Consider the following 133,859-nt stretch of genomic DNA (forward strand, 5'->3'; position numbering starts at 1 on the left):
TGGTTAGAAACAAAAGTGAAACTGGAGGGTCATGATGTCAACTAAAGAACCCATAAACAACTGTGAGTAGGGAATGATGAGCACATGATGAATGCCTTGTGCAGAAAAGCTCTATAATTTTGTCTTCCATGTCATTCATTTTCCTGCTATTAAACAAGGGATCATAGACTCATAGAACAGTAGAGTTGGAAGGGACGTACAAGGCCATCGAGTCCAACCCCCTGCTCAATGCAGGAATCCACCCTAAAGCATACCTGACAGATGGTTGTCCAGCTGGCTCTTGAATGCCTCTAGTGTAGGAGAGCCCACAACCTCCCTAGGTAACTGGTTCCATGTCATACTTGATCCTTGGAATAAGGATCCTTGGAATAAGTTACTGGATCTCTCTTTAGGAAATAATAATGTAATTATTTATGTAATTTATGTGCTCTTTATGTAAATAATTAACTGTTTTATTCACTTTTTGTGCTACAAGGCCCATCCAGTATGAATTTGCCCAATGCCTGTGTTCATAATCTAGGGCGGCCACTGATGCATTGGCAAAAAAGAGGCATTTCATCACCAAAAAGATGGACTGAAGAGGGTGCCAATTTGCATAATATTTGCCTATGCATGTTTATCTGTATGTGTGCAAATTTAGAAATAATAACTATAATTTAAACCGTACATCTCACCATAATGAAGAAGACTGACCAGGCACCCTGTGTGCCCCCTCACTCCGCTGTCCCTCATTGTTGATGGGCTCCTGCTGTTCTCCTTCCTTATGGTACTTTGACTTTAAACCAGTCTTGGACTGGACAGCCCATGAAATGGAGGACACCTTCAAATAGAGGACTGTCCACTGCCAGTTCTCCAAACTAGAGCACTTTCCTTTGGGAAGTAGAACATCTGGTCACCCTATAATCTGAGGCCTATAATATGTCCCACCTCCTAGATAGATGAGTTTGGTGGGGACTCGAGACAGGGCCTTCCATGTAGCAGCACCCCAACTGAGGAACACACTCCCCAGGCTTATTATTTGTCTTTAAACAGTTAATAAAAATTATCCTGTTCCAACAGGTTTTCAGTAATCCATGCTATTCCTTGATTCTAGAAGGTTCTCTGCTTTTATTGTAATATAGCTTCGTATAAATCTGTTTTATTTTTGGTATTTTGAAGTTGTTTTATTCCATTTTCTTTTGTGGTTTTATAATAAATCATTTCAAATGCTCATTGCACAGAGGGGCAATTGAGAGAGGCATTAAATGAATAACTACAGGAAATAAACCTACAAGTGTCTTGGGCCAGCTCTGCTAGTGTTCGATGCAGTTTCTTTGAAGGAAAGGGCATTGCAATTTTATGCACACGTTGGCATTTTTAGTAGTTGTTTCCAAGTTTTACGAAGGAGCGGTGGTGGAAATGCAGCAGCAAATTAACATTCCTCTACCAGGAGGAGCTTCTCCTCCCAGAAACCAAAGATTTGTCTCAATAGAAATGGAGGGAGGGGAGTAGCACACTCCAGAAAACATGAGTTCATAGGGAGCTGATGATGAGAAGTAGCCATCTTTCGAGATATGGAAACCCCAGGATGCTTCACACCTCTGCGGGGGGTTTAGTTCACAGAAACTGTGTATTCCTGGCAAGCGTTCCATGCTGGCTAGCTTTCTCTCTGTAAGCCTTTTTTTAAGACGCTCCAGTAAAAACAAATGATGCTGAACGAGGGGTGGGGTACGTGAGCATTCTAAATTTGTTTTTCTTCCATTGTTAAGTGGGGAAATGGAGTAAATATATATATATCAAAGGTTTTGTGTAGGAAGGCCAGATGTCCTTTATTTTACAGAAGACAGTCCTCTGTTTGGGAGAGCTGGCAGTCTTCTTTATGAAAGTGTCCCCTATTTGATGAGCTGTGCAGTCCAAGTCTGGGCACATCTGCCAGTTGGGTGGTCTAGAAATACAACAAATAAATAAAGTCAAAGCACCGTAAGGAGGGAGAGCAGGGACCCATCAACAGTGAGAAACTGGACAGTAGGCTGAGCAGGCACACAGGTCAACCTGGGGGGTGTCTCGGTGATGGCGTTTTGCCACTCGTTTCCTCAAACCTCCACGGCATTGAAGCTGTAGGGTGGGAACAGTAAATCTCTAGGGCAGGAGGGAGCGTAGGCTCTCCAGCTGAAAAAGCCACAGCGCTGGAGGCCATTCACCTCATTGAGACCATCCCTGCCCTCTGCCTGACCTACTCGCAACCTACTGGGGGGCCTTGCTCCGCCCTCGGAGTGCCCCCAGCCAATCCGAAGAGAGATCACCACCAACAGATGGAGGAAAGAAGATGGTGACGCCGGAGCAAAGGGAAAAATCACAGTAAGCTAGCGACTTTTAAAAAGTGCCTTTCCAGAGGAAAGCTCGTAGTGGCTGTGAGTTGTCATATAAACAATGCAGTGCCAACTCACAGCCACCACAGGCTAACAGGATGTATAGAAAAGCCCCTGGTTGGTGTTCTCTGCTATAGTGAAATGCATAGTATTTCTATTTAAATTATAGTGATTGTTTCTAAATTTGCCCCTATGGACATATATTTGCATATGCAAATGTTATGCAAATAAGTGTTCTTTTTGAGATGTGTGTGTGGTGCAATTCTTCTTTTCTGGGCAATGCATAAGTGGCCACTCTAGTTCTTCACTTGAAGTCACTTATCTAGGAATAACAGCTTCTCTGCTATGGAGAGATGGATAAAACTAGAACAGGTGATCAAAGCAAAAGTGCAATTTTACAGAACCTTTACCTCAGGAAATGTAGTGAGGAGTAGCTGAAGACTGGGTTCACAAGCCTAATATTTATTGTTTTACATTCCCAGCCAGAGAAGGCTCTGGACAAGAAGAACTGTGGTAAAGCATCTATGAACAATCCTTTACCATTTTAACTATGATCAAATGGAAGTAGTATAAGATATTGTATTCTTGGGATCTCATGGGAGGTTGGTTTATAGAAATATCAGTGCATTTGGGTAAGTAGGAATTTTGATAAAAGGCAAATGGATCAACCTTTGGTATTTGGTCAGGAATGCAAGTGGGAGGACAGAAACTAAAAGGTTCTATAATTTGTTATTTCATCTGAAGAAGACAAGTAATGTGAATGTTACCTGCCAATTAGTGATTGTATGTTCCATAACCACAAAATAGAGCCACATTGTCAAGTCAGGAATGAATGCATTCACCTCCCTTGAATTGTTGTGGTGAGTCCTCTTTCCTTACCTTGGGTCTCTAGATGTTACAGGACTTCAACTGTCTGGGCCGGATGAAAATTTTAGTCCAGGGGTGGGGAACTTTTTCAGCCCCTGGGCTGAACTCCATTTTGAAAAAGCTCTTGGAGGGCAGAATTCCATTGGTAGGCGGGGCTAAGGACACAGTGGGTGGCCCCAAAAATTCAACTGTTACCAATTTATAGTAGAAAGCAGTTTCTGCTGGCTGTGGTCTCCCACTCCACTCCCAGCCACTCCTACCCTCCAGGTGTCCCATGCCCTCTACTGTGACAGTTGTGGTCTCTATTCTTTGGTCAGTTTCATAATATTTGGTTGTATTGTGAGGATACCACCACTCACAATTATCCTTACAAGCCTTTATCTGTTAATCTTGCATGAAGGTTGACTCTCTTGGCAAAGTATTAACTTTGAGAAGAACTGTTCACAGTAGTAGTTGTTAACAGAGATGCTATTCTCCAGAGTTCTGAAAATCCTCCATTGTGTACAAGTAGCTTGCAGAATGTAGCAATGTTGCTGTATATTGCTTTCAGTTCATCGTTGTTTTGCAGCTCTAGGAAACCATCTGGGGAACCCAGACTGGGAAAGGCTGTCTTCAGAGATAGACTTTCTCCACTCCCCTTTGCATTCCTATAGGGTTCATACTGCAAGCTTTCCTAAAACCCAGAAGCCCAGGAGTGAAGCACAGTTAAGATGGCACTGTACTGGGACCATAGCTACCTGTAGGCGAGTCTTTCACACTGCCCAATAGTCAGCCTTCTTTCCAGTACTCAGGAGTGAAAATAGGCAGAAATTTTCAGTTTCTAAATTTGCAGGTTTCTGCAAACATCCAGGATGACAGAAGACCAAGGCCTATTTCTATAAAAGCTTTCCCATTAGCATCTCGGGGGAGTTGATTTTTTTTATTATTATTATTCAAAGAGAAGTTAAAAATATTCACCCACATGGGGTGGAGCGGAGAGGGGAGGGAAGCAGTTTTACTTAGCCGATTGCCAGGATCTGAAATACATATTAAGAAAGAGGGAATCCCCTCCCTTCTACATAATGCATGAGTTTTGTGAAGGCTTCTTTCTCTTCACGCACGCTTGCCACCCCAGGCTTTGAATATTTAATTTCACTGCAATAACAAGTTCGGAAAGAGGTTTTTTTTTAAAAGCACGAAACCTCACAAGTGTTAAAACATCCGCTGGCTTTCAGCAGGACTTAGCTGTTCTGTTTATGCAATTATAACTTTCCTATAAAGGGAGCAATCCTATATCCTGTCAAGGAAAGCTCAAAATAAATGTTATGCATAGATTCTCCTGTGTTGGCAAAGATTTAAGGTTTCTAAATTGTCCCTGTGCAAGAAACTTGAGTTGTGCTGATGTGCTCAAGCAAAAACCTTGCATGGTTTTACAAGGAGATTCAATCTTAGACACATTTACTTGGGAATCAGCCCCACTGAATACAACAGAACTTCCTTGCGAGTAAACATGCATAGGATTTCAATGCATGAAGTTGAAGGGCAGAGGTAGGATGGTGGGAAAATGGTTGTCATCCTATTTTTCTTCCAAGGACCAGAATTCCATAACATAAACACCCTGCGCACTCCACACACACTCACTGACCTTGTGGCAATACAACACTGTACAACTGAAACATGAGTCTTAACTCAGAATCAAGCAGTGCAGACAACTCCACAAGAAACAATGGCCACACACACACTGCCATCATGGGCTTTACTACATGAGGCTTTTAAACCGTTACATTACTGAGGCTTCTTTTGGATTCTTTGAGGGATTAAGATTGGCTCCTTGACACATGTTTTTTTCCCTCAGGAGGAGGGCTTTTTTCTTTCTCTGCCTTTCTATATGTTCCATTACACAACCACTAGCTGGTGATATAGTATAGCGAGGATTGTGCAAATACACAGGGTTTCATGCCACCGTTCACAAAAATGCCAGACTTCCCTTGTTAGAAACAAGAATAAATTGAGTTTTTAATAAATAAATACATGAATAAATGAGTGAATGAATGAATAAATAACTCTCCCACATCCTGTCTAGTTGCCCCAAAAGAGTATAATGTTAATTATGCTATTTGTAGTCCAAAACATCTGGAGGGAACCAGGTTGCTTAACCTTGTGGTAGAGTGTCAGACTAGGGCTGTGGGGGACTGGAGTTCAAATCTCAACTCAGCCATGAAGCTCACTGGGTGACTTTGGGTCAGTCATAATCTCTCAGCCTGATCTACTGCACAGGATTGTTGTGAGCAGCCATATAATGCCACCTTAAACTCCTTGGAGGAACAGTGGAGATATTAATAAATATTTAACCATGTGCCTTGGACTAGCTTTGCTGGTAGTTTACTCAGCTAGTGAGCAGGCAGCTGTATGGTGTGGCCCACAGGACTTCGTGATCCACTGAAGTGCCGAAGGTTGGCCAGTGTTGACCACCCATGTGCTGTTGGATGTGAAAAGTTCCTTCTGGGAACTCTGATGTAAACCTAACAGATGGCCAAGTCTGCAATCCTATATTCAATTTCCTGGGAATAAGCCCCACACTGGACTCAGTGATACTTAGAGCTATTCAACGTGAGACATTTATTGTGTGCTTGTGATTCCTTACTCATGGATGCTTATGGGCTCTTTAGAAGATGACATGGCCTTCTGGTTTCAGTTCTTTTTTTAAAGAGCACTTTCCTGAGCACACTCAGGGCTCATCTACATCAAGATATTCCACTATGAAAATGGTATATAAAAACAGGAGCCACACTTATAGCAGTATTGAAGTACATTGACAACTGTTGGAGCTTATTACGCATGACATATACAGCTTTCATAATGCTATATCCTGCTAGGTGTAGATGTGTCATGGGCCCCAACAGTTGTCAGTGCACTTCGGTACCACTATAAAGCAGTAGTGTGGCTCCTGTCTTTTATATACCACTTTCATACCGGTTTCATAGTGGGATATACTGCTTGGTGTAGATAAGCCCTCAGTCCTCACTGGACTGTTGTTTGGGGAAGAGGCAGGGTTGCCCGCTTAGATTTTTTTTGAATAATTCTTGTTTTAATATATACTTCTGCAAACCTGATGCCTCCCTCATTTGTGGGTGGTGCCAGTTTGGCTACACGAGAATAGGCACTTGGGGAATTTTGCTATTAGTAGATACAGGGCCTGGTTGCAGTTCTGAGCTCTAATTTTTGGCACGGGCAGTATATGCTTCAGCAGCATTGCCACTTCTCAGAGGAAAGAAGAGATCATTGCTCATTTGCATGTCTTAAAATATTATTTTATGGAGTGGAGGCTTGGACATGTATGAAAAACAATTTGAACAAAATCAATTCGTTTGAAATGTGGATATGCTGACGTACGTTGAAGATACCATGGACTGACTGAATAACAAATGAGGACATACTCCGTAGGGTAAATAAACCAATAGAATTAATAAATATAACATCAAAAGAAGATAATTGCAATATCTTGGTCATATTATTCGAGTAGAAAAATACACAATTCTCCAACTTATTGTACGTCTATACAATTATTTAGAGAACAGGCGTCAAAAACAAAAATAGCTGTAACGATAGCTCACCTCCGAAAGGAGAAGGCATTCTAAGGCCCTTTCTACACCTAAGGGTTATCCCAGGAAAATGGAGGGATTGTCCCTGCCTGCTCCTGTGATCCCATGTGGCATTTGGATGCACAGGGATGATCCCGGGATATAGGCATGGTGTAGACATGCCCTAAAAAGAAGTCTTAAAATCTGCATGTCTTAAAATTGCATGCAAGTGAAGGAAGTTGACGTTAACCTGTGGGTGGAACATGAAACAGTAAATGTTGTCCGCGTGAAGATGGAAGAGGGGTTGTTTAAGTTTGTTACAACCTTCCAAGCCAGTGTGGTGTAGTGGTGATAGTGTTAGACCAGGACTGGGGAGACACAGGTTCAAATCCCCACTCAGCCATGAAGCCCACTGGGTTACGTTGGGCCAGTCACTGTCTCTTGGCCTGGCCTACCTCATAGGGTTATTGTTAGAATAAAACAGGGATGAACAACCTTGTATGCCTGAGCTCCTTTGAAGAAAGGTGGGATGTAATTAGTAGTAATATTAGTAATTAGTAATAAAAATAAAAAATAATTTTGCAGGAAGTATAAATGAGAAGAAGGACCAATGGATATTGGAGGCTCCCATGTGCAAGAAAGAGGCATGGGAATGGACTGGATGTTTATGATGAGGGTTAGTCTTTTCATATAATACTTTCCATTTTTGGTTTTGTGCGTGGATATTTGATTTAGATTCTTTATACATTGTTGTAGCAGTTACCTCTTGTTTTCACATTATTCTCCTTGAGCATTTGGGGATATTACCATTTTGGGAGCACCGTCAGTACCCATCCCTGTATGGTTTTACCAGATCCATAGCTCAGTTTTCTGTTTCTGCCTTCATCTTTTCTCAAGTGCCCTGGAGTTATTTATTACTGCATTGCACCCCCAAATAATTCTCTCCATGTTCAGCTTTTCCACCATGAGACTCTGTAAGTTAGTGTTGTAAGCCCTGCTCCAGTAGAGCTGGTTTCATGTGGTTTTCCCCTAGGCCTCCTTCCACTATCCTACCAGTGTAAGCATGATTAATGATCTCCCTTTTGACTAGTTTTTACATGCATTGCCATTGCAGCTCCTGCTCTGTAATGATCACATTTTTACATCTGGAATCCACATGGAGATTTCTTCATCTTGTGCACAGAGCATTCAGTGTTTGAAGAAAAAGGTGCTGGTGAAATAAGAACAGGAAAACACCTTTGAGTCTCTTCTTAAGATCATCTCCTGAGAACTGCAATTCTGGGGAATGGGTGTGACAGCTGTAGATAGTCTTCTGAGCACATTCATGATGATCAGTCTAAATGCATTTGTATTCATGTAAAGTCAAAATTAATAGCTTTTCTACATGAGGCTGTTAATCACTGTATCTACTGTTGGTTTTGTCACAGAACTGAGATCTGAGCTCTACATAAAGAGCTTTTCCTTCCCTGCTTTTCTGCTACATAAGCTCTAGGTGACACTGTACTATAGCAGAATAGCACAAATACACAGGTAGGAAAATGCCTCTCTTTTTTTAAAAAAAGCTTTCAGGAATAATACCCCTATTTTCCCTGCTCTTAAAAAAGAGGAGATTGGGGAGACTGAAAATGAGAGGGAGAGGGAAAGGAATGGGGTATCCTGGAAGAAGGTGTGGCTGATTGGCTGAACAGCAGCACTCCACATTGCAATACTTTGTTAAACCTGTGCCTTCTATTCCAATTTTCAGGTGTGAGTGCTATTCCTTATGTAGCCAAGACAAACAATAAGCTTGGGGGAACACTGAGGTTAGGAGGGAAGAGAGAGGTTTCTTCTCCAAGAGAGAAACCTCCAAAATAGATTAATAAAGACTGTGTGCTCATTGGCCATAAAATGTTAACTGAGAATTAGATGGGGTATGGAAAGTCAAGTGAAAGGAAAAACGGAATGGAGTATTCTAAGTGGGCATAGCTGACCAGCTCTAACAATGAAAAGGAGACTCCATACCCCAGCCTTTTGTTGCAGGATACCCTTCTATCATTTATTTCCACTCCTCCTTTAATATAGTGGAGAATCAATCCTTCTGTGTTTGTTCATAAATTCTCTTTTTGTCATTCTCACATCATGTACATTTGGAATAATTCTATAAAACATTTAAGGGGGGGAAAGTGGGGAACTAATGTTCAAATGCTTTCCTCCCTCCTATACTTGCTCTTTCCAGAAAGCATTATTCCTGGCTTTTGAGTCTTGGATGTACTGATACCAAAAGTATAAATGGATTAAACTATGCAAAGACAGCTCAGATTAGAAGCTCCACTATTGTTTTGGAAGATAATCCCTTGTGAAGATCGTAATAAAGGACTCTTTACTGCTGTCTGTATAGGTTTAACGGTGCTATAAAATTCACTGTATAATGGTGCAATGCTATGGATGTTTAGGAGAAAAAAAAGTCCTACAACTCCCAGCATACCCCAGCCTAAGTGAAATTAATGAATTGGCATTACTGCTTAGTAGCAACTTTGCACAACTACATACAATGATTAAACTCAACCTTTACATCATATGCAAAATCATTAATAATACAGTCATAGAAACGTGAAGTAATATTCTCTGACTATGTGCTGAGTATCTCTTGTCACTGAATCAATCCAAGCAGCCTCTTTGTGCTGGGATTAGAGACAACTTCTTTCAGAATGTGTTTTTCATCCAGGCCCCCATCTATACAATAACGGGATTGCTCCTCATTAAATATAAACCCAAATTTTCGATGATTCGAATGTAGGTAAAGAGCGTCACACTGCACCAGCAACACCAATTTATTTTCTGAATTTATTTATTTTTATAGTGAGTTATAAATGCGCACATGCGCCTTATTGCATGTACAATGATATGACGCTATGGAGGAGAGAGGAGCGAAGCTATAAATTTTATATGCGGAGCTCCACAGATTCATATAACACACAAACTGGGAGTGTGGGGGGGAGGAACGAGGAAGCAGAGGGAAAGGAATGAGGCTACAGAGGGAAAGGAACAAGGCAGCAGAACACATATCTTTCGTCTGGCTGCTTGTTTCCCCCTCCCCTTTTTTTTGTGAACCGCCCAGACAGCTTCGCATATTGGGCGGTACAGAAATGCAATAAGTATATAAATACAGAAACAAATTTATTTTAAGAAGCTTTCTCTGTGGAGCTCCGCAGAGAGACTACAAACTAAAATCGGCGTGAACAAACGAGGCAGCCGATTGGTGCGAAATTGGGAAATCAGCCAATCACGTTGTCCTACCCTCAAAGCTCCACCCACATGTCAAAATCTGATTTAACTCCCCCAAAGACACATAGCCATAATGCAGTGAAAACTCGGACATGATCTAAAAGTTGCGGTAAATTGCGAATGCGAAGATGCGCATTATTGGGTTAAAAACTCAGCACTGCAGCAAATGGACGGCTGCGTCATGTAACCTAAAATGCAAATATGTGCTAAACAGGCTATATAGACAAGCCCTAGGTGTGAGTGATGAGCCGGCTGTTCAGATTAGGGGAGCCAGACCCAAATGTTCAGCCAGAATGTGCCAAGGCCTCAGTGAAGGCTGCTGGCTCTGATATCAGTGAGGCGGTGAATCCGCTCTGAGTTTCAATCAGAACTCTAAGGCCCTGTTCAGATGCGCATGGAGAGTGGGAGGGTAGAGGGAAGGGGTAACATAGCCATGACAAGCAGGCCAATCACATGATCGCAGAACCACGCAGCTCCACATGGTTCCGCTACCTCCTTCCATAGTTACCCGTAACTCCTCAGCACAATTTAACTATGCATCCCACCATTTTCCATGCCCAAATGAGTGCCTGGCAATACCTCCGTTATGAGAAAAATGGCTGCCAACCAGAGGGAAAGTCCACAGTGACAAGAGCATCACTGGACATTGCCTTCGCTCTTGCTGGCAGATTCTATGGTCGCTGCCATTTTTTGTTTCCTCTGAAACAAGCCCCCAAACCATGGAGTTCCCACCAGACAACATGGGAACTACGTAGGCAGCTTGCTAACCCTCCTGCAGAAGGCGGGTAGAGGGTGTGGGTACTCTGCCCATCGTGGGGAGAGACATCTCCCAGCACATGAAAACTTTAAGCCACAGTGGATAGCGTTTTTGAGTTATCCACGGTGGGTTAGCCTGTCATCTGAACACGCCGTAAATGAGCTCTCCAAGATGCACTTTGGATAGCTCCTTTTGAGTTGTGACTGAAACCCGGACTGGATTCACAACCCCACTGACATCGAAGCCACCAGCCTCCACTGCAAGACCTAATATACAGCTTAAGCAGAGGTTTGAGCCTTGAGTGAGCTACATCTATCTATATATCTAAAATTATTTCCAGCTACATGATTACTTCTAGCTAGATGGTTATTTGTGGACCCTCCTCTTTCTTTGAATAGCAGCCAGCCAAGGAGTCTCTCCCACACTGTCAGCCCTAATGAATAGGCATTGGTTGGCTGCAATTTTTATGTCCCATAATGCCCTGGGCAGCTCACCTAAACTCAGCTGTGTGATCATCACAGCAAAGCACTTGTTGCTGCTACTACCTCTGCCCTTCGAGAGGGCCTGCCAGCAGACGGCACTTTGCCCAGGCCTTCCTCAAAACTGGAACCAGCCCAGATGTAGCTCCACTTTCTAAGATTTCCCCACAGATGTTGTGATTTTTAAGCCACTTTCATTCAGTACTGTTAAAGTGTATCACAGCTTTCCCCAACCTAGTGCCCTGCAGATTTGCTAAATTACAACTCCCAGCATTCCCCAACCAGCATAAAAGGGAGTTGTACTCTAACACATCTGGAGGGTGCCAGGTTGGGCAAGGCTAGTCTGTTGTAGAACTTTACTTGTACTTTTAATGCTGATATCAATGTCAGCAACTATATGTGACATGTTTTCAAACTCATATTTACCAAAGAAATAGTTATTACATATATAAGCAAGAATCAGGAAGTGAAAGGTAGTATATGTAATTCCCACAGCTATTGATATTCCCCTGTAATGTCCCCTGCCTCAGAGCTCCATCAGACAGGGGAAATCACGCTTGCCTACTGACGCTTCTCTGCCCTCGCTTTTGTTGCTCGATACATTTAGGGGCCATCTTTATTGTGCCGCTTCTCCTGCACACAGCAGGAGATGGCGGCAACTTCAATCTTTAAAAATAATACGGACTCACCGGGGCTCTTTTTGTTGCACAAAGAAGGCTAGAAGGGGGCAGAAGGCGCACGGGAGGCAGACAATGTTGTGAGAGGGACCCGCGAAAATCCTTGAGTGCCCAGTAATGAGCATGCAATAAAACCCTAGTCTGATAATGACCTCAGCTGTTCCCCGTTAGATTTACTTCTAGTCTAACTTTAGAGCAGGGGCAGGGAACTTCCTGCCCGTGAGTCCAATAGAGGCTGCATTGTTCTGTAATCCAGCCTACAAAGCTGCTGGACATGCCGCTTTTTAAAACACCATCCCCTCTTACCTTTTATTCTCCCCTCTCCCACCAACATTCTCCCTGGGATGGCAGGGATTCTTTTGACTGGTCACTGAAAAAGGCTCCCTTGCTCAGCAGGGAACTGCTATGATCTCTGATCAGCTCGTGCTCAGAGATAAGAGCTTTTTCCTACAGAGAAAAGGGATGACTGGTGGGGGGGGGGGGCTTGGAGAAGAAATCACTGAATGATTTATTTCTGTTTGCCTGTGTGGCAACATCTGAAAAAGAAGTGGGATCTTCTGCCACTAGATGATGCTGTCCCAATGGAACCAAATGGAACTGAATGGAGGGGAAGTATTTAATTCAAACCATGTCGTAGCTCCTCTCCATCTGTGTAATGAAGCCCATAACAATCACGCCAAAAAGCAGGAAGCACAAACGCCCCAGGTAAGCAACGTGATTTCCCCTTAATGTGATTTCCACAGTTTGAGGCAGCTCCCTTGTTCCTAAAAAGTGACAAACTAAGCTTGAGGGGGAAGGGAGGATCCAGAGGATTTGAAACAGGGAAAGGCTTCAGGGTCTACCTACTTTGTTTGTTTGTTTGTTTGTTTAAAACATTTCTTAGCCGCCTTTCAGGGCAGAAGCCCTCACAAGGTGGCTTACAACAATAAAACACATAAAATATTAAAAGCAACAAAACAGCAATTAAAACAATACAACCAACATTAAAACCACCCTCACAACCTCTTCCCTTCCTGCTGGGCATTTCTGCAAAAAAAAAGGCCACCAGGCTATTGCATACCTTTCTGTGTAAGATGTAGTCTGACTTGGCCACTAAAGCAAGCTAGCATTGATACTCAGGGTGTCAGTTGTGGGGGTGGGGAAGTATTTCACTGAAATATGCTGCTTATGTGTCAGGTATAAGTACAAGGCTGGCCTTGTACCTAGTGGTTAGATTTATTAGGAATTAGTTTGAGAATGTCAGATGTTCTCTGCAAGCTATGTAAGAAGTTTCCCATGGGAGTAGCTTGTTCACTCCCTGTCTCTCGGCCTTGAAGCTGTTGGTTCTCTGGGAACTTAAGAGTGGTTTGGAAAAGGTGGGGGGGGGGCGCTCTTCGAAGTAGGTTGTAACATCCCGCCCTCTTGGCACGTGGGCATGGTTTACAGGTCAGGGGACCTGTCTGTCAAGTGGCTTTGAATAGGCCTTAAATGCTGGTGAAAGCTACTCCCATGGGAACTTCTTACATAGATAAGCTTGCAGAGAACAACTGACATTCTCAAACTAATTCCTAACAATAAATCTAACCTTGTACCTACACCTGACATTGTGTTTAAAAACAGATTGTCAGTGTAGGTCACTTTTGTGTGGTGGTGCATAGGGGTAGACAACCTAGTGCCCTCCACAGGAGGTAAGCTGGTTATCCCCTCCCCCAATGTTTTGGGCTACAACTCCCATAATCCCATACCATTGGCTATGGGGGCTGAGGTTTATGGGAGTTGCAGTCCAAATCATCTGAAGAGTGCTAGGTTGCCTACCCCTGTGCTGGTACAATACCCAGCACCACACAGAAGCGACCAGCACTGAAAATTTGTTATTAAACATAAGCAGCATAGTTCACTGAAACATTCTTCCATCCCAAGGCTGACACCTTAAGTAACAATACTAGCTTGCTTTAGTGGCTGAAAAAGAACAACACATCTGTCCCACAATACCCCCTTTTGATCCACAGCCCATCCTTCTGTGGCCAGTAATCCCATCATGCTTTGCACTTTCTTATTTGCTTCTAGCCAGAGCCCAGAGCTGCTGTTCTGCATAATCCAACTCCTTATTTGCTGAGCTATTCTGTGGGTTGCTTTGCTACTTGTTTACTTGGCCATACACCACTGAGGCCTGCTCATTTCTACTAATCTAAAACAGCAGCTTCCATTGCCATTCAGATCAGGAACTTCTGGGTTTTAAGTGCATCCCCTTAAGGCAGATAATAGAAGGCTGCTATTTTTGCTTGTTATGTGAGGGCACTTATATAAGTTTTTCTTAAAGCATGGGCAGAAACAAAGGAGAATCCTTGCTGTTTTTGTAAGGATTGGACAACATCTATGACACATCTCTAAATCTACAGAAAAACTAACATATTTCCCCTGCAGTTTTTCCAAATGAATTTTAACCAGCATTAACTGAATTTAGGAAATGTGGGATCTCTTATCATTGTTTGACCTCCAGCCTTTTGCTGAAGCATGCAGCTTTCATTTCAGCTTCAGACTAAGCCACAGTGTCTCCTCAGAGTCAAGCCTTTGAAATAGCTGTGGCTGGGTATGAAGCATCTCTCGGCAGAAGAGAAAACCTGCTTTTTAAAAGAAGAAGAAAAAGATGTTTTTCCTCTGGAGAAGGCCATGTTCTTGCTTAATAAGGGGTCTTCTTGCTTGGGAAATGTTGAAGCAAGTTTAAAATAAGACCATTCCATGCCCCCCAAAAACCAACATAATAATTTTGTCTGTTTGCTAGTTTTAATAAGCTGAGCAACAGAAAAGTATCTTGCCTTCAGAATGTGTGCCAGTCTTCCCAAAATGTCCACCCTTTCTCAGCCTCCTTTCTCTCCCACATCCCTGCCCCATCCCCAGCAGGGCTGGCGTCCAAGGTAGGCATGATTGGGCACCCTTACTCACCTGTCTCTCATTCTGATCCCAAAAAAACCCAGTGGTGGTGAGGAGAAGGAGCAGATGCCACTGCCTACTTGCTTGCCATCTCTCCACCTGCCAAACAAGCAAGTGGTAGCAATCATGAGAATGAAGATGAGCTACAACGGCAACTGGTGACAATGACGTGAGAAGGTCATCTCACTGCCCATCGAAGGGGTCTTGGCCAAGGTCCCACATAACCTGGAGCTGGCACTGATCCTTGAGGGTTGTCTATACAAGGGGAAAGCCCCAGGGTGGCTCCACAGTGGTGCTTGGTCATTGATACAACGCAGCAACCGTTGAAGAGCCATCCCAGGGCTTTCCCCTGAAGCTCCAAATTTAGAAAGTTGGGGACTTTTTCCAGTTGAACAAAGCAATGATGGTGCATCACCACCTGTTGCCATGCTCCAGACATGTCCCAGCCAATGGCGATCCCTGATTGGTCGCCATTAGCCAGACAGGGAGGAGGGGGTGGGCCAGCGAGCCAAATGGCTGCTGGAACGCCTCTGCGCGCTTCCTCCGGCAGCAAAGGGAGGTATGTGGGCTGAGGAAACTGCTTTTGAAATGTCTCTCCTCTTTTTTTAAAAAAAGGGGGGGGAGGAAGGAAGGAAGGAAGGAAGGAAGGAAGGAAGGAAGGAAGAAAGAAAGAAAGAAAGAAAGAAAGAAAGAAAGAAAGAAAGAAAAGGAAAAGAGAAGAAAGAATTTTCCACATGTCTGGAAGGGATACTGAAATCTAAAACTACCACTGGCACGTGGAACTAGGCATACAATTCTTTGGAATTGTGTGCTCTAATGTTTAGCAGCTGCAGGTGCTTATGAGCACAGTGGAGAGGGCAGGAACACTTGGCGGGGAAAGCCCCAGGTTGGAAAAAGATGGGAGGGGGGAATGTGTGGATGTGCAGTGGCACTCACGTGGCAGCGCACGGAGCTGCAATGGCTCCTCCTCCTCCTCCTCCTCCTCTGATTGAAGCAAACCTCACACTAGCTTCTTGCCATGGGGACAAGCCCACAGGAGCGCAAGTGGAAGGGTTTGGGGGCTCGTGGTGCCAATGTGTCATCATATAGACACCCCATCCCCAGCCTTGCCCTCTCTTGGATGTACACAAAGGCAGCTAACAGCTTCTCCAAATTTTCCTCAAACCATGTTTATCAAGAGAGCTGCTAAGAGTTTGAACAGCTTATTTGAAACACAAATCAACTAGGCTTTGTGAACACCTCAACAGGCATTTGTGTTCACTCATATCTATGGTGTGCAGCAATGGCAATGTTTATATAGTACCAACCAGTGGTGTCCCAGTGATATAGATGGGTAAACATAACCTTACTTACCATGGACCAACACTGAGTGGCTGGCTTCCATCACATGGAATGGCTTCCATGGTAACCATGGCCCCAGTCCCTTTTTGTATGTAGGGCAGGGTGGGGAACCTCTTTCAGCTGTGGGCCAAATTCAGTTTCAGAGAGGCTGTCAGGGGAGGGTGTGTGTGCATACCAGGGGTAGGCAGGCCTGAAAACAAAATGAATGCCAGTGCATTGTAGCTTAAAGGTTTTACTGCCAGTAATTAAGTCTTAGGACAGGTACTTTGACCTTTTAGCATGGGGGAGGTGGGGGAGAGAACTGTGCAAAAGCTGGGAAACCACCAAATGATAAGTGGTTGGGAGAAAGGGGGTGGGGTCCTCTGGGGACCCCAAATGGGACAGATCTGGCTCCCAGACCCAAGGTTTCCCACCCCTGAGGTAAGGCCACACATTATGTGACAGCTTGTGCTGTAAGATGCCCAATGCTAGTACCTTAACCCACTAAACTGGTTTTCCACACCCACCTGGCACTCCTTATTTCACCCACCCCCCATCATCCCCCCATCCTGCTTTAACCATGTTTCCCTTATATCATGGCTGTCCAATATCAGCATCAGTCATGCAGACAGCAGTATCATTGGGTGGAAAAAGGTTAGGTGTCTCTAACAGTTGAGGCGCTGTCAACCTTCTGAAGGTAGGGGCAGATCCTTGCAGGCAGTCAGATACTTTTTGGGAATGTGTCTCACTGTAACTATTGCTGATGTGTCAGACATATGTCCTATGGATGGAGCAGGGGGACTCTCTGCCATGGCCACCTCCAGAGATTTTGCTGTCTGAGAAAAGCAAATGGCAAAGTCATGTTGCATAATACTCAAAGTTGATCAGGTTGCATAAGAGTGTAAGAAGAGCCATGCTGAATCAGATCAAAGGTCCAGCTAGTCCTGCATTCTGTCCATGCAGTGGTTAACCAGACACCCACTGGAAAACCACAAACAGGACATGTGTGCAACTGCCTCTGATACTGGAGGTAGCATATAACATCAGGACTAGTAGCCAGCGATGACCTTCTCCAGGAATTTGTCCAACCCCTTTTAAAGCCATCCAGATTGGTGGCCATCACTACATCTTGTGGAAATGAAATCCATTGTTTAACTACGCGCTCTGTGAAGAAGGACTTCCTTTTCTCAGCCCTGAATCCCCCACCAATCAGCTTCATGGGATGACCCCAAATTCTAGTATTATGAGAAAGGGAAAAAAATGGCTCCCTATCCACTTTCTCCACACCATGCATAATTTTGGACACCTCTGTCATGTCTCCCTTTACTTGCCTTTGTTCTAAGCAAAACAATCCCCAATGCTGTAAACTTTTTTCATGTTATTTTGGCACCTAAGGCTGAAAATTTCACAAGGAACTCTTCGTGGGAGTAAAAACACAATAATAACAATATATTACATAATTAAGAATTTGCTGCCTTTTCATGACACCCCAAATCAGCTGCCTCAAGCAACCACGCCCTCGTCTATACGACTTCCATACTGCTGCGCCTGGTAGCATGAGCCCGGGTGCAGATGCACTGACGCTCCTTCCCAACATCTATATGGGGAGAAGCACAGTTGATGGTTTCCAGAGGCGCCAGGGAGCAACCGCCCACCTCTTCTCTGGTAAGTGTGGGGTTTTTAATGGGAAAAGTGTGGGGTTTTGTTTGTTTAGCTGTAAATGCGAAGGATCGCATTTACAGCTAACTGTGGGGAGGGGAGAGAGGAACGAGGCAGCCGGCTCTCCTCCCTTTGAGCTCGCTCTGGCTGCCCCGTCCCCCTCCCCTCAACTGTTTTTGTTTTTATTTTTAATCTTTAGATGCGCACCTTCACATCTAAAGATTAAAAAAAGAACTGGGGGAGGGGGAGAGTAATGGGGCAGCCAGAGCGAGCTCAGAGGGAGGAGAGCCAGCTGCCCTGTTCCTCCCTGCTCCCCTGTTCTCCCGGCAGTGGCGGCTGACTCCATACTGCCCCTTCCCTCTCTCCCCTCCCTCCCATTCTTTTTTTTAAAAAAACTTTTATTATTATTATTTCGTGAACATACATTGCCTAAAAGCATTAGATACAGACATCATATCTAATAAGAAGAAAAAGAAAAGGAAAAAGAAAAAGAGGGGGAAACAACAAAAGAACAAAAGAATACACACAACAAGCTTCATCCCATGTACCTGCTTCCCTCGGATTATCCCCGTGGCACTAAGCTTTCGCTGTTGCTGTTGTTTTTTGCTACTGGGCGACAGCGATCCTTTGCATACCAGGAAGTGAGTTTAAAGGGGGGGAAATGTAAAAAATAAAAAATAAAAAACAGATGACCCAATTCAATTCAAATTTGGTATGCTTAAAGCTCTCCCTAATATCTATTACTGTGCCAATTTTGGTGTCTTTATCTTTAAAGCTTACACAGATGTAGGCATTTTTTTAACATCCTGCTCCTGCGCCCCAGCGGTGGCTCGGAAGATACGCTCAAAAAGTAGGGGCTAAATACGGCGAATCTTTTTTGCTTTATTGCACAATTAAGGCAGGATGCATGGGAGTACTTCACAATCAAAGCAGATTATAAGGTTAAAAACTTATGAGTCATAGAATCATAGAGTCATAGAATAGCTCAATGCAGGAATCCACCCTAAAGCATCCCTGACAGATGGTTGTCCAGCTGCCTCTTGAATGTCTCTAGTGTGGGAGAGCCCACAACCTCCCTAGGTAACTGATTCCATTGTCGTACTGCTCTAACAGTCAGGATGTTTTTCCTGATGTCCAGCTGGAGTCTGGCTTCCTGTAATTTGAGCCCATTATTTCGTGTCCTGCACTCTGGGATGATCAAGAAGAGATCCTGGCCCTCCTCTGTGTGACAACCTTTTAAGTATTTGAAGAGTGCTATCATGTCTCCCCTCAATCTTCTCTTCTCCAGGCTAAACATGCCCAATTCTTTCAGTCTCTCTTCATAGGGCTTTGTTTCCAAACCCCTGATCATCCTGGTTGCCCTCCTTTGCATGCAGTTCGCAGTCCTTTGCATGCAATTAGCAGTGATTGCACAGTATAATGCTGGTGTGATAAAGCTCAACAAGGTTAAGGTGTATTTTCGGCTCTCTACACATCAAAACTGTGAATTAGATTCTCTCTTTGTTTAATTACATTTAAGACGATACTAAAATTCTTTTCTTTCTTCTAAGTTAACTATATCTCATACATTGAATTCACAGACAAACACATTGTTTTTCTCTGTCTCTTGCAAAAATTCTATCAATGGTTTCCATTCCGATATAAATGTGTCTGTTGATTTATTTGTAATTATTGCTGTAAGTTTTGCCATTTCTGCCAACTCTAATATCTTCAATATGTATTCTTGCATTGTTGGCATTGTTTCATTTTTCCACTTCTGTGCATATAATAATCTCGCTGCCGTTGTCATTTACAAAAACAAAGTTCCCCCTTCTCTTTCAACTGATTGTCCATTAGCCCCAATAGAAAGGCTTCCAGTTTCATTTGAGTGTAGGATTAGAGAAGGTTAGGCTAACATCAAGCTTGTGGAATCTACTAATCCTTAAAAAACAAACAAACAACTATAATCCTGAGATCCACCAACTGGAGCTACTGCAAAATAACAACTCAGGCAGGCAGGCAGACTAAAGAACATGGTGCATATTCTGGGCGTGTGCTCAGCACAGGAAGTTAAGATCACTGACAGAATCAAGTTCAAAAGTTATTTGTTGTTAGACCACTGGGAGTCAAGAGACTCCTGGTGATCTACTGCAAATCACCCAGAGATCTCAATCTACCTTAACATCTGCGTACCTCTGCTGTAGTGCACCAAGATCAGCCAGTATCATACTGCCCTTATACAAATCTATGGTGCGACCACACTTAGAATACTGTGTACAGTTCTGGTTACCACACCTAAAAAAGGATATTATAGAGCTGGAAAAAGTGCAGAAAAGGGCAACTAAAATGATTAAGAGGCTGGAGCATCTCCCCTAGGAGGGAAGGTTACATCATCTGGGATTGTTTAGCTTGGAAAAAAGGAGGCTAAGGGGAGACATGACAGAGGTGTACAAAAAGTATGCGTGGTATGGAGAATGCAGATAGGGAGACATTTTTCTCCCTCTATAAAAATACTAGAACCTGGGGTCATCCCATGAAACTGATTGGTAGGAGATCCAGGACAAATAAAAGGAAGTACTTCTTCACACAGTACAGACAGTTAAATTATGGCACTCACTACCACAAGATGTAGTGATAGCCACCAATCTGGATAGCTTTAAAAGGGGGTTGGATATATTCCTGGATGCAAAGGCTATCAATGGCTACTAGCACTGATGGTTGTGTGCTATCTCCAGATTCGAGGCAATAAGCCTGTGTGCACCAGTTGCTGGGGAATATGGGCGGGAGGGTGCTGTTGCACCACGTCCCGCTTATTCATCCCTGGCCGATGGCTGGTTGGCCACTGTGCGAACAGAGTGCTGGACTAGATGGGCCCTTGGGCTGATCCAGCAGGGCACTTCTTAAGTTCTTATGTTCAAGATGCCAATTTTAGCCTCGCTTCCCAATTCAGACGCGCTCTCACCCGAAGATTCTAAATGCGTGTTAGAATCCCAAACGGTACAGAAAGCGAACGAACCCTCACAACGCAGCTCTGATGTTCATGGTAATCAATGAATCATTTAAGAAACTCCGATGTGTTTTCTTTTCCCTCCCCTCTTTTAACATATAAATACGGGCGTGGAGGGAAGACACGTAACATAGGACTCCGATGTAGAAAAATGGCTGAGCGTGTCGGTAGGGCGACGAAACGAAATCCTTCTGATTGGGCAGAGCGCTGGGCAATGATCCCCTCTGCGTCTTTGTCAAAAAAATGACAGGGCCTTCGCCGCTTTTTAATGGCAAGGGCTTGCGGCCGCGCTGGAGGTTTCGCCCCCCTAGACCATCAGGGGGCGCTGCGAGCACAGCTCATGCCCGCGTGCACCTGGACTCCGGAAACCGGTTATGTTCTCTCTATGGCAGCATTTCTTTCTCTCTCTCCCTCTTCCTGCCCCTTGGAGCCGGAAGTGGGGGGAACGGGAGAAAGAGACCTTTGAACAACACGCCCCGCTATTGGTGAGAATCTCCGATTCACCCAACGGCATGACTCGTTGTTCAGGTCCGGCCCGTCTCGCCATCTTGCTTGCTTGTTCTGGGGAGCGCTGAGCTGTACATTCCCGGTCTGGGTGGAAGTGAGTCCGCCATGCCGCATTATCAGACTTGGGAGGAGTTTACCCGCGCTGCTGAGAAGCTCTACTTGTCCGACCCTATGAAGGTACTTGGCAGAGCCTGCTCGGGATATGGGAAACAGGGTCTCGCTGGGAAAGGCCGAACAGGCTTTGCTCCAAGAGCTGTAGGGGCAAATGGGATGGAACGGATGGATGCGTCGTGCCTGGCTCCTATTACATAATTTTTGGTTGGCGTGAATAAAACGCCCAAGTCCTAGTGACCTCGAAATTGTGACTCAATATAGCTGTTTTAAAAGTAACGATGCCTGGCTTTTTTGCATTTGAATTGGCTTGTGAAATTGTTTTTCCAGCTTCTGACCGAGGGAATACTTAAAATACTTGCAGAAAGAAACCTACCCAAAGTTGTGGGGTTTTGTAACTCATTGCACCTCTGGACACATGACTATATTGCATCAAAGTAACAGACGATGTTGTAAGTAAAATGGCCATGGTGTGAGTCTTGATATTTAATCCTCTTAAGGTCCAAACTGAGCTGTTTGCATTTTGTTTTAGCTGAAGAGCAATACTGGAGGCTGTCCCACTTCCTTACAAATAGACACGCAGGAACATATTTGAGATTAAATCTTTATGGTCAGAACAAGCTCTTTTGGGGATGAATGATTATATGTTCTCTTACTGGTTTATCATTATAGGTGATCAAAGGCTCATCCCTAAGAAGCAATAGTTGTAGGTGTATCTTGAGTTCTATTAAATGTAGCCACATGGAACACATTGGCTCTCCATGTGTTTTGGTCTACAGCTCCCATCATTTCTCACCATTGACTGTGCTAGGTAGGGTTGATGGGAGTTGCAGGTCAGCACCATCTGGAGATCACAAGTCCCATACCACTTCCATAAGATGTGCTGTCTTATTTAATTAAGAGTTCAAACTCTAATCTGCACATGCCACATTTTCTAGGGCTTATCTACGTAATTGGTTCTAGTGGTTTGTTTTTTCCAATTGGTAGTGGTTAGATGAGAGTTCCTTTACTGAACTAAATAAAGGGAACTGTTGAAATATTTTGTGTAATTCTGTTAGATTATAAATAGCCACTTGTCCAGATCCTGTATTAAGTAGAAATTTTGAGCAGGCAGGGAACTTGTTTAACCTTGTGTGTATTCCTTTCCAGCGCCAAATGACTAAGATGGACTAGTAAAAAAGAATGAAACAGCTACTAATTCTTGCAGACATATTTTTCTAGACTGGATTAAAGAATTATACTTTTATCAGTTTTTGAAACTGTTGTATGAACACAATAGCCATATAGATACTATCTATTTATCTGTAAAATGTGTCATTTCAGGTGCGTGTTGTACTCAAATATCGGCACTGTGATGGAAATCTGTGCATCAAAGTAACAGACGATGTTGTTGTAAGTAAAATGGCCATGGCGTGAGTCTTGATATTTAATCCTCTTAAGGACCAAACTGAGCTGTTTGCATTTTGTTTTAGCTGAAGAGCAATACTGGAGGCTGTTCCACTTTCTGAAGAAGAGATAAGGTTCTCCATAGTGGCAATGCTCCGCCAAAGCAGGAAGCTGCTTTCTACTGCTTTTCAGTTTATATAAAAACGAACAAAATTATAGGGAGACTATTGGGGCATCTTCCATGTATGGTTGTGGTACAGTAGTGTGAGAGAATTTTTTTTTTTTTTTGTAGAAAAACTTTTGCACTTTGATACAGTATTAAGAGTGTGAAGCACTTTGTCTCAGAGTTAACATGTTCACTTTTGGAATACTAATGCTTCTGCTGCCTATTCTGTTCATCATGTGAAATAAAACTATTAGGCAGATGGAATTCCTATATATTGCACATATAAAGGTGTTTGTGTAAAACTGTTTAAATGTTTAGGCATTCTGGATGATAGGATTGCTAGTTCTGGTTACACAGGTAACAATCTGTTTATTTGCAAACATGCGACTCTTTCGTATGTCCCATCTAGTGCAGCTTTACTTTCCAACAATGGCCCGCCAGACATTTTTCTCTCTCTCTCAAAATACTAGAACCTGGGGTCAACCCATAAAGCTGATTGGTGGGAGATTCAGGACAAAAACTTCTTCACACAGCGCATAGTCAAATTATGAAATTCACTACCACAAGATGTAGTGATGGCCACCAAATGGGATGGCTTTAAAGGGGAGTTGGATAAATTCCTGGAGGAGGCTGTCAGTGGCTACTAGCCCTGATCGTTATGTGCTACCTCCAGTATCTGAGGTAGTAAGCCCGTGTGTACCAGTTGCTGGGGTACATGGGTGGGAGGGTGCTGTTGTACCATGTACTGCTTTGTTGGTCCCTGGTCAACAGCTGGTTGACCACTGTGTGAACAGTGCTGGACTAGATGGACCCTCAGTCTGATCCAGCATGGCACTTCTTACATTATTTTTTCTGGATGCTCAGAAATGACCCATGAAGGTGATGGCTGTTACTGTTGTTCAAGTCCAATGATGCTTGGAAGTAATGGCCTCTGAACATGGTAGTTCTAGTGAACTGTTTTATTGAACTGCTTTGGATAATAGCTGCTGTTAGACCCATCTGTAAAAAAAGCCTTATCAATTTCCAAGTGACAGTTACATAGCACCAGAGAAGCTATTCTGAGAGAGAAAAATGAACAGAGATAGGAAGAAAATACTTCATCTTAGCAAAATGGAATAATGAAGCTGACTGGTCCTGAATTGGTCCTTTCTTCTTGGACCTGTGCAAAATCAAGATCTATAATACATTTGTAGAAAGAACAAGAATCTCTTCTCTCCCAAAAACCTTGCTATATTGACAAGGTCAAAATGAAATTCCTTGTTCTACATGTCTTTCATTTTTTAAACGATCCTTGTTCTATTCCAGATTTTATGCTGTTGGGCTTTTAAAGTGTATTAGCTTTTGACATCCTAAATGCACTTACTAGGGACTGAACCCTATTGAATACAGTAGGACTGTAATAAAAATACATGGGATTGCACAGTTAGCTTAGTTCTAAAGCACACCAACTTTCATACCCACCTTCCCCCAAATGAAAATCTCTCCACAGTTTAAAGTTCTCTTTGGAGGCCCTTCTGTGCTTCCCACCACCAGGAAAGGTTAGGGTGGTGGGAGCATGGGGTAGTGCCTTTTCTGTGGCAGCATCCTGCTGTAGAACTCTCTTCCATAGGCAATTAGGCTGGCCCCTTCTCTGTTCAATTTTACTTGGGCTCTAGAAAGTATTCTGTATGGCTTTTTACTATTTTAAATGTATTAGCTCCACACTCTGTTTTTAAAAAATCCTCTCCTGCTCTTTATTCTGTTGGTGATGTTTTAAAGTTTTAAAATTTGCTTTTAATTGTAAGCTGCCTTGAGGGCCATATACCGGGCCCTAAAATAATTGAAACAAATCTTTAGAGCTTGGCCTTTTGCTGGAATGAGTATCCTGTTAGAGAGAGAAACTGTGAGATTTTCTTCTGCCAACAGTCTGAATCTTGCCTCTCTTAAATACTGCATGCTCATAAGTGCATGGCTTTAGTCTGAACACCATCAATTATGTCTTAAGACTATTGGTGAATATAAAAATACACTTTGGTGGCAATCCTTTACATCCTTATCTGGGAGTAAGGTCTGTTGAACTTGGTGGGGCGTACTTCCAATTAGACATGTATAGGACTGCACTGTTGAAGAGGGTTTTCTTTAAATGGGGGAAGAATCTACAGAATTTATATCTCCTTTTTACTTCCACTAAGTAAAAAAGAGAACTTTGCTTCAAACGTTATAGTAATGGCTAATCTAAGGTAGCTTTCTTAACTTCCCTGAAAGCACTGAGATGAGGGGTGGGGGAGTGGAAATAGGCTACTAATGGCCTCTTGAAGGTGAGCAACCTGAGTTCATGACAAAAGTGATATGTTTAAATTTTCATCCTTAATGCCTGGTTTAGCTACAATAGTATTTTACATTATTTTCATACTTAGGCTACAATTTCTATGCACACTAGTGAGGAAGTCCTATTTATTATTATTATTACATTTATATACAGCCTCATAGCCAAAGCTCTCTGGGCGGTTATTCAACTTGGTAGGATTACAGTAAATGTGCACTTGATGGGGTGACATATGTGCTGGTTGAAAGTTGTTTGTAACACTGAACTCAAGTTACTGCATTTGGCTCTGTTGCTTATATAAATAGTTTTGTCCTCGCAATCATCAGTGCCCTGATCTAAGCCTGTTGTTATACAAAAGATTTAAATTCCATTGCAAATCCAAAAATATTATGCAGATACAGTTCTGTATTCAAAAATATGGGGATAAAATCCAGTTTGACTCTGTGTAGCACAATCTCTTATTACTTGTGCAATGCAATATTCTCTAATGTATTTTCTTGGTGTCTGTATTGTAAGCTAATATTAAAATGAGGTTCAGATAAATTGAAAGAAACCCTGTTAAGTCCCCCTTCACCCATCTTTCTTTCAGTGTCTGCTCTATAGGACAGACCAGGCTCAAGATGTAAAGAAGATTGAGAAATTCCACAGTCAACTAATGCGACTCATGGTAGCCAAAGAATCCCGCAGTGTTGCCATGGAAACAGACTGAATATCTGGAAATAAAATGAATGCTCTAGTTATATTTCACAGGAGGAAAGTATCGCTTGGATTTGGGAAAACGTTGGAACAGAAGTGTGGTGGCATCAAGTGGATTATTAAAATCTAAAGTGGGTTTTGTAAAGATTTTCAGTCTCCACTTCGAAGTGGCTAGGAGACTTATATGCTTTCATTTGAAAGCCTCTATTTATTTATTTTTAATTTGAGCAAGAGAATGTATGTCCTTTTCTGGAAATACTAAAGGTTAAAAGTGGGTTTCGCCAGATTTGTACACTTTCTTTTGTAATTCTTCAGCATGCTCCGTAAAAAAGAGAAAACAAGTTTGTTCCTTTGAGGGATTTCTTTTTATTCTTTTTGAATTGTATGTCTCTGTGTTTTCTAAAGTGAAAGACAATTAATGTAGAAACTGGATGTAATACACATTAATATGTGGATATATTATTGGCAAAACACAGAATTGGCAATACGACTAAGCCTATGGATAATCATTCCATGTAACTGGCTTGCTCTGTTTAAACCTGATAGTGGCCTGACATTCATCAACATCTATTGGCTGTTCAGTATTCATATAAAATCTGCAGAGGAATAAATCCCCTTTTGGGGCCAGACAATTGTTCATGGCAACAGATCCAGTACTCTGCTTGAGATTGGTGACTGAGAAGCTGCTGAATCAACCAGACTTTGGACAAAAGGAAAGAGCTAAGAGTGCAAATAGGGTCTAATCCAGAATGTCTTATTCTCTCCCCCCACCCCACCCCAGGTATTATCTGAAGCAGCTAAAACACCTGAACAACTTGGAAATAGCTGTCATCAAGGTTACTGTCTGACTATCCTATACCATAGACTATATAGCCACCACCTTTTGAGCTTTCAATATTTCTTGTTATGAAGATATTGTCACCAAACTCTAAATTTCTGTGGAAAGTGCTATATACTGTTAAATACAGCCGTCGAGAGAGAGAATGAAAGCTGTGCAGCTACATTACATATCACTTATGAACGGATGTGTGTTTACTGCATCAAATGAAAACAAGAGTTCTGTTTAATACTGGTTTTTTAAATTTAGTTAGCCATACTGTTCACCAACACAGCAGTCTTTGGATATTGTCCCAGTATGTTAGAAAGCAATTTCTTACAAGGTGTGTTGATGCACTCTAGTATATTTACTACAGCATGATATATAGCCTCCTATCAGTTCTGGTGCTATTATGACATCAGCAAATAAAAGACTTGCCAGTACTGTCCCCTTGCCCATTGTTTTCTGTTCCAGTATTTTTATTAATATAAACATTTATTTGTGCCTCATTGTGAACTGAACTCCAATATAGTTGAAGTCAAGCCATTTTCACTCTTTATGGTTAGTATACTGTAGAAAAGCTCAGTCTTGATGGTTTAATTTTTCACTATTATGCTGTTGTGGCCATTTTAAAGGCCAGGCTGTCCTCACCTACCAAAGTATTTGTGACTGGGTTCAGATGACACAATAGTCAACGGTAGACTAAATAGTCTGCCATTGACTATTGTGTTGTCTGTGGGGCAAAAATGAAATAACCGACTCTGATAATCAACACTGTGCAGAGTTGATTATCTGCACAACCGTTGATTATTGTGTTGTCTGTCGTGCTCCATGGATTATTTCCCTGTCTACAGTGTCGTGAGGCAAGAGCAGCAGAAACCATTGCTGCTTTTGCCCATCGGAGCTCCATAGACAGGGGAAATAATCCTGGCCTGGGAAGCGCTTGGGGAGCTGTCAATCGTGCTATCCCTTGGTGGGATGCTGCGATCCGTGGCTCCCCATGCACTTCCTGGGAGAGGCCCATTAGTTTTGAAGCCAAGGCTGGAGAGAGCTGTCACTTCTCTCCAGCTTCAGCATCAAAGCAAATGGATCTGCGTGCGTTGCGCAGAGATACCATCCCAGACCATGCATGTCATCTCTTCCCTTCCCTGCCCCCCCCCCCCCGCCCATGGCATGTGCATCACAGTGTCACCTCTCTCCGCCCTTAGCCCCGAAACTAATGAGCAAGGATGCACTGCACATGGATACCATGCCTGGTGATGATATTCCTCTGCAGCACATGTATCCCCATTTGTTTTGGGGCTGAGTGTGGGGAGAGCTGACAGTGTCACCTCTCGACACTAAAACTAATGGGGATGCACGTGCTGCAGAGGAATATCCCGGGGGGATGGTTTCTATGCCCAATGTGTCCTTGCCCATTTGTTTTGATGCCAGTGGTGGAGAGAGCTGCTGCTGACAGCTCCCTTCGGTGTCAAAATAAATGGGGGGTGCACATGTTGCGGAGGCATGCCAGCCCTGGTTCAGGCTGGTATCCCTCTGCAGCACATACATCCCCAGCAGAGGAGACCCAAGGACGTGCTGCGTCCTTCCCCAGTGGAGGAGACCTAATGATGCATATACTAAAACTATTTTCAGAATTTGGGAAAAGTGGCAGTCTGAGCTGTCTCCAGTGTGGTCCCCCACTTACCCCAATGCAATCATACTTGGGTAAATTAGACACGAGTACTGTTAGTAAAGTTACTGAATGGGAAAAGAAGGGATATTTTTGCTTGAGAGATTTCTATGTCCAGGATAAACCAAAAACAATAGAACAACTTAGAGTTGATATAGGAGAACTAGGCCTGGGATGGCTACAAGAAGCTCTATTATCTCACTTCCTTAGGGATACTAATACAAAAATACATGCACTCAGAACTTTAACAGCATTAGGACGAGCAATGTTAATGGTAGGAGAAGGACGGAAGGGAATCATATCTCTAATTTATGCTACCTTAATAGATGCCCATATGGGCACAACGGTGGGCTTGAGGAAAGTATGGGAAAGAGATTTTGAAAGTGAATTAGATGAAGATAAATGGAATAAACTATGGAACAATAGACCATTTAGATCAGTATCAGCCTCTATTCGAGAAACTACTCTGAAAATACTGAGTAGGTGGTACCGAACACCAGTGCAACTAGCGCATATTACTAAAACTTGCAGTTCCCTCTGTTGGAGAGGCTGCAAGATAAAGGCACATATTTTCATTTCTGGTGGTCTTGCTCATTTATACAGGGATTCTGGAAGTCAGTACATAGAGAATGAATTATTATTACCAGTGAAACAATTGTATATGATCCAGAACTATTTTTATTATCAATATACTGTTGGGAATCTCAATGTAGCAGAGTTTAGAAAGTCTTTGTTCAAAGAAATACACCAGAGCTTTCACTTCAGTACAGAGCTTTACTGAGATATAAAATGGCGTTCTCCAGTACATTCAGTTTTCTCCATACACAACACAGCATATCATGAAACGTACATCTCTGAGTTCAGACATGATTAAAATTACAACTCTATATACACTTTCATTACATCACTCATGCAATTGTCCAATTATTCAATTAGCTGAATCTTCATTTCTTATCTGACCTTTCCAGATTCTTCATGAGTCAGTAGCACCTGTCATAGTTTTATGCCCAAGTCCAAGTCCACCAGGGCTGTAACTAATCTGTGGATAAATTTTGTGTCTCAACATATACAAAGGACTCAATACTGGATTGAAATGTAAAGATCTATTAATATTCCTGATGATGGCAGGTTGCCAGACAATTACACAGCAGTGGAAAAACTGGATAATTTGAATTTATCGGCATGGTATTGAAATATATGGTCTGTGGCAATATCAGAAAAAATATCTCATGACTTGCTTCAAATCCAAGGAATATCAGAACCAACGTTGTTTGTTGCTATATGGGGGAGATGCGTTCAATATGCGTACAACAAAGTATGCCTGCCTCAGCTTTGAGTATATGGACATTCTAACAAATGAAGGGAATATAGCACATTTATAATTTAGTTTAATTGTAGTTACTATTACAGATAATTTTTTCTTTGTCTTTTTTCTTTTTGTTTTGATTAGCTACCTTCCCCTAGAAGTTGTATTAATCAACTTTTCTTATTTTTTTATACTATACATATTTACATAACTAATGGTTTGATAGTAATTGTTAGGGGATTGTTTGTATTCATTTTTTGTTTATTTTCTTTTTTGTAACACTTTAAATAAAATTAAAAATATATTCTAATGAACCTATTAGACGTCTGCATATAAAGTTCTTTTAGTTTTGCAAGTAGCTAATGCAAGACTGAGCTGCTTGTCATTGGCCCAAATCCAACCTCCCTTGTCTCAACAAAGAGCATTACCAAAGTTATATCAACAGTAAAATCTGTCAAGGTGTGTACAAAAAGAGTAGCACCATGAATACATGCAAGAAACATCTGAAGGATACAAATAGTGTCCTCCCAGGCCCTTGATTCGTCAGTTTCAATGTCTCTTTATGGGAGTTGCCCAGCCTACATAGGAAAACCTTTGCTGCTGAAATTTCCCTTCATCTTTGAGTAATTGACAAGACTGGAACACCAGGTACCCTCCACCTGCCACTTGTTTGGTGAGTTATTCCTAGGATCTTGATAAGTATTTTAACAGCATTTAACAATGTTAAGTTTGTTTTTAATGGACCCCTGAATTGTTTTTAAACAGATACTGTTGTTTTTATGTTTCTGGTGGTTTTTTAAATTTTGTATATTTTTTAATGTTTACCATTTTTAACTGTTGTAAACCGTCCAGAGAGCTTCGGCTATGGGGCGGTATATAAATGTAATAAATAAATAAATAAAACAAGTAAGTATCTTAGTTAAAAAGCAACTAACTGTGATTCTATCATGTCTCCCCTCAATCTTCTCTTCTCCAGGCTAAACATGCCAGTTTAAGCTCTGGAAGTATATTTGAGTAGCAATAAATAGTTGTGCTTTTTATACTGTATTTTGTATTTGTGCTTTTAACCTGTTGGTTGTTTTATTATGGTTTTAATTTTTGTGAACCGCCCAGAGAGCTTCGGCTACTTGGCGGTACAGAAATGTAATAAATAAATAAATAAATAGTTGACTTCATTTTAAATTGTGTTTCTGCACTGCTGCTGATTTTATCCTGGTTGTGTTTTTATATTGTATTTTATATCATGTTTTTATACTGTTGTTTCATACTTTGAATGGTTTTAATTTTTGTGAACCACCCAGAGAGCTTCGGCTATTTGGTGGTATAGAAATGCAATAAATAAATAATTAATAAATTCATTTATTTATTTCTTAGAAAATACCCACTACCAACTAGCTCTGTTTTTCATTGTTGTGGTTTTCTCCAAATGTTCATTGGAGCATGAACCCAAACCACTGCCCTGTGGGACTGAACTGTACCCTATGAAATACATTTTAAAATATTTGTAAGAAATTCCTTTAATTTACTAAAGTTGAAAATAGGACTTCTTACTGGAAATGGTTTGAGGAGATTTCATAGAATATATATATATATATACATCCAGGTTGGTGCAAGAAGTTACTTGGAATAGATAAATAAGTAACACGTGTTAGTCTTTAACGTACCGCAAGACAGTTTTGCTGCAACAGACTAATACAACTACCCCTCTGGAAATTGTCTGAACAGATTAGCATTGATAAGAGAAACTACTGAAGAATTGACATAAATAATACTGATACCAGTGAATGCCATATTTATATACCAAAATGACATTTTGCCCTGAAACACCTAAGAACAAATTCCATATTAGCCCATCTTAGGTACAGACACATAGTACTAAACCAGCACACAAAGGTAGGAATTTTAAAAATAAAATTAATATTCATTCTTTAATATGAAGAACTTAGAGAGGTGCCTTTGATAGGGTTGATTTTGTCATTTTTTAAATTTTAATATATACATTTTAGGTTATTTTAGGGAAATTAAGGGGGACGGGGGCTGTGAAATTGATGGATCCAGCAGTGCAGTTTAAGATCTAGAGAGGTTTTGCTGGTATGTAAGTATGTGTGGATATAGCTTTAAGAGAATGTGCAGGTTTTATTCTTGCAGGAGACCTGGATGGGGTCTCCCTCTCTCTTTTAGTGCAGGCCTTGCTGGAGCTGAGACAATGTGCCTTGCAGCTCCTCAGAAGTTATTGTTTTCTCATATATTGTAGAAATAAAGAACTTTGCTGTGAAGATAGCTGAATCTATTGTGGACTGACTGCATAGCAGAGCCCAGGAGTGGACTGCAAGCTGTGCAGGACACCCCGCCCCCATATTAACCATGTCATTCATGCTTGTAATGGCCCTTGGTCCAGGGACCATTACAGGGGTGAAGGGAGCCGGGAAAAGAATTGAGGTTTTCTGCTGTAGGTGGAAAGACATTGTCTGGACACCAGGTCTACCTACTGAGAAACAACAGATGTAGGCCTGGTATGCAAATTTCTCAAAGTACACCTAGAGCGTCATCAGATGGGTAAATTTTCGTGTTTCCTTACCGTCGCTATGGCCTCCTGCTGCTGTACCACAGTGGCGACAATCTCTTTACACGGGGAGAAAAAGAAGCAGCAGCAATAACCACGTGGCCCATTCAGGGGCCGTTTCTATCATGTCGCTTTTCCTGCACGCAGCAGGAAATGGTGGCACATTCCGTGTGTTGTTGTTGTTTTAAAAAAAGACTGATTAAAAGGGGGTCTATTTTGTGACAGAAAAATGAGTGGGAGGAGTGGGAGGCAGACGTCATCGTCTAAAGAACATGTGAACATCCATAAGTGGGCAGTAGCGAGCGTGTGATAAAATGCTCGTCTGATGTTTTGCCACCATAGATCAAACAAACACCACAGGCAGACTGAACTTTCATATCAATCAGAAGTCACAAACTGAGTTCAGGAACCCAGTATGATTAATTTGTGCTAGTAGGTCCACTGACATTACCCAGACACGAAATTTGGAATTATACTTTTCCCTCCACAAGGCAGAGGGAAAAGATAATTAAATGTGTGTGGGTTTTCTCTCATTCTTTTCTGTTTGGAGGGTTAAAGAAAAGGTAATCCAAGCTAAATCCATTTCCTCTAGAACTTTCTGGGAATTGCTGGGCTACAGTCAGAAAGAGGGGGCGGGGAGCATGCAAAGAGTATGCTAGTTTTGTTGAGATTAATCCTATTCCTTTCTCTGTTGTGTGTAGATTAAGTTACAAAGCTGCATAGTTAATGGTTGTTGGAAGTCTGCCATGTGCATCATAGATCGCTGGGTAACCTTGGCTGTCGTGAGAGAAGTTCAGAAAAAGAGTGCCTTGTGGATTTTTTAAATCATTGCGTAGTAGTGGGCAAGTGATCTTCTATGTCTGAAAAGGAAGCCCATTGTCCCAAAGAGAAGTGGATAAACTGAAGAGGGGGAGGAAAAGTGTTGGTAACAGCTTATATGAATATCCCTCCCCTTGTATTAGTAGAACTTTGCATGTTCAAAATATCCTGTTAGTTTCCTTTAGGATTTCTACAGTGTGGACCTTTAGCTTCATCCCACCAGCCTTATATTGTGCTGTTGCAGCGAAATCTAAGCAAAAGACTCAAACAATGCCAACATTATAGTCTGCTTTAGCTGCAAAGGACTCGGATGATGTCAACTATGTCCTACTGTGATTGTGGTTCTTTCTCCCCCACCCCTTCTTATAGTGAAATATTTTGGTGTGGGCAAAGTCTGGTTCTTCTGGGCATGCGAAAACACATCGCTCAAATTTCAACATGTGTTTTCATCATCATTTTCAATGTGCTGTACTGTGGGCATGTTTTCAAGGGCAGTATTGATGAAGGAGAGGGGTGTGCAAATTCAAATCCTTTCCTCCTCCTGCTCATCACAGAAGCATGATTCAAAGCAACAGGAGGGAAACATGATTTCCTCCTGTCTGAAGAAGCTCTAAATGTCCTCTAGAGGCTGACCTTAGATTTGGAGATGTCTGTTCTGAAGCTGTCCTTTGAGACTTGTTAAATAGGGGGATAGATTTTGTTGGTTTATTGGAATCTACCATAGCAACCAAGATTCCACTGTATTTGTACTGCCTTGCCATTCAAAAGAAATGTGAGCTGGTGAAGGTAGTGCATTTGAAGTCAGGATGGAATATGGCAGGGTGTTGCTGTTGTTGTTTTAAAGACTCTAGGAGCATCTCTACTTTAAGGGAAACCACATTGTTTACCCAGGGCTGTTGTGCTTCCTGGTTTCTTGGCAGGATTGATATGGACTGCCTTACATGGGAGGAGAGGGGTGACAAGATCCTGCTGCTTCCCAGGGCTGGCAGATGCGTTTGAATTGAGGGAGCGCCTCCCTCCCTGGCAAGTGTGTAGGGATGTGTGTCTTGATTTCATCTGCTGTAAGTCTGCAACCCTCGGTACACTTACTTGGGAGAAAGCCCCTTTGAACACAATGGGACTGACTTCTGAGTAGACACATGGGGAACTACCAGCACAAACCAACACCACCAAGGAGAAGGAGCGAGTAGCCGCAAAAAGCCACAGACCTTGCTAGACGTTCCGCAACCCCGGCCTCAGGCCGGGGCTGCGGAAAAGGCGCGCCATAAGCGAATTCGCTTATGGCGTGTTAAGGCAGGCTTCAGTGCGGCCTGGGCCCGGATTCCCCTGTGCGTCATCTGGACACACAGCAGGGAAACCGGGTCTCAAAGCGCACTAAGGCCTCGTCTAGCAAGGCCCCAAGTGTTTAGGTAATGCTCTTTAGGTTAACACTAACCAAGCCAAACTGAATCAGGAAATTATTTCAGCACGCAGGATGGAGGAACACAAATAATGCAATCCTACTATTGTCACAGTGGCTCCATGTAGCTCATTTCCAGGCCTGTCCAGTCTCCTTCCTTCCTGGTCTACCAAAAAGACCTCTTCCCCCCTCTCCGAGGTCAGAAATGGTTCTTTCCATGCCAGCTGCGAGGGTTCAGGGGGTGGCTATTTGATCTCCGACTCCCCCTTCCAAGGTTGGAATGCTGTCTCCAGCCTTGGAGCGAGAGTCCCCAGTATCCTATGTTCCCTCAGTCAATGTCTAGGGACCATAGGATTGTTCTCTAAATTATCTCTTTACAAGTCAATAAATACAGTTGTTTCTTTAAAGATTCAGAAGGCCTGCTTCTCCATTGAGAAAATAGCATGCATGTATCAATTTCTCTTTGAGCATTAAGATGGCCCCTGCTAGACTGAATTTACTATAGCCAGATTTCTGTAGCCATCTTGTGCTCATTAAGCACTGTGGAGCTATGATTATTATTTTTAAGTGTATGTAATTTACCTTTCTTGGAAATGAAATATTGATGGAATAGTGGGTAAATTAAAGTCTATGGTGAGAAGATGTTGTTCAACTTCTCCCTGTTTGGTCACCAACTTCCCAGACAGGGGGTGGGTCAGCAAACCGAAGGGCCGCTGGGAAGCCTCTGCTCTTCTCCAGTGGGGAGAAGCCAAAAAAATGGTTTTAAAATAGGATGACCATATTTTGGAAACCAAAAAGGAGGACAACATGGCTGCCCCCAAGCGGGCGTGGCCACCAACATGTCCAGCACCCAAAGGGGCATGCTCACCGATATGTCCATCCCCCAAGGGGGCGTGCCCACCAACGTTACAGCCCACAAGGGGGCGTGCCCACACAAACATGGCCTTGGTCACATGTCTGATTTCACAGCACACAAGACAAACCTGTTCTATATAACATCTTAATGTTAAAATCACTGGAATAAAGAACAAGTGAGACATTCAATGTATCTGAAATAAACTTCACTCATTCCTACTTTTTTAGCTTTTGCTGTACTTTGAAGCTTTTGCTATACTCTGTGTGATACAGTTTCCACTTCCCTCAAATATCTTTTCTGACTGCAAGTTGACTATAGTCTCACCTTTCCTAACATTTAACACTCTTTCCCCACCATCTTTCTCATATCCATACTCAGACATTCAGCATACTACTACCACTGAACAAATGAAGTAGTTGACAAGTACAGAAAAATCTAGTACAACAAACCAGCAACCAAGCATTCAGAAAGGGTATAAACTATTTCCCTGCAAACATTAGTCATGGAACAAAATGGCTAGCACTTCTTAGCTTGTTTCAACTTCAACCAGACATAACAGTCAAAAACAATCAAGAAAAATACACCTACCTCATTGACATAGCAACATAATACCTAATGACAAAAATGTTGCAGAAAAGGACAAGAGAGAAAAATATACACCACTGGCTATGGAAGTTAAAGAACTACGGCAACAGGAAAAAGTTACAATTATTCCATTAGTCACATCAGTCAACGGCATCACATAATCCCCACCCCCAGAAACCCTTCAGAAATTAGGTCTACCAACATCCAGAAAGCAGTCATACTTAAAACATGTTCAGTAATTAAGAAATTTCTGAATCAGTAAAAGACAGCATGACTTGGCAAAGCCCATCATATTCATTGAGAAAAACCACCACAAGCAAGAAAAGAGAGATAGATGATGATGATGACGACGATGATGATGATAACCCTCTTAATTTTTTAAAATGTTTTTAGGAAGGATGAATAATTATCAGCCATTGTTATAAAATATACGTCATGCCAATTACATCAAACAAATTGGAAAGGAAGGTCTATGGGTCTAAAATGCATCATTTAATAGGAATATCACCTCCAAATCATCCCCCCAACTCACAAAAAAACTACACACACACACACACTGCAAACATGCATCCATTCATAGTAAAACAACCAGGCATCCCATTCAGACATCAATACACTCACACTGCCAGCACACGTATGCGCACACACACACACACATTCAGGATCACCTACTCCAAAAAATACACACGCACATCTCCAATCACTCAAACACCACATGCACCCACACACTATTTCACGCATACACCTCAGTCTTACCTCCTATTTGCTGCTGCTGCTTCTCCTCCTCCTTGCTTTTTCTTCTTCTCCTGCTGCTTGCTTCGTGTTGTTTCTTGCTGCCTTCTCTTTCTTTTCCTCCTCCTCTTTCTTCTTCTCTTCTGCTGGCGATCGCACCAGCCCAGGAGAATCATAGAATCATAGAATAGCAGAGTTGGAAGGGGCCTACAAGGCCATCGAGTCCAACCCCATGCTCAATGCAGGAATCCACCCTAAAGCATCCCGACAGATGCTTGTCCAGCTGCCTCTTGAAGGCCTCTAGTGTGGGAGAGCCCACAACCTCCCTAGGTAACTGATTCCATTGTCGCACTGCTCTAACAGTCAGGAAGTTTTTTCTGATGTTCAGCCGGAATCTGGCTTCCTTTAACTTGAGCCCGTTATTCCGTGTCCTGCACTCTGGGAGGATCGAGAAGAGATCCTGGCCCTCCTCTGTGTGACAACCTAGGACCAGGCTAGATCGGAGCTGGGGGCGGGGCTGGAGGATGCGTTTCTGGATGCGCTGGAAACGCGTCCTCCAAGCCTTTCCCCCACGCCAATCCAGGCATTTTCTTGGCCTGCGCAATGGCGTCGGGCAAGACAAAACGCCTGGACTGGCATGGGAGTGGCTAGTCTGGAAATTTTAATAAATTATTAAATTTCCCCCCGGATGTATGGTCATGCTATTTAAAAAAACTGGGATGCAAGAAAGCATGGGCGCCCCAGTGCACTGGTTCTCCTCCTTGCATGCAACCCCTTCCCTGAGCTTGCTTCTTCACGTGGGGACAACTGCACAGGAGTGCAAATGCAGGGGTTAGAGGGCTTGCGGCGCCCCTAGTCATCTTGGGCCATCTTACTAATTCACATGGAGATGCATCTCTAAAATATTATGGTCTCTTTGGTCAAGTGTTAGACACTGCCCAAGTCTTACCTACAGGCAACCCACACTGATAGCCCTACTCATAGAAATCTGATAGAAACCCCCCAAATTGTAGCATGTTTGCCTTTTTAAAAAATGCATATGATTTATTTTTGCACAGCTAACCAGCACATCCTTTTTTATTAGATTCTGAATTAGAAATCCTAACACAGAAAGTAATAAATGATATAAATCACAATAAAATACCAGGCACATTTTATTGCATTACCTCCTTCAAGGGGTTTGAGGTTAATTTAAATTCAGTGTATCCCAACTTTTGAGGACTGGTGTCCACTTAAAGTGCAGTTTTAAAAAAATGCAACATTGAGGGTTATCAAAAGAGCTTGCCGCCATAGAGGAACTTGGCATTGTGTAGAAAGCTTAAATGTGGATGTTGCTATCTTGCATGCAAAGGGAAATGTTTGCTTGGTTGGTTTAAGACTGGGATGTGGAAACTCCACAGCCCATGGAGCAGCTTGGGAAGGAATCTAAGATGGAAGATCTGAACAGGGATTTGCCTGTGCAGCCGTTCCCCTTCCCAGTGAGGGCTCCCATATGAACTGCTATGCCAGAATGGGGAGAACAGGGGGAATGCAGGTGTTGAGCCAGTGCTGGGAAGAGTAGCCAAGTGGCTTCATGTGCTCACACCACGCAAAGCCAGAACTGAGCTAGCAGTGTGAAGAGCAGCTGAACTTTGGTAATGAGTGGCTTTGCGTAACTTGTGTTACCCGAAGCAAGGGACTCTGCCAGCACTGGGAGAAACCCTGGGTGAGTCTCTTTCTCTGTACATCTCCAAGTGTGCCGAGAGGTGAAATCAGTGAGGTGATGACCATACCCTTCATCTGGCTCACAAAGAGCATGGGATGACAGTTCACACACACCCAGCCAAATCTGATTGTACCTTCTCAAATTAAGAGATGTATAGATTGCCTTTCGTGCATGGCTCCCAGGGCTGTCTACAAGCTCTGGTGATAGTGAACAGCCCTAAGATGATTGAGGTAGGACAGGGCTCCTGTATTTTTAACAGTTGTATCGAAAAGGGAATTTCAGCAGGTGTCATTTGTATATATGGAGAACCTGGGGAAATTCCCTCTTCATCACAACAGTTAAAGCTGCAGGAGCTATACTAGAGTGACCAGATTTAAAAGAGGGCAGGGCACCTGCAGCTTTTACTGTTGTGATGAAGAGGAAATTTCACCAGGTTGTCCGTATATGCAAATGACACCTTCTGAAATTCCTTTTTCAATACAACTGTTAAAGATACAGGAGCCCTGTCCTCCTTTCCATATGGTCACCCTAACCTATGGCTTATGCAGCTTTCGGGGTTGTCCCTCCTGACTTTGCTTGCACAAAAGTTCCCTAGGATATGGCAATTGCGTTAAGAACTGCCAGAGAGAAACCACTCAGAAAATAAAAATAGAACCCATTTACCCATGCTCTCTCTCCAAAGAGGATTTGTCTGCTCTTAATTAATATTGAAGATAATTCCCACACTTATTTTCTTTGAACTCTTCTGCTGAGTAGTGCCTGATCATTTCCCTCTGGCAGATGATTCTAATTAAAGCTCCATAATTCGTATGGAACAGGTAATCTGGCAAATTCTACTTTCTACTTAGAAAAATTGCCTAACCTGAAAAAGTTATTTCTACATTCTCAGGTTCCCTTTGTTTGAAGTCTTTTCTAGCTACAGAAAGGGGATACCCATATGAAGGGCTGAATTAACAGGGAGCTTCTGTGTTTGAGCATTTGGATCTGGTCTCTGACCATGATTTCTAAACATGTGAATATGTCAGAAAACTTTGAATAAATGGTTGGCTTTATCTCTACCTATGAAGCGGAAAGTACGTGTGTGTCACATATGTCCAGAAATGTTTACCCACTTCCACATATGGTACTGCCTTGATACTGTTCACCCAGTCAGGTCTTCATGTATATGAATCAGAAAAAAATCTAAAACCATGAACTTTGGGGTTATAAGTATTTTTTAAAGAATTTAATAAAAACCTAGATTTATGCTTACAACTCCCAGCATGCCTCATGTCGGAGGCCAGACTTACTGGCCTTTGGCAGCTATTGTGATTTCTAAGGTCAGTCTCGAGCTGTCAACCCAATTCTACATAAAAGGAAACAACCCACATAAATGGGCTGCATCCATTTGCAATGCCTCTTCCCGCCTGCCATGTGTGGTTTTAAAATCATAACTAGAAACAACAGTGTGTCTTTGAGAGGTCAAACTCTGGACATGCTCAAAGGCACCCCATCCTGATATTGCTGTTTTCTCAGAAACTGAGGGACGCACACGTGCAGCGTTCATCCTTAAGAGGGAGTGAGTGAGTAAAGGGAAGCGCTGTACGCATGCCCCCAAATAGGCTCAATGTATGGGAGGCAAGTAAGGGGGCCGGCCGTTACCCTTCAGTGCAGGCTCCTGATGGAGCACTTGGTGGGCAAGAAGTGCAGACCGGGGCAGTCCTGGCAGGGTGTGTCCACTGACAGCTGCTTACTTCCCCTCCTTCGCAATACTCCTCCTCAATCTTCTATCGAAGAGCAGCATTGTCAATGAGAGGAGGGAAGCGCCTCTCAGAGGACGTGGGCTCTTGCGGGCTGCCAAAGGCATGCTGGGAGGTATAGTACTGATTTTAAATAAAGCATGGGTTAGCAAACCAGGTCAGTATGTGCAAACCACGTCGCTAACTCAGCCCCCACTTTCCTGACCTCTCACTAACTGTCTTTGTTCTCCTTCTACCTGACTTTCTCCAACTGCCACTCACCCTGCCCACCATTCCATTCTAGCCTCAGCTATCAGTCATTCCTCCATTCACTCTTCTGTTTCAATAGGCTTTTACATAAAAGTCATAAACTTTATTCAGTTATTCTTGCATCTGTCTTGGAATGTTGTGGTTTAGTTGCAATAGAAAAAAAGCAGTATAAAAAAATCTTATCAAGTTAAAAGGCCTTGGAAAATAAATTTTAAAAAACCCACTTGGCACTACTTAAAAGCCATTAATGCAGTCACTAGGCAAACCTGCCTAGGAAAAAGAAATCCATAAGCAGGATCAACAACGAAGATGGCTTGCTCTCCAAGTGTCTTCCACTACACCTCAGACGGTGTTCAAAGATTAATATGTTATTCAGGGACCTAGGCTTATGCCTACAACTCCCAGCATGCTTTCGTTGGGAGGGAAGATTTATCAGGCTGTGGCAGCCATCATCTGGAAGTGGCTCACCATCCTAGGCCAGAATGGAGAGTGCCGGGAGAGGGAAAATAAAATAATTTAATTTGTTTTAAAGTTACCTCACAGGCCTAGGACTGTCCTACCTTGCAGGGTTGTTGTGAGGGTAAGAGAGGAAAAAAAAATGAATTTAATTTGTTTAAAGGTTAACTCATAGGCCTAGCAACGGCCTGCTACTTTAAGATGATTACCTCGCAGACCTATATCTTAAGGGGCCTGAGCAACACTGGGTGGAAACTTGAAATTTGGCATGCTGATAGGTCTGGCTGTACAATGTACCAGAAAAATCTAAAAACATGACATTTTGGACCGCTGAGGTTCTTCATGCTGACATTCTGTTCATTTTGGAATGACCAGCAAGGCCTCTTCTGATTATCTTAAGTATCACTTGGGTGTATGTAAAGGAAGGTGGTCTGCTAGGTATCCTGGGGGCTGACTTCATGGCACTGGGTTGGCGCCACCTCCCTCCTCAACCCTGTGCTTTCCCTCTCCCGGAACAGCGCCGTGTAATCCCAGCACCAAGGAGGGAGCGCAGGGTTTCTGGGCAGCCATCCAGGTCCCGGAGATTCCCCCGCCCTCTTCCTAGTGGAAGGTGACCAATTGCTGGGTGCCTTCCCCAAGGCTCCACCCCTCCGGGTGGAGCCCCAAAGCGACATTACATGGCGGAACCACTGTGTTGTTGTTGCTCCCTTTGAAAATGTCAGGGTAAATCTCTGACTTTTTCAATCCACAACATCGCGAACTTGCACCTGCATCATCTAACCAATGGGGTGCAGATCCACAGCCACTGCAGGGCTTTCCCCGCATGTAGACAGCCTTCTGGTCCCAAGTTGTTTAGAGCTTTATAGGATAACAACATAACCTTGTATGTGGCTCGGTAGCCAATAGGCAGTCAGTGCAGTTCTTTTAACACAGGTTCTATATGAGTAGAGCTAGGTGACCCCGTGAGCATCTTAGCTGCTGCATTCTGCACTAGCTGCTGCATTCTGAACTACACACACGGGTAGCCCCACATAGAGCAGATTGCAGCAGTATAATTGTGAGATTACCAGTGGATGGATATGCATGGCTAGGCTATCCCTATCCAGAAACAGGCGTAGTTGGCATACCAACTGAAGTTGGTACATCAAGACCACCTGAGCCTCCAGTCATAGAATCATAGAATAGCAGAGTTGGAAGGGGCCTACAAGGCCATCGAGTCCAACCCCCTGCTCAATGCAGGAATCCACCCTAAAGCATCCCCGACAGATGCTTGTCCAGCTGCCTCTTGAAGGCCTCTAGTGTGGGAGAGCCCACAACCTCCCTAGGTAACTGACAAAACTGAATCCAGGAACACTACTACTTCAGAGGAAGTGCAACTTCATCCCAAACAGGCAAACACCCCAGATTCATGGACCTGGGAACTGCCAACACATAGGGTCTCTGTCTTATCGGGATTCAGCTTCAGTTTATTGGCCCTCATCCAAACCATAACTACATCCATTCACCAGTTCAGAACGTGCATGGCCCCTCCTGATTCAGACTGCACAGAGAAATAGAGCTAAGTGTCATCAGCATACTGGTGACACCTTGCCCAAGTCTCCTGATGATGGTTTCCAACAGCTTCATATAGATGTTAAATAGCAATGGGGCAGGATGGTGCCTCTGGTACCTCACAATTCAGATGCCGTCACCCAGTGCTATTCTCTGGAACCAAACCCACAAGTATGAGCTGAACCACTCTAGAATAGTGCCTTCAACTCCCAACTGGAGGAGGCAGTCCAGGAGGATACCGTGGTCAACGGTATCAAAAGCCACTGAGAGATCAAGAAGAAGTAAGAGGGTCGCACTCCCCCTTTCCTTCCCCCAAAGAAGGTCATCCATCAGGGTGACCAAGGCCAATTCCCTCCTCAAACCGGTCCTGAATCCAGACTGGGATGGATCCAGATAATCAGTTTCATTCAAGAGCACCTGCAACTGAGATGCCACTACTCTCTCAGGGACCTTACTCCAAAATGGGGTGTTTGTGACTGGACAATAGTTAGCGTAGATCTCTGGTTCAAGGGAAGTTTTTTTCAGGAGTGGTCATACCACTGCCTCCTTCAAGACAGTAATAACTACACTATTGCGCAATGATGGGTTCACCACTCCCCTGATCCATCCAGTGAGTCCCCCATGGGTAGTTTGAAGAAGACATGATGGGCAACTGTCAAGAGAGCATGTGATGGGTCAAACAAATGCAACTGTCTTGTCCACATCCTCAGGCTCTAAAACCTGAAATTGATTCCACAAAACAGGATAAGGCGATGCACTGGACACTTCAACAGACACTGTATCAATAGCAGTGTTCAAGCCAGCAAGAAGGTAAGTGGTTTTCTCCTCGAAGTGTCTGGCAAACTCATCACAGTGGGCCTCCATGGGTTCCACTATTGGATTCACTAGGTTTGCTCTAAGCAACCCCAGATCCACTCAGCAAAGCTCAGCTGAACAGCTTCTCGAGGTTACGATGCAGATGGCAAAGTAAGCCTTCTTTGCTGCCTTCAAGGCCACACAATAGGTACAACTATACAGTCTTAAGTGTATTCGATCACCTTCATGTTGGCTCTTATGCCACATACACCCCAGCCATCTTTTGCCAGTTTCATTGTCCAGAGCTCTCCAGTAAACCAGGGACCATTCCAAGCTCCAAGATGCCATTGTTAGAGTTGGTCAGACTCCCCTTCACCGTCATCAACAGAGAGACTGAAAGATTCCAGCTATTACAGCTTTATTATGCAAAAAGCAAGCCTTTCTACAATGCAGATTCAAGGAAGCTCTCAAACTGCCCCAGGATATGAAGGACTAATCTAAGATAATTATTAGGGAAGATAATGAACATCCAGTCAAACCTGCCACACAGTGACGTCCCTCCCATAGAACAGTTCCCTTCTTTATTAGCTTTTAAGAGTGGCTGTCTTGGCAGAACACCTTAGCCCTGTCCTAACTCTGCCTGCTTCAACTTGCAATATTCTCTAGAGCCTCTCAAGTCGCTCCCCTCTTCCTCCTCCTCTTCAGAAACTTCAGTTCTCATAGTGGAAGGGGGAGGCTGCTACTCTGCCCAGGCCACCTGTTTTTCAAGGCCTTGGGAAGAATCTCTCCCAGCACCTTGGGGCTCTGGGAGATTTTTCTCCGTGCTCTGATTCAGAACTTCCAAGGAACTTGGCCTTTTCCCTAACAGCCATTCCATATTACGGCAAGAACATGGCCTTGACAGAATTGCTGGCTCTGGCTACTAGAGAATCCCCCAGAGCATTCAGCCATCGCTCGGATTCCTTAAGCCTCTGGGGGCAGACCAGCTTAAAGGCTCCCCCACCCTTGCAAGGAAGGACTGGCACCAGGAGGCCAAATTTCACCAGAAAGTGGCCTGACAGTGACAAGGGGTAATTTCTAACCCCCGATATACAGACCACCCCCTCACACCAAAGTCAAAGACCAAGCCAAGGGTTTGCCCTTCCCTAAGGTGACAAACTGACACAGTCCCATGTTTGTCATGGAGGACATGGTCCTATTAAGGCAGCCTCAGCATGAATGTTGAAATCACCCAGGACCAAAGTCCTAGGGTTTTCCCACACCACATCCAGGACCGCCTCAGACAGCTCGGTCAAGGAATAAATTTAGTTGGGTGATGCACCACTAGTATCCCCAATATCTGTCTTTGGTCCAACATAAGGTACAGGCTCTCACAGCCTATCCCCAGGTTTTGTTGAACTGTGGATTAGAGTGTTGTCTGAACCCAGGACATTTTCCACAGAGTGGCTCGTTAACCATGCAGTGTGGCTTATTTTTCTCCAACAAACCATCTTGATAACCCATGGTTTGTTGTTGGGTTCTTCAGGATGGTCAACAAGTCACACTATATGGTTAACAAGCCACCCTGTAAACTATGCCCTGGGTTCAGACCACACACTAACCCATGTTTCAACAAATAACCCATGGTTCAACAACAACCTGCACTCAACCACTGAGTCTGAGTTAGCATGTTGTGTGAATAGTCCCAATGTGGGTCAGCATGTTGTGTGATCTCAGTCATTGTCTTTTGCTGCTGTCCTCAGCTGGGTCACTAGACTCCTCCACCCCAGAAATGGCTTGCGGGCCATACTGTATACTAGACATTATTGTGACCCATCAAAAGCTCCTATGTGTGCAACCCCTTTTCCTAGGAACAATGTATGCTGCTCCACCACCTGTATTATATCTTAGATTCCAACATGGCACTGTTTGGCTGAAAGTAAATATTTGACTCCACATCTTTTCTGTCATTGTCTTACCAACCATTTTCTCCAGTTTCTTCTTCAAGTTGTTTCCATGTGGACTTTTATTAAGATGAAATATATTTTAGACAAGCTTTCCTTTTTGTTGATGTATAATTCATAATCGTTGCTTCAATTTGGGTCAGAGAAGCTCAAAGGCTATGAGTGAAAACTCCCTTAGTTACCCTTTCCTGCCGTGAACAGCCATGCAAGCTCAGCCTCCTTGAAGTTCTAGTTTAATTATCCCCTCAGTTTGAGCTCTCGGGCTAGGAGGTGACCTTTTCTAATGTGTCAAAAATTAGACGACCACATTTTGTGTACTGTACCATTAATGCATAAAAATGGGATTCAGTAAGACTCTTGGGCCCTTAAACATAGTAGGAAATGTAGCAAATGCTCTCTTTTTTTAGTGAATATTTTATTTACTCCCAGAGTGGTATCAAAGCATTGAATTCACTTAAGGAAAAATACCAACAAGGCTCTACTTTGGCCCACCAGAGACTGTGTACCAGTTATAAACAATGACTTCCTTAAAGATTTTTTTTTTTTTTTGCATTGAAGTAATTAATAATTCCCAAGATGTTCAGGGTCTTTGAAATGTGATGTTCATTAAAATATAACAGTTCCCCCATTTTTTCATATTAAAGTTTCTCAAAATAATTAAATGTTAAGGAAACATATTCTATATATGCATATTAAGGGTGAGATATGGAGTATTTTGAAGATAAACCCCACAGAATCATTCAATATTTTAAAATGTTTTCCCCATTGAAGTACAAGTGAATGTAGCTGGAAGGGTTATGTCAAAATTAGTTTCTGTGGGCGTTCAAAATTATAGGATGGTTTAGGTTGTTCTTCCAGTTTAGACATGCAGTTGATTTAAATCTTCAGAGTTGTCTTTGTGCTGGAAGCCTGTGGTGCTAGGAGTGTCTGCTGAACATAATGAGATATAAGCCCTTGGTGGACTACAGATGATGTGATGGCAACAAGAGAGAGGGCTGTTTCGGTGGTGGCCCCCTGACTGTGGAATGATCTCCCCGATGAGGCTCGCCTGGCGCCAACACTGTTATCTTTTAGGTGCCAGGTCAAGACTTTCCTCATCTCCCAGACATTTAACACCATTTAACAACGCTAAGTTTGTTTTTTAAGGACCCCCAGAACTGTTGTTTTTAAATGGATACTGTTGTTTTTATACTGTTGTTCTTATGTTTTAAATTTTGTATACTTTTAATGTTTACTGTTTTTAACTTTTGTAAACCGCCCAGAGAGCTTCAGCTATGGGGCAGTATATAGTAAATTTAATAAATAAATAAATAAATATTCCCTCTGTTGTAGCTTAGGAGTGTTGGAAGGTATGCTGCAATCTACTCCTACATCTCCAAGAGATTTTCCTTAGCTCAGCAACGGTTTCCCACTACCAGTGATTTAACAGCAATAACAACAAAGCCAGTTTTCCTCCTAAATTAGGCTGCTAAAATTAAGAAAGCTTGGGGGAAATCAGTAATAGATTTATGTGTGAAAGGATTTGTGTGTGAGTTCCAGTTCTGGCACAGAAAACAAATTTGTGGCTGAGTATGTGATAACCCATGACGGGTTAAATCAACCCTGGTGGTTTATTTAATCCATCATGGGTTATATCGTCTGTCTGTTTTTTTTTAATCCATGATGGCTTATTTGGTCAAAATGACCCACTCTGATAACACAAATTCTGCAGAGTGGATTGTTTAACCCATGTTGGGTTATCATGTTGTCTGTCGGGCATCCTGAGTAATTTGCTCACCTGCAGAGTCACTCAGCCACAATGGTTGAGAGCGCTTCTGCCACTCTATTCTTCATGGGCATTCTCTGTGTGGCAAAATGCACAATTGAGAGCACCTACAGACATCTATCTCAGCAATGTCTATGGAGGGAAATGCGCAACTGAGAGTTTTGAGGGTGTGGGGCTTTCGCCCCTTTGTGTATAATTGCACAGGGTTTTGCTGGGTCATCAGGTGCCTCCCAACTAGGGGAGATTATGTAGGATGTTTGGTCTCAATCCTGTAAATTCTAAGGGTTTATTTGCACCACCCCCTTTTTGGTGGACCCAGAGTTTTCACCCCGTTGTGTGTAATTGCACAGGGGTTTGATGTTTCATTGAGAGCCTCCCAACTAGGGATGTTGTGTATGAAGTTTGGTCCCAATCCTGCATCCATCCAGCATTTTAGAGCCACCCCCTTCTTGGATAGATGCTAGAAGTGCTGAATTAACCTCTCCCCTTTTGTTGGAATATTGTAGGCTGCTGTGATATTGCCCAATGGATGAAACTGCACTATTGCTCAGGCGGGAGGACTACAGCAGGATAGAGGGTGGAGGGATGACTCAAATTATACACAGTATCTTAAAACGCTTATACATCTGATCATGTAGGGGATCACAGTAGTTTATTATTCAAAATAAGCTACTTTGAGTAGCTTATTAACCCATCATGGCATAAAGTGATGTCCAAATCTGATCCATGACTGCTTTCCTAGGCCTTTATTTTATAACTGGCTCGAGGTGGAATTCAGGATTCTAGGTGGTAAACAAAGTAGGCCCTGAAAAAACTGTCCATCCCTGTTGTGAATCGTGGAGTGACCAACCTGTGGCAGGGGAGGCACAGGTAGTCAGAGGGTAAAGAGGCATAACGTAGCCAGTGATATATGTTTCTTGTACAACAGTCTGTGTGTTGTCCTAATTTGATTGGATTCTGATTTAGCATTTTGGAATTAAGAATACTTTTGGTTTTATCACCTCAACGTCTCCCATTTACAAATAAATAGACATGTGTATATGCACATGCACACACAGTCACTCCTCAGGGTTGGTCATTAGAAAAATGAATTGGAATTGCCCAAATTGACTGGTATTGTACGCATTAATTATGTTACCAATTAATTTTATGGAATAATGTTTTGGAACAGAACGTTTTCTGTGGAACATATTAAGCCATGCAAAACGTTTCCATTACAGAAACTGTTCGACCCCACATAACTGGTTGTGGCACACCTATCCTGGTGTGCACCTTGGATAGCTCCTTTAGAGTTCTGACTGACAAATGGTAAGGAGTGCCCCTAGTCACACAACCGCATAACAGTTGAATCAAACCACATTTATATCAAATTTCAAAACAGTGACTTATTTTATATAATAACAATGATAAGGCAGGTCAAACAAAACAAGTAACATCAATTATAACTTCAATTATAAAGTGGTTCAATCAAACAACAGAATAATTATCAATGTAATGTTTGGGAAGTCACTATTGACTCCCTATTCTATGTTGTTTGATTGAATCACTTTATAATTGATGTTATAATTGACGTTACTTGTTTTGTTTGAACTGCCTTATAATTGTTGTTATTATATAAAATAAGTCACTGTTTTGAAATTTGATATAAATGTGGTTTGATTCAACTGTTATTCGGTTGTGTGACTAGGGGCACTCCTTACCATTTGTGATTACCAACTGCAGCCTTCGTGTTTATTAGTTCTGACTGACACCTGGAGTGGATTCACTGCCCCACTGACATTGGAGTCACTAGCCTCAACTGGCATTCCTGGTTTGTATAGCCAGTTGTACTAGTGAGAGAAGCCAAGCAAGAGTGCAGTGCTGTGTGGACTAGTGCATAATTCATTCATGATAAGTCAGGATTTTCCAGAATCCTGTTTTATCATTCCGTGCCAAAGAGACAGCTCTCAATTCCATTCTCACATATTTTTACATGCCTCAGCAATGTGGTTGATATTGTCAATAGGGTGACCAAACGTCCGGATCTGCCAGGACATGTCAGGAAAAAGGGGGCAAATCCGTGTCCGGATGGAAATGTCCATTCCCCCACCCCCTTTTGTCCGGTAAAATGCGCCAAAAAGGCCCTCCAGACTTCCATCGGGGCCTCTCCTAGGTCGTCATCACTACGGCGACCAAGGAGAGGCCCCAATGGAAGCCTGGAGGGGCTTAAATCGTGCGTTCCCGAAACACGGAAATGCCCGGTTTAAGCCACACCCACCTCGTCCATTCGGGCCTCTCCTATTGACGTACCAACTGTCTCTGCAGAGGCCACCAGTGGGGGAGGGCCAGGCACCTCTCCATCGTGCCTGGGTCCAGCTCCAGCTGAGAGCCCCCTCCCTCCTGCTGCGAACTGCCAACTTTAACTGCTGAACTTTACAACTAAGATTGTAGTGCCTGAATTTGCTTTCCTTTTCCCCCTCCTCCTCCTCCCTCCCAATCCCCTTTCCTTTTGTGTCATGTCTTTTAGATTGTAAGCCTGTGGGCAGGGGCTGTCAAGAAATACTTTTGTAAGCTGCCGTGAGAGCCTTTTTTGGATGAATGGTGGCATAAAAATCCTTAAATAATAAAATAAATAAATAGTGTGGCTCCTGCCTTTTATACACCACTTCCATACCACTTTCATAGTGTTATATCCTGCTTGGTGTAGATGAGCCCTATGTCTTTGAGATTATGGTTATTTTACAGTATGGCTTTCTTTTTATTGTACTAGATTTTTCTGCTTCATTTGTTAATATGAATTTTCTGCTTCATTTGTTAATAATGCTCCTTCTCTTGCTGGTGATGGTGATAATGGATGCTGATTCTAATATTAATAATGCTCCTTCAGTTGCTGGTGATGATTGCTGGTTGTGGTTGTTTATTATGTTATAAAAATAAAGAAATGGTTTTATATAAGTGTTAATTCTTTTTTTAGTATTTAGTATATTATTATAGTAGTTATGTGCCTTTGGCACTCATTGGTTGCTATCATTTACTTTTTGTGAACCACCCAGAGAGCTTCGGCTATTGGGCAGTATAAAAATGTAATAAATAAATAAATGTGACCGAGGCCACGCCCCCTTGGGAGCCGGGCATGTTGGGGTGGCCACGCCTCCTGAGGGTGGCCATTTTGTCCTCCTTTTTGGTTTCCAAAATATGGTCACCCTAGTCAAGGATAAAAATCCACTTTGGCTGTAAGGCAACTCTGTTTTATTGAGCGTAATACAGCTGCATGAAGAGAGTCCTACAGACAAAGAACTTCTCTTCTGGCAGTGTAACAAGCAGGTATATTATATACAGTAGCATTTTAACCAATTAGCAGTTGGCAAAGTAGCATCTTATCCAATTAGCAGTTGGCAAAATTCTGAAGCAAAGCAAAGATAAAAGAAAACTAACTTCATTATACCTTATCTACAGGTGGCTCATAACTCTCCTAGCAATGTCAGATTGACCTGGATGCTCAGTCCTCCTTATCAAGCTAGTCTATTTGTCTTATACTATATCAAAAGGTATTGACAGTTAGAAATTCCAATTAAGCATTTTCTTCCAATTAAGCAGTTTCAGCATTCAGGCACATATATCATTGCAATCGCATCATGCAGTTCACTTGCAAGAACCAAACTACATACAAAGGCCTACATTTGTATGTAGAACAGGCATATCAAGGCTTGTGGCCATGCTTTCTCAATATCTATGTTCCGTGAATGTTTAGTGTTACCTAAGCCTTGTTCCTAAGGTTTTTTAGAGTGACCAACATCCCCAGAAATGCTGGGAGTCCTCCGGCAAAACAAGGCTTGACCGGGGCAACCAGGCCCAGGGGCCAAGCAGTGACGGTCAAGCCTTGTTTTTCAGCTGCTTGCTTTTCTCAGGAAGTAGTACCAAATCTCGCAGACCTCCAGCATCCCAGAAGTATTGCGAGACTTTAGACTGCTGGGAAAACACGGCAAAAAGACCCCGGCTGTTGTGCAGAAGCAGCAGTAGCAGATCCAGGCAACACCAGCAACATTGGCTCCAGGCCAGCTCAGCAGCATAGGCGAAGGCACCAGGCCATGGTGGCAGCACTCAACCAGCAGAGGTATGCGGTGTAGTCCTCCTTCTCCAGCCACGGAGTGTACGCAGCTGCCCAGGCCTGTTTCCACTCAGCCCAGGACTCCAGCCAGCCATCCTCAGCTGCGTGCCGTACATAGCATGCCTGGTGGTCCTGGTGGACGAGGGGAGGTGATGTTCTTTCTGGGGGCATCCGGAAAAACTTGCTGCCTCCCTTCCGCCAGGCACCATGGGAGCCTTAAAAAAAGCCTCTCCTGCCCAGGAGTAGGCTTGTTTTTTATCTTGATGGCCCCAAGGGAAAGAACATCACTTCTCCCCTCCACCAGATGGATTACAAAAAAGGAGAATCCGTGCAATCCACAACCTTTTGCTTCATTTTGTTATGCAAATATGCTTGGACCAAGTGCAACAGAATGTCCAGATATGTATACACTTGGTAGAAAGACAGACAGAGGCTTCTTGGGGTTTTCTTATTTTACTAAACTGCAGTTAGGGTGAACACTGTCGCTCATGCAGAAGCAATGTCACGCCCCTCAAACATAGAAGGGTTGTTTTTATACATTTATGTTATCAACACCATCAGCTTACATTTATTGGTCCATGTGATTTACCATGTGGTTAGTAATGTTGATATGTGCTTGTTAGTGCAATAAAACATTTATTGAGATAGTAAACACGCATGTGCAAAGGCAGCTTATGGGTTAAGTTGGTGAGGTTAGTATTCAAACTTTATTGGTCCATTTGATCACTTACGTATGCTTCTTTGTCTTCAGCCCATGGGAACTCCCCCTAAACATCACACCATGTACTGATTTGTATTTCTCCTTCGTGCATGCGTGCATGTAACTCTTACATCCCCGTATGTGGAACCTCCCTCCGGGTGGACTTTCTGGGTGGTGTTATTGGTTAGTAGCTTTGATTTCCTGTAACAGTGGAAATCTGTATAACAATTTCTTCACATTTTTATTTTAGAATATGTTCTTGGAGGTGGTAGCACTGAACTTCACATTCATGTGTCCGTGTGAGGGATTTCCCATTTTATCTTTTTTTCATTTTCTTTAGTATTGTATCATTTTGCTGCAGCAGTTGCTTTAATCTGTGTAGCAGGGCATATTGATCATTTCCCTTCACCACTATTCTTATGGCATTGTATTTTATCTCTTCATGTTATGTTTTATCACCTTAATTTCTCTTGAAGCTTTTCGTTTTGCTTTAATAGCAACAATTTATCTGCCTCTTTCACTTGCACTTTTATGGGTCTTTGCAATACCCTTAATATTATATCTATTAGATGATAAAATTACCAAGTTCCAGAGGGGTAGCCATGTTATTCTGTTGCAGCAAAAATAACGAAGAGCCTTGTGGCATCTTAAAGACTAACAAATATATTCTGGCATGCACTTTCATGGACACAGTCCTCTTCTGAATCACAAGATTCTTTGTTAAAGTTACCAAGGATCCATGCAGGAGTATGCATGTTCCTGATTTTAATTCTTAATTTATTTAGGATCAGCAATGCCCTTGAGTTCATTAGCAAATACACTTTGCATCTCTATGAGTAGAGAAAAAGCTTTGGTTATGTCAGGGGAGAGGAAATGGAATGCAACATGCTTTCTAGCTGGAAATTAATTTCTATCCCTCTAAAATCTTGCCTAACTGTGGCTGGAGGGAGTTAAGATGGCAGAGCACTCCCCACACCCTGCTAGCAGAAAGTGCCCTCCTCTAGGCTGTGCCAGGCTCCCCAGTGGATCTTCTATTAGAAGATCGTACCTCCAAAATTGGTGGTACAAGTCTCACTGTTTTCATTCAGATATGTAAAAGGTGCATTCAGCCTGACAGCCTAATATTTCCCATTGGGGGAATCGGAAAGCTGAATGAGACATTCAAGTCATCATTTATGGAACTGGACAGAAAAATTTGAATCATCATCATCATCATCATCATCATCATCATCATCATCATCATCATCACAGCTTCTCAAAATAAAGGTTGCCATTATCAAGCCTTTGCAATAGGGTGGACTGCGTACTTAAGGAGCTCCTATTTTCATAGACAGAAATGTGGGGGCTGTTCTATGTTTTTAATGCAGCTTATTCCAAATTGGGCAAACTCAGGATTTGCTACTGAGCTTAGGATCAAGAAACCCAAATCTGCATAAAGCTCTGGAAAGGAGGCTTGTTCAATTTGGTGGTTTTGCAGCCTCATCTTGTAAATGTTGGCTTAGAAGTAACCCCGAGAAGCATTTCTCCTGGAAAAGTGTGCAGAGGACTCAGGCGTGCATTAGGTGTGGGCAGGCAGGCAGGGTCAGGTGACAAGACAACCCATGGCACCTGCCTCAAGTAGCTGGCTGCAGGCTGCACCTTTGTACGCATGCATGAAGGAGGATCCTGTTTCCGGAAGCCCTGGATTGGAAATGAGCCTCCTGCTTCCCAGGTCTTAAAGAGAAAGTGAAGTGGCGATGGGGTCGCACGTGTCCCAGCCGCCCGCTAAGGAAAGTAAGTCAGCAGGCTGTCAGGGATGGGAGCTGGAGGCACTGCCACTGCGCTTGCTTTATTTCCGGAAAGTGTCATATGCCACCGATGATAGAAGCAGGGGGGGAGAAGTGGAGCCCAACAAAGATATTAGGGTGTGCCTGGGTACACTGGGCACATCCTGTGTGCATGCCTATGGAGAAATGATAGGGAGGTCAGAAGCCACCAATATTTATTTCTGATACATTGAATGTCTCACTTCTTTATTTCAGTGATTTTTAACATTAACATATTATGTAGAACAGGTTTGTCTTAATTGTGAGGTGTAGAATTAGACATGCGACCAAGGCCACACTCCCTTGGGGAATGGTCATGTCAAGATGGGCCTGTCTTGGGGGCTGGGCATTTTGGGGTGGGCACGCCTCCTTGAGGGCAGCCATATTGTCTTCCTTTTTGGTTTCCAAAATAATGGTCAGCCTAGGTTTGCGTTCCTTTCTGGAAAGGTTGGTATTCCCTGGCCAAAATATTTTTAATGCTGTAATTGTGACTATTCTTTTGCAGTCAATATGTTGCTTGAAGTACTGTTGGCTGCTGTCTTGGGGGCCATCATTTATCTGTTCCTTACTAAGAAAAAGGAGGAAACGTTACCCATGGGTGATGGATGGTGGGGCAAAGGACCAAAGCCTGAATCTGAAGAAGATGCAACTATTCATCCTTTTAAGGTGGAAACTTCAGAGGCCGAAATCAATGTAAGGAATTCCCTTTCTTGCAGATGTACAGACCACAGGGAATACTAAGCTTAGCAGCACAATTCTAACTATGCTTCCTTAGAAATATTTCTTAGTAGAATATCTGTCCAAGTAAAGGTGTTTAGATTTACATTTCTAACCAGCCTCACCCCTAACGTCAAGCTGGATAATTTGAACTTGTAAAATATGCTTAAAACAGGCTACCAAGTTGCATAAGTTGGTTTTTAAATCAAGCCAAGAACTATAGAAGCATAGAAATGTGATACGTAGTGAAATTCAGGCCTGTCACACAAATGCTAACAGCAGTTATTTCCTCTCAAGCAGTAATTGTTACTAGCATTTTTGTTCAGAGGTCACGGCTGTATCATATTAATCTGGATGTGACCCTACTGCCATTCATGCTATGAACAGAGAACAATATAATAATGTGTTGTACTCACCCAAGTGTGTTAATCAACACAGCTTGGGCTATTTTCTGAATCATACATGGCTGATAATAGCTTTAAAACAAAGAAATAAAGAGGGGTACATGCAGCACCAAGTGGAATCTAATTTTAGCCATCTTTAATGTCTGCTGCTGTGTTGATCCTATGCTTGGTTCCCAGGGGAGAGCCTTTAAACTCAAAGCCCACAGCTGTGACTGTTATCTGTTTCAGCAAATAGAACTGGCTAGATCTAAGTGTTGTGTGATCGGTCAAACCATGCCCCCAATTTCTCTTTCTCTCTCTCTCTCTCTTTGTGCAGCAGCCACAGAAGCACACATAAAGCTACTGTATAACCTATAGCAGGGGTAGACAACCAGAGGTTTTGGACTACAATTCACATGGTCTCTAAAAAAATTAAAGTAGAAGACAAGCTTGTCTATACTCCTTCTTTACCCTGACATAAATGCACAGATGCACGTTTTAGGACACACGACGCAGCCATCCATTCGCCGCAGTGCCAGGCTTTTAACGCATAATGCACATATTCACGTTTGCGATTTACCGTGACTTTTGGATCAACGTCCGAGTTTGTACCGCATTAGAGTTATGTGTCCTTGGGAGAGTTAAATCGCATTTTGACATGTGGACATAATTTTGAGGGCAGGACAAAGTGATTGGCTGATTTCCTGCCTTTCCACCTATCACGTCCTCTGCCTGCCTCGTTCCTTCCCACCATTTTCACGTTCACAGATGGAGCTTTTAAAATTAAAACAAAGAGGGGGGAACGGGCAGCGAGAGGGAGGAGACGTGTTCAGTCCCCCTCTCACATCCTCTGCTGCCTCGATCCTTTAAGCCCTCGGTTTCCCTCTTCTATGAATCTGTGGAGCTCCACAGATAAAATTTATAGCTTCGCTCGTCTATACTCCATAGCATCGTATATGCAATAATGCGCATGTGCACATTAATAACTACACTACAAAAAAAATTCAGGAGATAAATTGCTGTTGCTGCTGCAGTGTGATGCTCTTTACCTAGATTTGAATAAATGAAAATTCAAGTTTATATTCAATGAGGAGCAATCCCATTGTCGTATAGATGGGGGCCAGGTTGTCTATCCCTGACCTATAGGAAGAGTGGGGAGTGGGCATCCTCCAATGAATGTGGGGGTGGGGGAGAAATGTTTACTAAAAGGGTTGACAAAATAGGGAGGCACTAGTATAGGGCAAGATAATATTTAGAACTTCCCCCTCCTCCCAGAAAAGTGTTACAGCATAGTGTGGCACAGAAAGAGTGCACGGCCTCTTCTTGGAAGAACTGTCCAAGGAGCTGCAGTTGCAGGGGCTGTCTACACATGGGGAAAGCCCTGCGGTGGCTGTGGATCTGTGCCCCCTCTGTTAGATGATGTAGGCACAGGTTTGCAGCCACTGCAGGGCTTCCTCACAATGCTTCATTTTTACCCTGGGATTTACCCTGAATTTTTCAAATGAAGTGACATCAACACGGTGCTTCTGCCATGTAATGTTGCACCGCCGCCAATCTGGGGCCAACCCGGGGGCGAAGCCTGGTGGAACGTGACCAGCGATTGGTCGCTTTTCACCAGGAAGAGGGTGGGGGTGGCTTTGGGACCTGGATGGCCGCCCAGAAGCCCTGCACTCTCTCCTTGGCATTGGAACTACTTGACACCTACTAGGGAGAAAGAAAGTGCGGGGTTAAGGAGGTTGGCGGCATCAACCTGGTGTCATGAAGACAGCCTCACAGTTGAAGTAGTGGTGAGTTACAGTATTCTGCAACAGAAACAGAGCCTGAAGGGCATCCAGAGAGAGGACATGAGGAGAGGGGCCAGGGACTTGGGTTAACCACCTCTCCTCTTCTCCCTCTGGCTGCCCATTCCTCCCCCCACCCCCAATTTCTTTTTCTTTTTATTATCTGTATCTGTGCAGCTGTGGAGATAGAGAATAACATTTAAAAGTGGGGAGGAACGACCCTGTTCCTCCCCTCCCTCTGTTTTACTTTTTCTTTTCTTTTTTCTTTTTACAGGCGCGGGGCTGCCCATGGCAACCAATTGGGGTGCCATGTGCTCCGCTGCCAAAAAAGTTGGGGTAAATGCTTTACTTTTTTGGAGCAGAGTTTCCAGCGTTTGCCCTTGGATGGCTTCGCAATGGCAGCTGTGTCATGTAGATGATGTGCTGGCCAAACCCTTCATGTACACATGCCCTCAGTTTCAAGGCCCTGGCAACAACTTCAGGTACAGGCCAAGCAGTCCTCAATATAACATCTTTTAGTGTGGGATGGCAGTGCCAGCAGGAACTTGAACAAGATTAACAAGATTGTGGCCAGTAACTAAGGAAAGAAGTGTCTTTACATATGATTCTACTTCTTTTCATTTCATTTCATCTCATCTTATCTTTCAATCACTTTTGTTGTGTTCTAGTACTTACACAGAAGACTTGATGAAGCTAGATTCACTGAGCCATTAGAGGGCAGCTACTTTCATTATGGATTTAATTCAACTTATCTTAAGAAGGTTATTTTTTATTGGAGAAATCAGTTCGACTGGAAGAAGCAAATTGAAGTTCTCAACCAATTTCCACATTTCAAAACAAAGATTGAAGGTTTGTGGTCAATAATATTGTGTTTGATATTTTTTCTTTAAACCTTGGGTCTTGCTTTGTGTTCTTAGCAGAAATGTTGTATGATCTTCAAGGGTGAATTGGTTTGTTTATCCATTAGTTTGTTGGAGTAATGTTTGACTTCCTGATTTGACTTTTGAGATTTTGGGATACTAGGATCCAGGGAAGAACAACATTTCAGTTTTAAATTATAGCAATGTTCAGGTTTTTAATTTGAAATCTGGATTGGGTTTTCCTAGGGAGAAGAAAGTCAGTGATCCCAACACCAGATGTACAGAATGCTGAGATGGAAGTTCTGTGGGTGCAGCAGTGGGCATTCGGTTTGGTGGTGTGCTTACAGATCTAAATTGAGGACAGGAGCATGCATGTTGCTCGGAGGCACCCTGTTTTTTTTAATTCTAGGTGTATATCTGCCTCCCTGAGCCAGTATTTTTATGCCACAGTATAAGCCTTGTCTGGAAGCACCCTTAGAGACAGTGACAGTCAGTTGGGCAAGGCCACAGAGAGCTTGGTTGCTGTCAGGATGGGGTCTTGTAGTTTTAGCTACAATCTAATTAGAAATAATCTGGAAAGCTTTGGGCCTGTTCGGCCTCTGGAATGTTACAATCTGTGTGAATCGATCTCTGTCAGTGTCCACAGAGAAGGGATGGAAGAGTGGTTCTTCTCCCTGCCAGCCTCGGCCTTGGAAGAGAAAGTACTGAGAAGCTGTTAGAAAAAGGGAGAGGGTTTACAGAAGGGTTGACCAGATTGAAGCATCATCGTGGTGGGCTGAGCAGTGCCACCCTGCTTGGACAGGGACATTGCTGAAAGGCCAAAGCCCCTGTCTGTGGTCTGGAAGAGGCCAAACAGGCCCAAAGACTTCTAATTATTTTATTTTATTTATTACATTTATATCCCACCCTTTTTCCTCCACAGAACCCAAGGTGGCATATATAATCCTCCTCTTCTCCATTTTATCCTCACAACAACCATCCTGTGAGGTAGGTTGGGCTGAGAGTCTGTGACTGGCCCAAAGTCACCCAGTGGGTTTCCATGGCTGAGTGGAGACTAGAACCCGAACCTCCCAACTCCCAGTCCAATACTTTAGCCACTATGCTACACTGGCTCTAATTAAATCTTAGCTAAAACTACGAGACCCCACGACCATGTCTTAACTAGCCTGACAGTAGCAGACCAGAGATTTTAACATGGAATCCACCATCCAGCCCAATATTCTCTCCGTTGTACCACACTGGTGCTACAAGAATGTACATGTTATGCCTGCCTAATTAGTTCTGGTTGTTTTTAAATGTATTTTTCTTTGCCAGGAATTGATGTCCATTTTCTTCATGTAAAACCTTCACACATGCCCGAAGGCCAAACTACCAAACCATTATTAATGATTCATGGCTGGCCTAGCTCCATCTACGAATTTTACAAAATTATCCCTCTCTTGACGGACCCTTTGAGCCACAACCTGAGCGGTGATCATATTTTTGAAATCATTTGCCCATCTATCCCTGGCTTTGGTTTTTCAGAGGCACCTCACAAGAGAGGTACGTTGTTCTAAAGGAAGTGGAAGTGATATAAATACAGCAGGGATTGAAAGAGGTTGGATGTCTTTTAGCCCAACGGCCAAATTCCATTCCAGAGCTCAGGAAGGGCCGGCCCTATCGTGACCCAGCCTGATGTGGGTGTATCAGGTGGTGGAATGTGAAGAGAGGCAAATTGCACTGCTCGCCTCACCCATAGGGCCCGCAGCTTCTTGTTGCTGCTGTCAGCCACCTGCTTAGCTGGCCGCCTGGCCACTCCTGCCTTGTCCCCCAGCCACGGGGCTCCTGGGGGAGGGCAGCCAAACTATTGTGAGAGGTCCCAAATCTCTAAATTGTTCAGGACCCTTTGTGGGAGCGGCTGGGACCTTTCAGGATAGTTTGACCAAGCTTTTGCAGGGGCACAATCCAGGAGCAGTGGACAGGCAGGCCGGAGAACCTTCTTCTCTCTGGCCTTCCTTCTTCTCACATCAGTCCGTTGGTTTCTGTTCACCACTCTGCCGCAAAGATCATCTTCTTGGCTCGCCGCTCTGACCATGTTACTCCGCTTCTGAAATCTCTTCATTGGCTTCCAATTCACTTCAGAATCCAATATAAACTTCTCCTGTTAACCTTCAAAGCTTTTCACGGTCTAGCTCCTTCCTATCTCTCCTCTCTCATCTCACACTATTGCCCTGCTCGTGCTCTTTGCTCCTCTGATGCCATGTTTCTCGCCTGCCCAAGGGCCTCTACTTCCCTTGCTCGGCTCCGTCCATTTTCTTCTGCTGCCCCTTACGCCTGGAACGCTCTTCCAGAACATTTGAGAACTACAACTTCAATCGCAGCTTTTAAAGCTCAACTAAAAACTTTTCTTTTTCCTAAAGCTTTTAAAACTTGATGTTGTGCAGACTTTATACTGTTAGTTTTACCCTACCCTGTGCCTGCTTACCCTACCCTGTGTCTGTTTGCATTCTCTTCCCCTCCTTATTGTTTTACTATGATTTTATTAGATTGTAAGCCTATGCGGCAGAGTCTTGCTATTTACTGTTTTACTCTGTACAGCACCATGTACATTGATGGTGCTATATAAATAAATAATAATAATAATAGTAGGGAAGGTGGGTAGGCATGTGGTGGGAGGCAGCAGCCGCCAAAAGAAGTGGGAAATGTCCATCTAGCTAAAATGCTCCTCCTGCTCTGCATTGTTTGGCTGTCCCTGTAGGACTGCACCCTAAAAAAAATAAAACAGCCTGGGAAAATAAGGAAGTCTTCACCTGGCTCCAGAAAGTCCACAAAGTAGGTGCCAAGTGATCCTCTCTGGGAAGCTCATCCCACAACCAGGGTGCCACCAGTCCCTCTCCTTAGTAGCCATCTGCCTCACGTCATTTGGTGGGAGCACCCAGAGGAAGGCCTCTGAGGATGATGTTAGGGTCCGGGCAGGCGTATGTGGGAGGAGGTGATCCTTCAGGTGACATGGCCCCAAGCCATTTAGGGCTTTAAATGAATTGAGCTTGGAAAGGGACTGGCATAATATGACCACGTTGGCTAGTTCCCCGTTAACAGTCTTGCTGCCCTGTTTTGGACTAGCTGAAATTTCCAGACCATCTTCAAAGGCAGCTCTACATATAACCTATTGTAGTAATCCAGACAAGAAGGTTCCAGAGCATGGATAACTGCTGATGGGCTATCTCTGTCCAAAAAGGGTCATAGTTGGTATATCACCATAAGGTGATAAAATGTGCTCTGTTTCACCAAGGCCACCTATGCCTGCAGTGACAATGCTGGATCCAAGAACACCCTGGGCTCATCTACACAAAGCAGGATATTCCACTATGAAAGCAGTATGAAAGCGGTACATAAAAGGCAGGAGCCACACTACTGCATTGTAGTGGTATTGAAGTGCACTGACAACTGCTGGAGCCCCTGAGACATACCATATACCACTTTCATGGTGTTATATCCTGTTTGGTGTAGATGTGTCATGGGCCCCAACAGTTGTCAGTGCACTTCAGTACCACTACGAAGAAGGCGTGCGCAGCACATTTCGTTAGGTGGCTCGGCCAGGGATTTTTTTTTTTAAGGTAAACATTGATTGAACATACAGTAATAAAGGACTTTTTTTTCATTCATCAAACAAACGAAATAAATGAAAACTGAAGTAAACTGTATTTTTTTAATTAACAAGTAATCTGTACTTTAAAAATACACATTTTAAAACGGAGACTCTGAATACTATTTTTTTGCTATAAAATTTCTCCACCACCACCCCTGCACTGTAAAGCACAAAAAGGCACCTATCCTAAACACATTTACTGGGGATCTGGTTGAAAGCCCCTTGGAGAGCTCCTTAGAGCTCTGACCAGTTCTGACTGAAACCTAGAGCAGATTCGCCACCCCACTGCCCTCGGAGCCACCAGCCTCCACTGTTGCACCTGTATGTTCTTTCATGATATCTCATGACTTGAAAATCTTGTGGGTGTCATCTAAATTTTGCAAGAAGTTGTGCTGGAAGGATGTGATCTAGCTTGGGAAAAGAAGCATCATGAGCCATCCAACTCCATGAAAAGATGGGACTATGATGGGAATGGATTTTGCTGAAACAAAAGTGAACAGAGGAGATCAGCAACCATGAACAAACAAACAAACAAAAATAGCAATAAGAACATACCAGGCTCCTGTTGCTGCTGATATTTTTGAAACTGTCTCTGGAGCCCTCCGACCAAACACATTGCGCCTCGAGGAGACAGGACACGCTGCTGCTCCCGCCATGGACGCAAACTGCACCTGCTCAGAAGGAGCTGGCCAGGCAAGCAAGGGTTAAGTGAGCTATGCATTAACCCTTTCCTTGCACAGAAGGACTCCTATCTCCTCCGTTTTAGAGAGACCAAGTTCATACATGAAATTAAATAGTTTTTCTTGTGTGTGTGTGTGTGTGTGAGAGAGAGAGAGAGAGAGAGAGAGAGAGAGAGAGAACGCAGCAGAAAACAGCCAAGAGAGATACTGATCTCTGGGAGGGAAGGGGGTAAATTTAATGATAGCAAAGCCCTGCAGCTCCGAACGCCAGAGTGTTCAACCTCAACCTCAAGTTGCTCACAGCGCGGGCGGGGCAAACATGGCAGCGGCAGATTAGAGTGTTCAACTGTACCCCTTGAACCTGTTGTCTGCACGCCAATGAGAAGTAGTGCAGATCCTGCAGTGCACTTCAATACAGCTATAAAACAGTAGTGTGGCTTCTACCTTTTATATATCACTTTCTTACTGCTTTCATAATGGAATATCCTGCTTGATGTAGATGAGCCCCCTGAGTAACCATTATCAAGGAGTAATTTATGGTCTCCTGGACCCAGCTGGACATCCCCATCCCTATTAATTAAATGTAACAAGCTATGAAGGGCAAGGGTCAAGTACACGCATGGTGGACCGGAGTTGGCCAAGCACTATTGCCAACATCCTTGGGCCTCAACAAGTGAAAATCATCCAATAGAACTAAACAAGTTGTTGTGTTCTGGACACGTCTACTAATGGAACTACTTTAACTATGGTATCCAAAACTATTGTCCTTACTGGCAGAGTGTGAGTAAGAGATGTTGATGGTGATGGTGATGATGATGACAGACACACCTGCAGAATGTTGCAAGTACCTGTCAACATTTCTTTGCTCAGTGTTCTTTGAGGGAGGGGAAATTACTATCTGACAATCTTAGCTAGAAATAAGTGTTGGATGGAATGTGTTTGTACTTGAAAAAAGGTAGTCACCCTTACTAATTTCTTTCTCTTTGCAGGGTTTAATTCTGTATGCTGTGCTCGGGTCTTTTATAAACTGATGCTCAGACTGGGCTTCCGTGAATTCTACACTCAAGGAGGGGATTGGGGCGCGATAACCGCTGTCAATCTGGCTCAGATAGCTCCAAGGTGAGAGGATTCATCTTCTTGATCAGCAAAATGCAAACAGGTTTATTATTTAAGCACCTCGTAAAAATGTGGTGTCTTCACCCTATTTAGATTGAGCATTGCAGTATTCTGCTATAAACTAGATTATTTTGCTGATCTAAACTGGAACGAGCGAGAGATAAATTGTTCATAGAGGCTTTTTAATTCTAATTTTTCTTACTAGAAGTGAGTGCAGTAATCAGACTCATTTCTGTCGTCTTACTCTATCAAATCCTAGATCCTGAAATGTAGATGTTATATGTCTTCTTTGACTGAATATTATCAGGGAGACAAAGGGTTTTTCCACATGAGGCTTTCACCAGCACATTTACTGAGGGCGTCATCAGATGAGCGTTTTATTGCACACTTGCTATTGGCTGCTTACTGATGTTCACACATCCTTGAGATGATGACATCTGCCTCCTGCGTGCCTCCCGCTCCTTCCACTCGTTTTTCTGTTGCAAAATAGATCCGTGGTTTTTTTTTTAAAAAAAGACAAGTTAAAATGGAATGAGCCGCCATTTCCTGCTGTGTGCAGGAAAAGCAACATAATAAAAACAGCCCCTGAATGAGCCACGTGGTCATTACTGCTTCTCCCCCATGTAAAGAGATTGTTGCTATTGTGGGACAGCAGTAGGAGGCCATAGCGATGTTATAGAAATGCGAAAATCCACCCAGCTTATGCCATTCTGAGTCTTCTTCTGGATTCTTCGCAGGATTTAAGATTGGCTCCTTTACATGTGTTTTTTTTCTATGGGTTTTTTTCCCCTGCCTTTCGATATGTTCCAATACACAGTCAATAAGTAGTGCTGTGGTACAGTAGAATTGTGCAAATACACAAGGATTCTATAACACCATTCTGAAAAATAACAGCCTCTCCTGGTTAGGAAAAAAACACCACCCTTGATAATGGTTGCAAAGCATGGGACAGGTTCTGGAGGATGACAACAATCTGTTAAGAACCCACAGACTACCATATGTGAGGGATCACAAGCTCACAATAAAACCTCAAAGGTTGGTGGTGGCTATGCATCCCTCATAAGTTATTTGGGCCTCAGTGAACATTTTTCTGAAACATTCTCTTTTACCATATTTTTTGTGTATCCATTTGGGTCATGAACATGTTCCCTGTCATCGTTTATGAAGCATCTAAAACGTATTGAGTGTTGAAATATGTACTATTGCTGAGTTGAAGCATTTATGTTCAGAGGCTATATTCTCACAAACAATCATTTTTGTTTGCTGAAAGTGTACTTAAAGTGAGAGCAGGTGTTTACCTTCTGCTGTATTTGATCACTGGATCTAACTTCTTCTTTTAAAATTATTTCAGACATGTGAAAGGCCTGCACATAAACATGACAACAGTGACTACTGTAGGATTTAAGCAGCTTCTATCCCTTCTATTGGGACAGTATTTTCCACGACTATTCGGTTTCCAGGCTGAGGATGTCGAACGGATGTTTCCTTTGAAAAAAAAAGTCTTCTACAAGTTCTTGAGGGAGACCGCCTATTTTCACATACAAGCTACAAAGCCCGACACCATTGGTAATACTCTTTCACTCTTAGTGGTTCACTTCATGGTCTTGGCAAATAAACAGCATTGCTAGGGGTAGCCAATAAATGGTTGCTTTTGCAACGGTAATGTTCCACGCTCCCCACACATCCATGTGACAAGGTTTTCCAGGGGCAGCACTACCAGAGTTTGGTTTCCTTCTGGAGAAGAGATCACAGGGAACCTATCCCCATAAGTATCCAGTGTTGTCCATCCACTAGTGTTAATGATGATAAGATAACAGAAACTAATGCTTGCTCAACTGTAACTAGCAATTGCTAGTGCAACAGATGGACACTGTTGAATACTGTAATATTTGATTTATTTATAAATGCACAAGCAGAACCCAGGTGGAGGCAAGCACCATCAGCACTCGGAGCAGCCCAGAGACCCACTGACCCACATCAGAGCCTGAAATAGAGAAGGACATGTAGCCAGTGAAGGCTGGTGTCTCTGAGGTCAGTGGGGTGGTAAATTCGCTCCAGGCTTTAGTCAGAATCAATCCAAAGCCCCTTGGAGAGCTCCTTTAGAGCTCTGACCAGTTCTGACTGAAACCTAGAGCAGATTCACCACCCCACTGACCTCGGAGCCACCAGCCTCCACTGTTGCACCTGTATGTTCTTTCTTGATATCTCATGACTTGTAAATCTTGTGGGTGTCATCTAAATTTTGCAAGAAGTTGTGCTGGAAGGATGTGATCTAGCTTGGGAAAAGAAGCATCATGAGCCATCTAGCTCACATGTTCTTTGAGATTATTTATTTATCAGGGGAAAGAGCTATCAAACTGCTGCCCCACGACACCATGTCTGTCCACATAGTGCCCTCTAGTGGGTGTTTTGTAGCTTCAGCTGCACATGGTAGGAAATCCCAAGATATTTCAGAAGAATCAGGCTATCCAAGGTTTTTTTAAAAACAGAATAACTGGGGGAAGGAGCGAGAGACAAGCAGGAGATTGATGAAGTCGTCAAAATGACCTGCAAACTTCCGTGAGCGGCCAGTCAAGAGCGTGCTATAAGCCGCTTGTTTAGAGAGGCCCTCTGTCTTGCAGTGGCTGTCCAGGAGCTCCATCAGAGATCTTTGCCATCAACTGCTCCCTTGGTACAATCTGCACTCAGAGTCCCTTTCATTTCTGAGGCATGGCTGTGCACGTCAAAGACTGTCTTACTGCATCCCACATTTTTATTGCATGCTTCCATGCGATACAGCCATGTGAAGAATGGGAGGTGTGCAAGAAGCGGGCAGTTGTTTTGAGGTCAAGTGGATAGGTTTGATGAACAGCGCTTTTTTTTTTCCTTTTTGGGTAAATGCATACAGTTGGCAGGCAGCTCTCAGCTGTGGGTTATGTGGTCCCTACTTTAACATATCTACATACATTAGGAAGCAAAGTTGCAAACTGGCACACCTCTGTGCTATATTCTGCTAAAGATTAATCCTATTATGTCATTGTGGATATAACAGGCAAAAGCAGGGGAGATACCCCGGCAGCTTTCGAGGAAGTGCCTCTCAGAGGATGGGGGGCACCTGCAGTCCACCGAAGGCATGCTGAGAGGTGTAGGCATTTCAGAGTTCTCAGGTGATCGTGTGTGACCACATGGGTGATCACCCAAGATTTCTGAAATGGCTATACATCCCAGCATGCCTTGCCCAGAGCTGTCCCATTCACTGAGAGCTGCTTCCCTCCACTTCTCAGTGGTGCTACTCCTCAAGAGAGCAGTGAGGAGCAACATCAGCAACGAGTGGAGGGAAGTGGATTAACATTATTCGGGGACCCAAGTAATGCCAGGAATATCTGCTAGTGCATCTATCTATCTATCTATCTATCTATCTATCTATCTATCTATCTATCTATCTATCTATCTATCTGCCTTCCTAGCTATATCCTCTTACAAAGCAACTTGCCAAGCAACTCTTTATTTAGGGTTTTATCAAGTGCTTGCTGTTTCAGAGAGCTGGAGTCTGTGATCCAGTTTGCACAACATGGCAGGTTATCTTAAGTTAAATAATCCACGATGAGCCATGGCGTGTGTCGGGCATGTGTGGCTGCTGTTTTGAATATGCAACCCTCAATTGGGGATTAGTAGTAGGATTATGGAGGGATTGCTTAACCCTGGAATAACCCACAGTGGCTGGGTTCACATGACATGGCACAACCCCTAATCACCCCAGTCAGGGGTTGCATATTCAGAATGGCAGCCACCACAGCTCATCATGGGTTAAATAATCCATGATGGTCTGGCTGTGTCGTGTGAACCGGCCCAGTGTTTAGTGTATATGTGTGTACGTGTGTGTAATGGAGGGGGGCATAGCTGAAAGTATGCTGGATGAAAATGAACCTCTTGGTGTGTGTTTTCTGTTTTAGGCTATGCCTTCAATGACTCTCCTGTGGGATTGGCTGCATACATCTTGGAGAAGTTTTGTGTCGGCACTGATCCCAACTACTGCTATCTAGAAGATGGAGGACTAGAAAAGTGGGTACCATTTTCCCCACCCCAGATTATTTAACATTTTCTGGTTGGGTTCAATCACCCCAAGTGTTAATATATCCATTTATTTTAAGCTTTTATGTTCTGTCTTTCCTGTGCTTATTCAGAGCAGCTTTTTAACAACAAGTAAACAGCATTCCTAGAGTCAGCTAATACATGGCTGCCTTTTCAACGGTACTGTTCCACGCTCTCCCCTCCCCCAAGCAGTGAGATGTTCTAGGGTTATCACTTCCAGGGTTTGGCTTCCTTCTGGAGAAGAGATCACACCAAACTTATCCCCATAAGTACACAAGCCTTAGTTACATCCCGTTTGGGTTACTGTAACATGCTCTCTATACAGCTTGGGTCCAGGTTATCTGAAAGACCATATTCTCCCTTATGAGCCTGCCCGTGCTTTGAGTTCTTCAGGGGAGGCCCTTCTCTTGGTCCCACCACCATCACAGGCATGCCTGGAAGGAACGTGGTAGAGGGCCTGCTTGGTGGCTTCTCCAGGACTCTGGAACTCCCTTCCCAGGGAAGCTAGACTGGCTCGCTCCTTGGTGTGGTTCTGGAGCCAGGCAAAAACTTTTTTGTTCCGGCAGGCCTTTGGTGAATAGTGTAGACCTCTGTTTATGCATTGGACTTTTTAAAAATTGTTATTTGTATTTTAAATGTTTTAACAGAGAAGCACATTTAATTATATTTTTAACTTTTGTATATTTCTATTTATAGGTTTTAATTGTATATATTTTAATTTTGTAAAGCCACCTTGAGGCTGGGCCAAACCTAGATTCCAGCAGATATTGCAATTGCAAGTATTGCCATTGAGGTAAATTATATTTAGCTCACAAGACTGAAAAGAACAAAATAGTTAACACATGGTCAGCACAGATGGATCTTAAAGGCCCTCATGACATACTAGCACGTTAGAAGGACAAATGCTCACAATCTATAATGCAATAGATTGAGGACCTAATAACACTATCAACTTTTGAATGGGTGTTATATAGGCACAACTTGCACCTGGATAAATACATGGATTTCTGGTCTGCTTTTCTTGCAACCTATGTATAATCTCTCCCTTTTTTTAATGAATGTTACACATGATGATATGATGATATTCCTATATATGTAATGTGGGTTTTTTCCTCTTTTCTTTTTCACGATCGATTTTCTGTTCTGTTTTGTGGATATTCACAATAAAAAGGAAATAAGCAGGATACTACTACTACTACTACTACTACTACTAATAAATCCTACAGTGTCTGTCCATTAGTGTTAGAGCTTCTTTACACACCGGAAAAATCCTGCACCTTACCGGCGCTTTCTAACAACAATGCTACTCTGTTTGCAGTTCAGACGAACTGGGTAGAGAGGTTTGTCCCTGCTGTGCCATTTTTATTTATTAAAACAAAGAAAAGAATTTTATTTACTAGGTTATCATTTCGTTGCCTCCTTTTTTTTTAAGCAAAAAAACTGAAAAGCAAAACTAGGGAAAATCATGATAAGTGGTAGAGGATTCTATATGTTGCAGTAAGCCATCCAGAGGACCTGATAGAGGAAGTGCTCTTAAAACACACACCTTGCTTAAGAGTGCAATTCTATGCATGTTTAGACAGGGGGAAAATGCCCTACAATTTCCAGCTTTCCTCAGCCAGCCATGTAGGAATTATTTTTTTACCTGTCTGTGATGACAGCACCCTAAATGGCATTTGCACATTCCCCTCCCCAGTATGAAATTCTTCCATCTACAGATCTTGGAAAACCAAATCAGAAATGGCATCCTTGTCCCTGACCACAAGGTCCCTGGCTCCTGCACTTGCGTTCCTTCCCGGCATCTGCATGGGAAGGCATGCAAGTGCAAACTTTCCCCACAGCACTGAGCACCGGGAGGGATGTGGAAGGAATGGGGCAGCCAGAGGAGGATGAAGAGAGGGCCACAGGGTGCCTGAACCACCTCTCCTCCCTCTGTCCTCCCTCTGGCTGCCAATTCTTCCCCCTCCCATTTTTATTTTTATTTTATCTGTATCTGCGCAGCTGCACAGATAATAAAATTAAAAAGGGGGCAGAATGGGCCCTGTTCCTCTCCCCCCCCCCCGTTTTTTATTTTTAAATAGGTGCAGGGCCCATTTCTCTCCTCCCCCTCCCCCCATTTTTAAAAATTTATTTACCACACAGGGCTCTCCTGGTCTCCTGGAGGTCTGCCCTTTCCCTGTCCAGACCATGGCAACCAATCAGGGGGCACCATGGGCTGTGACAAGCCTCTGCTGCCAAAAATGTTGGGGTAAGTTCCCAACTTTTTTTCAGCAGCGTTTCCGGGGTTTGCCCCCGGATGGCTTCGCAATGGCGGCTGTGCCATGTAGATGACCTGCCGCTACGGCAAATCCACCCCGGGGCAAACCCTTCGTGTAGACATGCGCTTTGTGAGTGGCGTCTTCCCATAGTACTTTCCTTGCTTCCTTCCATTCCTTTTGCATGACTTAGGGAAACTGTGTATTTGCTTAAAATGTCCTGCTTTCTTGTGAGTAGAGCTAGTGGTCATGCTTGCTTCTGAGTAGGAATGTGGCTTCCAAGACCTTTCCTGGATTGAAATCTGCTCTTTGGACTGGGAAAAAGGTCCCTACCCCTTGCTTAAACGTTAGCAGTCATTTTAGGGCATATTCTTATACATGCCTACTCAGAAGCAAGTCCCATTTAATTCAATGCAGCTAAAACAAATCCAATGAATTGACTTCAACAAATTGAATTAAATTGGACTGACTAGCAGGTAAGTGTGAATAGGATTTATAGCCTTGTGAAGGAAATGGGAATGTGAAGGTGTTATGGGGAACACTGAAACCCTTCAACTAAAAGCAAGTGAGAGGAGGTGCTGCTGTGGACATAAGAACATAAGAAGAGCCCTGCTGGATCAAACCATGGGTCCATCTAGTCCAGCACTCTGTTCACAGAGTAGCCAACCAGCTGTTGACCAGTTCTGCCTGACAATATGTCCATGCTATTTTTTTTCAGGGTTCTTATTTATTAAATTTTTATCCCTACACATTACAGCCAAGGTGTCTAACAACAATAAAATAGAAGATAAAATGCAAAAACAATAAATTAAAAACACATCAATAAAATTAAGACATCAAGAGCTTGTTGTTGTTTATTCGTTCAGTCGCTTCCAGCTCTTCGTGACTTCATGGACCAGCCCACGCCAGAGCTTTCTGTTGGCCATCGCCACCCCTAGCTCCCCCAAGGTCAAGTCTGTCACCTCCAGAATATCATCCATCCATCTTGCCCTTGGTCGGCACCTCTTCCTTTTGCCTTCCACTTTCCCTAGCATCAGCCTCTTCTCCAGGGTATCCTGTCTTCTCATTATGTGGCCAAAGAACTTCAGTTTTGCCTTTAATACCATTCCCTCATGTGAGCAGTCTGGCTTTATTTCCTGGAGTATGGACTGGTTTGATCTTCTTGCAGTCCAAGGCACTCTCAGAATTTTCCTCCAACACCACAGTTCAAAAGCATCTATCTTCCTTCGCTCAGCTTTCCTTATGGTCCAGCTCTCGCAGCCATAGGTTACTACGAGGAATACCATTGCTTTAACTATGCGGACCTTTGTTGTCAGTGTGGTGTCTCTGCTCTTAACTATTTTATCAAGATTTGTCATTGCTCTCCTCCCAAGAAGTTAACGTCTTCTGATTTCCTGGCTGCAGTCAGCGTCTGCAGTAATCTTTGAGCCCAGAAATACAAAGTCTGTCACTGCCTCCACGTTTTCTCCCTCTATTTGCCCGTTATCAATCAAGCTGGTTGCCATAATCTTGGTGTTTTTTTAGGTTTAACTGCAACCCAGCTTTTGCACTTTCTTCTTTCACCTTTGTCATAAGGCTCCTCAGCTCCTCCTCGCTTTCAGCCATCAAAGTGGTGTCATCTGCATATCTGAGATTGTTAATGTTTCTTCCTGCGATTTTAACTTCAGCCTTGGATTCTTCAAGCCCAGCACGTTGCATGATGTGTTCTGCATACAAGTTGAATAGGTAAGGTGAGAGTATACAACCCTGCCGTACTCCTTTCCCAATCTTAAACCAGTCCATTGTTCCGTGGTCTGTTCTTACCGTTGCTACTTGTTCGTTATACAGATTCCTCAGGAGGCAGACAAGATGACTTGGTATCCCCATACCACCAAGAACTTGCCACAGTTTGTTATGATCCACACAGTCAAAGGCTTTAGAATAGTCAATAAAACAGAAATAGATGTTTTTCTGGAACTCCCTGGCTTTCTCCATTATCCAGCGGATATTGGCAATTTGGTCTCTAGTTCCTCTGCCTTTTCTAAACCCAGCTTGTACATCTGGCAATTCTCCCTTCATAAATTGCTGGAGTCTACCTTGCAGGATCTTGAGCATTACCTTGCTGGCATGTGAAATAAGTGCCACTGTCCGATAGTTTGAACATTCTTTAGTGTTTCCCTTTTTTGGTATGGGGATATAAGTTGATTTTTTCCAGTCTGATGGCCATTCTTGTGTTTTCCAAATTTGCTGGCATATGGCATGCATCACCTTGACAGCATCATCTTGCAATATTTTAAACAGTTCAGCTGGGATACCATCATCTCCTGCTGCCTTGTTATTAGCAATGCTTCTTAAGGCCCCTTCAACCTCACTCTTCAGGATGTCTGGCTCTAACTCACGGACCACACCGTCTGAGCTATCCCCGATATTATTATCCTTCCTATACAGATCTTCTGTATATTCTTGCCACCTTTTCTTGATCTCTCCTGTTTCTGTTAGGTCCTTGCCATCTTTGTTTTTGATCATACCCATTTTTGCCTGGAATTTACCTCCGATGTTTCTAATTTTCTGGAAGAGGTCTCTTGTCCTTCCTATTCTATTGTCTTCTTCCACTTCCGTGCATTCCTTGTTTAAAAATAATTCCTTATCTCTTCTGGCTAACTTCTGGAATTTTGCATTTAATTGGGCATATCTCCCCCTATCACTGTTGCCTTTTGCTTTCCTTCTTTCTTGGGCTACTTCCAGTGTCTCAGCAGACAGCTATCTTGCCTTCTTGGTTTTCTTTTCCTTTGGGACGTTTTTTGTTGCCACCTCTTGGACAATGTTGCAAACTTCTGTCCATAGTTCTTCCGGGACCCTATCTACTAACTCTAGACCCTTAAAGCTATTCTTCACTTCCACTGCATATTCATTAGGAATGTTAGTGAGCTCATATCTAACTGATCTGTGGGTCTTCCCTATTCTCTTTAGTTTGATTCTAAATTGTGCAATAAGAAGTTCGTGATCTGAACTACAGTCAGCTCCAGGTCTTGTTTTTACCATCTGTATAGATGTCCGCCACCTTTGGCTGCAAAGGATGTAGTCAATCTGATTTCGGTGTCGGCCATCTGGTGAAGTCCATGTATAAAGCTGTCTTTTAGGTTGTTGGAAGAGAGTGTTTGTTATGCACAGTGAGTTGTCCTGGCAAAATTCTATCAGCCTATGTCCCGCTTCATTTTGTTCTCCTAGACCATGCTTACCTGTAATTCCAGATGTCATTTGACTACCCACCTTAGCGTTCCAGTCTCCTGTAACGAAAATAACATCTCTTTTTGGTGTATTATCCAGTAGGTGCTGCAGATCCTCATAGAACTGATCTACTTCTGCTTCTTCAGCATCTGTGGATGGGGCATATATTTGGATCACTGTGATGTTAAATGGCTTACCCTGAATTCGAATTGAGATCATTCTATCATTTTTTGGATTGTATCCAAGCAGTGCTTTAGTCACTTTATTATTTATTATTATTATTATTATTATTATTATTATTTATTTATTTATTTATATAGCACCATCAATGTACATGGTGCTGTACAGAGTAAAACAGTAAATAGCAAGACCCTGCCGCATAGGCTTACATTCTAATAATATCAATTATATATATTAATATATATTATTTTTATTATATATATATATATATATATATATATATTATAATATATAATTAATATATAATTATATATATTATATATAATTATATATTAATATCATAATATTAACATCAAGAGCACCCAGCAGTTAAAGCCTGCCTCAGCAGCAAATCAGCTTCAAAAGCCTGTCTGGACAAAAATATCACGGCCAGCTGACGGGCTGGGGCATCAAAGAAGAGGCTGAGTTGTATTGGCCCTCAGGATCCCATTTCTTCAATCTAGAATACTCTTGGAATCATCTAAGTACTGAATTTCCTAACTGTCTATCAGGGCCAAGGTACTGCAAATATAGAAGGTTAGCCTGATTTGCCACACTGGTTCACAGCAAAAAGGCCATTCCTAAAGCAAATGCCCCAAGTTTTCAACTTGTCCCTTCCAGAAATGGTGGCCCTTCAGTTATTTTGGCCTACAACTCCCATAACCTCTCACCATTGGCTATTCTGGCTAGGGATCATTGGAGTTGTAAACCAAAACATCTGGTGGGCCACAAATAGCTAAAGGGGCTCTGGAAAGAAGCAGCAACTGTGCTGCCTAAAAAGTTGTTGTCAAAGCCCCTTGGGATTGTGTCACATGTGACAACCATGATGACCTATTTGTGTGGATCAGGCTGGACCTGGAGGGGTTAAGAATGAAGGGTAGTGGGGGAAGGGAATTGCCCTCTATTTCCTGCCAGCCACTAATGGCAACATCAACAACAAAAATCAATGATTTGCTTTATATAGAAATTAACTGAGATGTACCTATTTGTGAAACGCATGTTTCAGGAAGTTCACTTTGGATGACCTTCTCACCATCGTCATGATCTACTGGGTTTCGGGTTGCATTACTACTTCAATGCGCTTTTACAAAGAGAACGCAAGGATTGGCAGAGGCGTAAACAAACATGAGAAGTAAGAAATTCCTCTTTGCGCGTTTGAATGGGATTTCTTCGTAGACCCTGTGTCCTGGTACAATTTTTGAGGCCTGTTCTGGTATACTATACCTGTGCCAAGTTCAGACAAGAAATATACCTCAGAGGTACACAACCTGCAGGCTGAGCCCCTCCCACCTTGCTCTTTTTGACAGCTTCCTAAAACCCCACATGAAAACTGCTGCCCCTGCTGAAGAAAACGGGACAGGAACAGTGATCAGATCAGGGTCTCCAGAGTAGGAAGGAGGCTGCAGCCTCCTCCCTTAGCAAACGTGATTAGCTCAAATCACTGTTCTGCGCTGCTAGTGGCAACACAAAAGCAGCTATGCATATGGGGTCGCTAGGAGTATGGAAGGACTAAAGCCTCCTCACCCCAGTAGCTCAGCACAGGTGACATCACTGCATCTGCACTGCACAGCTATTCTGTGTGTTGTGCCTCTGTCCCACCCATGTGTGTGTGTACACATCTGGTGTGCAGCCACTGACAACACCAGGACGTCCCACTACTCCCATGTGTGCCTCAGTGGAGGCTGGCGGTTTCATATCTTGGATAGCTCCTTTAGAGTTCTGACTGAAACCCAGAATGGATTCACCACCCCACTGCTGTGTCTGCGTGTGTGTATGCATGCGCACATACGTCTCCCCCCACATGTGTGTACATATGTGTGTGTGCGCGTGTGGCCCTTTCAGCACTCTGTCCCCTAGCACCAAAAAGATATATAGTCCTTTTGGTGACGAGGCGTCTGAAGCATACAATATTAAAGGTCAATAAAAATACAATATACAATAAACACATTGGTTTGCATGCAGGCCGCAACTCTAATGTCTGTTTATAGCAGTACCAAGAAAGTCCAAGAAGCCAAGTTGCAGCAAAGACTTCTCTTAGGCACATTTACATTTCTTGGACAAATACATTTAATTATTTCAGTTGTGCTCATTATTTTTTACATAGTCAACAGCATATTCTTAGCAGAGTCTTGCAGTAGAAAAGTCTCACTACTGAGAACTGCTCTAGGAATTTTATAATAATAAAAAAACCAGTTGAAAACAAAATGAGTTAATGACCAAATCCAGTTTGAGCTAAATAATATATTTAGTAAAATGATTTATTATATTACTATATTAATCATCTGTGCAGTGCCATTCTGGACTAAGTATTTTAGACTCTTTCATGGCACTGTAGTTTGGTTAAAACTGTACTTTGGGTAAAGTGGGAATGGCAAACTTTTATACTCAGAGGCAACTCAGTTCTCTGGAGGCTGAAAATGTGCTTGCTACACAACTGAGCTTCTTGAGGATTTCCAGTTTCTGTAATAATCTAAAGTTATTGGCTAGGTAGGTAGAAACCCAAAGAGATGCAATTGAAGTGTGAAATATTTCTCTCTCTCCCATCTTTTGAAACACACTTTCATTGTATTAGAAGCAAAACTATGGGCAAGCTGGTGGCTCCGATGTCAGTGAAGCGGTGAATCTGCTCTGGGTTCAGCCAGAACTCTAAGAGTTTTACACAGAACCAGTCAGGGTTTTGCGCCTTGAATAGCTGTGCGAAGACCGGATCGGGTTCACTGCCCCACTAACATCAGAGCCACCAGCTTCCATCAGTAGCACATCTATACATGACAAGACATGTCTGTCCAACCGTGGGCACTATTAATCGAGAACCTGTCTATCCATGGCTCTTAGCTTTATTTACATATTTATGCTGCCCAACAGCCAAGGCTCTCTGGGCAGTTCACAATTAAAAACGTAATGTAGAAATCAAGATTTAAAAATGTAAAAAATGTCCTATAAAACCAGAATAAGTTATAGTCCAGGGAAAGCTTGTCTAAAAAGATACATTTTCAGGAGGCGTTTGAAGGATTTCCGCTTCCTGAACCTTATGAGGGAGGGTTTTCCGGAGGCTGGGTGCCACTACAGAGAAGACCGTTCTTGGAATGATAAGCAGGACCTTCTCTGACAATCGTAAATGTCATCCAGCAGATAAGGGAAGGTGGTCTGCTAGGTATGCTGGTCTCAAGTTGTTTAGGGCTTTGTAGAATAACAACATAGCTTTATATGTGGCTCAATAGCTAACAGGCAGCCAGTGCAGTCCTTTTAACACAAGTTTTATATGAGCAGAGCTAGGTGTCCTCATGAGCACCCTGGCTGCTGCGTTCTGCACAAGCTGCAGCTTCCGAACCACACACATGTGTAGCACCACATAGAGCACATTACACTAGTCTAATCATGAGGTTACCAGTGCATGAATGACTGGGGCAAGGCTATCCTTAAACGGGCGTAGCTGGCATACCAACCAAAATTGATAATTGGTGCTTCAGGCCACCGAGGCCACCTGGATCTCCAGTGATGAAGATGGATCCAGGAGCACCCCCAAACTATGGACCTGCTCCTTCAGAGGTAGCGCAACCCCATCCAGAACAGGCAAACACCTCAGTTCCTGGACCTGGCAATCACCAACCCACGGGGTCTCTGTCTTATCAGGATTTAGTCTTATTGGGATTTAGTCTTAATGATGATATCATGGCACCTCCCAGAATCAGGACATCATGCCTACAAATATCACTCATTGGGGAGCAACAGCCCTCATATACTGTATGGCCATCTAGGAAACTTCTGACTGGGATGCCAGGAGAGCTGGATTTGACCGTCCCGCCCCCCCCCGCCCCCAGGCTTGAGGTTCCCCACCCCGGTGTTAGAAGAAGGCTTTCGCATTGGGGAAACAGGATGTGATTTTTCTGTTTCTCGGTTGCCTTGCAGGGTCATTGTGAAGGTTCCTACAGGGGTTGCTTCATTTCCCAATGACCCCTTAAACATTCCTCGGTCATGGCTTCAGCAGAAGTGTGTCAACATCATTTCATTCAACTACATGCCCAGAGGTGGTCATCAGGCGGCTTTGGAGGAACCAGAGCTTTTCACAGCAGACTTTCTACAGTTTGTGGAGAAGGTAGAAAAGGGCAACATTGCCAAATAAAGAAGAAATGACTTGTTTTGCTTGTGGGCTGCTGTAACCAACACCGCAGGAAAATTCCTACAGGGCTGTATTCCTCCCTTCCCAATACAGAAATTATTGAAATTATAAACAAGGAAAAGGCTTTGCATTTAGAGCAGTTTCCACTTGCGTGTGCATGCTCTGTCCCTCATCCAAGTTGACTTCATGAAGAGCTAGTAGTTTCTGAGAGAACTGTGAATGAGGACGTTTCAGGTTCCAGCTTTTATTATTTATATAGCAGCACCCTCACAGACCAGCATGACTACATTTTTAAAAAAACATCTACAGAATATGCAACCACATACAAAATGTGCAGTTCCAGCTTTTCTAGAACAACAAATGCTTAACTCCCCCCTTGCTTATCCTGAACTTTTAAAATCCTAGTAAGCGTCTTGTGGTAAATATATCAATGCATGACTTTGCATAAAAGGAAATGACTGATCTGGGAGAAAAATGCTTATATTGATTTAATGTCCTATCTGGTCACTCTAGTATAGCTCCTGCAGCTTTAACTATGGTGATGAAGAGGAAATTTCACTAGTCATGACTAGGCCTGTTCCCCTTTGGCTGAGGGAAGGAGTTTCAGGTGATCAATCAGAATCAGATTCTGAAGCAGAAGAGATGATGCCAGAAACATACCAGCCTACATGGGGAGTGGAGGAAGTGACTCTCACAGGCTCTTCACCAGCTGCAAATGAACTTTTGCCAGACCTTATCTCTGAAAACGGTAACAACACACACAGTCTGTGGGAAATCAGTATTTTTCTGAGGAGGAGGGCACTTCTAGGCTAGCTGATCCTAGAGTATGCTGCAGACAAAACAGGCAGAGCTAAACGAAGGTGAGAGAAGGTCGGCTTGGCTAGCTTCTTGCCAACGGCTGCTCCAGAACCAGTCTCCCTTAAGTTAAAGTGTTCTGGGAAAAGGGCTTTCCATTCTTTTTGAAAGGACAATTGTCTTGCTTGGTTTGCATAGTTTTGCCTAGAGAAAAGTTCCTAGAGGTTAGACTCTCTTCAGGTGGGAAGAGATGTTTATTGCCTGAATAAAGCATTGTGGATTATGTAGTGGACCTCTTCATTGTCTCTCAATAAGGCAGGAGGTTTTGGAGAAACACGACATCACCAGGTGCCACATGCATACAAATGACACCTGCTAAAATTCCCTTTTCTATACAACTGTTAAAGATACAGAAGCTGTGTCCTCCTTTCTATACGGTCACCCTAAGCAATTGTCACCTCCATGCTCCCCTCCCCACACTCTTCATTTTAGCTAGACAGGCATTTTCACCCATTTAGCTGAGGCCTCAGGAAATGGGAGGGAAGGAGGCTGGGGTAGCCAGAGGATTGTTCATAAGCTGGCTGCCCCTGTCTCTTCTATTCTGTCAGGGATGCTTTAGGGTGGATTCCTGCATTGAGCAGGGGGTTGCACTCGATGGCCCCTTCCAACTCTGCTATTCTATGATTCATAGACCACTTGATGTTCTTTCGCCACACAGGGTTTGAGCATTGCTAAAGCAACAGATTCTGGTGTCTATAATAAGCCCCTCTGCCTATATAATTTATCCATAAGTCTATGTTCCTTTCCTTGGCTCTTCTAGTGACATTAATTTGTCCTCCTTTGGCTCCAGCTCCCACATGTGGGTCTCCTATTTCAGACATGAGGTCACCCTACAATGTGTGCACACCAACATCTGCTTCAGCCAGGGAGCACAGCTATACAGCAATTTAAATTAATGTTCCCCGGTAGACTGATCTGTCACGATACAGACAAAATAAGTGGGAAGGAAGTTCACTAAGTGATGTTTGCCAGACCTGCTTTCCAATATAAGTGCAGAATTATATTTTTTTCTCTTGCTCCTGCATCAGCAGCTCCGTTTCAGGGGCCTGTCCCGGGAAAGGGGAGAGCGGGAACGCTACCGCACACTGCTACATTCTTGCACTATCTTTTCTAGAGAGAAAGAGAATGACAGCTTTGGGAAATAAAGCTAAATACTATAGCTAGCTTGGGAGAAAGCCCCCTTTTCATTCAAAGCCTTTTCATAGCTTGACAGCTGTTATGCTATGTAACTGGAGGCAGGAAAATTTATATATATATATATATATATATATATATACACACACACACACACACACACACACACACACACACACACACACCTCACCACCACCACCACCACCACAAAGGAAATAAATGTTACAGTTGTATTCTTGATGTTCTGACCTTCAGGCAAGCAAAGAAGTTGTATACTGAGAATTTATCCTGTTCAAACATCATTTAAAAGTTCTGTATGTTTATCATGCAAGCTCAGGGGAGAATTGCCCTAACAAAATAAGAAAATTTAGGAAGTATATAAAAGTCTGAACAGTATGGTATCTTGCGAATGGGTTGGATGCAGATTTGGGCATGCTTAAGAGCAGGCCTATTGAAATCCATGGGTCTTAAATTAGTCATGATTAACTTAAGTCCCATTGATTTCAATAGGTCTATATATTCCAGTAAGTATGACTAAGTCTGGACACAATGAAATGGGTAAATTAATTCAATTAATACCCACCCACAATTACCCTTAACATCAACCCCTTACAATGATGATTGCAAATATTGGCCTGGTTCTGTCCACCATGGCTTAATTTATCAGTACGTACCTGCTTTGCCATATGTGGTATTATGCAGGGTTAGACAACCTTCAATTAATCCTAAAACAAGCCATGGGGTATTTGTGGTTTGTCTTCTCTTCAAACAACCCGTTGCCTGGATTCGCACAACATGACAAACCATGGCAAGTTGGCTGTCCATGGGCACCACACAAAAGTGGGGCTTGCATATACTTGGGATGACGCCATAGCTTCCATGGGTAAATTAAGCCACGGCAGGCTGCCGTGTCGTGCAAACCAGGTGATGTATGTTGCATAGATACTGTGTGTTTCCATTTGAAATCCAAAGTGTTTGAGTCAAGGCCAGTGTTAAGGGTAGGTATAATTCGCCACCAGCAAAGGGCCTTCATGCCAACAGGGCCCCACTGACAATAAGAGCTCCCTGGGCCTGCTCCTCCTCTTTACCATTGTAACCTGCTTGTTTACCAGGCTCTCACTCTGGTCCAGACAATGGTGGCCAATGGTGGGGGAGGGGCAGCTGATGCCACTGTCTACGTGCTCTCTGCCTGTCAAGCAAGCAAGTGGCGGCAATGATGGGAAAGGGGGAGGAGCAAGAGTAGCTAGTGGGAGGGGCCTCACTGAGGAGGCCTTGTCCAAGGGCCCTCAAAAACCAGAAGCCACTACTGTTTGCTGTGGTGATCAACATTAGACCATTTCTGAAACCTGGAAAGCAGCATTTGATCATTGATACATACCTTGAAATAAAACTTTGGCTGTAATCCTAAACCTATTTATAAGGGAGTAAGCCCATTGAACAAAGAGGGACTTACATCTGAGTAAACATGTTGCACTGTTAATTAATGTAACCAAACAGGCATATGTTGATTCAGAAATGCTAGGGCTGAACTTGAACATTGAAATGGCAAAATTTCAATTCTGAACAAATTTTGGGGGGAAATATGTTTCAGCTCTAGAAGACTAGATAAGGGTGGGGGGAGACTGTAAGCCACAAAATTGTTAATTAGTAAGTAAACAAGCAAACAAAAGGATGAAGAAAAACACATTTTTTGCAGAAATATCTAATATTTAACAATCACAATGCTAAATACCTTAAATCCTGTAACTCAAACTCCACAAAGTGGCCACCATAAGATAGCCACTCTTCATCACTTCCTGTGGCAATTGTCTCCACAGGACAAGATATCTGTGAACCCTCCCTCTCTAAAAAATTTTTTTGGGAAAAGCAGGTTTGTGATGGCATGGACAAACTCTGCATCAGATGAAGAGTCATCTTGTGGAGACAAATGTCGGATTTAATGTGGCCTTTCTCTTGCTCTTTCTATGCATGTTGGCCACAAATAATATTTACTTATGGTCCCAGCTTATGAGCTGCTGTACTGAGCTAACAGCTCACAGGACCTGCAAGGCGGCTAAGAGCTGGTCGAAGTCGGCCATTTTCCCTTCACACTTCCATTTTAACCATAGCACAATCTGCCGCAACTGTCATCAGACTGCACTTTCTGATGCATGCACCAAGGGAAGAGGAAGAGGGTCAGGGCATTTTCTGTGGAATAATTTTGTGCTCCTGAACCCTGCAAGACTCTCTGCCCCTTTGTAGCTATCCATATAGCAGGCTAGAGAAACTGGCTGGAGGTTTAATGCCTTTATAGTTGTATTGCTTTATGCACAGCTGGTTTAACGCTTAACCACCAAATTGGCAGCCTAGGAGAACCCCCTTGTGGCCGTGCCCCGAGACTTTTTGCTTTTACAAAACTTACACAGAGAGAGAGAGAGAGAGAGAGAGAGGTTGGGGCATGTGAGACGGAAAGCTTTGTTCTTTTCAAGGCTATTCAACCATCCCTCCTCGAGGCTGTTTATATTTTCTGCAAATAGGGATTTGGTTATAAGCAAAGTCCCACAACTGCACAGGAATCGAACAGCAGGCAGAGCCCAGTTTCAATAACTTGAAGCCAAGCTTTTCAAAAGATGCTGGTGTTCAGGGAACACAACTTGAAAAGCTACGTTTAAGTGAGCCACTCCCCCCCCCAAAAAGCTCTGAACTACCACCTTTGGAAGGCAACACCCTTTTAAAGAAAGTGTCTCAGGGTATCCAAAATTGAGAGATTGGGGTGGGGGGAAGAAGAGAGAAGAAGAGCCCTCTCATGAGATTTTCTCCTGCTCTTTTTTTATTCAACACAGAGGGTTTTTCCTCCTAACCTTTTTCATACCAAATTAGCTCCAACTACATCTAGCCATTTGAGAACTACACTAATTAGTCTATATGCTGAGACTTAGCTGACAGCTTCTCATTAACATTCTATCCCCGTTCAGAGGTCTACTCTCTCTAAAAGAGGTCAACCAGAGACCCCCATTTTAGAATATTGACCTTCCATTTAAATGCTGCTTGCGCTACAAGGACACGGTCTACCTTTCCCGTTCACAAAGCCGTGTTGTCACTGTCTCAGAGGTCAAACTTGCTACCAACAAGCAGCACAGCTATAAAGGAAATGGCTGTCATGTTTCTTGCTACTTCTGCTCTCTGCCTACCCAGGAACCTGTGTGTTTTGCTCAAGCAAGAGACAGATCTGGCTAACAGGCTGCAAGCCTTTGTGTTTTCAGAAATTGGGTCAGCCATTGCTCTAGAGTCCTTTCTCCTGGTACCTGCAGCACCTGGCAGTGACTCACCCAATCTTTAAGGAGTGGGTCTAAATGCAGACATCAAAGCCATGACATCTAGCCTGATTTTTGTACTTTCCCTTGCTCGTACACACACACACACACACACACACACACACACACACACACACATCATGACCTGCTTTTTATACCACCTAGCCTGATGAGTTCTGGAGAACTTGAACATTTTCACAGTATTTTGTGACAAAAGGTACGACCAACTGTGGGCCAAGGAGCACAACATGGCTTTACAGTAAGTAATTACACTCAGGTGCTTCCTTTGATTCAAATTCATTGCAGTCCAAAGTGAGAAGCATCAACCTGGTCCAGATCCCCAGAGCCCTCTGCCTCCACAAATGATTCCCAGAGAGCAAACAGGCTCAGTATCAGCACGTGGGATGACATGCCAGAGCCCACTGGGGCTGATGCTGTTCAGCATCCTTTCTTATCATTGAAAACATTTTACAGTCCAGGAGCAGGCATGCACATGGCTACAGATGTTCATTTTATTATTTTTACTTTTGAAATATATCATTCTTTTCTACGCCATTTTCTCAAAACGGTACTTATTCCCAAATAAATGTGTTTAGCATCAGGGCAGCAGAAGCAAACTCCATTTAATTCCTGTAGTCAAGATGGTGCTTTAATTAAGAGAATTGAAAATATCAAACCTGTCATGTTCACAGTATCTTTTTATTAATCCGGGTTAGCAAAAAGGTTTGTTTTCTCTAAAATATCAGGAATGTAGAAACAGTTGTAAACTGGAATGGCAGATGGGGTGGCTGAAGAGAAATGTTAGTTGGGTGCTTTACAACTGAGGTAATACACATGGCCAATGAAAGCCCCCACCCCAATAAGGCCATAAAACCCAAGGTCTAAAATTACCTAGCTGCACCACCCTGTATAGTATGAACTCTACACAATCTGTATTTATTGATAGTTTATCGTGGCTTCCCTTTTAGTATTGGAGAAATTGTAGTTTGATGTCAGTCTGGAGAGTTGTTAGAAATCCCTAGCCTTACAGAAACGCAGTTCCCCATAGAGAAAAAATCATTTTTAAAAATAATTCCAATGGTATTTCCAAAAAAGGCTGCATTGCTTCATTCATGGAATTTTACAGGGGGTCCAGATGCCATTGTCTTCTATTTATAAAACTCCTGTGTTTTCCCACTGGTTCCTAACTTATGAGGGGGGAGAAGCAGTTGAGGAAAAAAGAGAACGGACATCTTTTGACTGATAGTGCTAGGGCCCCTCTGTCTGGAAATGCCCCCAAATCTTTGCTGGATATAATGTCAAATATATATAACAGGAAGAGAGAGCAATTGAAATGCTCTGGATTAGGGATAGCCAAGGTAATTCTAATTTGGGACAGATGGAGATGTAACAAGTACTTTTGACACATTTTTGACAATTCATTCATAGAACATCACTACCACATTCCTTCGTAAGGATTCCAAATTAAACTGCAGGCAGTAGAAAGACAGCTGGCCCAACCTCACGTGCTTCCCCAGGGACAACTGCTTGCAGGCTGGAAGGGGAAAGATGTCCAAATATGACAGAATGCCTGCTCTGGGAGAAAAAGGGGAACGTTGCATTTGCTCCAGCTGGTCTCCGAGAGCGTTTCATTCTATGCAAACTGGTGTGATAGTGTATGATGCAATAGTTCGAAGACATATTTGAAATCAGTAGGAATAACATAGATGGGTGAATACTTTATTGATCTCACAAGGCAGTTTTTCAGGACAGTTGCGTTAGATTTTGCCACTTTCTCAGTTTTATTGAACAGCTGCGTTTAGAGTCGAAACCTTGCTCCTGTCTAGCTAGCCACAGACTATCCAAAGCAGCCCCTTGCAGCTGCTACAGACACACTACAAATGTAGGCTGATGGGAAATAATGTCTGAGTCTAACCTATGAAACTGTATAGGTCATAGATTGGTTTTAAAGAGATAGGATCAAAACTTGCAAAACCGTTTGAACTACTTTTTAAATGTATGAAATTGATCATGACACAGGGGAAAAGAGAAAGAATTTATATAAATATACACACTATATAATTAAAGGTTAGAGAAGTTATTTACATCCTCCTGAAATCAAAAAGCGTGGCTGTATAACTAAAGAATATTGAATATGAAGTTCAAGACAAGGTCCAAGATGCACCTTTTTAAAAGGTGAGTATCAATATACGAAAATTGTGTTTGTGCTTTTAACAAACCAATGCCACTTTCATGAATTAAGTGAACCATAGAGAGGGCTCCTAGTGGCACCAATTATAAGACATTGTGCAGCAATTGCATCTTTTTCTCCCCCTTAACTGATTTTGTGTGGCAGAAAAAAAGGTTGCAGCAGCAGAAGCAACAGGAAAATACAAGATTATTTCGAATGGAAGACTACTACATCTGCCCCCCTGGTAAAATTCAGTGAATGGTGTCGTGTCATCTGGAAGCAGCCAGTAAATGTCAGTTTATTTTGCATAAGGTGACATTGTTCTGCCCAAATTCCGTTATGGATAGAATTTTTACTAGAAATTGGCAAAAAACAACAACCCACCCCTACAAACATGTTTTAAACAATAAAGGGTTTTTGTTAAATGAATAAGGCTACAGTATTAATACTGGGATACAAATAATGGTTTAAGCTCATGCAATTGACTTGTACTAGCCCAGTTGATCACACTACTTTCTTTGAATAACTATACTGGCCAACAAGAAAGTTTGTGGAAAGCCCAAGCAGGGCATGAGGGCACTAGCCCTCCACTTTTGCTCCCCAATAACTTATATTCAAAGGCATGGTGCCTCTAACCCTGAGGGTAGTATATTGCCATGAGGTCAACTAGCCACTGATAATTCTTATACTCTATGAATGTGTCCAACCCTCTGTTAAAGTCATCTAAGCCAGTGGCAATCATACCTTACTAAAGCAAATTCCATAGGTTAACTATCCTTTGTCTGTTCTCAATTTCCTACCAGTCAGTTTCCTCCATATGTTTTTATTAAAAAATGCCTGATGGAAAAGTATTTATTGAACAACCTAACTAGCTGCTGCTGCCATATTATTAGGTCAGCTTTAGTGGATTAAAAGACCTACTGAATCTTTTACATGAGCTTTGGAAAGTTATATAAATGTTACTTTGTACCAAAGTGTTCTGTTCTACACCAGATAAACTGGACAAAAGAAGACAGCCAATGGCTACTTGTCTTTTACATCACTCTATGCTAAAATATGTGACTTGCATATGTTCCAGGATTAAGAGAGGCAGGTTGAAGTGAATGGTCTAGGAGCATCTAATGCAGCATTTGGAAGCCCTGCAAGATGCTGAGTGCTTTTTTATGAAGCCCATTTCAGTATGTTTCACTGAACTTAATAGGCCAGGGGTGTACATAATTTGCAGCCATGTGACAGAAGTTTTTGAGTACAGAATTCATCACACTGAGAATCTGCTTTCTATGTTACAGATTGATTTGACCAGGTGTTGCCCACATGCTTTCAAATCGAAAAGCTGAAACAGGAAGAGTTATCAGGCTGAAGGCAAGGGAGATTTAGCAGCTAAGGAGTGGATCCTCAGTGCCTTGCATAGTTCCTTGCCTCTCCCCACAGCTGGTGAAAGACCATTTATTGTATAATGCATGGCTAATTTGCAGTTTATACATTCAACGTAATTGTATTGGGCAAAGTAAAATAATTATATTGGGCCTGGGAAAACAGTAGTGCCTGGAGACTTGAATTTGATGCCTCAGCTCATCCTTCAACAAATCTCTACATTAAGGCCTTGATATGACAATATTACCAGATCTGAGTTTCATAAAGGGTGCAAATGTTGCATAAATCAATACACTAAGCCACAAAAATGTATCTGAATAGTGTTTTATTGAATGTGATTGCTTAATTATGCATGGATCCAACACAGCTTCTTGTAGAAATTTATACTTGCTTCATAATTTAAAACAGCCTAACATTATATTTGTGATATCTTTGGCACTTAAATCAGACCTTTTTTGTATAAACCAGAGAGCTTAAAAGTAATAAAATATTCACATCCTTTATTGCTTGGCAAGTAAACTTCCCTTGTGTGAGACCCTTAAAACAGTGACCCGAAAATTAACAACTGGAGCCCATATTTAAATGTTATTGGATAAATAGAATTTGTGATCCCATGTCCCCTAGATCTGGCACATATTTTCCTCTACATTAGCAGGAAAATCCTCTTCTAAAAAAGAGAAATGCTCTTGCCAACTCTGGAAGGTATGAGGTATTAGCAGAATATCAGAACACTCCTCAGATTACACTTGCTTGGCTTTTCCTATATTTGTTTTTGTATAGAATCAGCTAATGCCTTTAGAAATAACCCCAAAATGTTTAACAAATGCTGGCAATCTAGTACTTGCCCAAATTTTTGTCAATTTTTTCTATAAAGGCAAACAATTAAGTAAACCCAAAGTAGTTTCTCCAAGCATTTTTGTTCAGTATGCCTACGCCACAATTTATGTAATGACCTATAGGAGTGAGTAATCCCACAGTAGCAACTTTGGAAAATTCACACAAATGAAACCCTCCTGAATGGCCAGATCAGTGCTTCTTTTGAAAGAGAAGACTGTGAAACACAGGAATATGGTTGGTAAAATCTGCTCTTTTGAAGCAGGGCCAAGGGTGCCACCTTGTGTTAGTCCATGATAGCAAGACACAAACTTTTATGTCTCTCCAGTGATAGTAAATTCATTCTTTTAAGAGACGTAGATGGCATCGTGTTGCACTTCACTGGGCCCTGCCATGGTGCCGTAGCCCTGCAGGCCCGTATGATCCAGAACTGTTCTTTCAGTAAGATTATGTCGCAAAACACGAGGGACATATACCTGGAATGGCAGAGAATTAGCATCTTGAATAATTAAGAATACTCAGACAATGTATGAATTCAAATTATCTCCAACCTTTTATTCCCGTGTCCCACTACTTCTATCACCAATCCTTCTGCATGGACAAGACCCCTCTCCCTCCTTATCAACTGTGTCACTAAATACCTTGCAGGCTGAATTACATTTTGCTTCCTATGCATCTCTTAAACCAGAAGCAAATATTTAACTGCTCTTGGGTGAAACATCATAATCGTCATGATCTTACAGGTGTCAGTAATGTCTGGAATGTCAGTGTACAAGCTAAGTGAGATCTTGCCTAATCTGAACGCCTCATGTACTGTTACTGTTTAGAAAACATATATTCTAAATAGGTCTGTTGGTTCTAAAATCTTTTACATGGGGAAAATATTTTGCCAACAGATAAATATTTTAAGTCAGCTAGTCTGATGTCAGCTAATGCAAGTGTTTTGTCACTTCACGACTTACTGAATAGAAAATTTGGATAGGAAACATTGGCTGAGTTCAGATGACATGCTAATCAACGGTTGTTTTCCATTTTGTTCTTATTATCCTGCATCCCCACCCGTTGATTAGCGTGTCATCCGAACTCAGCCATTTTCTCCCTCTCTCATAATGCTAGAATCCAGAGTCATCCTATGAAGCTGACTGGTGGGAAATTCAGGCCAGATAAAAGGAAGGACTTCTTTACACAGTACATAGTCAAACTGTCAAGAAATACTTTTGTAAGCCGCCGTGAGAGCCTTTTTTGGCTGAATGGTGGCATAAAAATCCTTAAATAAATAAAAATTAAAAAATTAAAAAAACTATGGAATTCACCACAAATTGGCCACCAATTTGAATAGCTTTATAAAGGAGTTAGACAAATTCCTGGAGAAGGTTTTAAATAGGGGTGTGCAAGGTTTGGCCTCATCTTTGAAAGTCCGAGGCTTTGGAGGCCATTTTACAGAATTGCTGCCACATCCTGCACAGCCCTTGCAACCAGTGAAAAAAGCCTACAACTCCCAGCATGCCTTGGCAGGGAGGGATGGACTTACTGGGTCGGGGAGCAATGGGTACTTGTGGCCTTTTTTGCTGCTGATCCCAGTGGACTGCCTACCTGCAGAAAGGGCCCTGCATCAGCGAGGAGTGGAGGGAAGCTGATGGCTCTTGGGGGATGTGGGAGGCTGCGAGATGTTCACAGACCCTGCAGTGAGCCATGAAGCGTCTCGCGCAGCCAGGTGGATGATCCACCAGGATCACCACTGGCAAGGTCATGAGGCCCAGTTCTTCCCTACCAAGGTATGCTAGGAGTTGTAGGCTCCCCCACCCCCACTGGACACAAGGGCTGTGGAGGACATGAAATGGCCACCAAAGCCTTGGATGTCCAAAGCTGAGGCCAAATCTTGCACAGCCCTAGTTATAAAATGGCTACTAGTCCTGATGGATATGTGCTACCTCCAGTACCAGTATGCCTATGTACAGCAGTTACCGGGGAACATCGGCAGGAGGGTGTTTTTGCACTTGTGTCCTGTTTGTGGACAGGTGGCTGGCCACTGAATGAACAGAATGCTGGACTAGATGGACCCTTCATCTGATCTAGCATGGCTCTTATATTCTTTTGCAAACACCTTCCTCACAAAAAAATGTTTTCCCATGAAGAGCAAGTAATATTTTTTTGTTAAATACTTACAGGTGATTTTGGAGCAATGTGATGTCTTCTTTCACTGATCTCTTGTTTTCCTATCTGCAAGTATCAATGAAGGAAAGCCAAATCAAGAAAACAAATTTCAAAACTAACATGTCACTTTAATAATACATACATATGTATACAGAAAACTCCTTCCTCTTTAAGGCATCATTTAAGTATTTAAAACTAGATTAATAGGCAGAACTTGACTTACTGAAATAAAATACAGACTGATTAGCTTTGATACGTGTGTGCAGGGCCAAATCCACCTCTAATGAAGTGGAGATGATTCACGGACTCTCAGATCCAACTACTGTGATTTACCTGATAGTTCTGGGGGCTCAGGTACTTGAGACAGCCAAAGCAGGTATATCCTAAGCCAAAGGCAATTGCTATAACTAGAACTAGGAACGTAAATAAAGTTGTAGGTGCTTTAAAGCCTAAAACAGAGAGAAAGAAAAATATATCAGCATGTTAAAAGATATGGACTAGAGGGCTGGTAAACACACATGGGAAGGAAGTGGGTTCCAACACACACACAGATCCTGAAGCGTATGAATGTACTATTTCATTTAGAAAAGAGTACTACTGCCATTTACACTAAAAGGTCTGTGTCCTTAGTCTCAACATCTGGATTGCCCATTAGACTGCTCCCAATATCAGAAGCCGTATTCTTCAGCCGTATCTTTGTCCTATACTCCCACCCACAGTATAATTTAGAAATTTGACAAAGGTCACTCTTCATCTGCTACACAAAATGGCTACCTTAAGTGTATTCATTCATAAGACGACTCATATTTACCTAACCTCAAAAAAGAGAAAAAAAACAGCCAAAACAGGCAGAGAATTGGAGCTGCAAGAGCCTGATTCACGGCAGCTAAATGGATCTGCTTTTCTAGCTTTGCAGGAAGGAATGCATAGTAGAGATTGTAGCGGTCAACCGAATGCCTCAGCAGTAAATAAATTAACCCTGAAAAATAGGAAATGAATGCCAGTTACTAAAAAGTATGACAATAAAATCTTCGTCACTATTTTCCACCTCAAAAGCAAAACGATAAAGATTTCCAATGTTTTCCAAAAGGTTGTATTCAGGCTCTTTATGCTTGACAAGGATTACAGTATGTACAGTATATAAAATATTCTCATTCAAGATTCTTGTGATTGATTTTTAAGAAAGATTGCACTGTGTAAACTTCGACCAGATACTTCTTTTCTCACTCTAGATTGGTATGGTATGGTATGATGAAAGGCTCATGTGTGTGATCTTTTCCTTGGTTTAACTCAAGGGTGGGCAACTTTGGTGGGCTGCCTGGGCCCACTCCCATGGGCACCAACAAACTAACAAAAAAACTTTTTTTAAAAATGGCATCTCTAGTAGCTATGGAGTGCCAAAAGGGTAAAAATTAGTTTGCAAATTTTGGCTGTTTTAGTGCTCCATATGAATGCCATTTCTTCCCATCCCTTTTTAAAATGAATTTGGGGGCAGTGGGGACCAGATAGAGCCTGTTGGCCATGTATTGCCACTCCCCTGGTTTAACTAGAATGAAGCAGCAGTTTTGTTTTCCATGCCCAAAGCAGTGTGCTTGTTTTCATGTTTATTTTGTGATACATTTTAATTATGTTTTAATGTTGTGTTTATTCAGCTGTGAATAAATACCATTCTTATCAGCATTCTACTAGTATATGCTTGAGGAGTTCATTAAGGTTTTGATTGTTTCATATTTTTAAAAAGAACTCCACCTTTGGTGGTACAGAGAAAAGTGCATTTGAGTTTGGCTACAGAACGACGATGACAACAAAAGCACTTCACTGGGATCAGTTTTTCTGCTGATGAATACCATGTTGGATAATAAATAATAATGAATAATAATGCTTGACCATTTGTTGCATGCAAAATTTCACACAAAAAAGAAAGCATACTAGTCCTAACCAAAATTCAATATGGTCAGGAATAAAAGAATAGAACTGAAACATATGAATGTAGGGACATAGGAAGTTCTGTTATACCATTAGACCAATGGTCCATATAGCTGAGTATTGTCAACACTGATTGACGACAGCTCTCCAGGGTTTTAGGCAGGTGTTTTTCCTGCCCTACCTGGGGACTGAACCTGGCACCTTCTGCCAGGTTCAATCCCCACTTCCTTTTCATGACACACTGGTCATAAGATCTGCCCATTACTGCTATATGGAAAGAGGACACTATGGGTTGCATTATCTAGTCTACCACACAGTGTTGTTCCCTTGGTGTTACAGGCAGAAATAGTTCCTTCTCTCATGCTGCTTGAACTGTAATAGCCTCTGGCCCTCCTTCATCATACTTTACACAAGCTTGCAAAAATTCACTGTCTAGACTCCCTGTTATTAATATATGTGAAACTTTAAAAATGTTGAGCGTCTTTTAGAACACTGGAAGTACATATGGAGACAAAGTTTGAGAAACTGAATCTCCTGCTCTAAGTTTAAAAAGCATTTAGAGTAAGTACACCTTGACAGTAACAAAATGATGTGTTATTTCCCAATTTTCCTTACGCTAATGTGAACAAAGTCAGCGAGCATCAAAACTGGTGTAATTCATAAGTTCCTATATCTCAATACTATTCTCAAGCCAATCTTTCACCACAGCTTGTCCTATTACAACTCCTATCACTGGACGACTTACCAAATGGGACAATAATGGGGCAAGTGATGCTGTAGGTCATGATGACAGTGAATACACAGAGTGTCCAGGCATACATTGCTCCAAACTCAAATTGAAATGCTTGGTGCTACAAAAAAATTAAACATTTATATTACACATTGCAAGGTCAAAGATTTGCTCATTTTTTCTACTACAACTATACAAACTGTTATTTTCAAAAGTGATCCCTACACAAGAAACTGATTTATTGCAGATCTGCACCAGCACAAAAAACATTCAACTGTGTAACTAGAAATATGTTGAGATCCAAGATAACAAGTAAGGAAAGTCTAGTTATTGGCTTGATCAAAACAGAGTACAGAATCATACTATTAAATACCTTCAAGTGTTGGGTCCTTAGCAGCAGCATAATACTGCCCCATAGCTGAAGCTCTCTGGGCTGTTTAAAAATATTTAAATACAGTCTAAGTCCCAGCTGATGCAAGAGATTTTATCCTGGAAGTGCCTAGCAAATCTGTTACAGTGGGCCTCAGACTGATCTATGGTGTTCTTAGGGCTGGCATGTCATAGACCCCAGACAACTCTGAAAAGCTCTGATGGATGGCAGATAGAGGATTCAACAGAGGCAGCAAGATGTTGTTCCTTTGCCACCCTCTCTGCCCCTGGATATATTTTACCTTAGGCACATGTCAGTATTCAACTGCATCAACTAGGAGTTCTCCATTTGCACTCAAGCCGTCTCCTATTTTGTTTATCACTCTTAACTCCGGGGTATACCCTGGAGCAGTAGGAACTCTACTCTGGAGAGGACGCTCAGGGGCAATTGTGTCAACAGCCTGAGTCATTTCTGCATTCCACAGATCAACCAGGAACTTGCGTTCTTTGGATGTGATGCATTTTAAAGTTTATATTAATTAAAAAAGTGAACTGTACTCTATTAAAAGGCCCCCAGAAAGCTGGGGATTCACTAACAAGATGCCAAAATGGGCAAAGGAATACATATTGTTGTGCAAATTTGACCAAGATATAAGAAGTCCTTGTGTGACAGAAAAGTTTTATACCTGCTTAACATTTTTTCTCTCGGCAGAAGATTTGGCCAGAATCATGCGAATGGTGTATAACACGAGGCCTGGCAAACGCAGGAGCTCCATCCCATTCCCAATAAAAGAAGATGCAATCACGTAGTTCACAAAGAAGGCTCCCTGATCAGGCAGAAAGACACACCTGCAGTGGGTTTCAAAAAAGCATGTACAAGTGAATAAGGCAGCAGGCAAATAACCTCAGACCGCCCCACTCATCTGGTCACCAATGGTGGAACATTCCTCCTGCACTCTTGAGAGCACCCTCCTTCTGTCCTGCACGCTGCACACATCTTTCAGATTACTTCTCTCAGTAACAAGCATGCCAGAATCCTCCTGATTTGCTCTGCCAATTACATCCCTTTTATGCCTAAGAAAGACCTAAGGAATTACAATATCTCAAAGGTGTCTCAGGTGTTTCTCTCCACAAGTTAAGTTTGAGAGATTCCTAGAGAATTATTACACCTAAAAAAGCAATTGCATCTGCCTAGAATTACTTTTATACCTAGTCTATTGGTGAGGTTTCTACTGCAAATTGTTCAACTTAACTGCACATGTTCAGATGCTCTTTGTATTCTTCAACCTAGCTCTTGCAGATGGGATTAGACATAGGGTTAGGTAACAAACAGATAAAAAGGATCTTTTAGATACTTACTCTAATCTAACTTTAGATTCAGATGCATTGTCAAACACCCAACGAAAGAAGAAATCCAGACTAGAAGAAATATTTGGTATTAGTCTCTCTAATTCACTACAGCATAAAACATGGGAACAAAATGGCCATTCTTAAGTGCACCATTATTTAATAACTTCTTACTCTTTAGTTTTGAACATTTTGCAGAGAAGGTTATGCTGGCCTAAGGGTCAAAACAGACATGACACAGGAGATCTGAGAGGAAGTCTCCCATCTGTATTAAGAACAAAAAACACAGCCTAACTTAAATGCAGCTGTTCTGGGAAATGTTGGAGAAGGCAGTATTTAACCCTTTGTCTCCCTGGAGCCATTTTCCTGATCATAATTTTTAAAGCTGCCCCACTGGGTAAAAATATGTTGTGCTTGTCGTCTTCTTCCCTACAAGCCTCCCAGTATAGCTAATAATGTTGGGGTCAATTTTAACTGTGTAAACAGGACAGAGGGAAAAGTCTGCCTTGATCAAAATTGGACCAGATCTCACAGCTAATTTTAAACTTATAAAAGAAAATAAGCAAACAAATGCTGTGCAATCTCTGCTTTGTTCTCAATTCCCATTGAAATTAATGAATTATACTTGCTGCCCACTTATTTCAATGTAATCCAGAGAAAGCTCTCGACAGGATCCAGGGCGCAGATATGCACACTACACCAGAAGTGATGCAAAATGAAGTTTAAGCAAACAATTCAAGTGAAAGGGAAGGGAGGGGGAGCTCTGCAGCTTAACTACACAGATGTGGGAAGGATTCAAGTCTGCCCTTGCTTACACAAAAATCACTACATTTGCCAGTACAAATGCTGAAATAATTGCTGGGGTGACTCATTGGTGACCCCCTAACCCACCATAGATGATCATGTTGTCTGAGCGCAGCGCTTTTCCTTCAAGGTAGGTTAATATTATTTTTATTTATTTACAATATTTATATAACGCTCCCCATTCAAGAATTTCAGGGAAATGTATAAATAAAATAAAAGAATAAAAACAGAATAAAAACACATTAAAATACGTTTTTAAAAGAAACAAAGTGCAAATAAAACCATGGCTGCCCATTAAGGGAAGGCTTCCTGGTATAATAACATTTTCAGGAGGTGCCGAAAGGAATATTTATTTATTTATTACATTTATATACTGCCCCATAGCCAAAGCTCTCTGGGCGGTTTACAGAAGTTAAAAACAGTGAACATGAAAAACAAATATACAAAACAAACAAAAATATAAAGTTGGCACCTGCCTGACCTCCAGAGGCAGGAAATTTCATAGGAAGTGGACAACCACACTAAAGGCTCTTCTCCTGGTGGACTCCAATTAGACTAATAGGTCTATATGGAACCATCAGGAGCATGACCTCAATGACCGGGCAGGTTGAGAAGGCACTCTCTCGGGTAATGTGTTGTCTGAATGCAGTGAGTTTACTGCAGGGTGAATTATTGTGTTGTTTGTACACAGAGTGCTTTCCGCAGGGTGGCTTGTTAACTATATAGAGTGGTTTATATTACCCAAACAAGCCAACTTGAGAATCCATGGCTTGTTGTTGGATTGATCAGGGTGGTTAACAAGCCACACTGCATGGTTAATGAGCAACCCTGCTGAAAACACACTGCGTTCAGATAACACAATAACCCACCCTGCAGAAAACATGCTGCAGAAAACGTGCTGTTGTGTGAAGGACTAAATAAGATGTTTCAACACTGCATATTCTAAAAGAAACCTCTGCAGCCATAGCTTGAAAACTGGGATTCTAATGTGGTCTTTACCTGGTTAAACCAAGTGAAGGTAGAATTAGCACCATGAAGATCAAAAATATGTAAACTTTATGCATCATTATTCTGTGTTCACCAGACCTATTAAAAAAAGAAGCAAATGCCTGATCATGTGTTAAGACAAACATGGCCCTTTTTGTCTACTTTCTACTCTGGTAGTTCTGACAGAAAAATGGGAATTCTAACATCTGGAAATAAATTGCTTCTGTTTGTGCTAAATTTGTTTCTTTAATTACGCTGTTCTCAAAATATGAAAAAACGAACAAAGCTGAGATCCATGCTGATCAGCCAGTCTACACAGACATGCCAGTCAGCTGTCAAGACAAATAATAAGTGCCACAAGCAATCCAAGGCATAGTTACAGCAGATCTACTTTAAAAGCATGCAGTCCTTCAATTCATGCTTTCACTGAACCTGATTAGAATCTTTACCAAAGAAAAGCCACATCCCGGATCTTATTCATTGGTCACCTAGGAAACAGAGCATCTGCCTTATAATTTAGTAGGAAGATTTATTCAATTAAAAGGCAATGCCTTAGAACAAATAATATACTCACTGACTTTCAGCATATTCAAAGTTAAGTAATTACTACATAAAAATGGAGGAATGGGGGTTGCTATGACTTGCAGTCCTACTTTCTACAAAATATTATCTTTTCTTCTCATGCTTCAACAGAATTTTGAGACCTTTAACCAGCTAAAAAAGAAATAAAGTGTACTCTTACTTTGTCCAGTGCAATTCAAGCAGTGTTGAGTAATAGACGATTGATGGTAGCAAAGATGAAAAGGACCACAGAAGGACTGTCGGAAAGAACTGGCTAACAATTGGGTTCTGGGGGAGGAAAAAGAAAGAAATGTAGCCCAGTTCTGTACTGCTACCTTGAATGAAACTGAGCTGAAAGTACGTTTCACATTAGTTTTTTTTTCAAAAAAAAGGTATACAGCCCACTGAAATAAGGTTTGGCTTCTGGAAGAATGCTGAGATAGTAGCTAGCATTTGGCAAGAAATCAGTCAGGATAGCAGGTTAACACAAGAAATAAGGGCTTTTGAATAATGACAATTTCTGGACAAGATCCTCCAAGTAATGTGTGCAGCATTTGCAATATGCAACTGTGCCATTTTCAGGCAATCTGTACTTCCCTAGTTTTGCATGAAACTAAAATGAAAGTTAAAGGCAAAAATATGTCAGACTATGTATACAGGTATAATTCTTTAGTCAGGGCATCTATTAGTAACATTTGCACTCTGCTTGAGATAACAAAGTATTGGAGGGAACAATCCTATGTCCCCTAGATAGCATTTGCGGGACATAGGATCTGAGGAGCCAGGAAACTTCCCTCTCTGCTTTTTCCCCTCGTACTGGCAGAGAGAGAACTGCACTGGCTACCTCTTAGCCTACATAAAACAGAGTGTGGAGACAAGGAGAAGGGGGTATTCCTGGGGAAGGGGAGGAGAGGAGAGTGGGGCGGCAGCCATACAGTATCTTACGGCTGCCCCAGCCTCCTTCCCCCTCACCCCAAAGCTTCTCCCAGATGGGTGAAATTGTCTGCCTGGCTTAAATGCAGAGCTTGATTGTGCCCTGAGTGGTTTACATGTAACAGTATTCAAAATCATGCAATAATAGAAAATTATCAAATGGAGCATCACAATGATAATCAATTACAAGCCAAGGAAAACATGTATGAATGGGTGTGTTTTCTGAAGGCATTTAAAACTCAAATTTTCTACTCCCAAACCACACAGGGGAGGGAGTTCCACATAGGGTGGGCACCACTAATGCGAGAGATTCAGCTACTGGGCATTACTGAAATGTAATAAAGAAATAAAGCCCACTTTCCAGATGTCACATGATGACATTCTGTTGGTCGCAGAATAGCCAGCAAGGATATTAAAGACCAGCTGGGTGTATAGAAGGAGGTGTTGTTGTTAGGTACCCTGATCCTGAGCTGTTTAGGGCTTTATATTTTAACAGCATTTTGAACATAGCCTGATAGCTAATAGGCAACTACTGAAGTTCTTTTAACACAGGTGTAATGTGTATATGGCTGGCTGTCCCACTGAGCATCCTAGCTGTTGTATTGTGTTCTAGCTGCATTTTCCAAATCACATATAGCACAGTGCAGAAGTCTAATTGTGAGGTTACCAATGCATGAACCACAGTGGCTAAGCTATCCCTACCTAGGAATGGACATAGTTGTTGCACCAGCCAAAGTTGGTAGTGGGTGCATTGAGCCACTGCTGTCACCTGGGGCTCCAGGAACAAGATGTATCCAGGAGTATCCCCCAACTATGGACCTTTTCCTACAGAGGGAGTTCTACCTCATCCAGAAGGAGCCAGTCAACTCAATTCCTGGGAACCACTCACCCATAGGGTCTCTATCTTATCAGGATTCAGTTTATTAGCCCTCATCCAGCCCATGACTGCATCCAGACACCAGTTCAGAACGTGCAGGGCTCCTCCTGACTCAGATGTTACAGAGAAATAGAGTGGGAAGTCATCAGCATACTGATGACACCCTCCCCCATAGAAGAACAGATGATGAAATGAAGATAGAGCGGGCTACTCACATTAAGATAATGAATAGGCTTGGTTACATTGAACTTGTCCATTGTGGAGATGATGATGGAAGGGGTTGTCAGGAAAAAAAGCCCACAAAAAAGAAGCAAATTGATACAAAACCACCGAAACCACCATTTTGCCCCTTGAACTGAGAGATTATTCCTGTCAAGTAAGAACACACAGCAGAGGAGTTAAATATTTAGATTTTGCAATATTAATATTAATAGATAACCTGTTTTGTTTAAAACAAGTAGATGAAAAACAGTGGGAATGGAGAGGAAGTAACAGGGGGGTGCTTAGCCCTTTCCCTGGCCTGCCGCTTTTCAACCAGAACCCCACCTTGAGCACCGAAGCCAACATGCATTCAGAATCCTGGCCGATACAAGATGGCAACATAACTTTTTATTTTTTAAAAAAAATGTTTTGTGCATTAGGTTCTTCAGGACAGCAACTCCTTATGAAAGGACATGAGTGCCCTCATTAAAACTGACATGCCTAAAAAGTAGGGCATTTTTCTACGTAAAAGTTAGTTCCTTACCCTAAGCCCTGAAATCAATCTGGATTCTCTAATAAAATAGATTTGTACCATTCTGGATCTTTCCTCTTTGGTTGGGATGGATTAATCCCCATATGCTTAGCCCTGAACACATAATCAATTCAACAACTGCTTTGTAAACAACGCCCTCCATGCACAGCCTTAGCTACTGGGCATATGCACTGTTGGATTTCCCTTGAAAATGCCACGACAGTTTACAAACTGGATCCAAACCAGTTTATATTTTTAGTGCAGACTTGAGAATTGCTTTAAGATAGTACTCCCAGAGCTGCCCACAGATTTCAGACTTCATAACTAAATAATGTGTCATTTGGATGAATCCAACATTGCACTAGTGGCCATCTGGTAGTGCAACAGGACTTTCTTCCTCTCTCCTCTGCAGCCTTTTGCGCTGCCTAAAAATCTGTTCAGGAGGGTTTCCATGGCCATGCAAGGGGCTGTGGGGGAGAGTGGAAATCACCCCCTTCTCAGTTCTGCTGATGAAGCTGCTTCAGTCAGTGAAATACCACCATTGGACACAACCTATATGTATGAAATGTCCAGTAGAAAGTTAATTGATGTTCTGGAAACAAACTCAGTCTCCTATTTCCATTTCTTTCAAATATGAATCGAGGGGAAAATTCAGAACCTTACCAACAAATATCCTCTGGATAGGGAGCATACACAACATTCCACTTTGAAATGCAGAGTTCTTTGCTCCAGGGTGACGGCTGAGGTTCTCCGTTACACTTATAGCCTTGACATTTACAGGCATTGAAATCTTTAAGAATACTGTAGTAAAACAAATTTGTTTCGCTTTTATGCGTGCTTCCTTCAGTGTCACTCAGGCAGAATATAATAGTCAGTATTGCTTTTTTTAGAATAAAGACACAATATAAAAATAATGTGACCATCTGCTGATCATACTGGGGGGGGGGAATACCTTTTAATAATTAGGTATTTTAGATAAATGTAGTTGAGAAAGAAGAAATTCATTGTCAGCGTAAGTCAAATCAGTCAACTGTCAGCTAAATCAGTTAATGGAAATTGCATCAGTCTGGAAATCTAGAAGTCAACGGAAAGCTGCGAAAGGAGACTTTGGGATATTGCCTCATTAGAAAAATTAACCAAAGAACTACGGACCATGCGTAATAACCCACCTGATAATGACTGTTACACATGCTGGCAACCTTGGCTTTCTTTAGGCAACCAGAGCAATGGGAGGCTGACATGTCCATGATCACATGTAACCATCTGGAAATACCTAATTATTGCTCCCTAACTAAATCTAGATGGGTAGACTTTCAAAAGGAAGTTTAGTCCTACAGTTTTATATATCTGTATCATTATATGCATATCATTTTCAATAGATTATTCATGCTTGCTGACCGTTGTTTTCATGTTGTATTGCTTGTTGATGAAATAAAAAATTCCACCCACCCAGTCTACTCCAAAGATGTACAAATATTAATGAAAAAACTTCATATGAGTTGAGAAAGCAATGAATATGCCCTCTAGCTTCCTATAGGATTTACTAATCCATGAACTGCTGTGGAGTGTAAATGGGAATAGGTTTGTGTTTCATTCTACTTAAAAGAATTCAGCTTTGGTTGTGATACTGAATTAAAGAACTTACTGTGTTGCCATGTATTTCTCCTGGAATGTTACAAAAGCCATTCCCAATGGCTTATCATGAATCTTCTTTTCCTCTTTCAAACCTTCTTCCAAATATTTATTGGCAACCTTGGTGTAGTAATCTATAGCATCCTCCTATTGGAGAGCAAAGTTCTACTATAAATCAGTATTGAAACTGTTCAGTTATTTAACTTTCTCCACCATTTTCAAAACATTTTTCTTGCTACTGGGATCCAAGAGACCTAGACCTAGCTAGAATTTTTTAAAAAAGCTTTCTAAATGACTCCAGGTTTAACACCAATAACACCAATTTTCTGTAATACATTCCAAGAATGTAGTCTAACACAAAAAAACTATTGTGGTACATGGGACCTCATATTTGTTAGCAGAAAAGAAAGCAAAACAGAAAAACAAACCTTGAATACATAGCATAGAATGGAAAGGATCCAATGTACTCCAATAGCCCAATAGAAGTCTCCCCTCCGCCAAAAGAATATTACAAATAAGTTGGAGCAGGATAAATCTTCTAAGTAAAACAAAATAATTTTGTTTTGTATACACAGGAATGCACAGAAAGTTTTCTATATAAACAGAAAAATCTATTCCAGTGTCCTTGAAAACATTTAAAGAATGTATTTAAGGTAAGAGGCAAAGAGCTAACATTTTCCTCAGACCAGAATTAACAGTTTCACTTTCTCATTCTCATAAACCAGCCCTGATAGCTTAGTAATTTGTTTAAAGTTGAAAGGGGAGAGATGAAACACCACAGGACAACTAGCTCATTAATTGTTGATTACATAGAATATGAAATGGTTCAGGTTTGCTAAAAAGCTTTTGCAAATATTTCAAAACAGTTGCTGGAGTCCACAGCAACCCACTAGCACAGGAGGGTTAAACACAAACAAGTACTGGAAATAGTACTGTTTCCACTTCTTGTTCTATTTTAAACAGTTACTTAGACAAACGTTTTATACTGAAATTGTCCAATGTTTTAGCCAAACAAAGCAACAGCTGCTTACCCTTTCACAACCTCTGATGTCACAACAGCAGAAATGCCCACATGGTTTTGTGTGTACGCGATATTGTTTGCCACATTTCTCCAACATGTTTGTATAATAAGCCACATTTTTCATCACCTTTTTTCTGGACACAAACATATATGTTTTGGTGATGTCACAATAGATTCATTGCCAAAACTGAGTGTATATTATAAATTCTTTTTTAAAAACCCGCAATAGTCACAGAACAGCCAAAATACATAGATGAATGACACTTAATATATATGCTAAATATGTATCATGTATCAAATTAGGCATATTGAATAATACAGACAAAATCTACATAAGCTTTACTTTTAAGCCTTGTAGTTGATTTGTACAAAAAGTAATTAGGAGAAATTCCTCAGATGCATACCTTTGATGGATTTTTTTTTGATGGATAGGTGCTTTTATTGTATTAAAAAGATTAAGAAAGGACTATTTGATGTTACAGAAATAGCAGATATACCTATACTATGTAAGGGCCATGGTGTTCCTTATAATGTGTGTGTGTGTGCAGTGCTCTATTAGGTTATTACCCTACCCTTCCCCAAAAAGCTCAGGGAGGCTACATGAGGTTCTCTCATTTTACCCTCACATTTCTCTAAAGATGGCAAGAATGGCAGCTGGAATATGTGAGGGTTGGTAGTATTGGGAACCTGTATACACCTTTAACCCTACCCAGTAACTTGTCTAGTTTGTTATATTTTAAGATTTATTGTAAGTTGCCACAAGAACTTTGGCTAGCAGGCAGGGTTAGGCTAAAAGACAGCAACCGGCCCAAGATCATGCAGTAAGCTTCTTAGATGATCAAAGATTTGAAACAGAGTGACATGCATCTAAATTCATCAGCTAAACCAGATGTGGGTTCTGCATTGCAACTTATCTCAATGACCAAGAGTCAAATTGTAGTCAGATATGTGGTTCTCGTACATTATGGAGACATATACAGATATGTAACAAATGAAGTCAGTCTACTGTGAAAAATTACTGCAGGTATTTCCCTTCCCGCTAATTTTCACTAAAGCTCTCTTTCTTTGCTTCAGACATATTTTAGAGCTGAGCTAATATGGTTCATCAGGCCATTTTTCATACAAGTACCTCTCTTGGAACAGATAAGTGAGTTTGGCTACATCATAACATATCTGGACCTCTTCCACAGTGCAGGTTGGATAGGCTTCACTGCAAAAGAACAAAATAGCTACATTACAACAGACCATCATAAGACAGTGGGCTGGTTCACACATAAAGGCAAACTGCAGGATTTGCTGGATATGAGCAGGAGCAAGCGGGCACCCTCCAGGGAGCTCTTCACTTCTGCTTTCATTTTACAACCTACAATTGTCAGAATCATAGGTTGTTCTCATGACATCCAAACCCAGGCACTCCGGGTTATTTTGGGGTTAAACAAACCTGAGTGCCGGGGTTTAGATGTCATGACAGCAAGCTATGATCATTATTATTCTGTTTTTATTTTATTTTACCTTGTACACCTCTCCAAAATTTTGAATGAGGAGCAGTATATAAACATTGTAAATAAATAAATAAATAATGGGTTAATTAATTAACCCATGATCTGCCATTACATGCAAACTGCATTAGTGACATTTACACAGCTTTAAAATACACCTTTAATACGTTAGATATTTCAGCCCAAAATCCTCTAAAGTAAGGATGCAGTTCAGAATGGACTTGCTGTTACCAGGCTTCTCTGTTACCATTGCCATCATTTTAATACCTTACCTGGTAGCAGTTGCAACAAGAACAGCTGCCAAGGGGTCTCTTATTATGCCCTATAATACTGCTGCTGCTGCAGCCAGGTGCCAGGAACATTTAGAAATGTAGTTTTCAAGGCTATTCACATCCCTAGTAAGGGTTCTAAGCACGAAAAACTACACTTTCCAGGGTGCCTGGGCTCCTGTTGTGGCTCTATGGCATAATGAAGGCAACCTATATTTTGATGAAAAGAGAAGGGAGCAATGGGGGAGAGAATGTCTCCAGATTATGTCAGCTGGAATGAAACGGGGTCAGACTTCAGATTGAACTCAGAATTGATTTTATAGGACATCTTTTTAATCACCTAACCTGGGCTCATACCAAAATTGAACTGGGAAAGCTAACCTCATCATTAACGTCAAAATATTAATGAATAAAATCAAATCTTAATGTATTTAATTTGAAATACTTCCTATGAACCAATTCAGTGACCATACCTAAACCAAATTGCTACTAGGCACAAGAAAATTGGGCATATCACTGTTGCAAAGGTCAAAGCACCATCACAGGTAGCACAAATCTATCCTCCACTTGCATTACAAAGCAACACCGGCATTCTACACAGAGCAGTCAGCCAAGTACTTGAAAGCTCTCCCCTGCTTGCTCTATTAGATTGCCCCTCTTACTAATTTTTCAACACATTTAACCAATTTTAAACTGCAAGGACGTTTCATTAACTGCCTAGAGAGTTTTGGCCATTCGGCGGTATAGAAATGTAAGGAATTAATCAAAATAAAAAATCCGTTTTAAAAACTTGTTTGCCACACCACCACCATCATCAAAGCAAAACAGTCTTTTGTGGTTTTTCTCCAGTGGGTGGATAGACAAGCCTCATGTTCCAGCAGATGCAGAGGGGGTTTCTCCTTATGTAGGGAGCCCAATGACTTATCCATGCTGTGCTGCCACTACACAGTGTAGGTAGAGGAGTACCTTGACATAAGATGACATATATACTTAGCTTTGCAGATCTTGTTTTAAAGTTAGTCTACAAGTAAAATTCATTTTTAAATACGCTTAGCCAAGTTTAAATTGCAAGGGCTTTTTATTCTATTCTATTTATTTTATGTTACTTTATTTTTAGAAAGCCATTTTTTAAAAAACAAAATAAAACTTACACTATGTGATTCTTTATGGTTGGTGGCTTGGAATTTTTGGGAAGGCCAGTTATAAACAATGTGCGTCGTACCTGCAAAACAAAAACACCAGTTTCTCAGAATCAATGTACTAGAGAAGCCAGAGAGGACAATTTATATTATTTAGTCCTTTTCTCTTCAAACATGCAAAATTCTCTCTCTCTCTCTCTCTCACACACACACACACACACAAACAGCCGAAGGACTACATTGAACTTAGCTTGCTTTATTTTTACCCTATTTTTCTGCCCATGAACACAAAATGCAGCTACGAGATTAAAAATAAACAGTAAAGCATAAACAATCATTTAAGACTGCAGCAGTTGAAAGCCACAGCTACTTTTTGTAATGGTCAAGCTCAGCCTTAGTTCACTGAAATCTGATTATTTAGTTAGCCTCTTAATTGTGTATCACTAATTTTTAAAAAGAGGTTTGCCTTTTTTCCCCTTACAAAAGGCTTAGGATTCAGGATGCACTAAATTTTCATCCACTAAAAAACTTCAAGATTGAAGGTGAAGGCTCTCTTTTTCTGTCCCTCACTTGCAAAGTCAGCACTCTTTGCTTTTTAAAGAAGGCCTTTTTCTTGAGGCAACTGCAGCCATTCAGGAACCATGTAGGCACTTTGATGACATTGCATCACATAGCCAAATTTGAGTCAAGGCAGGAAGCATTGCCCTCACTTTGAATAGGTTTCCTGATGGCACCAGAGATGGACATCACTAAACTAAATCACCATAAGAGCAATGTTTCCTGCCTTCACTCTGAATCGGCAACTATTTGTGTCCCATTTCACAGGATTTCTCCCACCCCTCCCCCTCTGCCAAATTAGCAAAATTGGTATGTGGATGCACAATTTGCCATGGAGTCGTTTTTCACAACCCTTCCCCTCCTAGTTTTGGGCTCAGCCCTACATACAATAGGCAGCAATACCTGCGTTCTAAAATACAGAAACTTACTAGGCTTTCTTCTTTGTGTTTGACCGATTTACTGTGATGTCTCATAAAGTTAACTGTCAGAATCAGATAAATTACAGCAAAAACTGTGTGCAGCCAGAGAAAATTATTGCTGTGGAATATAATCAGAATATTAGAAGTAAAATGACTGGAGTATAACAATTGCCTAGATTACCATTCAATTTATGAATATTCAGTGAACAGCAAGATAGGAACACAAATATAAGCCTGCACATTTTACACTTTAGAGCTTCTAAGTTTAAGCATACAGGACCCAGGTTTTATAAAAGAGTACAAGCAACTACCAATCTTAAACGTAGCTACAAAACAAATTTAGGAGAGCCTCCCATATTTGTCTGTGCCTCTGCTCAATTTTCCAAGATTCTATTCACCTCTAAGAACATGCCCAGTTCTGAAAGAACTGGGCATGTTTAGCCTGGAGAAGAGAAGATTGAGGGGAGACATGATAGCACTCTTTAAATACTTAAAAGGTTGTCACACAGAGGAGGGCCAGGATCTCTTCTCGATCCTCCCAGAGTGCAGGGCACGGAATAACGGGCTCAAGTTAAAGGAAGCCAGATTCCAGCTGGACATCAGGAAAAACTTCCTGACTGTTAGAGCAGTGCGACAATAGAATCAGTTACCTAGGGAGGTTGTGGGCTCTTCCACACTAGAGGCCTTCAAGAGGCAGCTGTACAAGCATCTGTCAGGGATGCTTTAGGGTGGATTCCTGCATTGAGCAGGGGGTTGGACTCGATGGCCTTGTAGGCCCCTTCCAACTCTGCTATTCTATGATTCTAAGTCCCCTGCACCATTGAGCAGGGTGCTCTGGCCCTTGCAGGAGCCTTTTGGGAGTTGAATGGGGCAGTGACCTTGCCTGCATGTCAATCATGAGTCAAACCATTGCCTTTGTTTTCAACCAAATTATCAATTGATATGCTAAGTTACTGAGAAGGTCAAGATTTTCAAGAACTTTGAAAATAATCCAAAGTGCCCTTGGGCTCATGGAACTTGTTTTTCCTTTGAACAACAGCCTCATAACACTTTTAACATGACCTAAACGTTCAAAAGCCTGAGACAAAGTTTTCTGGCTTATGAGAACATAGAACTCTGGAAAACAAATTAATTGTATGCAGGGCAGGATCTACACTACTGCTTTTAACGGTTTATAATAGTTATGACAACTGTTCAGGCCCAGGACACAGTACATATACAGTTTTCATACCGTTTTAAAAGTGTTATATCCTGCTTGGTGTAGATTCGCACCAGGTCTATTCCAATTCAAGACAAGGGAAAATATAGTGCTGTGTTGCCACCACAGCTTGCTCTACCACACATGCCTAACACAACATGTTTCCTTCTACTACAGGAAAACAAACTCCCCAAATAGAAAAATTATGGAATATCTATGTGAGAAATACTATACACGTAATATAAGATTAAACATTTTGATGATTACTTACCCTGTTTGCAAGTTTGCTATAGTAGTTCTCCCAAAGCTAAAGGGGTCTTTATCTGACAAATAGAACAGCACAGTATATGTAGTTTTAATTCATTCATTACAAAAAACAAAATGCTTCTGCACAAAGGAAGTGGTTTCTATTCTTATAATATTATTATTACTTTTTACTATAACAATTCTATACTTATTTGTGAACACAGCTGTCAATGTACACTACAGACAGTGCTATTCAGGGCAAGGACAAGCTCTCTACCACAGGTAAAGATCATCCAGCTGTGCAGAAAAATATTGGGATTAGGTAGAAAGGACCTACTCCCCCATCCTTGCCAAAATCCTCAAACAACCCAGCTGTAAACACAAGGGCATTTGCCTTAGGTCATTAGGAACACCCTGACAAGTATGCATGCACTACTAGATCAGTGGTCGTTGACTGGTCCAGATCCGAGACCCAATTTGGACTCCCAACCTGCAACATGGGCCCCACTTTCACAATTTTCTCCATGTCCAACATGGCAGCAACAGCTTTACCGTGACCTGTCTGGCCTAATCTTGTGACCCACTTTTGGGTCATAACCCAATAGTTGAAGACCACTGCACTAGATGCAGGCCAAGTTGAAGAGCTCATTGAATTAGGCTGAGGAACGGAGGGAGGAAAGAAGGAAGAAAAAAATGGAACAGGCAATCTTCTATCCAATATCCTCTACTTTACAATTTGCAAACATCATCATCTTTGCACATGAAATGTTGTTGCTGCCAGCTCCTCCAGCTCAAGATAAGCACCCTTTTCCCAGATATCTCCAGTTGGAAGGGAACACATCAGGTGTTCCCAAGTCCAACAGGCTAACACATCTTTTGGAACCTGGAGATGACATGGGGAGAGGGAGAGGAGAGAAGACCTCCTTCCTTTCCTCTACTGCCACTCCCCACCAGAAGATTGAAGAAAGGAGACCAAGAGATCAAGTCTCATTCACTATAGCTGCTGCTGTTTGGGGATGGGAAGGGGATTCTCCTTTCTTCCTCTGCCCACTGAATTATTATGGGTCCTCTACCTGGCGCATGTCTAGACGACTGTTTATTCTGGGATCGCCCCAGGATCATCTCTGTGCGTTCACAGGACGCACAAGGTTTCCTGGGGGCAGGGAGAGATGATCCCTCCCTTGCCCCGGGAAAACGGGCACCATTTTTGTCCCGGTTTTTCCCGTGGTCTCGGAATGATCCCGAGACCGCAGGATATATGGGCACCCATCCCAGTTTTGTTCCGGCTTCTCACGAGTAACTGCGAGGAGCCAGGCATCGGGGGGGGGGGGGGGGCCGGGGAGCGGGAGGGGGGGGGGGTTATATAAAAAAAGGAACATATGTTTTTCGTAGTCGTGCTCCTGCACTCAGTTCTGATATTTTAAAAAATGGCGGGCACAACATCCTCATCCTCTTCCTCTTCCTCCCGGGACGTCGCGCGCGCATGTAGACTGAAGGGGAGGATCTCGCAATCATCATATTGCGAGATCATCCCCCTCTACCCCCCCTTGTCTAGCCATGGCCTTGGACATTACATTACAGTAATATTCTGTAAACATTCCAATTTCGGTGATGCTGTCATCTCATTAACAGCAAATAGAAATGCTGAGAACAACAGACTTTAGGTTCCTTTTAAAAAAAGAAACACCTTTGGATATGAAATGCTGATAAAAAGACAGCCTTCTTAGTTTTACTGATTTCTTACCTATGACCTTCAGCATCTCAAGCATTGCATGAAAAGAGAGACATAAGTTTTGAGTATACCACATTCAGTTCCATTGAATGTATTGTGAATTAAAAGAAGGCTTGTATTTGTAATTTTAATAACCCCTTAACTTTCCACTGATCAACAGGTTGCTGTGAATTCAAAGGTACGAAAGAAGCCTTAGATTATTAGACTCACGTTGTATCATCCCTGGATAAAGGAGTATTTAGCTCAGTTCTTAGCTATTATCTTTGGTATGCAGAGACTGATGGAATTTATATACTTTTAATATCCAACATAGTGCGCACAAAGCCTAAGATCATTCTTCTAAGCCAGGGTTGCTGGGTCTAGAAAACTACCCTAAATTAAGTACCTCAGCTAATAGTAATTTAGATATGTTAACCACTTAGAGATATTTTTAAAATATGGTAAGCTATGTATAAATCTATTCAATAAATAATAAATCATGTGATTCTAACATACATAGCAGAGAAGCTCATTCTAGTTATTGAATACCAATACACATGTGTGCCTGGCCCCACGCGACATGGTACAGTAATAAATCATCATCAATACAGGTGTGCTACTTGAGAAGAATTAACCTATTATCTAAGCCACTATTTTCAACAGAAGCTTTACAACATGCCCAAACTCTTTCAGGAGAACAGAACAAAGAGACTGAAATTTCTCTCACCTGCCAAAATAAACTACAGAATAGAGTATTTTGATCAGTAGAGCCATAATTCTTGTTTGAGAAGCTCTCCTGAGTCCAATAGGAGTCAGGGATCCTTGAGCCTCAAGGGGTTCAGGGTGACACACAGGTCACTCTCTATCAAGAGTAGACAATCTTTTTTTTAGCGTTTCCTCAGAGGTAATTTGTCAGGGGCTGCAAGTCCACGATGGGCAGGCTGGAACTAAAGACAGGCTAGAGCCAAAAGAGGGTGTGCCATCCTTTTCCTCTTTCTGCCACCCTCTTTTTCTCTCTTCCTCTTCTTTTCCATGTAACAGGCTTCCAGGGTAGAGGCAGGTCTCTGCTGTTAGAGGTCTGAACCAATTCCAGAGAGTTTTGATATTAATAATAATAATAATAATAATAATAATAATAAATTTATTTCTTACCCGCCTCTCCCTTTAGATCGAGGCAGAGAACAACATTATTAGGTTAAGGACCCCATAAAATTAGGCTGAGAGTTGCAGGTGGCCCCATAGCCATAGGTTATCCACTCCTGCTCCAAGTCATAAAGTTTCTTACCAAGTAGGTTGCCTGATAAATTTAAAGGAAGTATGACGCACAAAGACAACATGCTGATAATAATCAAGAGGCAGATGAGATGGCGCTGAAAGGCGAGATAGATAATGGCATCATTTCCACATCTTTCATGAATCTCTTCATCACTGCACCACAAATAAACAAAAAAGTCAGTCACCAAACTTTATAAGACAGAAACTGCTTAAGGGGTAGGCAAACGAAATGTTCTGTTTCACATTTGCAGACTGAAAATATTTGGTGCTCTTCGTTATGGTGGTATCATAAAAGCTCATATAGACATACTGTAGAATAACAGCCAATCCTGCAACAGCTGCATTGGATACCAAACCGCTTCTGGGCACAATTCAAAGTGTTGATGATTACCTTTAAAACTGTTAATGTCTCAGGCCTAGGTTACCTTAGGGAATCCCTCTTTCCAGATCATCCTTCCTGGTCCCTAAGATCTGAAGGAGGGGGGCCCTTCTCTGCATCTCATCTAGGGTGGAAGCACATTTGAACGGAGCAAGAAAGAAGGTCTTCTCAGTGGTGGCACTCAGATTACATAACACTGCAACATGAAGTGCACCTCCCTCTGTTGTTTGCACATTATTAAAGACTGTTATATTTCAGCAGGCGTTTGTTGCATGCAATAGATAATGCTTTTATGTTTTGGTTTTAATTGGTGACCCTGACTCCTTGACTGATTTTCTATATTGTAGCTTTTGATGACATCTTAAAAATGTATGGTGCTTCTGAATCAGAAGGACAGAATAAATATTTGAAAATTAAACAACAACAACAAGAGGCACAGTTGTCAAGTCACTAAACAGCATAGAATAATTTCAATATACTGATCAGAATTATAATTCCTCTTGTTCTGGAAGAGGTATACAAGTAAGTCTCTAGAAACGTGGCATTTCTGTGAGAGAACATTAAACCTAATTCTCAACCATTGTACAGCAGCTTCTGCTGCAGAATACGGAGCGTACAAAACCTTTTTATTCTTACCCAAACCTGTATGGTTTCTAACATTAACAAGAATGCTCCTAATTATTATAATTAGAAAAAATAGTAAGATAAATGCAGAGGTGGGGAACAGAAAAAGCTGAATCCTAATACCTCTTTTGAAAACATCTTAAGAACCCCCATTTAGAACCATGCTTTTCTCGGCAAGTTCTTATAATGAGCCATGGCCAAGATCTAAACAAGCAGATAATAATCCTTCCCTAGTGAGTTTTTATTTGGGGGCTAGTCTCATCACAGCAACTCTATTCAGCTATTAGATGGCAAGAGTTCAAAAGACTCTGCAGGCTGCCCTTGCATAATAGTGGATTAGATTTAAAGCACATAAATAATAGAATAAGACTCTAAACCAGTCTTGCCCAACCAGATGCCCTCCAACTGTGTTGGACTACAGCTCCCATCATCCCCAGGCTTGGGTGGAGGTGGTGAATAGTCCAACCCATCTGCAGGGCACCATGTTGAGGAAGACTGCTCTAAATACTCATTCAGAACTTTTTACAAAGCTGTGTGGTTTGAGCCAATGAACTGTCAACTTCTCCTCTAATCATATTTCTATATCCCTAATTATATTTTATTCATTAATTTTATAAGATTTATATCCTGCCTTATAATTAACAAGCTTCAAGGCAGGTTACAAAAATCCAATTAGCACAATAAAACATAGAACATCAAAATGTACAAGATTCCATTTTCATAATTCCTAACAAAACCATACTAAGCGAAGCATAGGTTAGACATTAAATCATTGCTTCTCTGCATACTTACTGCATTCGAAAGATAGATGCCATCCAAGAACAAAAACCCTAAAAATAAACAGAAATATTTTGTAAATGTTCAGTGGGATCCAGAGAATCATTAGCAGAATTCTCATCTCCTTCTTCCTGCTGCAGCTCATATGCCCCCTGAAGAGCTTCTCCTGAGGGTTGGGGGATGGTCCTGAATGGCCTGGGATGCCAGATAGAGGGCTGGAAGGATGGTCAGAAATCAGAGACCACCCTTTCCAAGAACAGAGATACCTTCTGTTCCTGAAAGAGTTCACCTATTCACCTCTCCCCCTTAATCTAATACTTTTAAATATATTGGTAATTTGTTCTCCCATAAATGACCACTTTGGGCTGGACCTAAAAACTTCTAATAATGTCATGACACCATGTTTAAGACAGCTACAGAGAGTACCTAAAATGCAAAGTTCTACAGCTAGGAAAAAGAAACCAAATAAACAGTTACAAGATGGGGGATACTTGGCTCAGCAAAACTACAAGCGAGAAGGATCTTGGAATTGTTGTAGATCACAAGCTGAATATGAGCCAACAGTGTGATGTGGCTGCAAAAAAAGCAAATGCTATTTTGGGCTGCATTAATAGAAGTATAGCTTCCAAACTGCACAAGGTACTGGCTCCCCTCTATTCAGCACTGGTTAGGCCTCATCTTGAATATTGCATCCAGTTCTGGGCACCACACTTCAAGAAGGACGCAGACAAGCTGGAGCGTGTTCAGAGGAGGGCAACCAGGATGATCAGGGGTCTGGAAACAAAGCCCTGTGAGGAGAGACTGAAAGAACTGGGCATGTTTAGCCTGGAGAAGAGAAGATTGTGGAGAGACATGATAGCACTCTTCAAATACTTAAAAGGTTGTCACACAGAGGAGGGCCAGGATCTCTTCTTGATCCTCCCGGAGTTCAGGACACGGAATAATGGGCTCAAGTTACAGGAAACCCGATTCTGGCTGGACATTAGGAAAAACTTCCTGACTGTTAGAGCAGTACTACAATGGAACCAGTTACCTAGGGAGGTGGTGGGCTCTCCCCCACTAGAAGCATTCAAGAGGCAGCTGGACAACCATCTGTCAGGTATGCTTTAAGGTGGATTAAGCAGGGGGTTGGAGTCGATGGCCTTATAGGCCCCTTCCAGCTCTACTATTCTATGATTCTATGAATTTGAACTGTCTAAAAAGAGAGATCAGGTAAACATGAAAGCTTTAGAAATATTAGATGAGATTATTTGAGATTTCTGTTTATTTTTGGCAGGGAGATGCCAAGAGGGGGTTGGCAGTTCATTTCAAATCTTGCAGTCTTTAGGTGAGCTGGCTGAACTTGACCCAGGCAGTGAGTAAGCTTTGTGATCTGGTGGGGACAAGGATTTCTAAAGCTTTCATGTTTACCTGATCATTCCAGTGAACAGCCATGGGATTTTCATAGACTCATCAATCTACCCAGGACACATAGGTTACTCCCCTTAGAAAATGCCAAACTGGGAGCCCCGTGGATTGTCAAATTTCCTGAATTAAGGATCTTCAGTGAAGTGGTAGGAGAAAGGTCATGGAGAGATAGGGACTGCCCTACTAGTGACATCACTTTAGTCAAAACAAGTGGATAAATAGGCCACAGTGCTATCCCTCAATTGCAAATATATTATTCTGATCAATCTCACATTTCAGTAAACTGAGAAGAGGGAAATGCACTTCCTTAAGGAAAACAACGGGTAGGCAAGACTACCATTCTCCAAACAACACAGTTCAGCACAACTACATGTGCAATTAAAGCAAGACAACATGGAACCATCATTAGAAAGTGACTCTTGATATAAATAATCAGTAGTTATTTAATAGGTCGTTGAAGAGGTCTACTTTTCTGCATAATTCCTTATGCCTCATTGATGTTATTTTAGAGTAGAGAATCCTTTACTTAATACTTAAGTTTTTGTATATGCAGGAAATATTATGCAAGTGCATACTATGCATAATACATTTCTTTAGAATACTATTTCTCTCGTTTTGTATCAAGGTTCAAAGAAAAAGCACTCAAATATGCCCAATCAATCTTAAAAGTACTAGAAGACAGAACCCATAAAAGCAAGGGATTATGTATGAGGACACGTCTGAGAATAGGCTTCAGACACTGGTACTATTTTACATACAGAGACTAAAATGTGATACATTTAACCCAAAATGCTACTGACCTCATGAGCAGCCAAGTCTTCAGGATCACATCTGGCTTCACTAGAAGATAGAAAGGAAAGCCTCAGGATTAAAATCATATAATGGCAATAATTACTAAAAGCTTTCAAAGGCTCATTTAGGATGCCTTTAGAAAGTGAAGGTAGCTTTTACAAAACCTGGGGGGTGGGGAATGATTTTCCATAAAGCAGAACAAGTAGGTGACTAATTAAAGCTTATTTTAGGAAAGAAAAGGAAGCAGCTAGTTAGGAAACACACACACTATAGTATTAGCAAAGCATTAATGAAACTGTGGCTCAGTTCAGACATGTTTCTCAATGGTGGTTTTAGAACTCCATGGTGGAGTTTTTACACCACCGTTAAGAAATCTGTTGTCTGCCGGGAAAATGCCACACATCGGTAGAGTTTTTTTTTTTTTTAGAAAACACTCCAAGCAGAATATCTACGTTGTGCAGAGGACAGTTCCTGCACAACCAATGTGTTGTATGTTGTGTGGTGGACTCCATGGAGTTTTCCATTGAGTTGACTTTCTGACTGGCTGCAGAGTTTCCTGGCAAGAGTGGCAAAAGGAGCACGTGCTGCTCTAGGAGAGCCACCAGGATTGTTTTTTTGCCACAATGGCTGGTGGGATACGACTGGGAGGACCAGGGGAGAAGAGATGGCAGAGGAACTGTCAATCAAATGTTGTGATGGATTTTATTCAACTCCACGGTAGCCCACAGTTGCACAACGGTGGAGTTAGAACATGTTGTGTGAGGAGTACCCCCTAGGAACTCAAGCTTTGAGTTGAGTTTTTTCACACTGCGTCGACTAATGTGTTGTCTGAACTGAGCCTGTAAATAAGATAGGAGTGAGGTTCTGAAAGGAAATTATTCACTCTCATATTAATACCCAAGCTCCTCTTCAACTTGGCTTCTAAGAGATCAAAGCAGGTTTTTCTTCTAGATCCTATAATTTTATAGCCCATTCCATGATTACAAGGATTCAAGTCCTCACTTCAAAACATTACTGGGGCTCTCAGTCACCATTAAATGATGGTATAAGCATTGTCCTTCCAAATACCATCATAACTATATTTAAAAGACATTTACCATCTAGAAAAAGAAGTGACCTTTATTACCTAGAAAGGTGTCCTGCCAAGTTTTTCCAAACTTACTTAGAGGATTTCTATCTATCCCAATTTAGCAAAACCAGATATATAGAGCAGTTTAATAGACATAAAATAGATTTTATTTATTTACTGAATAAACTTCAGTTATTTAATGATATGAAGCATGACATGCCCACCCACTATAACAGGAGTGGGCAACTGTGAGAGGTCCAGGAGCCATTTTCACCCCAAATGGGCCATGGGGCACCCCCTCCCAAAGTTCTTCAAAGGAGGAGAAGTGCTGATTTGCTGCTGAAATCTGGTGGCAAAACACTTCGTAGCAAACCACATTCTGCCCACACCTGCTTTAGAGAAAGCCAGCACGCAGCAAGCAATTGATGCCTAAAACTCCAGACCTCTAATGGCTAGCATTTCCTGTGTGCTTTTTTCTTTGCCTGTTGCATTTCAACTCCTCGACATCTTTCAGGCCAAAACTAGTTGTGATGCTAAATGCAAAATTAGGAATCAGTTTTCTTCTAAAAATTATTATCAGGCATCGCCCCCCCCCCCCCATTTTTATATGGCTCACAATGTGTAGGAAGATTTAACCTTTTCCTCTCTTGCTGCAGTCCCTATTAAAATGCCCCCCTTGCACATGAAATTGATTTTATTTGTATAATTGCTGATGTGATTCCCAGTGACACAATTCCTAATGAAACATTTAGAGATACATCTAGTTTGACTTCCAGTTTCTTCCATTTGTGTTCCACTTATAGGTGATTTTTGTCTGTGCCAGCGTCCAATCATATCAATGTGTTGCACAGTGAGACAGCATGATACTGTCACCTCTGCAACCACCTATGTTCTGTGGGGCTCATTAGAATTTTGGATATCAACATTTGACATTCATGTTTACCTCTCCTTTTCTGATACTAGTGCAATGCGACCATAATCCCAGAATCTTCTTCTAATAATGGAAAATATCACCATTAAGATCTAGGAAATAATAAAAATAACATTATGTTTCATTGTAATATCATATTGTTAAGTTTTACCATTTCATGTTAAACTGGTTTCAGATTTGGCAGTTCCAAATGAGAGATTAAGGACAAGATATATACTTGGAATAAAGTAGTCTAGACTTTTGGTGTTGGATATAAGTTTTCATTGGTAAAAGGGTGAAAATCCTTAATGGTACTATTATTATCCCCAAGAAAAACTTCAGACAAACAGATGTAGATTCTGCCAAGGTGCTCTGAAATTTAATTTGACATACACCATAGCTGATGCTCCCTACTGCAAGAGAATTAAAAAGGAACATTTGGTATCAGTTTTGCAGATCCTTTTATCCAAAGATTACTACACACATACTTTGTATTCCCTCACATATATCATTCCTTGGTCAGGTCATACTAGACTGTAGGGAAGAAGTGGATTGTTGTTGGATCCCTTATCCACAAAAGCTGTATATATTTCAGCAGAATGAATTCACCCTTCTTCAGATCCCCATCTGAAAACTAGGGGATTCTGGAAGAGAGAGAAATCTGATAACAATTAGAATGTTCATGAAATGAACATACCAAAAAGCAACATACATCGAGCAGCAAGACAACAGGGATTCCACCAAACGTTAAGCCTTGAAGCACAGTACTTTTTCGAGCACTGTAGCAGTAGGTCCCATTTGGACGGTCAATATCTGTAGTTCTATTCAAGAAATAAACCAGACGCGAATGTCCAATATCCAGGGATAGGAGTGAAATCATGTTGTCTCACTTAGAAAAGGAAATATAATAGAGCAGTTAAAGCAGGAAGGAAAACTTTTTATGCAGCTGGAATAACCCAAGAAAAAAAATTAAAAATATTATTTACTTTATTTACAACATTTACTCTATATGTAAACAGATAAACAGATTCTGGAGCAGAGAACAAAAACTTTACAATAATCATTTCCCATTATTTAACAGTTTTTGCAACAGTTCAATGAAGCAGACTATAAAAGTGTGTTGCTAAAATTATACTTTGATGCAAGAGACCTACTATTTGTTATAAACCATCCAGGTCCAAATCCTGGATTAATCGAGATTAATCTGAAGTTAAATCTGGAAGACGTCTACAGTAGGAAAGACACAGAGTTGGAAAGGGCCATTGAGTCCAACCTCCTGCTCAATGCAGAATTCCAGTTTAAGGCATTCCTGACAGATGGCTGCCCAGTCTTTGCTTGAATACCTCCATTGACAGAGAGCCCACCACCTCCTTATGCAATTGATCCATTGTCTGACTGCTCTGACCATTAGGAAGTTTTTCTTGATGTTCAACTGAAATCTGTTTTCTTGTAACTTAAGTCTATTATTTCATATCCTACAATCTTGGTTGAAAGAAAACAGGATGTAGCCCTCTTTCGTGTGACAAACTTTTAGGAACTTTAAAAGTACTATCATATCCCCCCTCAGACTTCTCTTCTCAAGGTTAAATACCTAGTTCCTTCAATCTTCCCTTGTAGGACTTAGTTTCTAGTTCCCAGACTATCTTTGTTGCCCTTCTCTGAATTTGTTTCAATTTATCAGAACCTTTCTTAAAGTATGATGTCCAGAACTGGACACAGCAGTCGAGGTGAGATCTGACCAGTGTAGAGTGGAACTATTACTTCTGGTGATTTTGAAACGTAACTTCTACTGATGCAACCTAAAAGTGCATTTGCCTTTTTTTTTGCAACCACATCACACTGCTGACTCATATTCATCTTGCAATCAACAACTCCCAAGATACTTTTCACAAATACGATTGCAAAGCCAGATATTTCTCATTTTATATCTGAGCTTTTGATTTCTTCTTCCTAAATGAACACTTGTCTTTGGAAACTTTGTACTCGTCTGTTAATTGCATTCTGTTATTTTGTTACAGAAGCCTTCTAACCTATCAAGATTATTTTGAATGTTGTTTCTGTCTTCTAAAGAATTAGCTATGGCATCCAATTTTGTGTCATTTGCAAATTTGAGAAGGATTTCCTACACCTCTTCCTCCAATTACTAACAAAAATGTTGAAGACTGCAGGGTCCAGGACCAAGCCTTGAGGCAGCCCACTCAATATCTCCCTCCAGTTTGATGAAGAACTGTTGATGAGCACTCTTTTGAGTATGGTTCTGTGGATCCACCAAGTAGTAATGTCATCCAATCCCCACTTAACTAGCATGGTAATCATGTTACCATGAGGTACTTTGTCAAATGCCTTGCTGAAATCAACATATATTATGTCCACAGAATTTCCATGATCTACTAATCAAAACATGAAATAAGTTTAGTCAGGCAGGACTTGTTCTTGACAAATCCATGTTGGTTTCTAGTGATCACTGCATTAGTGTCAAGATGCCTACAGATCAAGTGCTTTATCATCAGCTGTACAAACTTCCCAGGTATTGACGTCAGACTGACTTGTCTATAATTCCCCAAAACTTCCTTTTTGCCCTTTTTGAAGATTAGTACAGACCTTTTTAAAGTTAAGGGTTTGATATTTTAAAGACACCTAGCACTTAGCATGCAACAAGGTTAGTTAAACATGCCAATGATTTTGCATCATAACTCAACCCTTTGAGTAATATTAAACCTTTTGGGCAAGTACAGCCACTACAGTGCTATGCCCTGTAACCTGACTGCCAGAAGTGGGTGGGTCTTGTCTCTAGTTTACTGAACTGAAAAGCAGAGAGCAGTATAGTGCTGAAGATGTAGGAAAGAGCATAGGCCAGACTCACTGACCTATTCGCACATAAAGACAACCCATGGGTTGTTCAATCCACAAATTGTTAAGTATGAGTGGAAGCAAGAGAGCGTGCCATCTTTGGCAAGCTCCTCACTTCCACTTTGGGGATGAACTTAAAACAGTAGGGGGCATCTGCAGAGCAGAGCCAACACAGGCTTCACTCCCATTCAAAAGTGTTTCTGCCCCCCAGGAAACATTGGGGAGTAATAGAGGAGGAGGTGGTGGTGGTGGCAGGAGTGGGAGGAAGAGTGAGTGGTGGAGGCAGTGGTGAGCAGGCAAGCAGGCAAAATAGTGAAGGTGGAGCCTTGCAGTGGTGGTGGGCGGACAGAACACAGAAAGAGGCGGCTGTAACCTGCAGGTGAGAAGGAGGCAGTGGGGATGGCCAGTGGGTCAGGATGGAGCAGGTGGCAAGGGGGTCTATTGGCAGTCCCATGCCTGAGAGGGCCCTGGCATGCAGCCAGCCAGCCTTGCACCCTTGTACAGATGAATCACTTAAAGATGAATGCAAACAGCAGCTTATTATTAAGTTCTGATAGAAAGTGACTGGTTCACTTAAAAATCTGAAAATTATATTTCTTAAAATGAAACTTTAAGTGTTGTTACTTGAAGTAGTTTTAACAGTTATAATCTGGACTCAGCACGTACCTCCAGTTGTTCCTCTGTCTATAGTAGTGACTTCAAATGGTACGTACTCATGAAAATATGTCACCAAAATAAGACATTCATGCACTGTGCTCTTACAGGATTCAATGCGGTTAGGCTGGATTCCTGGACAGTAGCAATTTCATGGTAATATCTGCAGGCAAATTAATGGGCAATCTGTTTAGATGAAACTTTATCATGCCATGGAACCATGCCAAGATGCAAAACGTTTCACTATAGTCACCCTTTTAATCAAAAAAAAATTTCAAGGAATTGAACCAGAAGGCCACAATACATTAAGCAGGGCTTTTTTTAGTCATCACATTATAGTTCCACAAGTGAGTAAATACAGAACATCCATCCATTTCTGAAATTCTGATTTGCCTTGAAAACCAAGTTCAGGGAATTCTAAGTCCTGCAGAGGGCAGAGGGGAGCCAGATGCATCACTAGTTGCAGATAATTGCTGAGATGATGTGTAAAATTATAGATCTTACCCAATCTTTCCTCAAAGAAAGGCAGAATAAGGAACTTAATAAGCTTACAGCTGACTCCTCACAGGACTACAACTTTCTTAATGTTTGTACCCGTCCTAAGAGAGGCTCAGAAGTTAAAGATCCTAGCACAAAATATGTCCCAATATATATACTATGTAGAACTGCAAATGTGGGGTACTATTACTTTATTTATTTATTTATTTATTTATTTATTACATTTTTATACCACCCAAAAGCCAAAGCTCTCTGGGCGGTTCACAAAAATTAAAACCATAATAAAACAACCAATAATTACCCTAAATTATAGTAGAAAATATTAAGTAGAACAGCAAGGGGGGGCTTCCCAACCATAAATATTAGTAGAAATTAAGGGCCTAAAAATGCCTCTCAATCCCTCCCTCCAAATTTTAAGGTTGGCACCTCGTCCCTGCAGCCAGGAAAGTTACTGAATTTCTACCACTTCGTACAGCTGTTCATACAGCTGTTAAACAACTAGAGCCTCTCGTCGCGGCCAGAGGGGTTGGAGAGGGGCCGCCCTAAAACGAGCTGTGACACAAACGTTGGTTTTAAGTAAAAATGGACACGGCAACAGGAAGTAAAAGAGATTTTTTAAAAAAAAATCAAATGCTTCAGAGATTCAAATCCACCTTGCTGCGTCCTGACCAGAAAACGCACCTCAACTTCAGTACAAAAAGAGAGAGAAAATGGAAGTCGCACAGAGAGGAGGAAGAGGACTTGCCTGAAGTCACAGAGCTTGTGGGTTGCAGAAAGAGGCTTCAGGGGGGGCTTCAAGGCCCCAGCGCAGCCCAGGCTCTCCTGCCTCCGTCCCCTTCCACTCACTACAAGACAGCAGGAAGCCGCGGGGAACAGTCAGGGCGAGAGGCAGCGCGGAGGAGGAGGAGTTGCTCTGCTTATCAGCTCTGAAGCAGGCTTGGAAGGAGACTCCAGCCTCCCAGATCCTAGTCGTGTGGCTGGTTTCTCTCACTTTTACTTCCCACTTTCCGAGGGGGGGGGAAACTCCGCGCGGCTTCTCTGGGGCAGAGTGAGTGAGTGACAGCGCAGGACGAGGACTTTTCTCGCGCTCCCACCCAGCCAAAACAGGCCCAGCCTCGGTTACCTGAGCCGGCGGCTACTAGCTCTGTGCTGACCTTACTCCAGGTAACGGAAAGGGACCGAGAAGCGTCCTGTGACCGCCCCACCCGCCCTAGAAAGTGGAAGCAACACCAGGTGGTTCCTAAAGCTGCGCATGCGCCGGTGTTATATGGGCCCGGTCGACAGTAAAATCACCTCCTCAGGGTACTTTTATTAGTTCTTCCCGGCGGCTGGAGTTTGTGCGCCTGAGGCAGGCCTGTGCCTCAGTACCCCTGAGGTCTACATGTCTCTCTACACACGTTTGTAAGACGAGAACAATTTTGTTACGTTTTTTAAATTCCTTATCAAAGCATGGAAGGAAACAGGCCACTGCTTCGATGACACTTGGTGGACTGAGCATGCTCTATAACAGGTCAGAAGGAAGAGAAACAGGTTCTCAGGATGCAAAATGTTTGTTTTCAGGAAGCCCGACGCGTTTCAGCCGGTCCTTTATTCTAACGCCTAGCAAAAAGGTTGACTCGTAATCTATGGCGACTATTACTACAGGAGACAGTCTATCTGCTAGATGAAATTCTGCAGACACTTCCTTCTAATAACCCCCTGAGGAAGGCCTTAGAATAAAGGACAGGCTGAAATGTGTTGGGCTTGCTGAAAATAAACATTTTCATAGAACAGTAGAATTGGAAAGGGCCTGTGTAAGGCCATCGAGTCAAGCCCCCTGATCAATGCAGAAATTCGCATTAAAGCATACCTGACAGATGACTGTCCAGCTGCATCTTGCCTCCTGAGAATGTGTTTCTCTTCCTTCAGACCTGCTTTGGATGCTCCCCATTTTATTTATTTATTTATTTATTTGCATGCTTTATAACAGCCTTCCCCAGCCTGGTGTCCTCCAGACATGTTGAATTATAACTCCACAGCTACCTATGTTGTTTGGGGGGCTATAGGGGGTGCAGTCCAACATATCTGGAGGGCACCAGATTAGGGAAGGCTGCTCTGTAAGCCTAACTTTCAAATATAAATGCCTCTCCTGTACAAAGATGCCAATTTCAAAGTCTGGCTTCAGTTCTAAAGTGAGAAGCTTGGGAATATGGCTGGTTCGGTCACATTCCTTTTTATAAACCCCAAGTGCAATACACTCTGGTTGTGCTACATAGTGTTGAGGGAAAGTCAATCTGCACATGCTCAAAGGCACTCTTGCTACTTTACATGTTCTAGGGGTCTGAGCATGAGCTTGGGTTCAAACTAAGCTTAGTCAGTGGGGCCTAGTGTGATAGGTATATGGCGTGAGAGTCTTCCGATTCAAATTAAAAGTTAGAATTCATATGAGATGAGTAGATTGCAGATAGAGTTTATTTAAATATTTAAAGGGTCTTACTGAGCCTTAAAGTCTAACAGATTTATTGGGGCATAGCTTTCATGAACAAGAGTCTCCTTCATCAGATGCATGATTTAGTGCTATCCTCAATTGGCAGGTTAGATTTTTCTGTAATATATTACTTGAGAGAAATGTTAACATGCAAGAGTGCTCTGTCTTTGCTTTTCAGGCTGTGCTTCCACACCTTCCCAGTACCCCACTACCCATGAAGGTACCCACCTGTTTTTCTGACATGGTAGGCAGAGATTTAGCATGTGATGCTTTCTTCTTCATTGCACTTCCATATTGGTGTTTGAACATTTATGGTCTGCAGTCTGGTTTTGTGGCTTGGTTCAGGTGATGGCTAGAAAGTTCCTCAAATTCCTTTTATTTCCCTCTCCCTATTGGCATTTGACATATCACCTTGTCCAGTTTATGCAGAAGATGAACTTTGTCTTTTGTCCGTTTTATGAGTCTAAAATGGTACTATTCTTAATCCCCAGTGTAATGAAATATTTTTCTTCCTTAGTATTCCATATGAATGCCAGGTCTTTTGATTAGAATTATCCCATTTGCAGATATATCTCTTGGGCAAATTTCAATTCCTTATAGTTAAGAGTCCTAGACTGCTGGGCACAGGAAGAAAAGGCAGTTTTTAGCTCTCATTGTAACATATAGTAGAAAGGGGAATTGCACTGAAAGTTAAGAGAATGTGTTGTGGACGAGAAAGATCTTGGTTCAAAACATGCTTTAGCCATGAACAGTGCAATCCTATGCATGTCTACTCAGCAGTTTAGTGGAGTTTATTTCCAAGTAAGTGGAAAGAGGATTGCAGGGAAAAAATTCTAGGTTGCCTCAGGAAAACCACTATCTCAGCTTCAGTCTCCTCATTTATAATATGGGAATAATAATACTGCCTTAATTATTAATACTGCCTGATACTGCGTTATAGAGTTGTTGTAAGGATTGTAATATATGTGAATCACTTTGAACCTGTGTAAATGCTACTTATAGTTAAAAAATAAAAAGTGTTGTTTCATCTTATTACTTGAAGGAGTGCTTCTTCACATACCAGCCTGCCCATACATTAATGCAGGGGTGCACATTTTTGGAGGGATGGTGGTCCTCATTGACTAAGGCCACACACCTCTGGACTGCTGTCAGCAGAAAGTGACCATATGTACCCACAGGTACATTAAGCAGGAGATGTAATACCTGTACTTTTTTCACCCGGAGATCCAGTCCTGGATTTTGCAGGTAATTTGTTCACTGGAATTTAATAACTTGTTATCCAGGATCAAGTGTTGCTGTTTCCTGAAACAGAAAGAATTACAATTCTGATTATTGTAATCATAGCTTTTGAGCATTGTTTTCATAAGGTCAATAGTATTACATATCCTTTCACGCTTTGATTATTTGTGCAGGTTGATTACATGTGACACTTCAAGGTCAGTTTCTGAAGTCTGGTGTTAAGCCTATACTTAGGTTACATGGCTCACAAGTAAAAAGGCTTGTAAGGGCACAATCCTATTGTGTCGATCCTTGTGGTCATCCTATGCAGAGCGGCATCTTCCCGCCCTGCATTTCGCACTAGATGGGCTTTTTGCCTATCTAGTTGGAGCACTTTGGAGGAGGGGGGAGGAGGAGGTTGGAGAGTCCTCAGGATCGCTTATATCCTGGCTTCTAGTCTCTTTACCTCCCCACCCACCAGAACTCCCCCTTCTCCAAGGTTGAGTCACTGACCTTAGAGTGCAGCCAGCATAGTTCTTTTCATGCTGGCTGTGAGGGGGCGGGGCTACGATTCCCCACTCTGAGGTCAGAGCGCTATCTCTGACCTTGGAGCCCTCAATCACTGCCTAGGGGGCATAGGATTGCTCTGCTTTTTTTCTCTTCTATCACTTTTGGTTGCTGTTTTTTTTTTTTTTTTTGCAGTGATGCATAAGTGGTAGAACTTCTGAAGAATTGTCTGTTTTATTTCTGCCTTTTGGTCTTCTCTTGTGTATTTCAGCTGAATTTAAGCACACACACAAAAAAGGGAGTTGTGTGCTTGAGCACAGAAGCTGCAGGATGTTCACATTACACCATAATCCCGAATGCCAGTTTAGTGTTACCCTGGACGTCCCCACAACACAACGTTATTGATAATTTCAAGTAGTGATGGGAGGAAGCATGTCAGGAAAAGTTTCATAAGGGCTCCCCAAACTTCACTACAGGAATTCTGTCTTGAGCCAAGCTGGCAAAAGCCCTGAACGGAAGCACTCCTAGCGGCTAGGGATACACTGCAATGTTTTGTTGTGAAACTCCACTTGTACAATTCTGATTTTAATAGCCCAGAAACTAGTTTTGTTAAGAGGTAATGTATTGTACACCTCCTTTGTGCTTTAGAATAGGCAGCATCAAGCCCCATTAATTAGTTTGATAAGATATAGATAAGTTCCTATTTTTTCAAAAGAAAAGGTTTTTAATAGGCCAGAATTAACTTGAACCAAAATGAACCCCAATGTAACTCCACAGTACACCCTGCATAAAATACCTATTGGATTCAGCTCACATCTCAGGTATATTCTTAATGAAACTGTCTGTATTTCAGTTTAATATGATAAATAATCCCAGAATTATAAGCACTGAAAGCACAAAATGAAAGAGTGCCCAAAAATCTTACTCATAAATGCCTTCTCTCCACCCACCCTCCACTATTCTTATCACTCTCTGTAAACTTTTGTTTTATCTTCTTTCAATGGCTCATTCCCATGTTCTTGTTTATCTCCCCCTTCTCTTTCAAATTGCTTTCTTCTTTTTATTTTATAGATGGTTGCTGCTGATTCTTTCACTTCAACCAATTCTGCATTTTTAGAACTGTTCTTTTTCTATGGTGTTCACACACCTTGACTTTCCCCCTCCCCTAGTTTCATCACAAGTGTGCATTCTCCTAGCTCATGGGTAACATATTAGTTGAGTCATATCTGTTTTTAAGCATCAGTTAGGTCTTTTCAGAAGTAAACAGAAGAAGAAATCTTATATCTTGCAACTAAGCAGAACTGCATGACTGGCAATTTGTAACTTAATAAAGGAATTAGACTTTTGTCTAAATAACAAAAAATCTGTACATGGTCCACTCTGATGCATTCACAGTGCTAAGCCAATTGTTTATTAAAAACTGGAAAGGGAAATTGTCATTACTCACCAAAAAAAAGTTGCAGCCAGGTTTTGTTTTAAAAAATCCTGGCATCTTGGGATGAGTTTCTCTGTATGTGTACAGAGTTTCTGTCCCACAATGGATTTTTTTAAAAGATAAGACCCAGAGGAAAAGCCCCCTTGAACATGTGCAGTCTACTGAGATGAGGGTGCTGCAGTGTCTAATATTCCATGCTTTGTCTTTATTCTGCCTTCATAAGGTAATAGGAAAGGTTCATGCTTTTGACTAGCTGGATTACACACACACACACACACACACACACACACTTTCACCAAATGCATTATAAATTTGCATTTATACATATAAATTAACAAATGCAAATGTCACGCAAACCTGTATCCTCATTTGTCCCCTTTTACCGGTGTTGCATTTCCCGTGTTTTTTGTTAACCTGTAAATGGCCACCCTAAGCCTCAAACGATTAGAAACATCTATCTAGTGAAACTTCCTGTCAGTATCAGTGTGCTCTCTGGGGTGTACATTTATTTCTGTTTCATTGCATAGATTAATTTACAATACTTTGAGCAACTCAGGTTGAGTCACTTTTGTCACACAATGATTTTAAAATCTAAAAAGATATTGCTAATAATACATGAAGGTTAACTTATGTACTAATTCTACCACATCTTTGTTGGAAATGTTACTGCAACGTCTGCTGCTGATTTTGACCAAGGTTTAGCCAATATCACTACAGTAAGTGCTACTATCTCTTTCCTAATTTACACTCTTTCAGGGAATTAAAGAGTGTTTGGGCACTAACAACCTCACAGGTCTTTAATAGGAAACTTTCTCTGCAATTCTTATTTGGCTTGGTCTTTAATATGTATTTTTGGCCAAGGTGACTGAGAAACCTTCTAGGAAATTTAGAAATGCAAATCATTTGTCTTCTATTGGCATGTGGTTTGTGACAACTTTGCCTTTGAAGGCCTTTATTAATGCATCCAAATAACACCTAGTAGAGTTGCTGTTTATTTGCAGAAGAGACTTTAAACTGGGGGTGGGGGGAGATGAATGCAGCAGCCCTTACTTTCCCTTTGTTGGAGCAAGAGATACTCAAAAGAAATTAAAAGTCAATAGAATTCTAATTATAGGAAGAACTTTTTTTTTACACAATGCATAATTAAGCTGTGCAAACTGAAGCCACAAGATGTAAGAGGAAATCAAGAGCTTAGTCAAATTAGTAGCATTCTAAAAATCTACTTGAAGATTCATCCACCATCCACTCAAATCCATAGCCAAACCTCATTGGCTGAACTCCACTTACTGTACGTTCTTTTCTTAGTGTGTATTTCTTGGGCTGTGTTAATTGTCATTTTAAAAATGCTACTTTATGAGGTCTATAACTTTCTGGTCTAGAAATCGTACCTATTGTGTCTGGGGGGTTATATGCAGACTAAATACATAAATGGCCCTTTTAAATTAAAAATGGTGCACATACAGTAGAGAAAAGAAGATCGATTTTGAAGATCTTGATAACAGCAGTTAGTCTCTGAGACCTGATCTACATATGCAGCAGAATATGGTGAGAATTAAATAATAGAAAGGATCATTTTTCTTTAAGGGGAACATGAATGTGCCCTTACCTGAAAATCAGCCTACAAGTGGAAAACTGGTACACCAGAGAGAGGGCTGGGATATAATCTTTCTCTGTGACATGGTAATTGTTTAACTTGCAGGGTGTATTTTTATGAGGAACCTTTTAAAAAAAAATACACAACCTGCAGTCTGCCTATTCTACCACCTTATTCTGCTGCTTGAATAAACCAGGCCTGCTTCATAATATGGGCCATAAAGAGACAGGACACCTTACATTGTACGCAGAAAGAAATGGGAAGCCTGTGCAAATGTAACATGTTATCTCTTGTGACCTGCTGAGCCATTACTTGGTTACATATTAAAGGAATTGGAACACAGCAAGCTACCCTATTCTGAGCCAGACCATTGGTCCATCTAGCCCAGTACCGTTGACACTGACTCGTAGAAGTTGTCCAGGGTTTCAGGCAGAGAATTTCCCAGCTCTTTCTGGAGATGCTGGGGATTGAACTTGGGACCTTCTGTATGCAACACAGGTGCTCCACCACTGACCCATCGGCCCTCCCCAATGCAATGTTTAGAAGAATACATCAGCCACAGATCAGTAATTGATTTTTATTTTGTAATCCTAAAATATACATAAAAATTAATCTGCTATCTTACATATGTTCAGTCAGACAGTGCTCACCAGCTGTTGTTGTTTTGAACTTGTCTCAAACAGTAAAAAGAAATGCAACTTCTATCCAACATTGCAAGGAATAAGGAAGTGAGTAGTAGAAAGCTAAAAGAAAGTAATTAAATGCTCATGTTCCTTATTTTGTTTTAAGTGGCATAAGGAAGTATTTTGCACAGATAGCACTGTCGCATTGCAAAACTTGTTAAATTTTTGTGAACCGCCCAGAGAGCTTCGGCTATTGGGCGGTATAAAAATGTAATAAATAAATAAAATAAAAATAAATAAATAAATGCAAATATTTTAAAACATCTCAGTATCCTCTGCTGCACAGTATGGTAGCCTGCTAATTGTGTACATTCATACAATAAGAGGGAAATCAAAAGCCAATTGACAGTAGCAGTGAGCTGAATGTGCCATCATATTAACATTGTGTGCTCATCTCATGAAGTTCAGTGTTGGAGGAATGTGAATTCTTCGTTGTTAACTAAATATTTAGGGGCTTGTAGGGAAGAAAGTCCTCCCTTGAGTCTATATGAAAATATGTTTGTTTATGTGAAATATTTTTTGTTTTTCTGTTTAAAAACCCCCTCAAAGAGCCTGAGTGCTGTAGTGGTCAGAAATTCCCACACAGGCATGAAGCTCACTAGATGACCACGACAAGCCATGGCACATCGCTGGAACCCAGGATTATTGTGAGGATAAAATGGCTGAGAAGACCATGCATACTACCTTGAGTTCTTGAAAGGAAGGATGGGATATAAATAAAATACATAAATAAATATAAAAGCCATTAATTAAAACTATGAAACACACTGATAAAATTGTCAAAGCAGCAGCTGCCAGAGGCAACAATTTAAAAAAAGTCTAGTAAAAATCGGATAAAAGCAACAGAACCACAGTTGACCCATTAAAGACTTTAGAGAATAAAAAGACCTCCATCTGTTGTCTAAAAGATAACAATCTTGGTGTTTCATGGTTCTGCCTGGGAGAGGTATTCCACAAACAGGGTGCCACCACTGTAAAGGTCCCCTCTCTAATCACAATCTATCTCACTTGTGAAGTAAATCTGAAAGATCAAGCAGATTTATATGGGAGAAGGCAGCCCTTCTGGTAAGGGCAAATTGGATCCATTGACAAGTTAGCTTTGATCCAGGAGCCACGGAAAGGTGTCATGAAAGTTACCATCTAAACTGCATCTCTTATTAATATTTACCAAAGCAAGGATTAGACAAGCCATAAAGATGGATGACTTTTCACTTTGACCCATGGAGGTGCTCTTCATAGAATCATAGAATTCTATGGTTCCCAGGCAATCTCATCCAGCTTTAGCTTTGGCAGCTTAATTCAGTAGTTGAATGTGTGCTTTTAGACCAGTTTCAAGGGCCTAATTCAGATATAATTTAGGGCATGAGAACAAAAGACCATGTTAATCTGAAAGGCAAGTCACTAGCAGCTCTCTAGTGTACCTGATGAGAACCCTGAAGGTCCTAGTGTGGGTAGAGGATCCTGAGCCAAACAGCACTGCACACTATATGTGGGGTGTCTTTTTCATTGGATCATCATATTTGGTAGCAGAAGTATGTATTTAACCTCTCTAGGGCATGCAAAACTGTAGCAATTGCTGGCTTAGTTTGAATACACCTGTGGTATTACCGTATTTCTTCGATTCTAAGACACCATTGATTGTAAGATGCACACTAATTTCAGTACCACCAACAGAAAAAAAGCTTTGATTCTAAGAAATAATAAACACACCCACGATTCTAAGACGCACCCCATTTTTAGAGATGTTTATATGGGGAAAAACTGTGTCTTCGAATCAAAGAAATATGGTATTTAAGAACCATAAAATACAAGGGCCATGGAAAGAGGCAATGCCATTCTACCAGCAGTACACCCCCATATCAAGAGATATTAACAAATACAAGAAATATAAACTTCAATAAATAGAAGCACCATTGGCTCTAGCGATTATTCTGTCCTGCTTTCTCCTGGAAATGTGTAGGTTTGGGCCTATCACACTTCCCTATTAACACACATGATCAATTGATGAAAGAGCATGCTGTTACAATGCGAATACACCCTCTGCAACAAAGCAGAGATTCCTGATAGCTATGGTTACACAATAAAAACTAGTCTTACATTTACGGACACAGCCATCATAAACTTTGCATGTAGCTTTGGACTGAAACTGAGAATTCTCATATTTCATTCTTTACAGACACTTTAAATCCCTTGTCTGACATTTTAAATCTGCCATGTCGATTCCAATACACATCACCAAGAAAGAGCTCCTATAAAATGCCTGCCTTTTCTTGTTTGCATGACAAAAAGGGAATAGTAAATCCTGCAATTGGAGCAGATAATCACCATTGTGTGAAGAAGACTTCAATCCACATTTTTCTTTCTTTCTAACTGACTTCAACTGTCTGTTTGCTTAATAATTTTATTTTACCTGTGAAGCTCATAAACCTGCTTCCAATACACATTTGACATAAAAGAGCTTTCAGTCTATTAGACTGGACATCAGACATGAGAAGAAGGCACCTTTCTAACAGTGAGGCCCTCACTGAAAATATATTTCCAGAAAGTTTTACTTATTATGAGTACCTAACAGATCTTAACTCTTATCACTCAAGTCAGTGAAAGGAATGAGCTGGCAATTAAGAACTTTATTTGCACTCCTAGGTAGAGTCCTGCTACTATGTGGTGATAACAGTAGTTAAAGCACACACTTACTTTGTTTAGGAATAAATCCTAAATCAGTCTACTAGACAGTGAAATTTACATGTTATCAAACGTGGGGTACCGTATGTGGTAATACTCTGTGTTTGTTATATTTTCAGAATGCACAAAAGTGCCTTGTGATCAACAAGCTATTGAGGCTCCATTTGTATATATGGCCAAAGGTTGCTGGGTTTGGGTTTATTTGTCTTTTGCATTAGACTTGGTTAAAAGATCACTATTATCATGGGCCTCATTTCAAACGTTAATTTGAGTTATCCTGTAAAGATCTGCAAAATCAATGTAAATTACTACATAAAAATAATAGCTTTCTTTTCAGTCTCACAGTGAGGGTTCCTCTTTTTTCCCCTCTCTTTATTTGCTTTTGGAAATTATTTGTTGGAATTTGCATTGTGATGTTTTTGAGTGCTGTAAAAATGAGACTTGAGTCACAATTTAAAGAAAATGTAATACAGAGAAAAATAATCGGCAGATTTGGGAGAAAGAAATAAGGAGAAATAATAGATTTGGGAGAGGGGGAAATGATTGAAAGCAGAGAGGTTCCAGAGACTAAAAAGTGTTATCAGCTCTCTGCAGAAGCCAAGCTACATCCACAGAAAAGAATACCTTCTTCAAGTCAAAACTCTTAATTCATTCCTAAAAATCCCAGAATAGATGAGTACTTATATCTTAAAAATAAATTTTCATTTATGAACTCTCTGAGGCACTGGTTGATGTTATTTCTCTACTCTTGATGCTTGCTTCCTACTAGCAAATATCAAAAACCCAAAGATCAGTTCAAAATATCAGCTGTGCATTTCAGTCATGCTGTTGTTACAAACTACCTAAGGAAAACCCTTTTATTTCCACACATTACAAAATTCCTTCATGGAAGACGTGTCTCTGTAGAAATTAATACATTACACGTATATGTAGATCATACAGTGTACTAGTGTTAGATGAGTGCTGGTCATGATAAGAGCAACAACATTTGGCTGCATTAACACCCATTGCAACATTACAGCTTCATTACAGATGGTCGTTATAAGAACTGTGCAACATTAAGAATTGATACCCGCATGTAGCCTGACAGCTTTTATCCTGGAATCACCCTGCCTCACACCCTGAATTGTATGGGGGTCCCAACATTGTCATCTACCATTTGTAATCCTTCCATGTTTTCCCATCATTTCTTCCATATTCTTTCTTACTGGGGGATAAACCATTAAGGAAGAAAAGGTAGAATAGTTGCATGTTGCCTTTTGATTGGTAGCACTCAGGGGCTTCTGTTTAGAAGCATCCACCGTGTATCAGAATGCATGTTTCCTGGCTCTGCTGAATTGAGACTATGGCCACAGCTAGACTTAAGGTTTATCTTGGTATCATCCAGGGTTCGCCCCTGCCTGAGCACTGGATCCCCTGTGTGTCACCTAGATGAACTGGTTTGACTCCTGGACAATCCAGGGATAAACCTTAGGTCTAGCTGTGGCCTATGACTGGGCACTCCAGTGCTATCAAGGGATTTATTTCTAGATAATGTTGAGATCTAAAGCCCTGCATGCACAGAGACTTCTGTTCTCTTCTTTGAAGGCAGTGGCTATGAAGGGAAATATTTTGCTTTCCAGAGTTACTACCATTATTTTAAGATCCTGAGGGAAGCATAGCAACCAGGCATCCTCCAGATATTTTGAACTACAAGTCCCATAATTCCAGACCACTCACCATACTGGCTGGGGCTTATACAAGCTGTAGTCCAAAATGTCTAAAGGGCACCAGGTTGCCTACCCCAGCCCTAATGAATATGATAGTAAAAAGAACAAAGACCTAGGCATTTAAAAAATATATCAGGAAGGTCAGAAAGCACCCAGGTGTAGAATGCCAGATCCCCATTGCCCAGGGATTCTTCCTTGTGCTGTGAAGTGAAGCATCACAGAGCTGTTGAAGTACAGCTAGTATGTGCTTAGGGTGAGGAACACAGATTTAAAGAGACTGTTACGTTAGTTTCAAATATTTATTTATGATGCTGTCCATAACATTACATAACCAACCATTTCTGTATACTGATTGCCTTTCTAGATCCATCTCTTATCCTTGCACAGAACTGACCTGGGATGTAAGTGTGTAAACATCTCTGTGTCTATCACCAGGGTGTGCAGTGGTTCTGTACTGCTCACACACTTTTGACCATATGTTCAATGTCATCCTGTCTTTCCAATGGTAGTTAGCACATACTGATGCCAGTGTGTGTGTGTATGAAACAACAGACCTCCCTGTTTCTTCCCTGCCACCTAACAAGTGGTCCATGTGGTCAGGGGTTGGGAGAGACATGTGAACAACTCCAGCGGGAACCCCATTATCATATAAGAGGATCTCTCTGGGTCATCATAGCCAATTGTGTTTAAGATTGTGATATGCAATTTAAAATATTTGTATTGTACATTCCTTTGGAAAGAATAAACTATTAAAACTTCAATAATGGAAAGCATTGTTAAAGATAAACTTACTAAGTATGTAGAAGAACAAATCTTTCTGTAGAAGAATTAACTTGGCTTCTGCAAAAGTAAGTCTTGTTTCACTAAAGTCATGTTGACAAGCAATAGTAAGCCAGAATTCTCCAGAAGCTGTGATGGTTCACTCCCATTTCTCTCCACCCATCAGTGCAAGTGGCTAAACTTACCAGAAATGAAAGCTTAGCATGTAGGCCAAGTCAGGATTGCAAACCAGGGTTTGTTCTTTGTTTATAAATCCTGGTTTGATGGGAGCAATATGTCAGGAATCCCAGTTCAGACAACACACTAGTTTTCATTTTCTGTGTCCTGTTCTGTGGTCTCTTGAGGTTTGCAAGGGAAGCTAGTAGCATCTGATTGCAGTCAGGACAAAGCAAGAAAAAAATACAACCTTGGAACCTCCAAATGGATCCTGCTGGCTGGAACTCTTTCCTACTACAACAATAGGATAATGTCTCAGCAGGGAGCTAAAGCCAATTGAAGCCTTATGTAGGCTATCAAGACAAATATATTTGTTAAAGAGCTTCATCAGGCAAGCGTTTTATTGCACGCTCGTTACTGGGTGCTCATGGATTTTTGACTTCATCTGCCTCCCGCGCACCTCCTGCCCCTTCTAGCCTTCTTCACATGACAAAAAACCACACCAGTAAGTCTGACTTATTTTTAAAGATGGAAGTTGCTGCTGTGTGTAGGAGAAGCAGTACAATCAAAACAGCTCACTAAACGGGCCATGTGCACATTGTTTACTTCCTCTTTCAAAAGAGGAAGTAATGAGGGACAAATATGCAGCGGAGAAACCGGTAAGCAAATGCGATTTCCCCCTGTGTGATGATGCTCATAGTCTCAAAACAGCAGCACCATGAAGCATGAAGAGATTATGATATGCACATGTGTTCTGATGCGGGGTGGCTGCTTCTAGATAGAGCCCCTTCCCTGCCCACCCCCCAGCTCCAGCCCTCCCAGAGAAACTATTGGGCCATCGCTGGATTTTGTGGCCTGAAACTCATGTGCAGTTGGGGAGATGGAGGTTCTGCTGTAGACTCATCGTCTGAGCCAAAGAATGATGACAGGGCTGTGTCCTCTGGCTGGAAGGATCCAGAATAAGGCATTGACTGTCATGCCACTGAGGAAATAGCCAAGGCCTCATCCTCATCAAAATCCTCTGCTGCACACTAGAAGGTCCAAGGTCTGAAGGGAAAGACGTTCCAGTTTGTTTAGCTATTTCCATTGGTAGAAGGAACCAAGCAGGAGCAAAAGGGATGCATGTTCCAGCACACCGCTCATTTGTGGCAAGCCACGATTCTGGAATTCTGACTTACCAGGGCACACAAATGCAGCCAATGAGTTCTTCCAGAATGTCAGCAAGCATGTGGATAGGAGTGATGCAATAGATACTGGATAGACAGTGTACGGCTGGACTTTAAAAAAGCTTTTGAAAGGCTCTCACCAACTACTGAAAAAATTTAGCAATCATGTGATAAGAGGATGATTCTCTTATGGATCAATAACTGGTTAAAGAAAAAGAAACAGAGTAGGAATAAATGGACAGTTCTTACAATGGAAAGATTTTTTTTAAGTGTGCGGGGGGGGGGGTGTCCCCCAAGTGTCTGCATTAAGTCTGGTGCTTTTTCACTTGTTCATAAATTATCTGGAATTAGGGGTGAACATTGATGTGGGCAAGTTTGCAGATGACATTAAATTATTCAGGATGGTAAAAGCAAGCTCCAAAAGGATTTCTCCAGACTGGGTGATTAGGCATGAACATGGCAAATGCAGTTCAATGTAAGTAAGTGTAAAATGATGCACACTGGGGAAGAAATAAAAATCTAACTACAAATATACATTGATAGGATCTGAACTGGCAGTGACTAATCTTGGGGTTGTAGTGGACAGCTCAATGAGAGCATTGACCCATTGTGCAACAGCGTGAAAAAGGCAAATTCTATGCAAGGAAAGGATCAAAAACAAAACTGCCAGTATTATAATGCTTTTCTATAAACCTATGATGTGACCACTGATGGAATATTGTGTCCAGCTTTGGTGGGTGCATCCCTAAAAGGATATTATAGAGGGGACTTGATAGGGATTTACAAAATAGTGCATAGTATAGGGAAAACAGACAGAGAAATATTTTTCTCCCTCCAATGAAGCTGAATGGAGATTCAATACATAAACTATAGAT

General features: G+C 41.9%; 3 protein-coding genes across 6 annotated transcripts; 2 read left to right on the forward strand and 1 right to left on the reverse strand.

Annotated features, from left to right (window-relative positions):
• Nucleotides 1-21,360: 21,360 nt before the first annotated feature.
• Nucleotides 21,361-27,258, forward strand: SRP9 (signal recognition particle 9). The gene is made up of 3 exons (XM_063124127.1): nt 21,361-21,511; nt 22,769-22,837; nt 25,892-27,258. Exons 1-3 carry the CDS (start codon nt 21,440-21,442, stop codon nt 26,009-26,011), a joined length of 261 nt encoding a protein of 86 aa, XP_062980197.1. The 5' UTR covers nt 21,361-21,439; the 3' UTR covers nt 26,012-27,258.
• An 11,992-nt stretch (nt 27,259-39,250) lies between these two features.
• Nucleotides 39,251-76,630, forward strand: EPHX1 (epoxide hydrolase 1). 2 transcript variants are annotated; one of them, XM_063125598.1, is made up of 9 exons: nt 39,251-39,270; nt 54,048-54,235; nt 57,092-57,272; nt 58,598-58,825; nt 62,581-62,710; nt 64,059-64,273; nt 66,640-66,748; nt 73,466-73,591; nt 76,369-76,630. In XM_063125598.1, exons 2-9 carry the CDS (start codon nt 54,053-54,055, stop codon nt 76,580-76,582), a joined length of 1,386 nt encoding a protein of 461 aa, XP_062981668.1. In that variant the 5' UTR covers nt 39,251-39,270; nt 54,048-54,052; the 3' UTR covers nt 76,583-76,630. The 2 variants fall into 2 exon arrangements, with proteins under 2 accessions (XP_062981668.1, XP_062981667.1); XM_063125597.1 differs by lacking the exon at nt 39,251-39,270 and adding an exon at nt 39,506-39,525.
• A 9,085-nt stretch (nt 76,631-85,715) lies between these two features.
• On the reverse strand, nt 85,716-119,782 carry TMEM63A (transmembrane protein 63A). 3 transcript variants are annotated; one of them, XM_063124130.1, is made up of 23 exons: nt 119,711-119,782; nt 115,283-115,474; nt 114,619-114,698; nt 112,615-112,654; nt 110,423-110,460; nt 108,638-108,780; nt 105,667-105,718; nt 104,207-104,315; nt 103,233-103,303; nt 101,443-101,523; nt 100,324-100,447; nt 99,306-99,439; nt 98,324-98,461; nt 97,143-97,296; nt 95,299-95,405; nt 94,569-94,655; nt 92,778-92,837; nt 92,105-92,267; nt 91,065-91,170; nt 89,205-89,372; nt 88,727-88,842; nt 88,406-88,459; nt 85,716-86,715 (listed from the first exon to the last, which is right to left on the reverse strand). In XM_063124130.1, the coding sequence occupies exons 2-23, from the start codon at nt 115,463-115,465 to the stop codon at nt 86,587-86,589; spliced, it is 2,337 nt and encodes a 778-aa protein (XP_062980200.1). In that variant the 5' UTR covers nt 115,466-115,474; nt 119,711-119,782; the 3' UTR covers nt 85,716-86,586. The 3 variants fall into 3 exon arrangements, with proteins under 3 accessions (XP_062980200.1, XP_062980198.1, XP_062980199.1); XM_063124128.1 differs by lacking the exon at nt 119,711-119,782 and adding an exon at nt 118,102-118,678; XM_063124129.1 differs by lacking the exon at nt 119,711-119,782 and having other exon boundaries at nt 115,283-115,514.
• Nucleotides 119,783-133,859: the final 14,077 nt, after the last annotated feature.

The sequence above is a fragment of the Elgaria multicarinata genome, chromosome 4 (genome assembly GCF_023053635.1).
Source record: "Elgaria multicarinata webbii isolate HBS135686 ecotype San Diego chromosome 4, rElgMul1.1.pri, whole genome shotgun sequence".
NCBI classification, from domain to species: domain Eukaryota; kingdom Metazoa; phylum Chordata; class Lepidosauria; order Squamata; family Anguidae; genus Elgaria; species Elgaria multicarinata.

What these genes read in the sequence shown, in the direction of transcription:
- SRP9 (XM_063124127.1), top strand. Translation starts at nt 21,440, where the DNA reads ATGCCGCATTATCAGACTTGGGAGGAGTTTACCCGCGCTGCTGAGAAG. An exon ending in ACTTGTCCGACCCTATGAAG is followed by an intron (nt 21,512 to 22,768) that starts GTACTTGGCAGA and finishes GTGTCATTTCAG; the next exon opens with GTGCGTGTTGTACTCAAATA. An exon ending in AAGTAACAGACGATGTTGTT is followed by an intron (nt 22,838 to 25,891) that starts GTAAGTAAAATG and finishes TCTTTCTTTCAG; the next exon opens with TGTCTGCTCTATAGGACAGA.
- EPHX1 (XM_063125598.1), top strand. Translation starts at nt 54,053, where the DNA reads ATGTTGCTTGAAGTACTGTTGGCTGCTGTCTTGGGGGCCATCATTTAT. An exon ending in GAAGATGGAGGACTAGAAAA is followed by an intron (nt 66,749 to 73,465) that starts GTGGGTACCATT and finishes CGCATGTTTCAG; the next exon opens with GAAGTTCACTTTGGATGACC. An exon ending in GGCGTAAACAAACATGAGAA is followed by an intron (nt 73,592 to 76,368) that starts GTAAGAAATTCC and finishes GTTGCCTTGCAG; the next exon opens with GGTCATTGTGAAGGTTCCTA.
- TMEM63A (XM_063124130.1), bottom strand. Translation starts at nt 115,465, where the DNA reads ATGATTTCACTCCTATCCCTGGATATTGGACATTCGCGTCTGGTTTAT. An exon ending in CCCCATTATTGTCCCATTTG is followed by an intron (nt 89,373 to 91,064) that starts GTAAGTCGTCCA and finishes CCTATTTTTCAG; the next exon opens with GGTTAATTTATTTACTGCTG. An exon ending in ACATTGCTCCAAAATCACCT is followed by an intron (nt 86,716 to 88,405) that starts GTAAGTATTTAA and finishes CTGCCATTCCAG; the next exon opens with GTATATGTCCCTCGTGTTTT.